At 42.7% G+C, this 144,179-nt stretch overlaps 2 protein-coding genes and 1 pseudogene across 8 annotated transcripts; 1 reads left to right on the top strand and 2 right to left on the bottom strand.

The window, feature by feature from the left end:
- The first annotated feature begins 29,397 nt into the window (after positions 1 to 29,397).
- Positions 29,398 to 53,395, top strand: Map7d3 (MAP7 domain containing 3). 2 transcript variants are annotated; one of them, XM_038316768.1, is made up of 18 exons: positions 29,398 to 29,503; positions 33,282 to 33,374; positions 33,627 to 33,710; positions 34,827 to 34,990; positions 36,536 to 36,644; positions 38,313 to 38,405; positions 40,618 to 41,288; positions 42,493 to 42,623; positions 42,868 to 43,043; positions 45,091 to 45,217; positions 46,453 to 46,597; positions 47,481 to 47,588; positions 48,513 to 48,566; positions 49,060 to 49,095; positions 49,746 to 49,845; positions 50,388 to 50,577; positions 52,112 to 52,491; positions 53,158 to 53,395. In XM_038316768.1, the coding sequence occupies exons 1-18, from the start codon at positions 29,437 to 29,439 to the stop codon at positions 53,163 to 53,165; spliced, it is 2,736 nt and encodes a 911-aa protein (XP_038172696.1). In that variant the 5' UTR covers positions 29,398 to 29,436; the 3' UTR covers positions 53,166 to 53,395. The 2 variants fall into 2 exon arrangements, with proteins under 2 accessions (XP_038172696.1, XP_038172697.1); XM_038316769.1 differs by lacking the exon at positions 49,060 to 49,095.
- Positions 53,396 to 60,165: 6,770 nt separating this feature from the next.
- Fhl1 (four and a half LIM domains 1) lies at positions 60,166 to 121,300 on the bottom strand. Of its 6 annotated transcripts, XM_038316190.1 has the most exons (8): positions 121,182 to 121,292; positions 116,039 to 116,154; positions 100,652 to 100,698; positions 65,402 to 65,583; positions 64,226 to 64,400; positions 63,508 to 63,677; positions 62,891 to 63,077; positions 60,166 to 61,678 (listed from the first exon to the last, which is right to left on the bottom strand). In XM_038316190.1, the coding sequence occupies exons 4-8, from the start codon at positions 65,555 to 65,557 to the stop codon at positions 61,524 to 61,526; spliced, it is 843 nt and encodes a 280-aa protein (XP_038172118.1). In that variant the 5' UTR covers positions 65,558 to 65,583; positions 100,652 to 100,698; positions 116,039 to 116,154; positions 121,182 to 121,292; the 3' UTR covers positions 60,166 to 61,523. The 6 variants fall into 6 exon arrangements, with proteins under 6 accessions (XP_038172118.1, XP_038172116.1, XP_038172117.1 ...); XM_038316188.1 differs by lacking the exon at positions 116,039 to 116,154 and having other exon boundaries at positions 121,182 to 121,300; XM_038316189.1 differs by lacking the exon at positions 116,039 to 116,154 and having other exon boundaries at positions 121,165 to 121,256.
- A 5,528-nt stretch (positions 121,301 to 126,828) lies between these two features.
- Positions 126,829 to 126,983, bottom strand: LOC119805664 (annotated as a pseudogene).
- Positions 126,984 to 144,179: the final 17,196 nt, after the last annotated feature.

Here is a 144,179-nt window from a genome sequence, read left to right as displayed (position 1 = left end):
AGGTACCCTGATTGAAGGTTTCTCATTGGTGAATGGTGAACCAATAGGTGCCCTCCTTCATAATGTTGTCATCTGTCACCATGATAAATACTAAAGGGTCTATACACCTTTAATCCCAGCACTCAGGAGGCAGAGGCAGGCGAATCTCTGTGACTTCGAGGCTATCCTGGTCTACAAAGCAAGTTCCAGGACAACCTCTAAAGATACAAACAGAAACCCTGTCTCGAAAAACAAAAAACAGAGCCTAGTCTGTTTGGATGCTCACCTTCATAGACCTGGATGGAGGGGGGAGGACCTTGAACTTCCCACAGGGCAGGGAACCCTGACTGCTCTTTGGACTGGAGAGGGGGGGGGGAGGGGAGAAGGGAGGGAAATGGGAGGAGGGGAGGAGGTGGAAATTTTTAATTAAAAAAAAAGAAAAGAAAAACAAAAACAACAACAACAACAAAAGACTAATAGGTATGGTCCTATTAGTATTTTCCACAAAAACCACAATACCCATACCATGTACTCTATCACAGGAATAAGAATAGAGAGTTACAGGCATCATCTATCATGTCTGGCATTACTCTTCAGGTGTTAGCACAGTGTGCTCTCAGACTGCCTGAAAGGACCCCTAACAAGAAGCCCTGATGCCTCCCTCCATTGTGAGGCACTGATGGCTTCTTCACCTAGGTTTCCCACGGGACTTGTCCTCTGTTCTCCCCCATCAGGACCACTCTTTGACTAGCTATTGTGTTTACTTCTCAGGACAGAACACAAAATCATAAGATTAAAACCATGAACAGTGATTAGTCCCAGTGGGTAACAGTCCCATGACTTTGGTACCGCACTAGCACACTCAGAGAGTTGCAAGTGTCATCACCTTTATGTCCAATGTTGAAAAATTACTCACATATTACAATCTTCTTTTCAACACAAGGATTTTGAGATACACATATGGAAGACAGGAGCTACTGAAGCCACCTTTGGGAGCAAGAACTTTTAAAATGGTCCCATTAGTGGAAAATTGACCAATAGCTACACTCCTTTGTGATGACATCATCTGTTGTTACAATTAGGTGTCCGGGTTAATAGTACAGCACTTAAGGCTGCAGGCCTTTAATCCCAGCACTCAGGAGGCAGAAGCAGGAGGATCTCTATGAGTTCAAGGCCAGCCTGGTCTACAGAGCAAATTCCAGAACAGCCAGAGCTATTACACAAAGAAACCCTTGTCTTAAAAAAAGGAATTGCCAATACTAGCCAGGCAGTGGTGGCACATACCTTTAATCCCAGCACATGGGAGGCAGAAACAGGCAGATCTCTGTAGATCTCTGTGAGTTTCAGATCAGCCTGATCTACAGAGTGACTTCCAGGATAGCCAAGGCTACCAGGAAAATCTTGTCTCCAGAGAAGAGAAAGAAAGAAAAGAAAAAAGCAGCAAAGCAGGTGGTAGATGAAAAGATGGTAAGAGTCAGAGCACCAGGAAGTCTCCTGTGAGATTTCTCTCCTAGAAATGGCAGAGAAGCTCCACCCATGATACCCTCACAATATAGCTGCCTAAAGAAGGACACCAATAAGACATGCTAACAGACATGGAAGGGGTAAACTTTATGGGTGCCTACCACTGGATAAAATACCTAAAAGCACCTAAGGAGTGTTGAGAATGGGTGGATTGTCTGTCCCAGGAATGAGCTCTCTAATTGGTTACATAACAGCAAGTGGTCAATGCTGAAATCATATACATGCAAGAAACACGTAAAATACCTAATAGGTTATGTTTATGTATTTATGCATTTGTGTGTATGTGTAAAAAAAAATAACACGGATAAGGAAATCATGGATTTGAGAGGGAGCAATGGTGGCGAGGGCATGGGAGGGATGTATGGGAGGGATTGGAGGGAGGAAAAGGAAGGGATGAAATGATGTAATGGTGTAATGATATTTTAAGTTAAATTTAAAATTTGAAAACTATATTTTAAAAAGGAGCTGCCAATACTCTTGAATCCCCTCCAGAACTTGATGGTAAGACCCTATTGCTCAAGACACCATTCTCAAGGGACAGAATAGAGAAAGCAAGCAAATAACTCACCTGCAAGTTTCATCTCTACTGGCTAGCACCATGTTTGCTACCAGAGGAGAAATTCTTATTGGTGGTTGGCAGGCTAATGGCTGATGGAGGACTCTCATTGGTTAATAGAGAAATTGCCTTGGCTTTTGATAAGGCAGGATTTAGATAGGTGGAGTAGACAGAACAGAATGCTGGGAAGAAGGGAAGTGAGTCAGATGCAATGAAGCTCCATCCCAAGATGGACGTAGGCTAGAATCTTCCCGGTAAGCCACCTCTCGTGGTGCTACACACATTACTAAATATGGGTTAATCAAAATGTGAGAGTTAGCCAGTAAGAGGCTGAAGATAATGGGCCAAGCAGTGTTTAAGTGAATACAATTTGTGTGTTGTTATTTCGGGGCATAAGCTAGCCAAGCGGCCGGGAGCCGGGCGGGACGAAAAGCAGGCCTGCCTGCAGCGCCTCACTACAAATGGCTGCCCTCCCTATTCATCACTTATTGTTGCCTTTACTGTACTGGTTTGACCCTATATTATTATAACATTACATCATTTCCTCTCTTCCCTTTCCTCCCTCTAATCGCTCCCATGCCCTCACCACTGTTACTCCCTCCTCAATCCAGAACGCATATGAACCTCAACTCATGTGAGCTATGGATTAACATGGAAAGGTTAGATTTAGAAGGTAGTGATTCACCTCCACCAAACACCCTGCTTTCCAGCAGGGGTAAAGTCCAGGGGTTTGAGGTAGTCATCTCTGACATTTCTTCTCACTCAGCTATACAAGATGCTCTGTAAGTGACTGGAAGCACCCTTACTAAAAAGGCAAAGCATGGGTGGCCTCTCCACTAAGGCTTCTCATTTCAGGAACTTGGTTGATAACTGTCTTCCTACTTAAAGAACAGTCAACACTCAGGAATTGTGTTCACTTATCACCAAGGAATCCCAAGTCATATATTTATCTAGAATGAAGAGTAAGAGGTAATTCTCTCTACACTGACAACTACAACTCAACAAAAGACATACTCTTCCTAAAGAAGGAAAGATTAAGTATTACAGATGCCATAAATTCTAGAGCACACCCAAAGTTAAGAGATTATCTACATATTACAGTTCATTTTTCAGCATAATAATATCTGAGATACTAAGGGAACCAATGGAAGGGAGGGGCCATGATGTCTCCTTTGGCCTCTTCACCTCTTTACCCAAATTTCCCCATTGGTGGAAATTGGGCCAATGACTGGCCTTCTCTATGACTGTATCATCTGTCACCACTTTCAATAGACTACTTTAACACCAGAGAACTCCAAATAATGAGGGTTGGCATTAAGAGACACAGGTAAATGAAAAGAATGTACTTTTCCAAATAGCACCTTTATGTCAATACCCCACACTCTACCCAAGATAAGAAACTAGAGAGATTCAGAAGTCATTCTGACGTTACTCTACATATATCTGTGCAAAGTACTTTAATTGGCCAAAGGGACCCCAAGCCTCTATTTTGGGAAGTCTGTCGCCTTTCTAGTTCCCTGTCCCTTTAGAAGAAAGTGGCCATTTGCTATGCTCCTAATTTTAGGCTCATTTATGGAAGTTTTTTTCATTGGTGGAACATGGTCCAATGGCTGACCTCCTTCATAATGACATCACCTGTCGCCACAGTGATTATGCACCTGAAATAGCATATCAGTCTATCATAGGATCTGCCACTAAGATTGATAGGGTTTGGGCCTGGTATGGTCTTTAATCCCAACATTTGGGAGGTAGAAGCAGATGGACCTCTGTGAGTTCCAGGACAGCCTGATAGGGTTTGTCATATTTTCTAGGAATACTCTATTACTTTTAATGTCAAGAAAGCATTGGCCATTTATTACATCTGTACCTCTACAGAGGTCACTCAGCCATGAGTAATGATTTAAAATGTATAAAATGTTATTACTTCCACAAATAATATTAACATTCAGACTATATGATTCAATGGAGAATATAGCACACATTAAATCTAGAGGTACAGAATCCCAGTGAGCTGGGTATGGTAGTACAAGCCTTTAATCCACCACTTGGGAGAAGAGGCCGGTGGATCTCTGTGAGTTTGAGGCCAGCCTGGTCTACATAGCGAAATCCCGGACAGTCAGAACTACACAGAGAGACCGTCTCAAAAATAAAATTGATTTAAATTTAAAAAGCCAGGGAAGGGAACACCATGCGCTCTTTCCCCAGTGTTCCCTAGTGGTATATGGTGAGCCAATGAGTGCCCTCTTTTCTGATGGCATCACTTGTTCTTATCCTCCTCGTATTGGTTTCATAGTACTTAAGGCCACATCATGTTTTCTGCATTAAGATAGAGAAGGGGTAGTTCTAGAAATTAGTGACTCCCAAACTACAAGTCCATACCAGTACCCTGCACTCCACCTAGGGAAAGGAGAGTATAGGTTTGGAGGAGTCATTTCTATTCTTCATACATCTACACAATGTGTTCTGAAGTTGAAGACACTCTTATGCAACCATCATTGAGAGGTATGGATGGCCTCTCCACTAAGGATTTCCATCAGGGGCAGGTAGCCAATGCCTTGTCTCCGACTTAATCAAAGCCACTGATTCTGAGGCCAACCATTGTGCTCACTTAGAACCACGTAATTCAGAATCATGCATTCTTTCTCAAAAGAAAAAACAAAAAAGTTAATTTTCTTTACATTATTATACCTCCCTACCTTTCCCCCACCCTCTGCTAGGAGAATGTCATTGTAGAGTTTCAGAAGTCAAATCTGACTTTCTTATTCCTGCTCCTACAAAAGGAATTCTCTGAGTCAATGGATTCTTAGCAGGAAGAGGCTGTAATACCTCCATTGGGAGGCATGACTGGTTACCCTCATATTTTACTAAGATTTCAGTATCATCAAGCCATTGTCTTTGATTCCTAATCCCAGTACCTCTTTATCAAAGACTCAGGTAACCCTGTATGCTTTAACCCTTCCCTTACCAGTTTTCCCTTAAGTGTGGTGCTTTCTACAGGAGGAAGGAGTTCACTTGGTTGCAAAAACTACCTCTGAGTAAACTACCAAGGTATCTGGCTAACACTCTGGCTAAGAGACCCATAGATCAGAAAAGTCAAAGTATATACATGGTGTTGAGGGGCCTGTGAATCTACAGATTCCCATTGATGGATTCTGAGCCAATGTGTATCCTTTTCTTAAGAATAGTTTTCTCTCTCCACCAACCATGGGTGGGCTTTGTGTCAGATGTAAAGGTAAAAAGGTCTCTCTCCCATTACCACTCTCCTGAGTATAGAAAAAGCATATAAGGGTTTTTTTTGGAAGAAATCATTTAAAAGCTCATAATCTTGAGATATTAAGTGCAAAATGTCACGGAGAATTTGTGGAATAGGATACTTATTGTGAAAAATCGGAAAGATATTAAAATTTCTTGGTATAATTATACATAAATATGTGCAATACACTACCTATATAATTTGCATACTTTATAAACATGTAATATCAATTAGCAGTGACATTGCCAATCAGAATATTATGGGCCCTTTCCTGACCCCACTGGGATCTTTTGAAAGTGATTTTAATTTGCTTTCAGTATGTATATATGAATTGGACCACGGTTGCTATGGAGATCTTAAAGCTCATCCAAACTTCTGTATGGTTATGTCTGAAATTATGTCTTTGGGGAAATTCAAATTATGAGAACGAGGACTGTGGGTGTCTGCCTCTCAAGGTTCCACTTGTTATCTACCAAACTAGAAAGACTCATAGATTCCCAAGCTTAATAGATGATTATATTTCATAGTAGATCTTTTATCCTGTCAACCATCCTGAATAACATACCAAATTAATTTGGGGGCATAAATGGATGTGCTTTTTAGGAGAATTTGGCTCTATTTTCAGCTGTGAATTATGCATTAGGAAGAATTATTTGGACAGCATTCATCACCATTTCCGAAGTTAATGAAATTCCATTACACTTTGTACATTTTCACTTCACCCGGTGGTAGATTAATTCTCCCTCGTTCTTCCTATCTGTCTCTGTCTCCAATTCTCCTTTTGCATCATTTCCAGCGGTTCCAAAGTGGAAACATGGAGAGGCTTCATAATGCTTCATAAGTTCAATAAGGGCCAGGAAAGACAGATGTTACTGACTCTGTCAATAATGATGTATTCTGTAGCCTGGTACCGAGATGAACATGGCAGGCTGCTTGTTTTCTCAGATGCCACTGCCATGTGTGCTCCTCCAGAATTCAGAGCTGGGCAAGATCAGGGCTGAAGGATTTGTGTAGGGTGCTCCTTAGAAGTCTAAGCCCCCACCTTGGCACGGTTCACACTCGGGAGCTGTCAGCTGCCACTTCGGCAGCAGAAGTAGCAGCACATGTCCCCAGGTGGGTTGTTGAAAGGAAGTGGCAAGAAGGCTCCTGGGTGAATGAAAGAGCCAGCCTAGAGAGAAGCAAGCCTGAAGCTGTCCTTGGTGATGAGTGCCTCTGGTTATTATCAGCCTGGTCCTTCCTGGCCCCATCCTGTGTTCAAACCTAGTATTGATTGTCTGGTTCCTGCTCTCACAGATCCCCTGCCCAATAAGTAAACAAATGTCTTTTGTCTAGCTCCCTAGGAAGAGACCAAAGTGCATCCAGGAAGCTGGTTTGGCCCTGCTATCATAGATGGCTCTGTATGTTTCTAGACTCTTTTGCCAGCTAATAGTTTAGTGGTTGAAAGGGGGTTCTGCCTCTGAAGACAAAAAGTACCAGTGTTTGAGTGCTTTGGAGTATACTTTGGGAGCATTGCCGAGGTCTCTACCAAACTCATCAGTAGTTTCCAAAGCATCAGCGGAGATAATGTCTCTCACACAGACATAGCACGAGGAAGAAATGAGATAAGGCATGAGGAAATCTCAAGCTCTGGGGCTAACACTTGGTAAATGGCTGTTATTATGACCATTACTAACTCATTCTGTTTCCTGACCACCTCCTGATCTCAGCTCCTCTTCTCCTCCGTTTGCTATTGTGCTTGCTTCCTGCTCATCTTCCGTGAGGCTTAAAGAGGTAACTCTTCAAGAGGCCACTAAAGCATGACTCATCCAGCCCCAAACACCATACAGAAAGTTCAAGAAACAGAACTTCTTTCTGTAGTCCTTAACTATCCAACCTTGAGTTTCGGGAGGGGGGGGGGATTGATGGACAGGTGGAGAGAGAGAGAGAGAGAGAGAGAGAGAGAGAGAGAGAGAGAGAGAGACAGAGACAGACAGACAGACAGAGACAGAGAGAGAGACAGACAGAGGAGTGACGCTGGGAGCTGCTGAGAGTCACAGGGTAGTATAAGTAAAGAGAAATGAAGAGCTATAGCCCCACCCAAGAAGAGGCAGAACTGAGGAAAAGAGGAAGATTATCTTCAGTGTTTGACAATTCTGTTTTACACACACACACACACACACACACACACACACACACATAGTAACTGATATAGCATACTCTTTCTGCCTTCAGAAAGATTTGTGTTTTATGTCTAAATGAGGGTGAAAGTTTTAAATTATTTACAGTAGGACGAGTCTCCCAAACTATTCCCTATTAAACCATACAAAAGCCGCTTAATTTCCACAGATGAAAAAGTGTTCAATCAGTTCTGTTAGAACAACCAGAAATGGACATAGTCACAAAGATTTCTGGTTGATGGTATTTAGCCAAACTTCCCAGAATGAAGTCAACCAGATGGCAATGGCATTGATTATACAAACACCGGTCATTTTCCATTCTGGAAAAAAAAATGGCTTCCCACAAAACAATTCAGACAAGCAATAACAACACAGGCTCCTGGTTACATAGAGTAGCTATCACTTTAGACTGCTTTTCAGCTTAGTTTAGTTGCCTTATGCAATGCATGTATGTTTGTTCAGACAGTTCGATGATCATTATTTCAATTAACTCCAGACAGATCCCCTCCAGAAGCAAAAAGTAGAAAGCTTGGATTTATTTTCCTGTATCGAGCAGCCTGGTAGATACTCATGTAAACATAGTCATAGCAACATCTGTGTAGTGAGTTGCCGGGAGCTCTTAAGCCAGGAGCGTGATTGGAGTCAGGTGAAGATAAGAGGGGCCTTGATGGTAATTTATAGTTGTTGGGGAAAGCACAGAGCTAGGGAGGAACCCTATTCTTGATGAATGCAGAGGCCATTAATGAGGCGAAATAATCAATATTGACCGTGAAGGGTACAGTAAATCCTGTGATCCTATGCCTCTCTTTATTGTTTTTGTTCTGCAAGAGCCACTGATCCTGGGATGCTTTATAGAAACCTCCTAGCTAAAAATGGCAGGAGCATTTCATTTAAATACCAATCTTGGGAGATAAACTCTTCTTTCTGGCCAAATTTCAAGTTAAGATCAGGAACTTAAGTCTTCTCTTCACAGACCATATTATTTACACATCCCATGCCATTTCCCTTGAAGATGTCTCATGCCACCAGCAGTATACAAGAGGTTCGTGTACTCTGGATCCTGGTCAGCTTTGGATACTATCCATTTTGTCTTTGTTTTAGCCATCCTATTAGATCCCCAATAGCATCTTGCTGTGGCTTTAATCAGCGTTTCTCTGATGACTAACGGTGTTGAGAACCTTTTCATCTGCCTGTTTGTTAGCACTCTACCTGGTAGCGAAGAAGGGCCTCCTGTACAGGATTTCATGTTCTTTCCCTCTGCTTCTTTCCCAAATGCATCATTTCAGCAGAAGCTACCTGTTTTCAATTTAAAGTAGCAGCCACAAGCTTGAAGAAAATGGCACTCAGGAGCAAGGCAAGAAAGGAAGTATTGGGGGGAAACTGCTCACATACCATACCATAGAAGTGACCATTGACCTCTGGGAGTAAGAACTGACCTAATTCTGAAAAAAATAACTTCAGTATTAGCTCCTTTCTGTTTTACACACAGACACACACACACACACACACACACACACAAATTTTCTTTGTGTTTGTTTTGTTTTACAAAGTTTCTTAATTAAAAGGTTTTAGAGTGAAATGTACATGATAGAATAGATAGATAGATAGATAGATAGATAGATAGATAGATAGATAGATAGATAGATAGATGATAGATGGATGGACGGATGGACGGACGGACGGACGGGACGGACGGACGGATGGACGGACAGACGGGACGGACGGATGGACGGACAGACGGGATGGACGGACGGACGGACGGACAGACAGACAGACGGGACGGACGGACAGACAGACGGGACGGACGGACGGACGGACGGACAGACGGGACGGACAGACAGATGGGACGGACGGACAGACGGGATGGACGGACGGACGGACGGACAGACAGACAGACGGGACGGACGGACAGACAGATGGGACGGACGGACAGACGGGATGGACGGACGGACGGACGGACAGACAGACAGACGGGACGGACGGACAGACAGACGGGACGGACGGACGGACGGACAGACAGACGGGACGGACGGACGGACAGACGGACGGACGGACGGACAGACGTACGGGACGGACAGACAGACGGGACGGACGGACGGACAGATGGGACGGACGGACAGACGGGACGGACAGACAGACGGGACGGACAGACAGACGGGATGGACGGACAGACAGACAGACAGACAGACGGGACGGATGGACCGACAGACAGACAGACAGACAGACAGACAGACAGACAGACTGGGATTTTTAGATTTCTCTATTCAATGTGCATGAGATTTTTTATGTATGTATGGGCAAAGTATACACGCCTGTGCCTAAAGAGGTCAGAAGAGGGCACTGGATTCCCTGGAACTGGAGCTTTGAGCCACCATGTAGTTACTGGGAAGTGAACCTAGGTCCTCTTCAAGAACAAGTGCTCTTATTTACTGAGCCATCCCTCCAGCCCTCGGTAGATAGATTGAAAGGGGGCTCTAAGAAGTCACTGAGGAACAGTCCATGTGTGCTTCATTATTGCAGTTAGAATTCATACAAAGTACAATGAGAACTTTTGCTATCTTTACAATCTTCCCTTGGCATTCAGAAAGGAAGTCTCTGAAGTTTGTTTCTTTTGCAGTTTCAACACACACACATACACACACACACACACATATATATACACACACACATACACAAACACACACACACATATATACACACACACCTACACAAACACATACACACTCATATATATACACACACGTACATAAACACATACACACACATATATACACACACATACACAAACACATACACAAATATATACACACACATACACAAACACATACACACACACATATATATACACACACATACACAAACACACACACACATATATATACACACACACCTACACAAACATACACACACATATATATACACACACAAACACATACACACACACATATATATACACACACATACACACACACACAACTTGATTCTTGAAGCTTAGGATGTGGTTTTAAGGCTCATTTTGCTTCCTAAATATTCCGCAAATGCCTCAAACACACCAAGCGACAGACTAGACAACACGGGAAAATGTCACACTACATGAGGCCCACTCTTAACTCTGGGAAAGGAACTCAAGGTCTTGTATCTCAGACTGAATTTAGAAAACAATTGAGTTCTTGTTTTTCACAGTACTCATCTTAGTGCTCAGAGTCTAGATATGAGACTAGTCCACTTTGAATTTTTTTAATTTTCCATATGAATAAGTGTTTTGTCTTCATGTATGTACATGTGCCCATGTGTGTTTGATACCTACAGAGGTCAGAAGGGACATGAGGGTCCCTGAAATGGGAACTACATACAGTTGTTAGCTACCATGTGGGTCTTGGAAATCAAACCCAGGTCCTGCTGAGCCCTCTCTCCTGCTTCTCCATTCTTTTCTCTTGATGACCCCCACTGACCACAAAGCTGTCTTGAGTCCTAAACTCACTTTCTTTCTTCCCATTTTCTATTCGCATATTATAAATGTCCCTGTTTAGTAGTCTCTACCTTTTAAAAAGATTCAGAGAAACACTATGAAATATTGAATTTGTGTTAACCTATACTCTTGCCCAAGGAACCAAAAAATGTCAAAGAAGAGGTAGAACAAGAGAGAAATTATTTCGGTGAATATTCTGTTTGTAACACATAGATATATGCTAGATAGGTGAATAAACAGATCCGTAACAATACTCTCCAGTTAATCACTAATTCAAGAAGAAAGAAGGGATAATTAACCACAAATACTAGTAGGGGGTACATGCCTTTCCTGATTAATTCTACAAACACTTGTTTATTGCTGATGAGATTTTTGCCTGTGAAAGAGACAGATTTGGATTTCTTCGCTACAATTAATTCTCCAATTATCCATGTTTAATGGGCAGAATTCTGCACTGGCTCTGAAAATCTCAAACAATAATAGAGACTCCAGCACTCTTCCCACCAGTCACGTGCCTTCCTCCGGTCAGTTTTCTCTTTCCACCCACAGCTAGCAAGCAATTGTTTGTGCAGTAGGTAAATTTTTTTTTTCTGAGGTAATCTCTCCCCCTAGAGGCCAATTGATTAATTCCTGGGAAAAGGCTAGAAAGATGGTCACCTGTATGCTAATTTACAAAAGGGATGCTCCACACAAGGACAAATGCCCCCTAGGAGTTAGGTGCATGCTCACGTCCTGTGAATTGGAGGAGGCTGAATGAGAACTGAGATCATCAAGGAAAGCTGGGTGACTTTAACGTAAACAGCTCTCTGAGCCTCAACTTACTTGGCTGTAAAATGGACCCATAAAGCACCAGGCACAGTGAATACCCACGCTGATCTCAGCAAGTACTACTACTGGTATTATTATTATTAAGGTGCTTGGCTGTACTGAAAGCACAGGAGCAAGTGGATTGTCTCATCTAAGGGGTGTGAATTTGTTGTATTTCTGATGAGAATACGAGGTTCTGGATATTAAAAGAAAATACGTCCTAAACTGGGCCTGATGACACAGACCCATAATCCCAGTGACTCTGGAGGCAGGAGAATCCCCAATTCAAAGCCTGCCTGGTCTACAGAGTGAGTTCAAGCCCAGAGTGAGTGAGTTAGTGAGACGATGTCTCAGCCTGAAAGGTGGGGAGAGCACAGGTAGGGGGAAGCTCAGCTACGCTGCTCTGGTCTAATAAACAGGACACCCCGGGGACCCATCCCCGGCTCTGCAGATCAAGCAATCATGCAGAAACTTCTGCTTTTTCGTTTCACCTCCAATATTCTTCCCTAGTGTCCGGGACAAAGGCAAGGTTCTGCCTGGTGTGTTCTGAGCCCAGGACAGGACTTTATCTAATGAAGTTTGCCATCCACTACAGTGGGGACCGTTTCTGCCCCCACCCCTCAAGCTTCCTTCTCTGAAAGTCCCAGGGAGAGTTCCTTTCCCTCAGCCTAGCAGAGAATGTCTCCTGCTGCTTGAAGCTTCCCCAGTTTCTGGTTCTTCAGAATTCCTCCCAACCAGAATATGTCCCTAGCATTGCTACATCTCCTAATTTTGTCCTAGGCATGGCAGCTCTAGTCCCTTTCAATGGCACTTTGGCAAGTAACCTAATACCCAATAGGACCAGCTTCACCTACATCAGTCAACTCTATGTGTGACCTCAGCCAAATTAACTTTCCCTTTCGATTTATACGACATGGCCTAGAAGGTCCCTGAGGACAATCCCCAGCGAGATTCCCAGGGAGATGGGGAGAACACAGTCTAAGTTGATGTGTAGAGTAGGGCTCTGACTACCTCTGAGAGGAACATCTACAAGTCAAACAAACTACTTAACTAATGAGCAAAGTGAGTCTTCTCCCAACCCATTTTGCTCAAAGGAAAAATGCATTGGCTTAAAGAGAATGAAGCAGGGCTGCACAGACCACTCAACAGTTAAGAGCACTCACCGCTCTTGCACAGGGCCTGGGTGTGGTTCCCAGAGCCTACATTAGGTGGGCTTACAACCACCTTTAACTCCTGTTCTAGGAGATGAGATACCCTCCTCTGACCCCTTTCAGCACTGTGCATGTGTGGTGCACACACATGTGTGTGTGCAGGCCAAACACTCACATACATAAAATAAATGAATAAATCTTTTTTAAAAAAATTAAAGAGGCCGGGTCTGGTGGCACATGCCATTAATCCCAGCAGGCTTGGGAGGAAGGAGCAGGCGAATCTCTGTGAGTTCAAGGCCAGCCTGGTCTACAAAGCAAGTTTCAGGACAGCCAGAACTGTTTCACAGAAAAACCCTATCTAGAAAAAAACTTAAAAAAAATAAAATTAAAAAAAAAAAAAAAAAAAAGGCGTTGGTGGCGCATGCCTTTAATCCTAGCTCATGAGTGGCAGTGGCAGGTGGATTTCCATGAATTTGCGGCCATCCTGGCTTGCAAAGCGAGTTCCAGAACAGCCAGGGCTCCACAGAGAAACCCTGTCTCGAGAAACTAAAATTAAAAAGCTATATAAAAAAGCTTTGTCTCAAAAAAGAAAAAAAGAAAGAAGTTTTTCCGTGGGCCTACACAGGCTTGACTTTGCATGAACGCCGTATTACTTTTACGCACTAGGTGGCAGCAAGACCTAGCTTTAGGGAAAGAGGAACGCATTTTCAGTTGCTATTTCCATGACAACCTCTATAACACACCTTCATATTTAAGTTCTCTATTTTTATTTTCTAAATAACTAAACGTGTTTAATTCCAATTAAAAGTAGTCACAAATGAATGTAGAAATTTCAGAAAGGAGCCAGGCAGTGATGGCACAAGCCTTTAATCCCAGCACTCGGGAGGCAGAGGCGGGCGGATCTCTGTGAGTTCGAGGCCAGCCTGGTCTAGAAGAGCTAGTTCCAGGACAGGCTCCAAAGCTACAGAGAAACCCCGTCTTGAAAAAAAAAAACAAAAAGAAAGAAAGAAAGAAAGAAAGAAAGAAAGAAAGAAAGAAAGAATTTCAGAAAGGGACATCAAGTATAAAGCCAAGAAATAATGTCATTTCTTAATTCTTTAATGTCATTAAAGGTGTGAACCTTTCGTGAAGAAAGTGGGAATGACGCCCCTGACGCTGTACAAATAGCTAATGAAAGGTTCAAGTCTCTTTACTCTGAATGGCAATCTCTTCTTTTCTCCTTTGGAATGGGAAAGCACCCTAGAGTTGTGTTAGGTAGCTGAATCCTGGTACAAATCAGTTAATCCCTCTGGGCCTTCGATTCCTCATCAGTGATATAAGGGTACTAACCATATCTGTGTTGGAGGGTTCCATGAGAATTAAGTGAAATGGCGAGGGACATGATGCTGAAGAAGTAGTTACACACCGCAGGCATTTAACATGCAAGAATGGATAGTGCACACAGCTAACATGCCAGGATGTTTGAGAACGTTTGAGACCTTGATTTCTTGTCATAAAGCCTGATACGACACACTCCGTATGTCCCACTCCCCGGTATTGGACATGACATGCATTTTATTTTATTTTTCGGTTTTTTGATTTGTTTTGTTTTGTTGTTTTTCAAGACGGGGTTTCTCTGTAACTTTGGAGCCTGTCCTGGAACTAGCTCTTGTAGACCAGGCTGGCCTCGAACTCACAGAGAGCCACCTGCCTCTGCCTTCTGAGTGTTAGGATTTGAGGTATGCGCCACCACCGCCCAGTCTATGGTATGCATTTTCAACACAGATGACTTAAGAAATAAGAAATGAAGAGGGGAGGGTGTCCAAAGAAAGGTTAGCTAAGGTTCTCCTAGTGTGAACGGTGCCTGATTGAGTAAGCATAAAGATTCCGTGTGTCTAACTCACTTTCTCCCTTAGGAGAGGACCTGAGGTAAGAGACTTCTTCCCCTGATAGCCTCTGGGAGCAACATCTGAGATATCTAATCCCTTTGAAAAGATGAAGAAGACTTCTGTGGGTCAAAATGAGAACATCACTACCCAGAAGCCCCTTCAAGGTCAGTATCACATCCTCTAGCAACCACCAGGGACATACTCCTTAAAACACTTATTCTTAGAACAGAAACCAAAGAGTTCCTCCAGCCACATGACTATTAGACCAATGTGGCTGATATGTGGCTGATATGTGGCTGATAGTAGCCTATAGAATGACTATAGATAAGTCAGGGGCTGGAGAGAGGGCTCAGCAGTTAAGAACACTGGCTGCTCTTTGAAAAGGGCATGGGTTTGGTTCCCAGCATCCACATTGGGTGGCTTACAACTGCCTAAGACTCCAGGTCCAGGCCATTCAACATCTTCTGGCCTCTGCGGGCACTGGATATGCACATGACACACATATATGCAAGCACTCACACATACACGGGAAATATAATTCTCTTTAAAAGTTTGGGCCAGGCGCCATGGCACCTGCCTTTAATCCCAGAAGCTGAGAGGTAGACACAGTTAGATCTCTGTAAGTTTGAAGTTAGTGTGGCCGTATAAGAGTCCAGGCTAGCCAAGGTGGCATGGTAAGACCACTCTGAAAAAAAAAAGACTACCTAATAACTGTAGCTAACGTAAAACTAAGTGGTGGCAGGACCTCACCTTTACAAATGTTTGCATGTATCATGATTAATAAAAACTCAGAGACAGATATTGGGGTTCAATCTGAAGACCAGAAAAGCAAAACAGCCAGCCACTAGCTCTTATTTCTACATCAGTCTGAAATGGTGATCCTGCTTCCAGGAATCTCAGAATGAGGCCAAGAGTGAGAGCTGTCTCCTCCCATTTTATAATCTTCTCTAGTTCTGGGATTAAGGGGATGCGCCACTACCGCCTGGTTTCTATGGCAACTAGTGTGGCTACTGGGATGAAAGGTGTGTGTGATTGCTGCCTGGTCTGTAAGACTGGCCAGTGTGGCCGTTTTACTTTTCTGATTCCCCGGCAAGCTTTATTTATGAAAATACAAAGAAATGCCACTACACTTACACATTTTAATGCAAGGTTTTATACTATGCAAGACCCTTTGGTAGTTTTTTTATCTCATTTGCTAGTTAACACCATGGGGTCAGCACAATGACTCCTCAGTCACCGTCAGTGAGGACAGTAGATGGGGCAGAAGAAGAGCAAGAACAAAATAGACCTGGGGACGATGGCAACATGTCCGCAATCCTATCTCTCAGGAGGCCGACCTAGGACAATCATGCAAGCCCAAGGGTTTGGAGCCAGACTGAGCAACACAGGGATACTGTGTCTCAGAAACAAAACAAGATCAAAAAAGGGCAGAGAGACAAAGGCCCTAGAATCAGACAAGTTTGATTTATATCATAGATCTGGCACAACTAATCTATGTGACTCTGGGCAAATTAATTTCCTTCCTCTATCTTTTAATTTTTATTTTATTTAGTGGTATCACAGGCGTGTGTGTGTGTGTGTGTGTGTGTGTCCACGTGTGCATGCCTGCACGCAGGTGAATAAATGTCACAATGTCAGCATAGAGGTCAGAGAACAAGTTTTAGGAGGTCTATGCTCTCCTTTCCCTGTGGCTTCTGGAGACTGTACTCATTGGCAGACTACTGTGGTAAGAACTTTTACCAATTAAGCTGGTCCAAGTTACATATCTTTCTAAGCCTCAGTTTCTACCTCCATAAAATGGACCAAAAACATTCATCCCGAAAACTATGAGGAGGACCAAGAAGTCATGGACTAGACACTCAAACCTATTATTTGTTACTAAATGAATAATTTGTAAGTGATCGAAGAACTTACCCAAGTCCAAGTGCACATAGATCCAGTCAATCTTTTTTAAAAGGGGGTGGGGCTAGGGGTGGAAGAGTGCAGGGCATGGGCATGAGCACATGTCTGTAATCCCAGCACTGAGGCAGGAGAATTGACATGAGTTTTAGCAAGTGTGGACTACACAGTGAGTGCCAAGCTATCCAGGGTTACATGGAGACTCTTTCTTAAAAGAACCAAACCCGGGGCTGGAGAGATGGCTCAGAGGTTAAGAGCATTGCCTGCTCTTCCAAAGGTCCTGAGTTCAATTCCCAGCAACCGTATGGTGGCTCACAACCATCTATAATGGGGGTCTGGTGCCCTCTTCTGGCCTGCAGGCATACATACAGACAGAATGTTGTATGCATAATAAATAAATAAATATTTAAAAAAGAAGAACCAAACCCAAAAGGCTACTGAAGGATGGGGGTAACTTTAATTACCGCCTGACATTTGGAACCCAAATCACCAGTTTCTATAGGTGAGTACAGAAAAAAGTCTCAAGCATTTGATTCAGCAAAGCACAGTAGATGTTCACACTCATCCGTGTGTGCTTTTTACCGTGTATTGGTGCAGACACATCTGTCCTATTGTGCAAGCTTGTTTCTGCGCCACGATTCTTTCTGCACAGAAAAGAGGAAGTCGCAAAAGGGCCAGAAAACTGTGTGGGAGGGTAGAGGACTGGGGAGCAGGAAGTGTCAGCCAAGAACCCTCAGTTCCTTTCTATACCTAAAGATCACCTTTGCCCCTTCACCCTGTGCCAGTTATCTAATCTCCTCATCCCTGTTGATACGCAGGCAAACTGAGGGAGGGCAATTTAGCTTGAAAGCTCTTTACCTACATTCTCCACCCACCCACCCTCCTGTTCCCGAGACCACATTCCAAAGAACAGATTTTAATAAAACAGAGGGTAGAGGGCTGGGAAATGGCCAGGTCGGTCCGAGGCCTACCATTTTTAATGATGGGGAAACTGGGAGAAAAAGCAATCCTGAAGTTCAACAACAGTAATCTAAAAACAGGTAAGACCAGATGACATGCTCTTTTAGGCACTAAGTGGTTTACGTGTGTGGACTGTATTAAGTGAAAAATATAAGACTGCAACATAATGTAGATTCAAACATTACATCTATGTACAGTCAAAATATATAGACATTAGTACGAAGAGAAAACTGTGTAGCGGTTAGAACATTTTCACACGGATTTTGGTTTAGCTACTGTGCATGCCGCTGGAGCTCCTTTATGACTCTTTGATAATGTCCACACCCCCAAATCCTGCTTGAGCTCTAATTTTTATTGCATAGTGTAACTGCAGCATTTTGAAAATGCCGATTTCAAATGAATGGCTCTGCCTTTTGCTAGCTGTCAGAGCTTGGACAAATCACTACATCTCAATTGCTTCTTTTTTAAAATGAGGGAGAAGTTGGTCGGATGTTAAGTCTCAGTGGCTTTGAGGTATCATGCGAATCATACTTAGTTTTCCTGCCTGGGAATTCAGCTCAGTCTACTGACCACAAAAGTGTCCATTAACAGTCTTTGAAAAGGACAGTGAAGCCACTCTTGGTGGTGCATGCCGTTGATCCCAGTACTCAAGAAGCAGAGGCAGGTGGATCTCTGCGAGTTCAAGGTCAATCCAGCCTAGAGGGTGGGTCCTAGGACAGCCACTTGTACGTAGAGAGACACTGTCTCAAAAAAAGAAAAGAAAAGAAAATTGCAAAGCACCCCTGGAGAAGACTGTAAGTGACCCTCCTACTATGAAGCAGCACACACATGAAGTCTGCTATGGCAACTGTTCATATTTCCATGACTTTGGAGACCATACCCAGAGGTCTCCCTTTCCACCACATGTACCGAATTGGCAGTGACTGGGGTGGAGGGTGAGGAATGTAACTGGAAAGAATTGGGGTCAAGGGAGCTGAAGTGAACCGTTGACACTCTGTACTGTGCTATCTCCAAGGCCGAAGGAAAACTCGCGCCTACGCTGTTTTCAGTTAGCATTCAAGTAACCTAGCCTTCCAGGGACCACAGACAAGCTCTCCTGAGCAGGCTGAAGGAGTGTGTTTGGTTGCATGATTTGCCTTAACCTCTGTCACATGGCTCTGACCTTCAGCCCAGCCTGTAGTCTCCCCCTCTGCCAGCAACTGCCAAGGCTTTGGACCTCTGGCTCACATTCCGAACTGCATGCTCTCTCTAGAGAGAGCCTTTCTCCTCTTCCTGTAAGATCTAGCTTCCAGTAAGGCTGCCTCGGTGTGTAAGGCTGCCTCAGTGTAAGAAGTTAGGGAAAGAAGGTTCAAATGTCTTGGTGGCGGTGGTGCTGGTGGAGAGTCATCTGTTTAGAGTCTGTTTGCTCTGACTTCTGGCTTCTACACAAGAAGACAAGCCTGGGGCAGGGGCTGGCTGTGAGAAGGCCCACAGTGCTTTGCCACCGCCCCTTGTGAACAGACTCTACCTTGTCCTGTTTCTGAAGGAGGCTTTCTCTTCCCCAGTAGCTGAGGGAAGCGCTGGCTCTCTGGGAAGTTCCAGCAGTTTTTTCTTTAAGATTCCAGCAAGTGAATGACTCTTATTTGCATTTCCCTCCCCGCCCCCCCCGCCCCCCCCGCCCCCCCCCCCCCCCCCGCGCGCGCCGGAAAAACAAGCCTGTTTGTTAGAGAGTTACCCACAATTATTATTCTTTGCCTGAAAAACTTGACCTCCTGTCTCCTACTGCAAAAGCTCTCAGCCACTATTTGCATTAGAAATGCTTGCTCTCCGGGCCTCTCGCTTTTCCTAGCAGATCACCAGGTAGGTGTAGCTCCCCCCACTACTCAAGGCCCATAAGAATATTGTTAAGGCCCTGGGGATGTGGGAGCCACTGAAGTCTTGTAGAAACTCCTATCAGGGCAGGGTCGGGAGGTGGAATTACTTATTGCAATCTGAGCTATGTCGTATATTAGCATTAATAACAGTTGTTTTGGGCACGGTGCCCCATGCCTCTCTGAGTGCAAGACCATCCTGGTCTGCCTAGAGAATTCCAGGCTAGTGTCGGGGAGATACGATGAGACCCTGACTCAAATAATAAGTGTAATGGGGGTGTTTCTCCTGACTTCATACTATTATTGTCAAGAACGAGCGAAGCTATGCAAATGAAGTGTGTAATTCGGCGCCTGCCACACAGTGCCTGCTAATAGTTTTATCACTATCAGGCACTTCACATGGATTCTGATCTTTTAAATCAACCAATTAGAATTCCAGTGGAAAAAGTTATAACCAACTGCCATTACTCTCGTATTACAGAAAAAAGAAACCGAGACTGAGGGCCACCTTGTCCTGGGGTGGCTACACCGGGTCCTGGACCCAGAACTGTTGGGTTCTAAAGCCTACACTCTTCATCACCCTGCAGTGGATAAATAGCACGTTTGGGAGCTTTACAAGCCAGCCAGTGTTACTCCCCTTGCTAGTCTGTTACTAAAATTTGAATGCTTATATAATGACAGCATTTCTCCCTGAACCAATTTCCTCCAAATGTCATTTCCTCCTTCTATAAACAGAACACATCCCTGACTCACATTTGAACAAAGCCATTTCACATTTCAGATTTTCTTTCCCCTGCAGTCAGCCCTATGGCAATTCCACAGGTCCGGGGCCAAATTCCAGCTCGCAGTGGAGGATATGTGAATCCTGTAGGCTAAGCAAATAGCCTGAGAGCAACTGAGAGATCCCCCAAGTGCTGCCTTACCCGACCGTTTCCCAGCAGGTCAAGGATGAAGACATAAATGAAACATATGGAGATGGGAAACCGCGTATGTTAGGCACGCTAGGGCCCATGTTCCCATCAAATATACACTCTGGGTCATTTTAAAATCATGAAAACACCACAAAGCAGGCTACCTAAATATGTCCACAGAACCAGGATTGAAGTCAGTGCTTAACAAAGCACACCTCTTCCTTCTTGAAGCACCCCCCCCCCCGCCCCATCAACAGGATGCTAGCACACCCTTCTCCAGAAGAAATCAAAACTGGGTCTGCCTTTCCCCGCACCCACACCAGGCAAAGAAAAGAGAAATAACTGTTAGTTCCAAGGGCCTGAATGGTTTCCATTGACTTAATTACCCTAGCAAATTTCATCATCATCCACAAACCTTTGCTGAACATAAACCACACAGAAAGCGCTGTACTGGCCTCTAAGGAAAACTCAGACAAGAACTTGCCCTCCAGGCCTGTAAAGCTCACAGAAGTCCTATTTCTTTCTTGGAGTCTCTCAGGTGGACTGGTGTTTGGTCATCCCCCCTTCACACCATAGATTATATAGATTTCGTGGTTCATTTAGCCTTTGGTTTAGGCTGCCAGGCACTGGTTTTAATGCCCTTCTTCCTCTGGTTCCTCAATCTGCTGGAAAAATCCAGAGTTTAGGAGTCAAATCATCCTGACTTTGAATACCGGCTGAGAGGTGGGGGAAGGGAAAGGATCAAGATGCAAAAGCTTTCAGAGCAAGGTGAATGCCCGGGAGGAAGCCGGGAGAAAAGAGTCTAGAATAGCAAGTAAGGGCCAAGCCCTAGGAACCTTTACAGAAAGGCTTGATGGACTGGCAGAAGTGGGGCTTTGACACTTTTGCAGCTTTCCCTTGCATTTCCCTCACAACTCTTTCTCAGTTTCATCAGGTGGGGATTCGTCAGATTCCAGCTGGGCTGCCTGATTGCCCCTTGCCAGTATTGGAGCAAGGGGCAACTCATTTTACACTTCTTTCAAAAGACTGTTTCGCCAGCCCTTCACAGATGCGTGGAAGATAGCCTTAGAAAGGGTGTCAGGAGAGCTGGGGTTCAACAACAGGAACTTGAGTCAAGTCCTGTCCCCGAGTCTCAAATGAAAATGTGAGGACGAAACTGGTAGCCTTGCCAGACCATCCTAGCTATGACATTCTGAGATCTGTCTCTCCCAGTAACAGCTGAAACTAAAGCAACACCTTTCCCGAGAGCAGACAAATACGTTTAATTTGCCCACTAGCTCCCGAGAACAGGAAAATATATTTGGTTTACCCACTAACTCAAAGATAACCTTTGCCTGTCCTCTTTTCCTTCCTCCTCTGCCTTTGGTCTTCTACAAACTCTCCTTGCAATCTTGGAAGGCTTGAAAGAGTTGGCTGTGGGACCAGCTTGAGCCTTAGAAGCATTGCTCCATTTTGTGTTTAGTCCCTCACCCCATTTGCACACAGGGACTAAAAGTACCTATCAGTGAAACGCGCTTCTGATATTAGCTGCTCATGTGTGCATGACGACAGACCACCAAGTCCTGGGGCGTGTGGGCGCAAGTTGATTTATAGTCCTTAGCCTCTTTGTTGTCTCCCCAATTACACGGTCTCAAAATAGATCCTCCAACTGACCCTAGAAAAACAACTCGTTTTCCAGGGAAGTCTTTCAGCGGCAGAATTGGATCCAACCTTTGGCAATTCAAGTTTTGCAAATGGAAATTATCATAAGCTGGATTTGTAACACTGAAATTAGTTTCAGCTTGCATCCCAAAGTTTCTTAATGATGACTTTTTAGAACGTTTGGATATATAAATATGGATGGGATTCCTTTCACCCGCATAGCTTCTAAACATCCAAAGCAATGCTTCAAGTAGTAGGCCATTCCCTTTGCTGTGAAGGCATCAGGCATCTTTGGAACAGATAGCTTAGGAGCAGGGGCTGGCAATAAAGGGGAGCTGAGTTCTGTGGGTGATGAGGTGTAATCTACTTTCAATCTGACCCAGGGCCTCCCTGGGAAACCTTCCCCTGGAATCTCAGGAGGGAGTCTCTTCGGCTTTTTGACTTAGTAAGTGTGATATGAATATTTTTCCCTTTCCTATTGTTCATTTAGGTATCTCATCTGAAAATGTAGATAGCATGGGATAGCACATGTGATGGGCAAAAATAAGGAAGCCTGTGTGTTGTGTGTGCTGGACCAGGCTCTTTCACAGTGATCCTGGGCATAGGATGTGCCTCTCATCTGCCTACTTTGTAATGTGCTTCTTTGCTGTGCGGTGCTCATGGTAGTGATGCCATGGTGATACCTTGGATTTGGATGCACCCCAGGGTGGAGCCTCTGCCAGCTATCAGGAAAAACACAAATGAAATATTCAAGATATATAAAGCACTTGATATGTGTTCACTTCACGCTTTTAGTATTTCTCCATGCCAAAGTGTCATGGTCACAAGTACAATGGTGTAACTGGCATAACACTAAGCATTATTCAGTACCCTTCTTTAGGGATGCGTGTTAAATAAATAATAGCATTTGCAACACCAGCAGCTATGAGCATGGAGCCCAGCAATGTGGATCTTAACAAAGCATCTTGATTCGTCATTTTCTTCCATCTGTATTTTACCTAGTTTTAACTCTATTAAAAATTCCAACATGCCTTTAAACGGCATTCCTTGATATTTTATGCTTCTTGGCATCCTATGAACCTTCCTTTATATTTCAGGACTGCTTTTAGAATAACGGTGTTTATTCTACTTTATTTAAAGTCAAGGGAAAAATGGGGGTGGGAAAGGGCCATCTTCTTGCCCCTTAATAATTTTAAGTCTAGACCTTTTCAACACCCCAAGAGGCCATCACAAATATTTTCATTTCTTCCACTTTGGTATCCAAGGCGGTTTTTAGTACTTTCTTTCATTTATTCAGCAAATATTCCTTGAAGGATAAACAGTGTGATAAATGTGCTCATTTTCCTTCATGCACATATTTTGAAATGAGGCTCAATATTAGAGCTAAGCCTTTCTAGAATGGAGCTCCTTAAGAAGAGTCTAATCCATCCTCATTGCCAGATGGATGCTAAACTCTCGCTTTTAATAATTTCTTCTTCAGTAGCTTGAGTTAATTCCATTGCAGGCTTCTGGGACAGCTATGCTGATAACCTGTGTTTGGAGAGGTAGTTGTAGAAGTGGCGACTTTGAATAAGCTCAGGACCCAGAGTTAGGACTGGATCAAGACACAAATGGAAGGCATGGGTTAGGAAGCAAGTGTGCCCTCAGCTTTACCAACTGAGAAATCAGGAGGCTTGGTAAAAGGAATACTCGCCTCAGAAAGAGGTAGATAGAGTTGAATCTTGACCTTGGCACTTCAGTGAAAATTAGGGCAAGGTAGTTATTCTTCTGTGCCCGCTTCCTCGCGTGTCAGACAGGGATGGTGATGGAAGCTAGCTCCTAAGTTCTTGTATGAATTGTGAGAAATACTCCATGTCAGACCTGTAGCACTGTGCCGCCATCGAGTGCTCCATAAAGGGCAGCATTTGCTGTCTCCTAATAAGTATGCAAGCCTTACCTACGGCTCAAGTGGCTCTTCACCACTGCCACACCCTTCTTCTCTGAGCTTTTCATTTCTATTTGCCCTTGATGGTACTGATGATCAATTCTTCCCCTTCTCCTAACTCTACTTTTCCTACCCCGATGAGCTCCGGTGATGAACATCGGCCCCTCATTTCAGCAAAGATCAGGCACTTTCTAAAATGCAATGGCACAAGAGGAGAGCGGCTGAAATTGGAAACAAGGTCCCCCTGATAATCCATGTAAGGAGGACAGGATTTGAAGGGTCGGTTGGAGTTAGGGGTTACAGTTACTGTTGTATATCTGGGGCTGAGAAAACTGCTATCAACCAAGGGGGAAATGTCCACATCCAGAGGTAAGTGTGTAACACAGGCAGTAAGGTGGTGCAGATTTGGACAAAGGCAAAAGTGTGGGGGCAGGTGGGGCAAGAGACAAGGCCATAAGGAGATATCATTTCCTGTGCATCCGATTCAGGGCAAAAACTCAGAGATGACAGAGGAAAGAACACAAAAGCAGAGCCTGGTCCCAACTGTAGATGTGATAGATGAAGCTAACGGGTAGTTAGGATTGCCAGAAAGTGCCACGGTATCTCTGGTAAAGCTTACGGGTCATGGCACAGGATTGAGCTTGTGGCTGCTTCGACGCAAATGTGTCAGAGTCAATAAGTTCTTCTGGATGTTTATTTGATATGAAGTCAATTTTTTAAAGCTTCACTTTTAATTGGGGAAAAACGTAACAATTCTTAGGCGTATCACATGGCTGTGATTTTCTGAATGTATTTCCTGCTAATGCAAGATTAGAGGGGAAGACATTTTTGTAAGAGTCAAAAATTAGCAGGATTCCAGTTTTCTTCTGCTCACAAGGGAATATACACTTTCCAAATCCGGGGAATAAAGGAGAGGCCCTGCCAGGGTTCTTTGCCAGTTCTGAGTCTGTTTTGGCTCCCAAGTAAACTTTGCTCTCCTTAAGCTGGCAGCCTTCAGTTCCAATCTTTTTCTGAGAAATGTACAGCATAGTTGGGGCTCTTTTGGGAACCGTTTCAGCCTCAAGGAATGAATCATTAGCTAGAGTCAGCTTGAGATTCATGGACCCTAGAGGGAAGGGCTTCCTTCCTTGCCTCTAGATCTCCTTTATAGGCAGAGGAGGTGGTCAGTAAAAGTACAATTGAATGATTCACCTCACTGCACCAAAGTTGAATTTCACAACAGTCTATCAAAGACGTTAGAGCAAAAGGTTAGATAAAAATTAGAATGTGCTTAAAAGGCATTATCAGTGCCATGCACGATGGCACACAACTATAATCCTAGTATTGGAGAGGCAGAAGCAGGAGGATCACAAGTTCAAGGCCAGCTTGGGCTGCAAAGTGAGATCCTATGTCAAGAAATAAGAAAGGGGCATATCAACTAATGAAATATAAAGACCTTGTTTGGATTTCTAGTCAAACATTAAATAATGAGATGACTGGAAATTCTGAGCACTAGTTGTAACATTAGATAACTTTATGTGCCCTGTAATGTTTTGAAAAATTGTAAATGTCATCATTTCAAAATAAGGGATTCAGAGCCTGGAGAGCACTGATTTTCCAGAGAACCTGAGTTCAATTCCCAGCATCCAAGTGTCTGTAACTCCAGTCCCAAGGACCCAATATCTTCTTTCTTACCTTTGCAAGCTCTGCACATACATGGTATACAGACATGCATGCAGGGCAAAATCTTCATGCACATAAAAATAGATACTTAAAAATAGATAAGATTTGTTTACATTAAAATCAAGATTCCAAGTAGGGCAATGGTGGCACACGCCTTTAATTCCAGCACCTGGGAGCAGAGGCAAGTGGATCTCTATGAGTTGGAGGCCAGGCTGGTCTACAGTGCTAGTTCCATGGACCGCCAGGGCTGTTACACAGAGAAATCCAGTCTCAGAAAGCAAACAAACAAAAAAAAAGATTCCTAGATTAGTTTGAACCCTGGGAAGTTTGGACCACAGATGAACCCATCTCTCACTCAGCTACCATGGGCTATAATGAAGGCATGTCTACTCTCCATCTCAACCTCAAGACCAAAGTGTCATTTTTTTTTCCTAAAGCCTTCTTTGCTTAACCCAATCACTGCTGACTTCTCTTAGAATATATTTTATTTTATTTTATTTATTATGTATACAATATTCTGTCTGTGTGTATGTCTGTAAGCCAGAAGAGGGCACCAGACCTCTTTACAGATGGTTGTGAGCCACCATGTGGTTGCCGGGAATTGAACTCAGGACCTTTGGAACAGCAGGCAATGCTCTTAACCACTAAGCCATCTCTCCAGCCCCTTAGAATATATTTTAATTATCCAACTAGCTCTTCACACATTGTCTGGTTTTGGTTCTTTGCAAATGTCTTACCTTCCTTTCAGCATCCTGGCTAGCCTAAGGCCTCAAGACGCTATAAACACTATAGAATGATGCATTGTGTTGCCCTACAGGTAATTCCCAAATTCAAAGTGGTGATATGGAAAAAATAAGCTGAAGACAATCTCTAGATTTAAGGGGGGAAAAAGCAAACCTGGACTGGAGAGATAGCTCAGCAGTTAAAAGCACTGGTTGCTCTTGCAGAGGAGCCAGGTGCAATTCTCAGCACCTACATGGTGACTCACAGCCATATGTAACTCCAGTGACCTCTTCTGAGCTCTGGGTGCACCAGACATTCGTGTGTTGCACATAAACATACATGCAGGCAAAACACCTAAACACATGAAATGATGAAATAAGAAAATCTAAAAAAAAATAAAAAAAGAAGAAGAAACAAACCTATATATAGAGGAGTTGAGAGAATAGGAAAATTAACTGCATAGATCTGTATAGATCTTTCAGAAAACATTTTGTAGTATTTGTCATGGTGGATTTTCCCCCACTAAACACTTGACAGTATGCATCTGACATTGAATTGTCACCCCTAAATTCTTTAACATTTCTTTTTTTAAGAAAAGTGGCACTTTTCTATATGGCTACAACATTGTTTTCACAACCAAGAAATTTGAGTTTCTTACAGTGTCATTATTCAGTTTATATTTGAAGTTTCCTGACTGTCTCAATTTTTTTTTTTTTTTTTTTTTTTTTTTTTTTTTTTTTTTTTTTTTTTTTTTTTTGGTTTTTCGAGACAGGGTTTCTCTGTGGCTTTGGAGCCTGTCCTGGAACTAGCTCTTGTAGACCAGGCTGGTCTCGAACTCACAGAGATCCGCCTGCCTCTGCCTCCCGAGTGCTGGGATTAAAGGTGTGCGCCACCACCGCCCGGCCTGACTGTCTCAATTATAAATGCCTTTTCGTGCTCAGTGCTGAAGGCTGAACATTCCTACATCTTAGACAAGAGCTCTACCGCAAAGCTGTGTCTCCAACTCCATAACGAGTACCTTGAACACTAGTCTTAAAATCCAGGTCTGCAGCAATGTTCATATATTGAATTTGGTCTGTTTAGCCTCTTGTGATCCCTAATTTTGCAGTCTTTCATTATATTTTATGTCAGCCTAGATTTGTATAAATGTTCCTTCATTGGTAGATTTGGGTTTGAACTTTTAAACTTAAGAAGTGACAAAGATACTTTCATGTTTTGTCAAATTGATTGTGAAGTTTGTATTTTTGCATGCGTGTGCACAAATGTCCTTTATTAATGTCCTCAGCGTAGGTGTGTCACATTAATAATCATGGCTACCCTCATGCAACTAGTGCCAAACACTGCTGAGAAGCAGATCTTTGATGCTATGATTGATTTCATGCCCCTCAATGATTATTATCCACTCTGTGTGTGTGGTGTGTGTGTGTGTGTGTGTGTGTGTGTGTGTGTGTGTTTGGAGGGATAGCATGTTGTTTTGTGGCAACTGTCATTTGTGTTGATTGCTGAAGAATTTGAATGGTTGTTTTATATGTTTAGTGGTCATTTGTGTTGTATGTCATTTGAAGAGGCCAGTTTTTGTCTTTTGACCACATTTAGAGGCCATAAATCTTTGTGCATTCTAGGTTGTAACATTTTTTTTTCATTTTTTATTTCTTTGCAAAAGATTTATCTTTGTATTCAGATTACATGTATTGGTGGGGAGGTGTGTATGGGTGCAAGTGTTCCTGAAGGCCAGAAGTTGTGAGCCACCTGACGTGGGCGCTGGGAATGGAGCTCAGGTCCTCTGCAGGAGCTGTGTATACTCTCCTCCACCGAGTCATCCCTCCACATCACATTTCTCTTTCCTCTTTGAAAATTGTATTTCTTTTTTCTTATTTCATGTTATTTATTTATTTTGAGACAGGGTTTCACTATGTAACAGCCTTGGCTGTCATGGAACTAGTTCTCTAGACCCAGCTGGCCTCAAACTCAGAGATCCGCCTGCCTCTGCCTCTGCCTCCCAAGTGCTGGGATTAAAGGTGTGCGCCACCATTGATTGCCCTGCTCCCTCTCTCATTCTTCGCTCTCATGAAACTAACTCATCCATGAATAAAAACACATGGCTTCTCTAGGGAAATGTTTAGGGTCCAAATTCCAATACTGTCACTTACTGTGTGACATTAGACAATTCTCTTTAGTTTCTTTGTTGGTATAATGGGGACAGTAGAGGTACATGCTTCAGAGGATAGTAGGGGGACTAGTAGTAAGTTTATATTTTATTTCAAGTGGTAAGTGTCATGTTACAGAGTTAAACATGGGTGACCACTATTAGCTTCTTCTGTTTATAGCTCCCATATCATTTCAAGATTCAGTGAGCTCATCAAAGTGCTTATCCTAGAAAGAGGCTCTTGCACCTTACCCTACCTCAACCCTAACCTGCCTTCCTAGGACCATGTGTCAGCATATACATTAGTTATTTATGACCCCCTCCCATCCTCTCCCCTGAAAACTGGGCTTTTCATGTAGTGTTCAAAGGTGGTGGCGCACGCCTTTAATCCCAGCACTCGGGAGGCAGAGGCAGACGGATCTCTGTGGGTTCGAGGCCAGCCTGGTCTACAAGAGCTAGTTCCAGGACAGGCTCCAAAGCCACAGAGAAACCCTGTCTCAAAAAACCCCAAAAAAAAAACCAAAAAAAAAAAAAAAACCAAACAACAGAGGTGGTAAACTTATAATACAGGAAGATGATTGACAAATAATCGTTAAATGATCCAAATGAACTTAAGGATGGTGAAATATGGAATGTGACAACGTAGAGGTAGATGTGACAAAAGGAAAGAACATTCGTTGGCCAAGTAGGCAGCTGATTGGCTGGTGTCCAGAATGCATCACCATAGAACCTCAAATATAAGACACAAAGTTAGTCGCTGTCCAGCCAGTGTAGTGACTTGGCAAGTGAAAGCTAATGCTACCTAGATTGAGGGTCTTAGGGCTGAGCGGGGAGTCCCCGAGCCCCGCCCCGCCCCGCCCCTCGGGGTCCCAGCCAGGGCCCCGGCAGGGGCAGAGGCGGCGCCTGCGCCCTGCCGCCCAAGAACCACCACTAGTGGTTCACAACTCAGCTCCGAAGATGGCCGACCACGCTTTTGCGGGTACCAGTGGCAACACATCTTTGCGGGGTCTACGAGAACGCTTGGGTGAGTGGGCTGGGAACCCCCCAGGGGGATAGGAGCCCTCAAAGTGCACTGGGGTTACTGTAGCCCCGGGGACCAGCAGAGTAGCGTGGCTGGGCAACTTTTCAGTGGGGAGTCCGCTCGTCCTAGCTGGTCTGTGTCCCCCCTCATCTCTCTGAACACTCCGGGTTGGGACAACAAAGATTGGAGGACCCGGGCGTGGAGGCGAAACGGTTAGTCAGTACTGTCAGTGGCCCAACGGCCACTGCTGGGCGGATGCCATCGAACCCGGGCTTCAGCCCCGCCGCCTGCCATCAGGCACCAGTGACACCCGCGCAACTGCAGGAACACGCAAGGATGAGTGGGCGCTGGCGCGTGCTGGACATAGCTGCAGTTGGGGTGGTCCTGCCAAGATAAGGAAGTTTGGGGTTTCCCTGCATCCTAAGATGTTGGTCCTTTCCAGGTCAAGGTCAAGGGAGAAGGGAACTGGGACTTAGGGCTTAGAAAGTTGGGAAGAGACTTGTTTCTGTGCAAAGTTGCCCTGCACTAGCACGTGATTTTGTCTCTAGGCTAAACGGAATGAGAATCTGCACCTAACAATGTTTTCTCCTCAACAGGTCCTATAATCAAAACTTTCTCCGTCGGAGGGGGGGGGGGGCGTGCCTGGCGGGGTATGTTAATCTTACCAATTTTGCCAGTACCTGCTTAATTCAGGAAATTGTGTGAGGAGGTAGTATCTCTTGTTGGCTGCTTTCGGCTTGCTAACAGTTTAGTTCCCCCAGATATGCCTGTGAATAAGACGCTTTTGATTGCTATTGAAAGCCTAAGGGAATTTTAAATTGTAATTAAAAAGTTAATTCAGATTGGCTGAGAGTCAAAGACCATATATTACTGAAGAACACTTTGAATCAAGTCTCCAAAAAGTGTCGGAAGCAAGTACACTTTTGCCATTCTATAGGGGTCAAATAATATTCCTTGAGCCTCTAGCTTATTTTAAACTCTAGAGAGTTTGCAATCAATTGCTATATTGTTTATTGACTTTTATAACTCTCTGGTATTAGTTTAAAATAATTGAAATTAGCTAGCATGTATTCCAATATCTTGAAGGAACTGGGGTCTGATACCCCCTAACATTATTTATTTATTAAATGTTGGGAAATAGTTAACGTTATGAGGCAGTTGTTTACATTTACAGGACTTCAAACTAAAAAGAAAACTTTAAGCTATGCAAAAAAGGGGGGTGGAAGGATTTAATCCTGATCCGTTGTTTACATCCTAGCTGCCTCTCCTGCATTAGGTTGAAAACACCACATGTTGAATTTGCACAGCTCACCAGTTTAACTGCCCTGCTGGTTCCAGTATTTTCTGTAGGAGTTAATTTCATCTCCTGCTGGAATCCTGACTGCATGAATCAAAAAGGTGTCCTGAATAAATAATCTCTGTGGGTGCACAGTACAATTTACATGCATGTATTTTACAAATGTGTATGTGTGTGTGTATTAACACACTATATATAACACACACTATATATATATGAACTTAATAGGTTTTCTACACATTGTAGTATGCTTTGTTGTGTACTGAAGAACTATATTATTTTAACAACACAATTCCTATTTTCTACACAGTTGTTTTAAATTAAAACTGTTCAGCCAGATGAGCATGAAAAACCTGTAACTAAACTTGTTACTTTTCTCTTCTTGTTTTTTTTTTTTTTTTTTTAAATTCACACATGGTTTCTCAGTTGAGTACGGCTTACTAACAGACTGGGTCCCATAAATGCAGGCAAAGCTACTGAGGCGGCCAGCCAGATTATCAGCATTTTAGAGCTGCAGAAACCTTCAAGTTAGTCTAGCAGCCAGAATCCCAGACTCAGAGACCCCGAGCAGCTCCCACAGCGTGAATGTGTGCTGTGCTGGACGACCCAATATTTGTGTTACTATTTAGAAGGGTAATGTGCTCTTCGCCAGTGTGGCTGCTGGGCCCGAAGATTGCGGCAGTTTCTCACCAGCCTGTGTCTGTGTGCTTTCGGTAACCAGTTGTTCTCCTGGAATCAATTGCTGCAGACCAAAGAAAGCTTTTAAAATGTTTGCTTCTTTAGAGAACAGTTCAAAAGAATTTGTGCTAGTATGCTTTTCGAAATAACGTGGCGACAAAATGCCAGTAGTTTAATTATGAATAAGGCGAGAAGAATCTAATGTTTAAGTTTAACTAGGTCATAGTTTATCCGAACTGCTAGGTCCCCAGGGCGTACAGACAAATCTTTTTTTTTTTTTTTTTTTGAAATGATGATCCCTATGGTAGCAATCACAGGGTCGCTTTCAAGGTTACCCCCTAAAGTGAATCCCAGGTAACTTTTCCCCAATGCAGCCAACATCACAGAACCCATTCATTCTGTGAGTGCTAAGGCAATCCCGTTAGCACCTTAATTAGCTGAGCTGTCTGTTTGGAACTGCGATAAATCTCTTAAGAGTTAATAATCAGGCCTGTGAGGTGCGACCTGGAGCATATTTACTGTGCTTTTGCGCAAAGGTAAAAACACTTAACCAGGCAGTGGTGGTATATGCCTTGAATTCCAGAACGTGAGAGGGAGAGGCAGGCAGAGAGCTACAGAGCAAGTTCCAGGGCAACCAAGGCTACACAGAGAAACTCTTCCTTGGAAAAAACAAAAAAAACAAAAACAAAAACAACAACAAAAAAAAAAAACCCAAAAAGCAAAAACAGTTTTTAATGTTCTCCAAGCCGTTGTCCAGGATTGTGGGGCATTTTAGACGCAGCTATGCATTCAAAGTTCAGGAATTCTCTAGAATCCATCTTTTTTTTAAATATTTATTTATTTATTATGTATACAATATTCTGCATGTATGCCTGCAGGCCAGAAGAGGGCACCAGACCCCATTACAGATGGCTGTGAGCCACCATGTGGTTGCCGGGAATTGAACTCAGGACCTTTGGAAGAGCAGGCAATGCTCTTAACCTCTGAGCCATCTCTCCAGCCCCTGTAGAATCCATCTTAATGTACATTATCTTACACAGTTCCTCTCTTTCCCTCAACTCACTATCACTTTACTTGCCGTTTTTCTGCGTGTTGACAGAAGGCATACATATTTGGTGCAGTTTATGCATTGCCTCACGCGTTTTGAAACTAAACATTGGCTGTCCTTGCATCTTCATAATGCATTAGAATAGAGCCTCAGGGGTGCTGAGGGTATGGGGGTGTGGCTTAGCATATTAGAGCCCCAGAGATCAATCCCAGTAACCACAGAGAAAAGAAAGAAAATGAGCTACTTTTTAAACAGTTCCAGGTGCTTGAGCCTCCTCCATAGGGGAGGTTCAGGCTTGTTTTGAAAGCCACTTAGGCAACTAGTGTATCAACAGCCTAGAAAGTAGCTGATTTGGTCATTTATAATGTTTTATGATATTTGGCTCAATCTCTGGGTATCTACTTGTTAGTACATTGCTTCTAGATTTGTGTCTATAAATATTGTTTAGAAGATTTGGACTTTATTTATGTGAATGTTGTACCTGGCATATGTAAACACCACTGGCATGCAGTGCCTGTGAAGGCCAGAAGAAGGCATCAGGGCCCCTGGAAATGTGAATTTAAGACAGATGTCAGATGCCTGGGTATGTGCTGAAAACTGAGCCTGAGTCCTCTGCAAGAGCACTGAGTGCTCATAACCACCAAGTCACCTCTCCAGCACAAATTCTTCATTTCTTCTTTTGACATATGGTTGAGGGCTGCTGTCCTTGTATTAACTGTTAACATATAAGGCCTTTTCCCTGTCTTCCTGTGTTTTAGTTGCCGTCGCTCAAGAACTAGCTGAAGAACGGCGACGTAAACGTGGCATTAATTCTTCTGCAGTTACTTCTAAGAGATCGTCGTGTACACCTGGTATACGTTCAATGTTTTGATATATACTTTATATGTGTCAGTGCTGTAGTTTTAAAAGCCAAGGGAAGGGGGTGGCCATGCCTTTCATCCCAGCACTCAGGAGGCAGAGGCAGGCAGATCTCTGTGAGTTCAAGGCCAGCCGGGTCTACAGAGTGAGTTCCAGGACAGCCAAGACTACACAGAGAAATACTGACTCAGAAAACATAAATATTTAATAGAATTAATATCATACTAATGGTTATTTTTTGGTAGTTTTAGATGGCTCCGTCCTTAAAAATGACATCAAACAGCAATTAGCCAAAGAACGCAGAGAAGAGCGGAAGCGTCAACAAGAAGGTAAGCATGTTGACATTTCCCCTTATGCATAGCTTATATATTTCTGACTTGGTTTTTTACTCACATTGCTTAATCTGTTTATATGTAAAATATTAAGTTAACTCCATTTACTGACCCACACCAAGAAGACCCATGAGGTACCTGTGACCAAATTAGTTAATTTTTGAAGGAGTAGTTTCAGTTATCTGAAAACTGAGGCCTGGAACTTTCTTCAGCAGTTGTAGAAACAAGCAGATGGGATTTCAGTGAAAATGGGACTTAGAATAAATGAAGACTTTCTACAGCTTGGGAGCATGGTTTCCAGCTATATGTATTTCTTCTTTGGTTTAAATCAACTGACAAAATAAATGCTCAGATTTATGCAACTGGGATGCTATAGGTGATCTTCATTGTAGTGGCAGAGATAGACAGTAATGTTAGAATGTTTTTAAAGCTTTATTTATTATGGATACAGTGTTCTGCCTGCATATCTGCCTGCAGGCCAGAAGAGGGCACCAGGTCCCACTATAGATGGTTGTGAGCCACCATGTGGTTGCTGGGAATTGAACCCATGACCTTTGGAAGGGCAGCTAGTGCTCTCAACCTCTGAGCCATCTCTCCAGCCCCTAGGGAGACTATTTTATAACTGCACAGACACGTATCCTCTGCTTGCCATCAGAGAAGACCTGAATATAGTAAAGCATACTGGTTGAAGACTTTGAAAGAGGTTTCAGAGTAGATTGAAGCAAAATATAGATTCGGCCCATGTGTCCTTTAACTTGTGTTTTAAAACACAACATGTTTGTCTGATGCAGTTTGTTTGTAGCTCAAACTAGCAAACTAACCGCATAGAAGAAAACATTTCTTCCTACTTTGGAAGTTTAGTTTGCATAGGCCAAGAGTCATCTGGCTTAGACATGCCAGCTCTCCACAGTTCAGTGACCACCTTGTAAAAAGTGGTTCTTTAGTGGCCACATGTGTTTACACACATGAATTGTACATGTTCTTTACTGGTCCCGGCTATGTTGTCTTAAGAATGATAATGAGACCGATTAGCATTTTTTTCCCTTCTTTGCGTTTAATGTGGAAAACTTTCCTTGGCTTTAACCCCATGAAAATGTACTTGGAATATTTCAGCCAACAAAGAAAAACAACTGCTTGAAAAACAACTAAAGGCGAAGCTACAGTACGAAAAACAGTTGGAAGAAAGACACCGCAAACTGAAGGAACAAAAGGAAAAGGACGAGCGACGCCGAGTATCTGCAGAAGAAAAACGAAAACAGAAACAGGAGGAAGACAAAGTATGCGACTTCCCAGTCTGTCCATTTAGTGCTAGCTTCGTGTGCGTCTGAAATATTGTTTAGCCCTTTTCTGTATTTACTGGCCCTGTAGAAAAGAAGGGAGCAACCTCATCTTTCCCTATTTGTTTGCCATTTTCCTTACCCTCAGTCCAAGCGCTTAAACACTAATTTCAAGGAGGAAAGAGGAGGCATGGGAAGGTCCAGAAACTTAATTCTGTTGGCCTTTAGAGCGCACTTCACAGCATACCTTGGTTTGGGGTTAGCTCAAAGCTACTCTCTACCTCCTGCATAAGGACCCCTAACCTCTACCACCCCACCTCTCTGACAGGTCTCGTGTGGCAAGCTGATTTTTTTCCAACTTACCCAGTCTTGTGACTTCCTGAGAGAGAATGAATCATTAGAGACAATTTTGAGAATCAACAAACAAAATAGGAAATAATACAGTTGTGTGTGTGTCTGAGTAGGGGGGGGGGGGCCATGGTGGACAGAGACAGTCCAAGACAGTGTCATCTTAGTAAAAGAGGAAGTTAAGAAAGAGAGAAAAAAAAAACAGAACGGAACAGAAGCAAATGTCAGTATAGACAGAAAGGGAACCAGAAACATGGCAGAAAAAAGAGACAGCAAAAGGGCATCAACTCCAAAGAGCTAGTGGGTGTGAGCCCCAGCCCCAGCCTGGCACATGGACATTGTAAAGTGGGCTAACACATTCCTCTTTGGCCTAAGAAGAGCAGGGTGGGCACTGGAGAGATGCTCTTGTTGTGTGACAGTTGCTGCTAGGGAATAAAACAAAACCCTCTGGGCCTGAAGTTGATTTGCTCGCCGGAACGTAGCCGGGATAGTATAGTACAGGAATGAGAAATCCCCGAGCGAAGAACTCATTTCTAAACTTGTACTTATTCTGCCGCATTGTGGCATGTGATTTGTGTGACTGTTATCCTGGCCAGTTCAGGCTGCAGCTGAAGTCAAGATAAATACACTGCTTGCCTTAAAAAAAAATTCTTACTTAGTACCAGGATTTAAGCTCTTATAGATATGAACGTAATAGACAAGAAAAAACTTTGGCATAGATTTGACATAGACAGGTCACCTTTTCCTATTTCTTTCCATAAAATGTAAGGTAATTCCAAAATAGGCTATAGCATGTGGTTAAAATAAATGACCAAGGGATCAAGCAGGAGTGAAAATGGAGGTGGGCAAACATAGTGATGTGTAGATTAGCATGCATCAAAGTACACCACTCACCCTCTGTCCATTTGCTGCAGAAGTTCGGCTCTTAAGTTTCCTAATGATAGAAGTAAAAAGAGAAGCATGGTCAATTTCTCCCCCCACCCCGCACCCCATTTTTGTAGAATCCACAAAATAAAATACGAGTAATTCGGGGCGGCACTGGTATTCAATGATGAAATTAAAATTTATCTCCCAATTCTTTTAAACCTTTACCTACTTGATAAAGAAATGCAGTGATAGGATTAGTTTTAGAACAATAAATAAAATTGTGGTAATATCGTAAGCATATAAAAATGGTTTGGCATTTCTTTGAAACAGGAAAAATTTAAGGCTGTTGTGTCCCGTACAATGGAGAGATGTAATCGTGCTGATCAGCGACAGAAGAGATGGTCATGGGAGGGGAGTGTGATCAACGCTGATAAATCTGGTAAATAACAGTTGTAATCTGGGCAGGGGCGGGGTTTCATACAGGGTCTCTCTGTGAAGTTCTGGCTGTCCTGGGACTTGCTCTGTAGATCCGGCTGGCCTCAAACTCAGAGATCTGCCTGTCTCTGCCTCCCGAGTGCTGAGATTATAGACATGTGCCACCACCGCCTGGCTATAGTTGCTAGATTTAAGTTCATTGATATCCATTTTAACTGTCAGTTATTGTTAGAAGGCTGTAATCTGCAATAGGATCTACTCCCTATGTCCTATCACCTGACAAAGCAGAAGAGATCAGATTTTAACTCAGAATACACTAAACTTTATTTAAATTTACAATCGGCACAAAAATGACAAATACAAAGTTTAGCCAGTGCTCATTTTTTGTTGTTATTGTGTGTGTATGTATGTATATATATATATATATATATATATATATATATATATATATATATATATAAACTAAGTCTAAGCCTGGAGAAATTGGTCAGTCAGTAAAGCCACTTGCCTTGCGAGTTATAAGACCTGAGTTCACTCCCCAGAACCCACTTAATAATCCAGGTGTGGTAGGTATACACGCATATTTTCAGCACTGGAAAGGCGGGGGTTAATTCAAAATAGCTGTTGCCATTACTTTATTATTATTTCTTGAAGGATGTCAATGAGAAAGCTACATGACTTAGTCACATGATTTACAACTCTGGGGCTATGTTCATCACATTGCCAATGCAAGGAATTTTCACATGGCACAATAGTGCTACTTTAACAACAACAATGTATACTTTATTTTACAAGTCTTAAAAGGAATTCTTGTTTAATGACTATTCCTCAGAGTCCTAAGCTAGAATATTTCAGATAAAATGGGAAGTATTTACACAAAGCCCATTGTTTTCTCTTATTGTTTTGTTCCCTTGTGACATCTACAGCAAATATAAATGGATTTTGGTTTAAAAATAGTTATAACTAAATGAGCCACTCATTATTCTTAGACACCATCATGGATTGTGTTTAAAATTAAGGATTAAATATTCACAATTTAAGAAGACTGGCGGTGTCAATATTAGACATTTTCCCTATTAGACATTTTCCCTATTAACTTTTTATTGGTGTTTGTTTGTTTTTTGTTTGTTTGTTTGTTTTTTTGTTTTTTTGGTTTTTCGAGACAGGGTTTCTCTGTAGCCTTGGAGCCTGTCCTGGAGCTAGCTCTTGTAGACCAGGCTGGTCTCGAACTCACAGAGATCCGCCTGCCTCTGCCTTCCGAGTGCTCGGATTAAAGGTGTGCGCCACCACCGCCAGGCTGTTTGTTTGTTTTTTGAGACAGGGTTTCTCTGTGGCTTTCGAGTCTGTCCTGGAACTAGCTCTGTAGACCAGGCTAGCCTCCAACTCACAGAGATCCACCTGCCTCTGCCTCCTAAGTGCTGGGATTAAAGGTGTGCACTACCACACCTGGCTAATGGTTTTCATCATTTTCTAAGTAACTTATTTTCACCTCAAATAAGATAATGAGTAAATTTTTAAGTTTGGGGTTGTAAACTACATAATACTTGAAATTAAATAAATTAAATTCTTGCAAGTAAGAGTTGAAAGAACTTTAGAGTGTTTAATAAGATGAGCGAGCCACCTCTGAAAAAAATAAAAAGGAAAGTAAGATTTCTTTGTACTTGATGTTTAGGAAAAACGGAAAGTAAACGAAGCACTTCTCTGAATAGAAAAGACAATCAGTTACATCCCAGTGTTGATGTGGAACACGTGGACACCACGCCTGGTAAGTAATTAGTGCCAAGGATAGAACTTAAGTACTGGTTTAAAGAAATGTGTTGAGCTTAGTTTTATTTTGCTTAAAAAGCTGCTCAAGAAAACATCCATATGAGTATGATTATACAAACTGAGCAGATTATATTTAGGAATATATGTATATGTGCATGTTCCAACAATTGATGAAAAGAGAGGTTATGAATCTGAAAGACAAGGAGCGGAAGGGGTATGTGGGAGGGTTTGGAGGGAGGAAAGGGAAGGAGGGAATATAATTATCCTATAGTCTCCAAATAAAAGAAAAATTTTAAAAGTCATTAAAAAAAAGTACAAGCCAAACTACCTCTTCTTGATCTAAAAGAATGTACTATGGTAAGAAAAAAAGAATCTTATCTTTGCATAGGTACACAGTTCCTGGCCTACGACAGTGTAGAGTAAGCTGAGGAAATAAATTAATGTTAGTATAGGTTTGTACCGAAGGACTACTTTTTGATTCATTTCAAATGTCATGAAATTTCATTTGGAAATTATAAAGGTTGGCGCCAATTTAAACAAAGCTTTACTCTGTTGCCTTTTTGTTCCTACTACTGATTTTTGCACAAAACTCATAATTACTATTGAAATATTCCTTTAAAGTCAGTTTTATTTTTATATTTCCTTGTTGATTGACTGTATATATGAACATATACATGTGCACACAGGCCACAACGTGTGTGTGAAGGTCAGAGGACAATTTGTGGCAATCGACTTTAACATGCGGGGGTTCCAGAGACTGCACTTGAGTCCTTAGGCTTAGTGGCAAGTGTCTTTCCCCACTAAGCCATCTCACAGTACCCATCCCGGCTACTTCTTATTTTATAGATCTCACACTGCAGTCCTGGCATAGTCCAGGATGGCCTTGACCTTAGAACAACCCTCCTGTCTCAGCCTCTTGAGAACTGACATACTGGCATCAGCTATCAAGCCTAGCTTTAAAGTGATTTCTCTTTCTTTTTTTTTCTTTTTCCTTTTTTTTAAAAAAATTTTTGAGACAGGGTGGGTTTCTCTGTATAGCCCTGGCTGTCCTGGAACTAGCTCTGTAGACCAGGCTGGCCTCTAACTCAGATCCACCTGCCTCTGCCTCCCGAGCGCACCACCACCACCACCTGAGTTTCAAGTGATTTCTCTCAGACAGCTTTTCTCCCTCTACCATCTCCCTTTCCTCTTCCTCTTGCCTTTGCTTCATCCTGCCCTAGTTCGCTTCTTTGTTACCCTGATGAAACACTAGCTGACAGCATCTTAGGAAAGACAGGGTTGTTTTGCAGCCCATCACTGGAGGAATCCGAGGCAGGACCTCAGGCAGGAGCTGGAAGCAGAAGCCACAAAGGAATACTGTTTACTGGCTCATTTCCTGCACGCTTTCTCCCATATGCTTCTTAAGGAAATCAGACCCTGCATCAATCAGCAATCAAGAAAATGCCCCAGAGACATGCCCATAGGCATGTGCTGGCGGCGGTTATTCAACTGACGCCCAGCTTCCCAAGTGTCTCCAGTTCGTGTCAAGTGGACAGTAGAAACTAAGCAGTATACATACATAACGATCCATTCTATGACAGGAGATTACCTTAGTTGATTCAGATGAAATCCTTTGGGAAGAAATGCAATTTGTGTTAGGTAGGGATCTTTATAAAGATTTAAACAACATATTGACACCCCCCCCCCCAAAAAAAACAGTTTGACAAGACCATTTTGTTCAGTCTCAGGACCTGGGTTAGGTTCTCAGCACCCACATGGCAGCTCACCACTGTCTGCACATCCACTTCTAGAGGATCCAATTTCCTCTTCGGGCCTCTGAGGGCACCAGGCATACAAATAAACACTCAGGCACATATGAGAAAAATAAATAAGTCTTTTAAAAATGTGGTTGAGATTTTGAAATACAGTGTGATTCAAATAGAAATCTTTTGCTGCAAGTATCCTCTTTACAGGGACAGCTGATTTTCATTTGTAGTGAGCCATTGTGGTTACAGGAACTCTGTTGCTGATGTTGCTTCTGTAATACTACTTTTCTGATGGTTCTACTCTCAATGATAGATCTCACTGAACAGTTCCTATACTGTGTAAAATGCCTATAACTTCCTATTAAATAGTGCTTCTCTATTGTCATACTGTGGACACGGAGTGTTTTTATCTAGTCAAATTACTACCTTTATGTGGACTTTAACTCTGTCCTCATTCACTTATAGGCATGACCAAACATGTTTTCCGCTATGTTACTGCACCGGGGTTTACTAGTGATGGTCTAAAGTCTTCCGCAATATTCTCTAAGTCATCCTTAAAAATGCCACTTCCAACCAAATTAGAAATCACACCCACAAAGAAAATTGAAACATCTCTCAAGGAAAACATGGAAAGACCAGCAAAGGCGAATGCAGAAGTGCCATCCAAGATGAACATGGAAGAACCCGCGCAGGCAAACACGGAGGGACCATCTAAGGCTGCTGTGGAAAAGGCACTCCGAAACATAGAGGACATCTCTGGTGCTAAGGTGGACATTTCCCCCAGGGTGAATATTGAAGGACCCGCTCATGGGAGCTCAATGAGTCTCCCCGAATCAAATGCTGACGAATTCCACCAAATGAATGTAGATGCTGCTTCGAGTGTTGAACCATCCCCCATTGTAAGCGAGGATTCATCCCTTGTTCTGAGTACCGGCTCATCATCCTTTATGAGTGTGGAAATATCACCTGTCGTGAGCATGGATACATCACCAGAATTAAGTATAGGCTCCGCAAGTGCTACACCATCAGAAACACACATAGGAACATCTCAGACTTCTCTTAAGATCAGTGGGGAATTAAACCTTGAGGCCGGTATGGAAGCCCAGCTTGCGACAAATGTTGAAGGACCACCTCAGGTGAGTGTGTAAACATAACCTAGACAAGGTGAGTGTGCAAGCACGGCCTAGGTAAAGTGAGAATGGGAGCATGGGCTAGGTAAGGTGCTTATAGACATACAGCCTAGACAAGGTGATTGTGAGCACAGCCTAGACAAGTTGAGTGTGAGCACAGCCTAGACAAGGTGAGTGTGAGCACAGCCTAGACAAGGTGAGTGTGAGCACAGCCTACACAAGGTGATTGTGAGCACAGCCTAGACAAGATGAGTGTGAGCACAGCCTAGACAAGGTGAGTGTGAGCACAGCCCACACAAGGTGAGTGTGAGCACAGCCTAGACAAGGTGAGCATGAGCACAGCCTACACAAGGTGATTGTGAGCACAGCCCAGACAAGATGAGTGTGAGCACAGCCCAGACAAGGTAAGCGTGAGCACAGCCCACACAAGGTGATTGTGAGCACAGCCCAGACAAGATGAGTGTGAGCACAGCCCAGACAAGGTGAGCGTGAGCACAGCCCACACAAGGTGAGTGTGAGCACAGCCTACACAAGGTGAGTGTGAGCACAGCCTACACAAGGTGAGTGTGAGCACAGCCTACACAAGGTGAGTGTGAGCACAGCCCACACGAGGTGAGCGTGAGCACAGCCCACACAAGGTGAGCGTGAGCACAGCCCACACAAGGTGAGTGTGAGCACAGCCTAGACAAGGTGAGTGTGAGCACAGCTTACACAAGGTGAGTGTGAGCACAGCCTAGACAAGGTGAGCGTGAGCACAGCCCACACAAGGTGAGTGTGAGCACAGCCTACACAAGGTGAGTGTGAGCACAGCATAGACAAGGTGAGTGTGAGCACTCCTTGAGGTGATGGTGGGAGTTTCTCAAGCAAGTGGAAGAATGCCTCTCATGACGTGCAAACAGCTCCCAAGGCTAAAGGGACAGACTTCAGAGATTTGTTTAGCAGTTAATATGAAATACATTGAGGAAAAAGGCTTCTGAGGAATAGTCTGGACTGTTCAGTGAGGTCTAGAAATGGAATTAGATTTTGAAATAGAAGATTTTAAAATGTATTTCTGTGATATACTTGCATTGTGTAACTTCTTAGCCTAGAAAAAGAAATATCTAATGTTTCATGAATTAGAAAATTGGAGGTTTCGGGAACTGTGACTCTATAGTATAATATAATAATTGTTAGTAAGTTTCTTCTTATCTTATTGACTTGGTATGTTCAGAACTCAGAACAGGACAACACAAGAAATGAAAACCTTACCACCAAGAAACAGCAGCCGTCACACATTCCGTGTTACAGATGGTCGTCATCTCCTGCAGTCGGGTGCCACCCACCTTCTCCCATGAAGGCTGTGTAAGTAACCTATTTGCAGTTATTTCTGATAGGCATTTTATTGGAACAAGTGTCATATCAGTGTTTCCTAAAGGAAAAAATATAACATGCAAGGTAAGCCATTGCAAATGGGAAAAGCAAAGTAGCTTTACTTTCTCTGTTATAAAAATGTCCAGTTTGTAATTACCTTATAGTATCAGTGCATTGCATCACTCATAATTAAATACTGAAAAGTAATCGGGACACATTTGTTACTTTTTCTCAGCAGGCAGAATCAAAAGATCCGACCGCCATCCCCTCTACCAGTCTCATCAAGACTAGCATCGAAGACTTCTCTATCGTATAAAATAACCCCGGTTCAGAATATCCTGTATGTGCCGAATGCATTAGGTACAATAACAAAGACAAAAGAAGCCTCTCAAAAGCGTATGACCAACAGAGGTAAATTCTTTTCCTAAGTATTTTAGTGACACAAAAATCTTGAAGTACTTGAGAATCATCATAATTTTATTCCCTAATTGATGGAACTTTGGGAGTGGTCTTTCTTTTACCAAGCACTGGTTCACTGGAATGCTGCTTCTCTGCTTGCTTACCCACCCCTCTGTTTGGAAACTTCATTTTTGGAGCCATTGCTAGAAGCTTAAGTTGGATGAGAGGGTTGAGCTATGATCCTTATGGGCCCTTCCAGCTCAGATATTGGCTTGTTTGTAGTATGAGGGGGAGCGGGCTGCGTCCCGCCACCCAGCTAGCTTAACCCCCCGAAATAACCACACAGAAATTGTATTAATTAAATTACTGCCTGGCCCATTAGTTCTAGCCTCTTATTGGCTAACTCTCACATCTTGATTCAACCAATTTCTAATAATGTGTATGTCACCATGAGATCATGGCTTACCGAGAAAGATTCAGCATGTCTGACCTGGCAGCTTCATGGTGACTTGGCTCTATCTGCTGCTTTCTTCCTCCTAGAATACAGTTCTGTCTTCTCTGCCCATCTAAGTTCTGCCCTATCAAGCCAAGCAGTTTCTTTATTGATTAACCAATGAAAGGAACACAAATACTGAAAGACCTCCTCTACCAGTTCTTAGAGAGTTTATCCAGCTACATGTGCTTGAATAACTTTTCATCAGATGTAGGCCAGTTTCCATGTACATACATGACCTGTGACATGTCCTGATTTGTGCTGAGCCCATGTTCACACTGTTACTTTGCCGGTAACGTGCATTTTTACACATGCCAGTGTTACTTGGTCTCAGATGTCCTGGGAATTCTGTTTTTAAAAGAAATTCCAGTGAATTATCTGTATCAAATGATCTTTTGATGATGAATTAGTCATTCTTAGTGTCGACAAATTTTCATTTCTATATAGTTTATCTAAACAACAAAATTAGTTATATAAACTTAATATTATAATATTCCTCCATGTTGGTGTACGCCTTTAATCCCAGCACACAGGAGGCAGAAGCAAGTGGATCATGGTGAGTTTGAGGCCAGCCTGGTCTACAGAGTAAGTTTCAGGATAGCAAATAGAAGAGAGAGAGAGAGAGAGAGAGAGACAGAGAGATAGATAGATCCATGTAAAATATACCTTATTTTAGGGCTGGAGAGATGGCTCAGCGGTTAAGAGCATTGCCTGCTCTTCTAAAGGTCCTGAGTTCAAGTCCCAGCAACCACATGGTGGCTCACAACCATCTGTAGTGAGGTCTGGTGCCCTCTTCTGGTCTGCAGGCATACACACAGACAGAATATTGTATACATAATAAATAAATAAATAAATAAATATAATATACCTTATTTTAATGATAGAGTTGGCTTCTTTTGTTACCTACAGCTACCACTGTATGGTGACCACATGTATATGGGGTTGTCAAAGTTTAGGTAAACAGCAATGGAAGTGATTACAAATTCCACACATATACCAAATATTATTTGATTTGTTGAGTATTTAAAAGGTTTTTTTTAAGATTTATTTATTTATTATGTACAGTGTTCTGCCTGTATGTGTACCTGCACCCCAGAAGAGGGCACCAGATCTCATTACAGATGGTGGTGAGCCACCATGTGGTTGCTGGGAATTGAACTCAGGACCTCTGGAAGAACAGTCAGTGCTTTCAACCACTGAGCCATCTCTCCAGCCCTATTTAAAAGGTTTTACTCTTCATTTGGATCAGGCATAAACTTGCCTGCAGCATATTTTAGTCGTTCATCATAGAGTCCTGGATTTACCTGTCTCTGACCAGTTAAGCCAAAGTAGAAGGACATCATTGCATTTTGAATATTTCAATATGCATTTGTTTGAGAGACAACATGCTAATATTTTGTTAGGGATGAGCTGGCATTGTAAACAACTCCCCTAATTAGCTGGCGATTAATTCTGGTCTGTGCTCATATGTTTTTAATGTTTGGGAGGGTCTCATTTATTATAATTTGTGGGCTTGAAAGGCAATGGGTTCCCTGATCAACTGTTTCACATGTTTCTTTAAACTAGAATCTGATAATAAAAGTGTGTCAAGCAGTGAAGTGGCCACGAAAATTTCGATAGAGATACACCATGCCGCTTATGAACAAAAAGGCAAAAAGGAGAAAGAAGAAGACCAGCAAGAGACCAAAAAAAGGTAAGCACAGAATTACCTTTCTCTCCCTAATCCTTGGTGGGAGTCCAAACTTTTTTTGCTCTCAAATTCTAGGTTTCAAAATGACAATTAACTGTTTTCTGTGGTGAGAAGTCAATCATTGCTTTCTAGTTAAAGAAAGAAAGGAAGAAAAGCCAGGCAGTGGTGGTGCATGCCTTTAATCCCAGCACTCAGGAGGCAGAGGCAGATGTATCTCTGCGAGTTCGAGGCTAGCCTGGTCTACAAGAGTTAATTCTAAGACAGTCAGGGCTACATAGAGAAACCCTGTCTCAAACCTCTCCCCTTTTAGAGACAGAGAGAGAGGGAGGGAAGGAGGGAGGGAAGGAGGGAGGGAGGGAGGGAGGGAGGGAGAGAGAGAGAGAGAGAGAGAGAGAGAGAGAGAGAGAGAGAGAGAGAGAGAGAGAGAGAGGAAGAAAATAGAAAACACTTAGAAAGGTGTTCTAACTGGCTCAGTGGAATGGTAACATCTCAGCTCCTAGACATTTCTGTTTGCCTTCACTGGAATGACAGAGGGGCAGGGGTTGGTGGGGAGACAGATATACTGAGATTCATCTCTGTGTCGCCAAGGTCTCATATAGCTAAATGAATTAGTTCTAGAAGGTTGTCCCCGAGAACACACAAAGAACATCTGAACTTGACATGTTCTTGCTCGGTCATCTTGAGACCCATGTTGTGTTGTGTCTTGTAAACTCCTGTCCACTGTGGACAAAGAATACTGTAGGGCTGACTCTATTTCCAAATACCAAGTGTTTCAAGCACAGTTGCTTGGGAAAAGGAGGAAAGAGATACTTTGAACAGGAAACAGTTTGAAACTTGGGCATTATTGTTCCTTGTCTTCTGCAAACAGAGCTGATTTAGCATTTGAAAGCACTGACTCCTGGCACACCATTAGACCCTCCTCAAGATTACCTGTCATCCCTAGGTGAGATTGGGCGTGTTCATATTTAAGACCTTAAAGAATCTGTCTCTAACATGATTAAAGGCTATTTCTCTCTTGCATATGTGCACATATGTAGTCAGGTACTTCTTAGAAATCAATTAGTACACCCAAAGGTCTCATTTGTAAAAGGTGACTCTTGAATAGCAAGAACACTATCTTCCATAAATGCAACTGTATTACTATATCCAAACAATTTCACCATAAATGCTTCCATAGTCCTGCAAACTATATATGCTAGCAGCTAAGAAAAATACTAACATTCTTTAAATACCGTCAGTATTTCTAGAAAATCAGAAGGTATGGTAGAGAGAGTGGATGAAGTCCCAGTAGAAGAATCCTCGCCCTGCAAAAATGAGCAGCAAGTAAAAGATCTGACAAGGAGACCTTTTGAGCCACCAGAAGACCAGAAACAACGACTACAGGTTTGTAGCCTTGGCATTGCCACTTCTGCTCAGAGAATCTGCTTAGAAAGTGCAGTTGCGAGCCGGGTGGTGGTGGCACATGCCTTTAATGCCAGCACTCAGGAGGCAGGCAGATCTCTGTGAGTTCGGCGCCAGCCTGGTATACAAGAGCGAGTTCCAGGACAGACTACAAAGCTACAGAGAAACCCTGTCTCGAAAAACCAAACAGAAAAAAAAAAAAAGGAAAGGGCAGTTGCAATGCAAAGCCGCCATCGGGGCCACTGAGCAGACCTGCACTGGCTGCACGTCTTTGCAGCCTCCAAAACCTACGTGGCCATAGTCAATTTCTGTTCCCAGCTTTAGTAGATCATTCCTCAGAACTGGTTACATCTAAACCTCCTTAAATCATTGTGTATGTTTGTATTGCTTGGCAGGAAACCCTCACAAATTTTCCCATAGCTTTTGAGGAATGTAAGGAAGTTGACTCCTTGCTGTGTTAATACCTCAAAACCACGCACTTTGAAAGCAGTGCTTCTCACAGGGCGTTCATCAGAAAACACAGATATTTACATTGCCATGCGCAACAGTAGCAAAGTTACAGTTAAGTAGCAATGAAAGTAATGTTATGGTTGGGGTCACTGCGACATGAGGAACTGTGTTAAAGGGTGGCAGCAGTAGGAAGGTTGAGACCCCCTGATTTAAGGTAAGGCAGGCACATGTTCAGATGTCTGAAAGATTTCAGACAACATCGGCCTCAATCTGTGTTTTTGAACAGGCTTTGAAAATAGATAATACATGTGATAAATGGCTACCAGCCTTGCAACTGTTTGATTTTTAAGCCCAAAAAAATTTCTTATCATCCAGATATTTTGAAATTAATGATATTTTTGTACCAATTTTCTAGAAAGGGGACAACACCACGATGAAATCTCAGGACGGTGTTGAAAGTAGACAGAAGGAACAAGAAAGAATTATGTTACAAAATTTGCAAGAAAGATTAGAAAGGAAAAAGGTAATTCTCTGTTTCATGTGTTTTGTGTTAATGGTAGGTGCAAGCTAGCAACATATTTCTCTGAAAATCCTCAACCAGGTATGTGGTAGTCCCTAGCTGTCTGCCCACTGTGGTTGTTTATCCTAAGGTGCTGACTTCTATACAGGAAGCTAGCCTCTTACTGGTGGTATTTTGTACCTCATGGTTGGCATTGTAGCGATGCCTCAGTATGTCAAACCTGTAGAATCAACGTTCCTTTTAGCAGGATGACTCCAGACTGACAGAGGTTAGTAGAAGTTAGAGTTTCTTCTAAACTGGGCTGTAGCTGGCACTCCATGTGGTGGGAAGAAGTGGAGGCCTCTTAGAAAGGCCAGTGTTTGGATTGTTTATAAGGTAGGATCTGATTTTATGCAACCCCACGTGGTTTATCTAGGAGTCCCTGCCTGCCCTGACCTACTGCCAGGTCTCTGTCACTCTGAGGCAAGCAACAGGCCACAGCTCTCCTCACCTTATGTCGTGGAGAGAATTCTTATCCCCCACTAGAGTACATCCTTTTTCCTCAGCCTTCTGTTGCCTTAGGAACAAGATCTCTTAGAACCATAGCATGGGTGAAGGTGCATTATTTTCATGAATGTTCGCTGCAGCCATGGTCCAGGAGTGCCAATTAGTTTGCAGCGATATGTGTTGAGTCTCACTGAAAGTAGTCTGTGTCAAAAAGGGAACACGGAATTACCATTTGAGTGTCTCTGTTATGATAGGAAGGACAATTGCTACCATTCACAGTATATTATAGCTGAGACCAGGGACAGAAGAGAAGCCCAGCTGCTGCCCCAAGACTTTCGTTAAGGCTGGGGTTTGGGGACAATCCCAGGCATTGCCTGCTATTCCGTGGGGGTAATCACTATTTTTTGAAATCTGCTTACGTTTTCATTTCCCTTTGACTAGAGGGTTGAGGAAATAATGAAGCGGACGAGGAAGACAGATGTGAATACCTCAAAGGTAGTCTCCACCCACCAGCGTGCATATGACTTCCTCTCAACTTCCTGCTCTTGGCATCCCTTCATTTTGACCAGTCTGGTGATAATGAAGTCTGGTGGCACCATTGCAGTTCCCTGGTCCTTAAAAGCCCAGAACTTGTCTTTCTAGCCCTAGTTTGCTTTCATGTTCTCGTGTGAAATGCTTGCTTGGGTCTTCTTGCCTAAAGCAGCGAGGCTGGTTTGTCTTTCTCCTAATTTTTTTAGCCAGTTCCTGGAATGTTCTAGATCCTGCTTGTGTTGTTGTTGAATTCGTAGCACTCTCCTCTCCCAATCTGTGCCTCATCTTATTGTCATTTGCTGCTGGAGAGAAGCTCCCGGTGCTAATGTTGAATTTATCAGCATCTTCTGCTAGCTTAACGTTTTTTACACACTTCCTGAACACTTGGACATCTACTTTGGTGACATGCCTATCTACCTGTCTCTTGTGTCACCTGCCTTTTCTTACTGATTTACAGGAGTTTTTACCTACTCTAAGCAGGAGTCCTTTGGAGGTATGTGTTCCAATCTTTTAATAGCTTTTTGTGAACCAGTGCTCTTCATTTCAGCAAATGAATTTAGACCACACCCCTTTCCAGTGACGGCTTTCCGCATCTGTGTTCTAGTTGCTTCTCCCAACATGTCTTCTGACTATGGCACATGCAGTCGAGGCTTGCTTTTCTCTACATTCGGAGCCACTGACTGACATTCGGTTACAAACTGCTCTTTTTACTGCTCTTAGTTATCCCCACAATGTCTGATAGAAATGCCACTTCTGAAAACTGTTGAGTCACAGCCACAAAGCTCATTCAACTCATTGGCCCAGGGTCTTTGACGTCAGCCACTGCGCCTGAGTTCATCTTGCTCTTTGCTGACTCTTCCCACTCTGACTGCACTAGTATTCCGAGCAGAGGATGAATGGGAGCTGAGGGCTGTAGGCTCTGCACTCTTGGTCTAGGAAAGAGTTCATTCTTGAGTGTCGCCCTAGCTGAAAGACAGAACTAAGGCCACCAGCCCATCATGAGGCCAGTTAAAGAGACTGAATTTTTTTCTACCCTTTATTCAAAATGCCAAAAATTAGCCATCCGTCTAGTCTTTTCTTCTTTGAAATACTAAAATAGGATGGTTAAATGCATATAATCATGATTTTCCGTGCTAACCATAGGCTTCAGAAATATCTGATAATTGCCCATCCGAAGAGGATGAAGCGGATGATGAAGCTGGAACAGAAAGTGATGAGGACTCCGTGGAGATGCTTCCATCAGGTTTGCTTGTTCCTCATGGTTACACATAGATGCAAACACTGGTACTATCAAAATGAGAACTGGGTTTAAGCAGTCTCATGAGAACCAGGTCAGACACAGTGACTAGAGCCCCCAAGCTGCTTCTGAGTCATGGGGGGTGGGAGGCTGTGGACAGTAAGGATATTTGAAGTAAAAACAGACTCAAAGGCAACCAAGGGCAGGAAGCAAGGCATAATCCTGACCTTTGACCCATCAACCTTTACTAGCAAAGAAAAGAGGATATTCTTTGAAGAATATTCCCTATGGCCATCACTGAATTAAGAGTCAGGCAAATTAATGCGCATGCTGGACAGCCCCTCAGCTGGCCTGCTCAGTCAGGCTTGACTGGGCCTGGTTCCCCAGAGCATTACCTGCTTGGCCCTTCTTGCCTTAGGCAAGGGGACACACACACACACACACACACATACACACACACACACACAATCACACCAGGATTAGAGGGTTTGATTTCTCTTGTCTTTGTTGTTGAAGTTCCAACTTGAATTCTCTTCTCCCCACTCCAGGAATGAATACGGCACTTAGCAAAGTGAAAAAGTTTCACCAAAACACCAAGAAAAAGCCTCAAAAGCTAGTGTTTTTGCAAGCAGGATCTGGTGAGGTAGACTCGGAGAAGAAAGTCCATTTTAATAAAAACAAGAAAGCGATCAAACAAAACGACCCAGACGAATCTACAAGTCAAGCAAAGAGCACTAAGTGAGTCACTTAGCACCTTATTTATTCAGATGAATGTGGGAGACGGATGAATGCCATCCTTAGAATCCCGAGCAATATTAATTACTGCTTTAGCACTTAGTTTGCGTATACCAAACATTATGTCCAGCACCCTGCTTGATCCTAATGGAAACAAAATAGAGCCCACAGCAGTCTTGCTGGATCAGGATCTTTACCTCCATCTTTTGTTGGTTTGGTTTTTCAAGTCAGGGTTTCTCTGTGTGGCCCTGGCTGTCTGGGAACTTGCTCTGTAGACCAGGCTGGTCTCAAACTCAGAGAGCTCCACCTGCTTCTGCCTTCTGAGTGCTGAGGTATACCACCACCACGCAGCACCACCGTCTTCTACAGACAAGCCAAGTGAAGCCAAATTCAAACCCAGATTCATGAAACCAAATTGCTTGTGTTTGCATGGTGAATGAATGCTGTTTCATTTATTGAGGGAATACTCAATATTCAAAACAATGAGAATATATCTCCTCGCTTTCACTGTTATGCAGAGATTGATAATCCTCTTCTCATTTCACATATGAGTAAGCAGGCTCCGAGGTTAAGTTGAGAGAGTAGGAACTGTTTGTTGAAAAGGAACACTGCCCAGATGATAACCTAAAACAGTCTAAAGCTCTGAGGCCCACTGGAGTCGCTGTCTGCTAAGAGACTAAGTTGGTTCTGGTTGAAAGGGGGTACCACATTCAACTCTTGCGCCTGCTCTTTAGTTGCTCCTTACCGTCTGTGTCCTTAACTGACTTTAAGAAGGGCAACAGAGATCTGCAGAGATGGTTCAGTTGGGTAAGGGCACTTGTGCAAGCATTAGGAGCTGAGGTCAAATCCCAGCATCACACCAAAAAAGCCTGGTGTGCCTGGGCAGTGGTGGTGCACACCTTTAATCCCAGCACTCCGGGAGGCAGAAGCAGGTGGATCTCTGAGTTCAAGGCCAGCCTGGTCTACAGAGCGAGTTCTAGGACAGGCTCCAAAGCCACAAAGAAACAAACAAAAAAACAAAACAAATAAAAAAGCCAGTGCATATAGGCTATGCACTCACCTATAACCCCAGGGATGGGACTGGGGGCTAGAGACAGTAGGATCTCTAGGGCTTGCAGGCTGCCAGTTTTGCTCCAGGTTCAGGTAAGATACAATTTGAATGCCAGTGTGCTCTGTGATCTACACGGTCCCAGCCTTCTCATTCTAGGATGTGGAAAGTTTTTTTTTTTTTTTTTTGGTTTTTCGAGACAGGGTTTCCCTGCAGCTTTAGAGCCTGTCCTGGAGCTAGCTCTTGGAGACCAGGCTGGTCTCGAACTCACAGAGATCTGCCTGCCTCTGCCTCCCAAGTGCTGGGATTAAAGGCGTGCGCCACCACCGCCCGGCCTTTGTTTTTTTTTTTTGTTGTTGTTGTTTGTTTGTTTTAGGATGTGGAAAGTTAGTTTATTATATCCAAGGCACTGCTCAGAAGTTAAATGATCAAAAGCTCCACTCATGGTTTTGGAAGAGCCAGGATTCTAACTCCAAGATTTCATTCCAGGACACCTACCAAAAAGCAACCTACCCGAGCAGTGAGGACCAGAAAAACAAGAGAGGCCAACCCCACCATCCGATCTGCAGTGAGCGTCACTACCAATCAAGAGTGGGTCTGTGGCAAAAATATAGACCTTAGTCACACCGCCGAACCACCTGTCCCAAGGACCACCGCTGAGAGCGACAAACAAGATTCAAAGGATTCTGTGCCAGCTCACCAAGGTCCTCAGGTGCCGCTGGACCCTAAGAAAGAAGGCAAGCCTGGACCTGTTCCTTTAAAGAAGGTTTTCTCTAACCTCCACTTGGCTGGAAGTGCAACTGAGCTTGAAAATCCCTTTGCTCCTGGCTGTTCCTGGATGGCATTTGGAGAAGGCGAAGACGACAGTGGTGAGTCTGTAGGAGTGATCTAGAAGAATTTTCCATTAAGATATATTTGAGAGAATATATAACTTGACAATAATTTCCATGCCCTACATCTCCTGCCACATAAAAATAAATATTAGTGCTTTTCAAACCCTGGCTTCATCTGCTCCCCTGCTCCTTGGCTGCTGGACAAGTACAGGGCAGGGCAGAGAGCAGATATTTACAATTTGTCTTTCATTCTGTGTTTCCTAAACCAGAGGGTATTTCTTGTTTTTCTCTTTAAGACATTATCGAGGCTGGGAAGATGGTTGTGGGGCAAGCTTTAGGACTTGACTTTGATTGCCGGCACCCATGTAAAAAGTCAGGTGTAATCTCAGCGCTGGGGAGGCAGAGACAGGGGAATTGCTGAGGTTTGCTGGCCAGCCGGTGTAAGCTGACGCACTTCCAGATTCAGTGAGGCCCTGTATTTAAAAAAAAAAAAAGAAGATACTAAACAGCTAACCGTGGCCTCTACACTCACTGGGACATAAGCAAAAACCAACTCTCCTTGCCAAAAGCAGTATGGGTTCTTCAGGTGTTGTTGGGGGGAGCATTTAGAGAAGAACACCAGAATGTTCAGGGGCTTGGGCATGATACCGTGAGCACCTGCTCTACTAATCTTTCTTTTCTTTTCTTTTCTCCCCTGATTAGATACATAAACCCCCGAGGAGCCTGGGCGGTTGATCTTCTTCTCCACCCCCCCCCCCCATATTAAAACTCATAAGGCCAAGACTCAAAAAGTGGTAACCGAATGTTCAATCAAAAAGAAAGGAAAACAAAATCCCATCCAATACTCACCTCAACACCTACTTAAGAGAATGTTAAATATCACCTTGTTCTCTAGAAATTTTGAGTAAAGAGGTTATTGTTTTCCTGAGAAAACAATCTTTATGGTCTGCTTCTCGAGTTTTCTGTCAGCGGGTATATGTCAAGGGATTCCTCACAGATTTTTTCATTAAATGATCATTTTCAGTCCTCCAAAAAATTCTATTAAAGGAATATCTCTATTCCAGGATCTATTTGAAACCCTAAAATAGTTGATTCTGGTTAATGATGACACTTTGCCAACTAGAAACAATCTGATCTCACAGGGAGCATAACAGGAATTCGGAGTGCTCACTAGAGTTGGGTCAGAGTCTTCCTGATAGACACAGCCCTGCTTCACTGCCTGTACATATGTACGTATGTACATAAAATTCAGCTCCCATCCCTGTCCAGTGCTGATACTTCTAAATGCCTGAACTAGATGTAAGCTTGAAACCACCGATATCTTTCGTGCTCTCATCAGTGCTAGCGGGGTTCATACACCAAATGCGCATGGTTTCGTCGCGACAGTACTTGGCTGTTGTCTCACCGAGTACAATTAATTCCTTTAAATACTGTGTGTTTACAGCTTTTTCCGCCTTGCTTCCCAGGCTTGTCCTTCAGTATACACTGGGGCCTGGGACCTATCAACAACATGTGCTTGCCTCTTCTGGGCACTTGCAACAAGTGAAGACAAGAGCAGGGCTATTCAGTTCTGGTGCCAGGCACATGGACATACACATGTGTGCATTCACACATGTATGCAGAGGCATTTCAATTGTATTTTAATAAATAAAGACTGCCTGAAGATCTGAGAATAATACAGCCACACTAGTCAGCCAGCAATGACATATATCTTTAATCCCAGTAGCCACACTAGTTGCTATAGAAATTGGGGGGGGGGTGCATGCCTTTAATCCCAGAACTAGAGAGGATTATAAGACAGGGGGAGACAGCTCTCAGACAGTCTCCTTCTGAGATTCCAGGAGGCAGGATCACCATTTCAGACTGAGGTCGAGGTAAGACCCAGTGGCTGGCTGTTTTGCTTTTTGGATCTTAAGGTTGAACCCCGGTTTTTATTAATCGTGCTTCCTGTATATGTACACACAAAGGTGGTGTAATTTCACATTCCGTGTCCTAACACCGAGTTTGAGTGTTTAATCACAAATTGTTTAAAACAGGTCAATGTTCTTGAATTGGCCACCAATCTTGAATTCTCAAAAGGAAATAATTATATTATCTGATGCTTGGGCCTTTGCTCCCTTTGTTCTGTATTAGGGCAGGGTGCCTTAGGTTTCAAATCTAGTTTTAGATACTTGTCTTACATGTAGACAGCAAAAGGCAATCATCCTGAAAGATGAGCTTTTGATATTTTTCTATACAAATGTCATGTGCTGCAATACATTTTATAAGTATCTGCCATATGAAATAAATGTCTTGGATAAAACCAGCTTTGTTTTCGTTATAGTAATAAAACCACACTGGTGGTGGTATAGAGGTATCACCAACAGGCCACTGGCAAACCTAACCAACAATCAGATCTTCATCTTTCCTAGTCTTCTGCTTGGTGATTTAGCAGAGTTCCAGGTTTGGAACAGGAAAATGAAACTTCAAACTCTGATCTTTTTGTTTGTTTTGGTGTTTTCAAGACGGGGTTTCTCTGTGTAGACTCAGTCGTCCTGGAACTTGCTCTGTAGCCTAGGCTGGTCTCAAACTCACAGAGATCCACCTGCCTCAGCCTCCTGAGTGCTGGGATTAAAGGCGTGTGCCACCATCGCCCAGCAGAACGCTGATCTTCCTTTTTCTTCCTCTGTGAGCTGTTATAGCTGAGGCCCACTGATAAAGTAGGTTTTTGGCTGTTATTTTTTTAAATATTTATTTATTATGTATACAATATTCTGTCTATGTAGATGCCTGCAGGCCAGAAGAGGGCACCAGACCTCATTACAGATGGTTGTGAGCCACCACCATGTGGTTGCTGGGAATTGAACTCAGGACCTTTAGAAGAGCAGGCAATGCTCTTAACCACTGAGCCATCTCTCCAGCCCCTGGCTGTTATTTTTTTTACTGCAGTAAATAATGTAATAAACATGTATCAATTATATTTTATTTATTTATTTATTTATTTATTTATTTATTTAGAGTCTGGATCTTGCTGTGTTGCCCAGTCTGGTCATGAACTTATGAATTCAAGCTGCCTTCTGGCTCAGCCTCTCATGTAGCTGCAGCTACGAGTCACTTCACCAAGTTAGAGACCAATTAACCCAAGTATGTATTCACAAGGTGGTGCAACCATCCCCCACTGTCTTGTTTCTAAGCATTCTCTAGAAAGAAACCTATTACCTACACCCCTGGCCCTTTTAACCCTTAGATTTAGTATTTTCCTCGGATGGAAACATTTTTACAATGGTTATGGGGAACATATGTATGGTCGTGTGTGTACACATGTGAGTATGGACATGTGAGTGTGTGGGGGGTTGCACATGTATGTGTATCTACATGTGGAAGCCAGTGATCAGTTTCCCCAGGCCATTCCTCAGGAGCCCTTCCCTTTAGGTTTTGAGATAGGGTCTCTCATTGAGACCCAACGGGCTTACTGATTAGGCTGGTGCACCAAGCTCCAGGGATGTGCTATCTCCACCTCCCTGGCACAGAAGTTACAAGGATGAGTCTAGCCACATCCCAAGGTTTTTGGTGGGAGCCAGGGATCAAATTCAGGTCTTTTTTTTTTTTAATTAAAAATTTCCGCCTCCTCCCCACCTCCTATTTCTCTCCCCCTCTCCCCACTCCCCTCCCCCTCCCTCCACTCCCCTCCCCCTCCCTCTCCAGTCCAAAGAGCAGTCAGGGTTCTCTGCCCTGTGGGAAGTCCAAGGTCCTCCCTCCATCCAGGTCTAGGAAGGTGAGCATCTAAACAGACTAAGCTCCCTCAAAGCCAGTACATGCAGTAGGATCAAAACCCAGTGCCATTGTTCTTGGCTTCTCAGTCAGCCCTCATTGTCTGCCATGTTCAGAGAGTCCGGTTTGATCCCATGCTTTTTCAGTCCCAGTCTAGCTGGCCTTGGTGAGCTCCCATTAGACCAGCCCCACCATCTCAGTGGGTGGGTGCACTCCTCTTGGTCCTGACTTCCTTGCTCATGTTCTCCCTCCTTCAGCTCCTCATTTGGGCCTTGGGAGCTCAGTCCAGTGCTCCAGTGTGGGTCTCTGTCTCTATCTCCATCTATCACCAGATGAATCTTCTATGTGATATGCAAGATATTCATCAGTATGGCTATAGGAAAGGGCCATTTCAGGCTCCCTCTCCTCAGCTGCCCAAGGAACTAGCTGTGAACATCTCCATGGATACCTGGGAATCCCTCTAGAGTCAAGTCTCTTGCCAACCCTAAAATGGCTCCCTTAATTAAGATATCTTCTTCCCTGCTCCCCTATCCACCCTTCCTCCATCCCAACCATCCCATTCCCCCAGGGTCTCCCCATCCTCCCCTCCTCACTTTTCTCTCTCCATCTCCCCATCTTCCCTTACCCCCACCCCACCCCCAACCCCAACACTTTACCAAGTGAGATATCTCCCCATCTTGTAACTGCCCCCCCTTATTTTCTTTATAGATCTGAGGCTCTCACGTACACATTTCTTCGTGGCATTATTGTGACTGCCTATGTCCTTATATGCCTGCGTAAGTTTTTGGGCTTCCGCCGTCGTCACTATCACCATCTTGAGTGTGGGAACATGCATGCTTTAGTGTGTTCATCGAGATCACAGAACGACTTTTGGGAGTCAGTTCTCTCACCTTTACATGCGACCCAAGAACCAAACTCAGATTATCAGGTTCTCATACCAAGCGCAATGGGGCATCTTACTGGACCAAGGTTCTACCTTTGTTGTTGTTTGGTTTTTGAGACACGGTTTCTCTATGTAGCCCTCTGGAGACCAGGCTGGCCTCGAATTCACAGTGATCCACTACATCTACCTCCCAAGTGGTGGGATTAAAGGTGTGTGCCACCACCACCTGGCTCCAAGGTCCCAATGCTAAAATCTGGTTTGTGCAGGTGTTGTAGCACAATGCCTGTAATTCTAGCACTCTAGGACGCTCAAGCTGGAAGGTGGAAATTTCCACTGAACAAATCAATCAGTTAATTCAATCTCATCATGCTTTAACCTCACTAAGTTTTGCTTTTAATGCAGCTAGGCCCTTATTTATTCCCTAGTGTTGATAAAGTGACGGCAGCCATTCCTTGCTTATCATTCTAGAGCTTTTTTTTTTTACATTTCTTTCTTTCATGTGGCTGGGGTGGGGTGTCTCACAGCAGGCATGTGGAGGTAGGTCAGAGGACAAATCGCACGATTGAGTGCTTCCACCCTGTGGGGTCTGGGAATCCAAGTCAGGCCATCTGGTTTGGTAGCAAAGGCCTTTAGCCACCTGAGCTATCTTTTGGCAACATTCTAGCATTTTCTATGTATATTTGAATCCGCATAATCTAGACATATCTCATTCCTGTCGGCACCAGGTCATATCAATCCATCTGCTCGAACCACTGTGTTCCGTTCACAGATCCAAGGTGACAGACTTCCAAAGATCACTCTCTGGGTTAGCCTCTTCACAGCCCTTCCTACTATTATGTCTTGTCCCCTAAGGGACACAGATTCTTGGCCACATCCAACATATTCTTCCAGGGCAGCACACTTCCTGTGCCCTGTTACCATGGCCACATCATGCAGAATGATTCTTTTAACACATGGGTACTCTAAAGAATCCTACAAAGGACTCCAAAGACTGAACCCCCAGCTGAGGAGGCTGCCAGTTTGCAATGCGTGGCCCCATGTTGCCTCCCCTCTGAACCTTTTCCTCATCAATCAGGTGAAGGGATTGTTACTGCAATCCATGGGCATTTTCATTCCCAAGCGCCACATACTCTATGGACTCTGGCCAAAGCTAGGGGATTGAGACATAAGCTTAGCTAGTACCAAAGGTCAAGTGCTCTGTGTGTGTCACTTTCAGTGACCTCCCTAATTAGCCAAAGCAGTAGCCAGGTCCCCCTTCCCAGCATTCTTGTTTCCTCATGGGTCCTGGCCACTCCTCGCCTTCCAACTCCCCCAGCTGCATGCAGCCACTGAAGTCTGGGATCCCCATAAGAAGTGCCAGGCTCTAGGGAGGCAGCACCTGCAGTCCTCACAGCATCTCTGAGGCACGTGTGGATGTTTCTATATACAAAGACATGGCAATACGTAGACAATGACATTTAGTTCAGTCACCCACCTACAAAGCAGTGGTGCCAGTGTCCAAATCCAAGTCCGGCTGACTTGGATCCACCCCCCACCATGGTTCATGAGTGGTATAGGGTGACTTGTAGGTAGGGTCAAAGCCACCAAAGCAGTATCACCCGTGGTCAGGACAGAACCCTTGCTAACACTGATCGTGATGTATTAGTACCCATGACCGCACTAAGCTCTGCGATCCTATCACATGCATACACTTTTGAAGTGAGTCATTTTATTTCATTTAAGAAATAAGCTTAATGAGTTGTCGATTGTCCAGGATTTGAACCCAGACAACCTGGCTTCAGGTTATCACCCTGTTAGCAATAGGTTAGTGTGTTCTGATCCAGATGGGGCCTGTCTTCCGACAGTGTAGTAACTAGATATGTAACCCTGTTTCTCCCGAGCCCTGTCATGTAATAAACAGGTGTCTTCTAAAGTAGCAGATATCCTGATCAATTTCCTCATTGATGTGCCACTTCCGTGCTGTGCACTGTCCTGATACACTAGTATTATGCCCAAACCCACTGGACTGGAAGCCACATAACTCATGCTGGGGAAGGACTCTGGAATTCTGGGAAGGGAAGGAATGCTGGGCAGAACAGCAAGACAAGAGCTCGCAGAGGTGGACGGTGCTGGCATGGAGCAGAGGCAGAGCCTTAGAAACCTAGATAATAGGCTTTCTTCAGTGGTTTTAGGGTGTGGCTACAGGCAATCTCTCTAAAAAGGGGCACACCCAAAGAGGACGTTCACATTCTTGATGATCATAAGAGGCCTGGGTTCAATCTACAGCAAAATGGAAAAAAGGCTTGAGGTGAATTCTGACAGGCCTCAACCCTTCTCAGATGGCAAACACTTCAGCTGATGAAGACCACGCTGACCCCAGTATCTCTCAAAATTCTGATACCCACAAAAGAGAACCATTTTTTTTTCTGCCAGAGGACTTGTGAACGCCTGCCACCCCTCCAATCAGCCATTAGCACACATGTAGCTTGAGAGCATCCCATGAGAGGAAGGACTGGGCACAGGAAGTGAGCACAGCCGGCACCCATTGCCACTGCTATTGCTGGTGGCCCCTTGGGCCCTCTTAAAATAACCTCTAGGGTAGGCGAAGGGTGGATGGGTAAGAATATGAGCTTCAAGAGTTCCAACTCCACAGAGAGAGGCACAGTATACCAGGTCAGCCTCTCCCTCTGCTCTCCCTCTCTCAAGAGGAGACAATGGCCCAAAGCACGAAGGGGGGGTGCAGGTAGGAAGGGCAGATGGGAAAGACACAATAGCACATGGATCCCAGGCTCTAGAGGGCCAAAGGGAAAAGAATGAAGGAAGTGAGGGGAAAGCATGATTCCTTCTCAAATGGCCTCACCTGGGAGTCCCTTCCTGCCTGTGCTATCCTGCCCGTGCAAGCATCATTGGCTCTTGGCTTTTGCAGAAATCTGGGAAACACTTTGAGGCTAAAAAAAAACTGAACCGCGGTGGTGCTATAGGTTTGTACACTGCACTGAACTGAGTATATCCTTGAAAGGTCCCCGAGTTTCTGAAGCAGCAGCATATTACACACGCGTGCTTCCCTTGGGCAGAATAATAAAAAGACAGGAGACGTATTCTTTCTATGCTGCTTTTATTTTTGTAAGGATACACTGAAACGTTAGATGGAAAGAGCTAATGACAGTGTGGAAGTGAGCTGGCGGCATCTACAACCACTGCTACAGTAATATATGATATGTATTTTCATTACATGTTTACCTTGATATCGTCTCTTTATATATGTAATATAATGGACAATACAGTTAAGTAGGTATCCTGTGTTTCAGAGAAGCAGGAGGTGGAAAACCAGTCCTGCCTGGGGAGGATGATGACCCCCAACAGCCCCCGAGACCCAGCTAAACTCTTGAGGGAAAGTTCTAAGAATCACAAGAAAAGGGACTTTGTGGTTTTCTTGAACACAGACAAAGAGCAGACAACTATGTCACAAGGGATTCAACTTGTCACGGTTTTAATATGTCATATTCTTGTTGATGACAGCCCTGTCTGTGCCTGCACAGCTGCCCCTCTTGAGTTTTTGTCTCTTTTATATGATGGATCTCAAAACTGCAGGGACGTCTGAGGAGGCTCAAATATTGTCATGCAAGTTTCCAAACCCATAAACTATTTTTACTATTAATTAAAACACAATTTTAAAAAATGAACAAGGACAGGAGGGTTAGTTTTGTTAAGCTTCCAGAAAGTCACAGTGACAATGTTCTGAAACAGGCTCGTTTGCTCAGATCTGCTTACACTCTCCAAATCACCTGTGTGCTCCATGCTTCAAAGCAGGGATGCTCAGAAAACACGCCACGTGGGGGAGTCAAACGTTAGTAGAGGGGGGGGGGAAATCACTTGAGAATTACAGCTAAGTTCAAAATGTTAATTCTCTGGAAATTTGTGTTAGTCATGTGACAGCACAAAAGAACAAAAGGAAGGCCAGAGTTTTGATGAAGTTAAACCATGCACTCTGGCAAGTTCTTCTACTGCTCACAGAAGAAGGTGAGCAGGGAGTTGGAGCAGCCGCTACAACTCTTGCGCATCAGTCGTGTGACAGCATAGTGGGCCCAGATGAGCCCTGGAAGGCATCTCAGTGGGAGCCTTATCACCTATGCTTCTTGTTTACATCATCAAGTGGCTACATGGTTAGCACTGTTCTGCTCTATGAGAAACATGCAGAAGAGTCCATCTAAGTTTTTGTTTTTGCCATTGCAGCAACAGAGAAATTATTTTTGCTGCAAGGTTGCTCTTTGCTAAATCCTAATATGATCACTGTGTGCCCTTGGTTGAGTAATACTGTAAAATGGGAGAAAGGACAGAAGGAGCAACTTTGAAGGTGGAAACCCACTCTTCCTCTACGGATGGTAACAGAGCGAGTGAGCCAAGGACACAAAGCATGGTTCAAATACCATTTTACAGGACAGGAGCCCCTGTCAAGTTACAGCTTTTTGGCACAGTCGGGGCAATACACCTGCTCATTATGAAACACAAAGCGCTTGTTGGCCAGATTCACGGAGCATTTTTTGCAGTGGAAGCAGTAGTCGTGCCAGGATTGTCCTTCATAGGCCACCACACTGGAGCCTTTACCAAACCCTGTGGGAAAACACAAGAAAACAGAGAGAACAGCTGAATGAAGACAGATGAGGAACCCAGGAGTCAGAGATAAAATGACAACTTGCCCGATCATAGAGTCGACAGGCACACAGTCAGTGTCTGCCCGGCTCTCTGCTCCCCTCTACTCGACCGCGCATTGTCTCCCACCGCGCATTGTCCCCCGCGCCGCCACTGTCCCCCGCGCCGCAGCAACCCTTCTATGGCTGTCAAGGACCTGAAAAGATGCCAGAGCTCAGCCAATGGCTTCCCTGATTTAAAGAATCCCTGTTCCCATGCCACCACCACTATAGCTCTGTGACGCGCACCGACCTCCCAGCATAACCAGTGTCTTTTAAAGTCAGGGCCATGGCATCAAAGTGGCCACCAGGAGGCAAACTTGGGCTGTTTGTGGGGTGTGCACTTACCGGGCCTCGAGGAGCTGCTAAGCTTCGATTTTTTCTATAAAGAACCACCACCCACGAGGGACAAGTCCTCTCTCCACCCGGATGCCTGCCCCGGAGGTTGGCGCTGGGAAACAGGGTGAGAGGCAAGCGTTTCCCGTGGCACACTGGGGGCTTCCTAGCTTTAGAGACTGGGTGGCTCACTCTTGACACAGTCCTTTTCCCTGAGGATGGCAAAAGTCTTCTCAAATGTACATTTCAAGGCTCCCCGGGGAAATGGGAAAATTGGAGGCAAGGGAAAGGGCTCAGGGCACGTGGATCGCGGCCGCAAGATGAGGAATGAAGTGATTAGCTTTGCTTCTGATCACAAAAAGATTAAAAATAAATAAAAATGACCCTGCTAGCAGGTCCCTCTGCACTAGCCTTCCACTATGGGGTGGTATAATACCAGCTTTTAGTTTTCCAGCCTCCCTAGCCCTCCCCATCCCCTCTTTTTACCCCCTCCCGGCTCTCCCACCACTAACCCCTTCCACCCCTTGTGCCTGCCCCACCCCCACCCAATTTCACCCCTGTGCAGCGCTTGCAAACTGGCATGGCTAGTTGGTCAATAGTAGTCAGGAAGTGTTCTGCATTGCAAGGGTTAATCTGGCCTTGGAGATAATCCAAACTATTTGGGGGAGGCCTTTGGAGCCACCATTGTAGGGGCATTGTCTGGGGGGCTTTGTGGATGAAACCGACGCCAGGAAATGAGAGATGGTTACCATGCACAAAAAACTAGCCTGGCAGACTTAGCAAGGACTCTTTAGCCTACCAGTGATGGGGTTCTTGCATCCAGCACACTTCTTGGCCACAAAGTTCTTGTAGCAATCCACGCAGTAATACTGGTCCTCCACAGCGGTGAAACGCTGCCCAGCCAGCTTCTTAGAGCAGGTAACACACACAAAGCACTCGGCATGCCAGGGCTGATCCTGGTAAGTGATTCCTCCAGATGTGATGGCCTAGACCAGGGAGTGTAGCACCGGGATTCAGATTCAACACCCAGGCACTATGCTGGGTGCTTTGGTATACAGTATCTCATTTTATCACCATTACAGCCATGGGAGGCAGGTGCTATTATTATCCCCAATTTACAGATGAAGACACCAAGGCCTAGAGAAGGTCAGCCTCTTCAGAAGCCAATGAAGTAGAAGAGGCAAGGCCTCCAGAGCCAGGGCTGCCTGGCTCAGAATGGAGGGGCACACACGCTGATGACCAGAATCAGCTGTGGCACTGCTTTCTAACCCCAGGCTCCTCATCTGCAAAATGGGCACAATAATTCCAACGTCACAGGGCTATCATGAGGATGGAATGAGATAGTGTGTGTGCAAGTGTGTTGCAGATTGTCCAACACCAGGGAACAACGTTCGGCGCACAATTACCACAACATACCTTGTTGCACTTCACGCAGTGCTTGGCAAACTTGGTCTCATGGCAAGTCACACAGTAGAAGTCCTCCCCTTTAGGGAAGAAGCTTCCGGTCCCAATGACTTGCTTGCAGTTGCTGCAGGTGAAGCAGTCTTTATGCCAGATGGTGCCCTTGTATTCCACGTTCTGGTCTCCTGCAGAGGGAAGCAATCAAATAGCCACACTGACAGGCTCTGCAGGGGGCTGCATCCGCTCAGCTCCCCAGCCCGCCCCCAGAGGCGAGGGGATGCAGGCCCTGCAGTCAGTAGCCTCCCTCAACCTATCCCCACGTGTTACTTGCAGTCAGTCATGCCAACGGAGGGTTCTGTTACAGGTGGGGATGAGGCACCTGAACCCCCACTCCCCCACCTCCACCCTTGCAATAACTGAAGAGTTTCACTAGGGGGACTACCTAACCCAAAATGCCTGAGGGAGAAGCATGCACCAGTCACTTAGTACACCCAAAGGAGAAAAAGCTACATACTTTTCACTTCATTCTCTTGCCACAGACTGTTCTTGCCAGTGTTCTTTAGTCTCCGAGTGTGTGCGTGTGTGCGAGCATATATATGTACGCATATATACGCGTATGTATATGTGTACATATATGTGCTAAAATCTCAAAAGCAGCTCACAGCAATGTTAGCCCCACCAGGACAAGCAAGCACACACCATGTCTGCCCTCAGGGTAGGAGGGGGCCAGTACCTGCCACAATGGCCTTGAAGCACCCTTTGCACCTGGGGGAGTCCTCCCGAGTGGCGCACTTGTTGCACAGGATCTTGCCATCCTTGGACACAAAGGTCTCGCTGGCCAAGGGGTGAAGGCACTTGGCACAACGGAAGCAGGTGTCATGCCAGTAGCGATTCTTATAGTGCACCTCCTGGACATCAAGCAGAGCAGGGTGGCCACGGTGAGGGGCACTGGGGGCAGTGGCAGTAGCCTTACCATCAGACACCAGGTTCTCCAGGGCCGGGGAACTACTCACTCAGATGTCAGCCCCTTCCATGTGGGGGTGCCCTGTGCTTTTAGGAGTAACAGAATACTGAAGTGTAGATGAAAGCCTCATACTTCCCAAAGGACATAAGAGGAGAGGTAGGAGAGCCCTCAGCACAAATCTGAAATCCGAAACGCTCCAAAACCTGAAGCTTTTTGAGGGTTAATAGATCCCACAAGAAGAAGAAGAAAAGCACATCTGGTCTCATGTGCTGGGTCACAGTCACAATGTCAAAGCGCAACACACAGTTTATCCTGCATCCCTGGGGAAAACAAGACCTTTCCAGTACGTTTAGCTACAGCACATAAACGTCATTCCACACACAATTACTTTCAAAAAGTAACAACCATAAAAGAAAAGGAGGCCAGAGGCCATGAATTTGAGAGAAAGCTTGCAAGGGCTGGGGAATGGCCAAAGGGGCTGGAAGGAGAAAAGGGAAAGGGGGAAATGAGAGGATTGTATTTAATTAAAAAAATAAAAACATTGTATAAAATCACCTTCAAGCTATGCACACAGAAGATAAATAGAATGTGAATAAATTTTGTGTTTATACTTGGGTATTGTTACCAAGATCTTTCATTAAATATGTCCAAGAATTATAAAATAAGAAAATCCAAACTCAACCACTTCTCTTGCCACGCATTTCAGATAAAAGCCATTCAGCCTGTACAAGTCAAGAGCTGCGAAGGCCTTAGTGGGCCATCTAGTCCAAGGCCCGTATTACTCTATTTTAAGCTGGGGGCATGAAAAGTACCCTAGGCAGCAGAGAACCTGTCTCAAGTACTTAAGGCTGCTGTGACGAAAACGGCGGGCGGCGTTGCTGGCAAGGCTGCAAGAAAGCACATGAAGCCCAGCCCGCCCGGTTCCCCCTCGGGGACAATAGTTACCTTGGCATCCGCGCTTATGGGCTTGCGGCATTCCACGCAGGTGTTGGCGCAGAACTTGTCGAAGCACTTCAGGCAGCAGTGGTGGCCATCCTTCTGCACATACTTCTTCCCCTGCAAGGGGTCCCTACAGTAGTGACAGTCGAACTTCTCAGACATGGTGCCCACCTTATAGCTGGAGGGACCTGGAAAGGCAAGCAGGAAGAACAAATGGGCAAGGGGAAATACAAGGGTGCCCTGTCACAGAAGGCCCCGGAGGTTCCTGCACACTGCTGCCATGGAGCTAGGAAAACCCTCTAGTCCTCCGGGCCTAGCTTCCACTTGAGCTTGGCTAGTTACCAAGTGCCACGACAACTGATACTTCACTATGGCTCCCAGGAAGAAAATACCTCTGATTTGAACACTAAATGCCACATGTCAAGGACCAGCAACTCCCTGGGGACATGTCAGAAATCACTATGCTGACTCACAGAGGACACTAAGGAGGGCAAGAGAACCAGTACTTATTCTAAGGGGGATTCTGGGAGATCCATCTGTTGTTGAAGCAGGAGTGGAAAGGTAAGGTGGGACAGCGAAAGAAGGAAGACTACTAGGCAAGGCAGCCATGAACTATCGGTCCCAGTGAGGTGAAGCTTTGTGATGCAACAAGACCAAACCTTTCTCAGGTCTGCTCACTGACCTACTACCTTCTGGCATGTTTGCTGCTCGAAACAGCAAAAGTTTCAAGTTGAATCTGGAAAACTGACTTCTGCAAAGGTTCAAACTAATTCCAAGGACCTCCTCCCTCCATCCCCTTCCCATGAACGAACTCCCTCAGCTGTGGCCCTAGATAACCATATATAACAGGTCTGCCAAGTTCCAGAGCCCTGCTAATGTCTTCCGTAGCCCCTCTGCCAAGTCATTTACTAGAGAATCCTGCCACCAGGGAGGCACCAAATTTGAGTTTCTATTAGTTTCCAATTTCTATACACATGTGCTAATTTTTCCTATCACACTTAAAAAGGGGAATTTACAGGAGTAAACAGACAGCAATTATTTGTATTAGAAGTACAAGAACCGAAACTATCTGAACCCAAACTATTCATCCACCATATAATTTTGAGAAAGAATGGAGGAAAGAAACGAGCAGTCCCGCTACTCACCGCAGCTCTTCCACCAACTGAATGGCCCAAACTCCTGCTTTGGGTTCCATTCCCAGTTTTTTTTTTTTTTTTTTTTTTAAATACAACCACATGTCCAAGTTGTTTGGATCCTGTTGCCGTAGGCAACCAAATAGCAGAGAGTGAGCTAAGGAAACCACACCCTTTGTCTGGGAACCCGCTTGGGTGGCTTGGGCAGAGGCTGATGAACTCTCACTCAGACTTGTCAATCTCTGCAGCCTGTCACTCAACAAGGGAAAGCCAGCCATGGAACACACACAATGCCTGCTGCTTTCCATTGCCACCTCCCAGGCCCCTCATCTCAGAGAGCTGACTCGGGAAGTAAATGAGTGACATTTCTGTACCACAACAGTTGCCTGGCACAGTTCTGTCATTGTCAAATCAATAGGGAAGAGTACCAGGGAGAGTCCCTTGTGTGCCTAGGTTAGATACAAAGTGCATCCAACAAGGAAGCCGGGCCCATCTCCTGGAGTTACTCAGCTACTTTGCGGCATCTGTTCAACTTCCTATAGCCTACAGGCACCAGTACCCATGGCCATGACAGCCTGTGGGAAAATCACTCTCCATTTGTTCTAGCTGGTCTCTCCATCTCATAGAGACTCTTGTTTTCTTCTCCATGTGGCAATTGTATAACAAAGCTTTCTTGCTAAGGGCTGATTTGAGGAACCAAGTGATTCTTTAGTAAGGGCATATGCCACATCAGCCTGGTGGTACAGACCTGCAACCCCTGTTATAACCTCAGAAGACTGATACAGAAGGACCACAGGCTCAAGGCTTGTTTGCACTATAGAGTGAGTTCAAAGCTAGCCTATGCAACTTAGCAGAACTGTCATCTCATGATTTTTATTTCAAAAAGTTTTAAAAGGCTGAGGATACAGCTTAGGGGCAGGATCCTTGTCTAACACACACAAGTCCCTGCTTTTAATCCTTGGTACCACAAAATAAATAAAATGGAAGAGTAACTACAAGGACCTCAAATGATCAGTGGCTCCTTAGTACCAATGGCAAGGAAATAGAATTTGTACAGCACAACCACCCTGATGCAATTAGCCCTTCAGACCCTATCACCTAGGGCCACATTGGAAAAGCAATCATTCTCTCTTACTGAGTTGCCTTTTTCTTTTTACTACCGCTCTTTTAATGTCTAGAAAAGCACTAGTGAACTCCAAATATTTCTATATCCAAGAACTATACTGACCATGCCTAAAAGGAGCTGCCCTACCTTTTGATATTGCTGAGCTCTAATTTTCTGGTTAAAATATAGGTGCAGGAGAGATGGCTCTGAGGTTAAGAGCACTGACTGCTGGCTGCTCTTCCAGAGGCCCGGGAGTTCAATCCCCAGTAGCCACATGGTGACTAATAACCATCTGACGCCCTCTTCTGGAGAGCAGGCATACAAACACACATAACACTGTACGCATAATAAATTAATCTTTTACAAAAAATAGGTGATGTCACGCGAAAGGAAAAAAATACCAGAAAAGACAGAAAATTCCCTTTCCAGCTATCTAGGAATTTTGTTTTGGCTTTTCTTTGAGACAAAGTCTAATTCTGTAGCCCAGGGCTGGTCTTGAACTTGTGGTGAACCTTCTACTTTGACCTCCTAAATGGTGAAATTTTTATAGGCACGAGCCACTATGGCTAGCTGGTGCCTAGAGGTTTTCAAAAGGAGGCCTACAAACACTGGCTCATAGTGCCAGAGATGTACCCACCGAGCCTGCTTACTTTACAAGCATTTATTCTGAGCCAGTCCCACCCTTTGTCACTGCTCAGTCCCATAGCTACAGAACACGACCTGCTCAGCTTCTAGGCGTGCAAACGACCCCAGAATCCACAGCTCACCAATGAACACAGAAGTATCCAGGGGCGGGATTCCAACCTTTTGACACTGTGATATGATGTTGTCATCTACAAATGTGTTGGGCCCCATTTGTAGCTATCCTGGGATGCTGTGGGTAGTCTGTGGGTAGCAGGCTCGACACGCCTGTACCAGAGTATATTGAAAATGCCTATCAATGAACACACACACGCCCATATCATTCCTTTAACACAAGGTCCTAAAGCATACCACGGAGACACTAGACGAGCCAACTCCAAGTCAATGATACCAACAAGGAAGGTCTTGGGTCTCAGTGCTTTCATGTTTTTGCTTTCGGCAGTACGACTTTTTTGTTCTTGAAAGCTAGGAGGAATCAGGATCACCTCAGATTCCCCAGCACAGAATGCTTAAGGCCAGATTCTGCATACAGCTGGAGAAAACAGGTTTCAAAGGGACTATTTTAGGACTGATTTTTAACAGTTGACTTAAGTCATTTCTATGGGTGGAAACACCCACACCTATTAATCAAGATAAAATAGCATGTCTATGAATGTTGGTTTTATTGCCTAATGCACAAACAATCTGGGATACTTAAAAGTATGTTAGTAATGTCAAATTTGTGAACTTTAATAATTTTTTTTATTTTATGTGCATTGGTGTTTTGCCACCGGTGTCGGGTGCCCTGGAACTGGAGTTACAAACAGTTGTAAGCTGCCATGTGGGTGCTGGGAATTAAACCCTGGTCCTCTGGAAGAGCAATCAGTGCTCTTAACCACTGAGCCATCTCTCCAGCCCTAGAATAGACAGATTTTTTTACATATGAGAGCTCTGTCTACAGTACGTCTGCATGCCAGAAGAGACATCAGATCCCATTATAGAGAGTTGTGAGCTACTATATGGTTGCTGGGGCTTGAACTCAGGTCCTCTGGAAGAGCAGCCAGAGCTCTTAACCACTGAGCCATCTCTCTAGCCCTTAATATTTTTTTGTGATAAATCTAATGGAAACTTTGGGCAACCTGGATTATCCAACCTCATTTGTCTAACTGTGTAATTATAATTGCCGTATAGCATGTGCTTCGCTACAGAGCTGGAGAAACATACTCCTATATTCGCCACAACAAAACTTCATATAAAATATGGGTCGTATGTTCAAGATTGGAACATTCACAGGAGTTAAGGATGTCAAGAATCCATCTGAAAAAAGGCAATGCCTGCACAGAGGTCCTTAAAGGAGATTACATGTCCTTAGTGGTGGGGACCATGAAAGATGGAGCTACACCAGAATTCATGGGAGGAGAAAAGCTTCCAGCCCTGCCTCCAGCCTCCATTAGAAATCAGTAGATGAGAAAGAAAAAAAATGAACCTCTTGGGGGAGGGGGCTCTCTACTCTTGCTGACCTCATACTCTTCAGCGTTTATCTCTTAAGATGTCATTTTACCTCTTTAGCAATTTGCAAGTCTACGCAATGTTCAACCTTTTATATTCTACAAGCTTCCAGACACATACATCTGCCTTGACCTAGGGTGGTTTTAACGCATCATTAAATGAAAATTTTGCTGCATGTGATTACAATGCTGCCTCCCTTACTGCCTCTTCTGTGAAGGACACTGTGTTCCAGGGTAGCTCCTCTGATGAATTTTAATCTCATGTGGTCTTCATTTATACATGGTAGGGAGGTTTCTGTCACAGAAACTTCTACCATTGTAATAGAAGCCCAAGGACCTAGTCTGGACCTTCTGTATAGAAATCTTTCAGTGTGCCCTGCTGGCAGAAAGGTAGAGAAAGGTCACCACTGTTAAGCTTCTAAACTTCACTGTGTGGACAGGAATTCACAATGGACTCTGATCCAATGAGGTCAGCCTCTATTTCTAAGCAATATTGATTTTCCCTCTGAGAATTTTTTTTCTTTTGTGAACCAAATTCTCTTCTGCTTTCACAGATGAAGGAACCTAATACAATGTAAAATACTATGTCCTGATTTCAAACCTCACCTCCCATTATCCTAGGGTCTCCAAATCTAAGTTATACCTCCCAGTCATGTGAATTGTGATCTGATTTTTCTAAGATATCTTTCATATAAATGTATTTAAGGTAAGTAACTCTGGATGCTTAGCTTAATCCTGTGAGAAATGTGGCTAGCTGATCAAATGCTACCTATCTATCCTAGGTTGGCAGGCTGATTTTCTTTCTATGCCTGCTTCAAAAGACACATCATTCTTCACTTAATAAGAAAGCTTCCTATCAGAAAAAAAAATCTTGACTTATTTCCAGAGTGCCAAGAGGTGACTACAGAAACCTCAATATCTCAACAACAAAGGATTGAAGGGGCTGAGAGGAGGGGCTCAATCAGTAAAACGCCATTGTGAGAGCATAAGGAGCTGACTTTGGATACCCAACACCCAAATAAAAAGACAGGTACAGTGGTGTGTGCCTGAGGAAGAAGTGACAGGAAATCCCTAAAGCTATAATGACCAGCCAGTCTAGCTCAACTCATCAGCTCCAGGGTCAGTGACAGATCCTGTCTCCAAAAATAGGGTGGAGAGTGACTGAAACCCCAACACTGACCATGCACGTGCATGAGTGTACACGCGCACGTGCGCGCACACACACATCTAAGCACTCTCACACAGATGTATACACATACAAAAGAAAATGACCTAGCTTCAAATTTAATCATATACCCATCCAACGAACCATAAAACAAAGTAGGAACCTCCATTTGCCCCTCAAACCAAGTAGTTCAAGTTAACATTTCAGGAGAAAGTGGGTGTCATATGGAGGTGACTTTCTTATGTGCTCTAACAGCGCAAACACTGAACACCACCCAGATGGAAAACAAAGCCCAGCTTCTCCCTACTGTTTATGGCTTGGTGCAGCACATCGGTGCCATAGCAATAAATGCTGGCTTCCAAAGAAAAGGACATACTGCACTCCTGAGGACATTCAGCAAATATGGAAGGACGCCTCAGCTGATGAATAGGACACTTGTGTCACAGACATGCTAATACACCCGGAAGTGTCATCAGACATTTGAGAACACACACCTAAATACCCTCAGGGAGACGGAGCTTATGAGTCATAGCTGAAAAGCAGTCTATCAAATATCATAGAAAAATCAGCAAGGGTTATTTATTTTTGGCTTAAAAATAGAACATGAACACAATGATTCAATGTTACTAGCAATTTCTCTAGAATGCCACATTTGGTAAAAAAAAAAAATAGAAGCTCTTTTGGGTAACTGATGTGCAACTAACACCATTTTAGTTTATGTCTGGTGTCGGGAGGGTTGGATATGGTGTCATTAAATGAAAACGTCTCTGCTTCTATTCTTTCACCAGACAAAGTCATCCTACAACCACTCTTATCTTAATGTTGTGCATGCCATATACGCAGCATGTCATGCTGTCTCTCAGAAGGGAAGAAAGTTCGTGACCAGTGGCCATGGAACATGTCTTTTTAATTTTTCCAGCCGGGGAAAAGTGGTAGGCAGTCATTTAGTGGTCATTAAGAATACAAAATGTTCCCCTGGCTTCGCCCAGTGTTTGGCTGTGGGTCTCTGCCTCTGCTCCCATCAGCTGCTAGATGAAGCCTCTCTGACAACTGGGCTAGGCACCAATCTATGAGTATAGCAGAATATCATTAGGAATCATTTCATTGACTTTTTGCCAGTCATACTTGGTGCTACGAAGCCAGGGGAACCCCACAAAAGATGGGGAGAAAGGAGTCTAGGAATTAGAGAGGTTGAGGACATCAGAAGAACATGGCCCACAGAATTAACTAAGAAGAGCTCAGAGGGGCTCACAGAGACTGAAGAGATAATCATGGACCCTGAATGGGTCTGAGCTAGGTCCTCTGCATATATCTTATGGTTGTGTAGTTTGGTGTATTTGTGGGAATCCTAACAGTGGGAGTGGAGGTATTTGACTCTCTTGAATGTTCTTGGGACCCCTTCCCTCCTACTGGGTTGCCTCATGCAGCCTTGATATGAGGGTCTGTGCCTAATCTTATTGTAATTTGTAATGGGATATTCGGCTGATATCCCTTTTTGAAAGGGAAATGGAGGAGGAGTGGATCTGGGAGTGAGGAAGGTGGGGGAAGGGGGCCCGCAAACAGTGGAGGGAGGGGAAACCATGTTTGGAAGGCAATGTACAGAGAATAAAAATTAAAAATTAAAAAACGGGAGAATACAGAAAGTCTGGTTTCACCCTCAGCCTAATCCGCTGACTCCCATTCTTCAGTGATTTAAGAAAGCAGTCCATTCCGACCCCTCACCTCTTCCCCCAACTCCCAATTTCCATTTCTGGCATTTAAAAAGACCTGGAGGGTATGACGGCTACTGGGCAGCTGGCTGGTGAAAAGAACTAGAACTGTAGGGTAAAACAAAATGATCTTAGCTCTCTCGAAACCCTCATCCTGGCCCTTGACTTGAGAGCAAAAGGGTAAAAGGAACTGAACTGATGTTTTAACAGATAAAAATGTTCAGTGCTGAATGTACACATTTTGTCCTTAAAATGCCTTCTGATTGTGTGGATGGACACTAAAAATGAATCCAAATCCAAACAGCTGAACCTTCATTTTGCTCAAATGAAGCCCATTTAAGAGCAACACTGATTTTCCTTCTGTGAGAGCTTCTTTCTTTTCTATGGAACTAGTTATCCTCTGCTTCCATAGACCAATGAACTTAACACAATGCACACTGTAATTTCTTGATTTGAACAATCATATAACAAGTGTAAACAACTGTTCTAACAATTGAGGTATTATTTATTTGTATTATTTATTATTTTATTACATTATTACTATTATTAACTAACAACTTAGGTATCATTTTTAGGTATGCCATAAATACCACCTATTAAGCCGATTGCTCTGACCGTTAATTAGTAATTAAGTCTCCCAGCTGATATGGAGTCAAGGTCCATTAGGACAACTGGTACAGCTGACTGCTTGGCAGATAATCACAATCTCTGGCATGTGTTTGTAAAACTGTCGCTGAGGGCTACAGAGAAATCTTCAAACAGCTTTTAAACACTTAGAAACGAAGCAGGAACATGCACATCAATGAATTAAAGTGCGAACTCCATTGCTGTATACGTGCTTTAAAACACCGAAAGGCCATTTCTTCAAAAAGTGTTTCTGTTGTCAAAATATCAACAGGCAATCCCAGGTTTCAAAAAATAAAACTCCAAAAAATAAAAAAAAATAAATAAATATAAAAAGACTACCATTAGTAGTAACTTTGTCCCTTAACCTCCAAGTTGGGAGACGGGACCAAGTTTTTGGTTTCTACCCATCTATCTTACTTCATCAGCTCCAAGAAAGGGAACTGTTATTTGGGCAGAGGGCAAGAGAGCAACAGCCACATTCTTGGCTTTGGGGAGTGATCCAGACAGCAGGCTAACTTCACAGAACTGGACTTTCATCCTCCAGCGCCTGTTTCGCAGGCATCTTGTGTAGAGCCAAAAGGCTCCCTAATGGCAGACTATAAAACAGGAGGAACACCCTCACTCACTCTTGGTCCTTGTCTAGGGGATAGGAAACTTTTCCAGTTAAGAATAACGAATACCCTATTTTCCATAACAAAGAGACCTATAACTGTTTCTTTAGAAAAATTAAGAACATTGTCCAGAAGAAAGAAAGATGTGTCAGGTCCTTCATGGATACTTTAAGTCATAAATAACCCTTCTTCCCTCTTAGCCTTTGACAAACACCTGAAGTTAGACTTCAAGCATTGTAGAGCTGAAGAGCCCCCTTATAAATGACCCCAAATTCCTAATACTGCCCCCACAAAACAAAGAAAAACTTCCTTCCTCACATCATCTCTTAGTTTCATAAGATATCCTGAAAATGTAAAACAATGTTTACAAAAGTCAAATGTCTAAACTTACTTGAGGAAGAAGACTTTCATCTTTGAAACAGCACAAGAACAAAATAGATATCAGCTGGGATTTACTTACCATTTACACAACGCTAAAATCATTCAATCCAAAATTATCTTTAGACAAATGACAGATTCATTGCCTGAAACAACTGCCCTTAAGCTAAGAGAAAGAACAGGGAGTTTTTACCTGAGTGTCTTTGAGAAGCCATGGCTCAGAGGCCAAGTTCAGGAGCAGCACCTAGACCGGTCTTCTCTCAAGCCCAGATGATAACGCTGTGCCTCATTTGTGAACATACATTTAAGGGGAAGCAGCTCACAAAAATAACCAAGAGCAGATGTCCCACCCCTCCCCTGAGATCACAACCTTAATCCCACTAGAAAATTCTTAACCATTTTAGGTGATCCAAGGGAGAAGAATAGGACCCAGTAAAAATACCACACGCTACATATAAATACCTGTGGGGCTACTCAGCATCCAAATTAGCTTCAGAGCCAGAGAGGCCACATAGAAAGTCATCCCTGTACCGGAATAAAATTTGGACTCAGCTCTGACATAGCTTAATGCTGAGCCAACCTTATTAATTCACTTTATATGCCACAGGAGCTTGCCTTTGATCCTATAAATCATGCCTTTCTGTCCTGCTAATGATGAAAGTAACTATAGGAGATGGACTTAGGCGACCACTGTAATTTAAAGGAGATTAGACACTACAATGAGAGAGATTTAGAGCTTTAAGGACATTTAATGTCTTCCTGGCTATGTACCAGCAAACAGCGGATCACTGAAATGGGGAATGATTGTGGCTACTCTAACCGCAGCATCAAAGAGAACGGTATAGGTCCCACACATGCACAACCCTGCTACATCTACAGTGTAAGATGGTCTGTCTTACACTTTTTGCTTCCAGGGACAATGATAACACATGAATACAGATATCAACTGTCATGCATTATAGTAGCTCCACGGACCATCACTGGCTGGATACTTGGCAATTGTGAACTGGTTCTAAGAAAAGCCTCAAAGTCTGTCTAGGACCTTTCCTTTGCCCTGGCTCCCACTTTACTGGCTTCCTTGCTGTCCCCTGCACCCTCTCAGCACAAAGTCTCTCCCAGTTGTTTCTTTTCCCATCTCAAGTCATCACTCAAGCCACTCAGAGACTGAAGTCACTGACCACCTGCACAGTTCCAACCTGGCTCATCTTGCTCCCATCCTCTCCTGCTACTCTTTCCCAATCTGATGCTCCTTCAGTTCTAAAGCCCTGCTAACAGCAGCCCTCAAAGTAACTTGTCTGCTTTTGTTTTGTTTCTCACTCTTCCCTCTGTTCTATGTTGGTGACGTGATCTAGAATACAACCCAGCTCCTGGGAAGTGTTCAAAAGTTATGCGTTAGAGGATTATATTAAGACAAGCCAAACGTGTCAATCATTCCTCCAAAACACAGTCCCATCTGGAATCTAAAAGGTGGCTTTGGTGCTGGGTGGCGGCGGTGCATGCCTTTAATCCCAGTACTCACTTGGGAGGCAGAAGCAGGCGGATCTCTGAGTTCGAGACCAGCCTGGTCTCCACAGTGAGTTCAGGGCAGCCAGGGCTCCACAGAGAAACCCTGTTTCAAAAAGAGTGGCTTTGGCTTTGCTATGAACTCTAAGGAGAGGTAGCAGAATTTCACTCTGGGACTGACCCTGGGCAAGCTAAACTCAACAACCACTAGTGTGTCTGATCACGCATGCTCCAGGCTGGGGGCTAGGGCAGTGCTTGTTTTGCTTGTTCTCACGCTCCTGCAGCACAGAGCATGCAAATGTGATGTGGACAGATGGGTAAATGAGTTTCCCAGTTTTTTTAACTTTAAGCTTTCAGGGAAAAGTTACTCTCAAAGATAACTAAAATTTCTGCCTACTCTTGGTTATTTAGAGACCGGCATAGGAATAAAATTCAGGATGTTTATTTAAAAAAATAAGCCTAAGAGAATGGGTACATGGCACTGTGCTCTCTTCCACACCCTCCTAGACATTTCCTTGTTCAGGATGATTAAATTGTAACAGACTGACCAGTTACAACAATACCACACCCCTAAAATCAACGTACACTTTTTTACTTAGAGGAAATGCTCTTACTTTATTAGATGACTAACCTTTACAAGTCCTAAACTTTATATTTTAATGAGGCATTCCTTTCAGTAGGGCCAGTGTATTTTTAAAATGACCCTCTTAACATGCTGTGAACAACAAACGTTGTGTATCTACCTAATGCTGCCTTAGAAGACACCAATTCTAGTTTCAAGCTTGACACTGGGACATAGATTTTATAGTGACTTGGCAGCTCATTTAGGTGTTGGTTCATTTTGAAAGGCAAATAGAAATTACGGACATATGGCTTCATGAAGTTGGCAAATATACTTGGGTCTATTTTGCCTCAAATATAAGAAAATACACAAAGACAAGAAAACTACTTTGTGATCACTAGTTAGTCGATAATGACAAGTCTGTGTGATCTGGGTGCTCAACCCACTACTGCACTTATTCCACTTGCAACATACATCAACCATGTAACTCAGCTTTCATAAGGTACTTTGTAAGACATGACTACTATCTGTTTGGGCACTGGCCTCCAGTGTTAATGTCAACTCTCACAAAATTAAGACTTTTTACCAAACTGAAAGCATATGGGCTATTTATTGTCAATGTTCCTGGTTAACTTACAGAACTTGATGGTAAGACCCTATTGTAGAAGATGCCGCATACCTGAGTCAGGACATGGAGAAATCAAACTAGTACTCACCCAGAAGTTTCGTCCCTACTGGCTAGCTTTCATAGTGCTGGGAGGGTACCATAAACACCACCAGAAGAGGAAAGCAGTCATCAAGCTTACCCAGCTATGAATTCTGCAAGCTACAGTGACAACTGGCCTGGCCATTAGCCACACTGGGGCAACGGTGGTATGATGCTATGGGAGAACCCAACCACTTTAGGATTATATTTAAGTCCCACTGCACACGATGAAACCCACATTTGGCACCATTATTGGGGCTAAGAACCTGTGGTTGGACAGGTCATAGACCATAGGAGAGAACATACTCTATTACTCTGCTATATGGTATAGTATTAAACTGACCTCTGATGGCTTATTATTATACCCACGAATGAGCCCACTTTTGTACCCTCATCAGAGAAACTTCTTTTTGCAGTAGATGATGATTATCATAAAAACCCTGCAATTGGTCAAAGTGCGGAGACTAAAACTGAACAATGATCAGCCCTAAATGAGACATCTCACACCGCATCCCCGTTTCCCAAGGTTCATAGATCATTGTGGAAGATGGGGCAGAAAGATTCTAAGAGCCAGGAGCCATGGGTGACCACCAGGAAACAGTGTTTTCTAGGTGCAGTAGGGCATTTTCACACATGAATTCACAGCAGTCAAGACAGTATGCACAAACATTTCACAGGCTCTAGCCAGACAAATCCCAGCATAGAGAGGGAAGGGTGGACACCAAATCCAACCACTAACTTAAGAGCTATTGGCAACATCAGCTGCTGGGAGAGGAAGAGTCAGTTTTCCTTGAGGATGTGGCCCCTGGAAGGTTGATCATGCTTCAGTGAAAGGTCATGCATCTAAGCAGCACAAACCATATTTAATGGGTTTAAAAAACAGACAACCAAGAGTAAAGGGGGTTGGATTTGGGAGGAGTTCAGAGAGAGAGGTGAATATAATCAAGACACATTATATGAAATTCTCAAAGAATTAAAAATGAAGATAAAAAATAAATAAAAACATTTTCCATGAGAAAAAATGAATTTCTCAGTAAGAACAGTTAATAAATTGTCCCATCTTGGCTCAATTGTTCAGACACTTCAGTGGTTACTTAGTAGACACCCAAACAGTAACTAACTTCACTGGTATTTGTGCTGATCTTGTTATATATTAACTGCATAATATTTAACAATCTCTTCAATAATCACTGTACTGTTTACAAAGCTGTACTGTTTGCACTGTTGGGGAAGCTGGCTGGCAGAGAGTGAACAATTCTCTTTAGCACCTATCCGTGCTAGCCAGATCAGAATGACATTTTATTGAGTGCTAGGCATCAAATCCCTTTAGTTCCCCCTAGAGGGTGATCCTCTCAAGACCACTGACATCAGAATTTATCTACTCATCCTTGCTTTCCAACAATCCATGGGTGCATTCTATCTCCCGACTGGGATCTGTCCATCATTCTGCTGCCCTATTTCTCTTACATAACCAACAGCTGGATCGCTGTCCTACTGCTATGTACTACAAAGTGATTTGCTAGACAGAAAAACTGTTACTTGGATCAATATACAAAAATTATTTGTATGCAAGGCAGAGCATGGTGTTACAGGAAAGATATAGTGTTAACACTACTTATCACTGACAGGAATCTTATCAAGATGGGGCCAGAAACCACTTGGTAAACATCATGGCATCTATACCATGACTGATATAGTGAGGACTGTCCTGTTCAGAGAATAGGAAGGGGTTGGTCAAGACAAAGGTAGAATGTTGGTCATGTCGTGAGAGGAATGAGGCATGCTCCAGAAGCAAGATAAACTCTGGCCGGGAGAAGGCTGTTCGGAGCAGGGTGATGAAGAAGCGATGGACGCAATCAAAGCAAGAAGCAGGAAAGTCAGAGAACACAATTGGTGCAAAGGAAGGGTAAGATCTGAGTGATGTGAGCAGTCATAAGGGGAGATCTCAAAGGAAGAATCTAAAGGCTGGGAAGTGGCCTTGAAGGGCACTACATTTGACCAGGTAATATACATGGCAGGGCTAAATGAATATAAATACTAGCAATGGGGACAGAAAGACAAGATTAGGTAGAAGGGATGTTAGAGGGCAGGAGAGAGGAGATACTAGTTGCAGAGGAAGGGATGGAGTCAAAAGCTGACTGCCACTGAAATTCTGGGTGAGCAGGAAAATAAGGGAGACTGTGTGAGGTGGAGCCAGTGTGAAAGAGTGGCACTTCATGCAGCCCTTTACAGTTGAGCTTCTTCTGAGATGGCAAGAGCAAACACACTTTAATGGTACCTAGCATTTCAAGTCAAGAAAGACCAAATGTAAGAATTCTCATGCTGCAATATAATCCTAGACTCTACCTCTGAACTACCACTAGGAGGATCACACTTCAAAGTTCAAATGGGTGAAACCCAAGAGTCACGCAGCAAATTCGGTGACCCACTTGGCCCATACATGTCTCAAGAGCTCCTCTTTCACAGCGTGACTTGTGGTCAGTCTTCTATCTTACTCCATTTTCTTTTTACTCAAGAAATTTTCCAAATTACTGAAAACTCATTCAAACAATTAAAACCACTAGTCATGGCCAAAAGCAAGAACGTGATTACAACCTGGAATGGAGTCTTGGTGGTTTCATCTTGACCTTTCATATATTATTTTATTCTTTCCTACTAGCAATAAATTAATCCATCATAAGTTTCTCCCAGAATAATTTTGTCAGGCTACAAGTCCCTCCACCATTTTTCCTGAGTGAGTCTAAACACAAGATTAAAGCATCTCGTCATGTACTATGATATGATGGGATTCAATGGTGAACCATCCAGAGTATTTTTTGCCCTGTGTACTCTTGCCAGAAATAAGTCCAGTAGCTTCAGCCATCTCGGGTTCCTGGCAATCTTTAAGGCTGAAGGAACCCTTTGCCAAATGACATGTCCAATTTTGCAATGCCACTTCTTAAATGTCACAATTCCCAGCATACCCATGAAAGAGCAAAATGAAGGAACACTCCGGGATCACACCAAGTGCTGCTTCATAACATAAGAGCCAAATGAAAACCCAGAATTTTGCTTGCCAAAGGGCCTCTGAGTCTCGGAGAAAAGCAAGAGTGTTTATGGGAAGGGAAGACCCATGACAAATGCCATAAGATACACAAAAAAAAGACTATAAATACCAAGGCAACTTGAAAACGCCAAGTAAGTCTATTGAAGATAATTTATCTTGCAATTCACCATGGCCTAGGGTTTCTTTATAATACTCACTCAGGGATTACGAATGGAAGTGTACGCCACGCTCTCTATTATCTGACTTTTAGAAATGTCATATCATTATTAGTAATAGTTTGTTAAGTTTCTTGTCCCCAAAATCTGTCCTTTTCCATGTTTTTAAAGACCCTCACCAAGATACAGAAACTATCAGAACCATGTCCGATGGATATTTTTTGTGACTCTCGCCAAAAGTCACCACTAGAATAACACTGAACATATGACTATCAAAGGAAGGAAGACCCTATGATAATGATATCAGACTTTACAACAAACAAAAATTAGCTAAGAATTTAGATGAAAAATAAGGAGAAAAGTGGAACAAATAAATAAGAATCCATAAAAGTTTTAGAAGAAAATATATAATATAAATATAGATCAAGGGAAATAAATGTCTTTATGAATCTGAGAAGCTACTGCTAGGGATAAATCTTTGTCATATTTTAGGTGTTAAAATTCTCTCCTAGTCTATTTCTACCAGCCACTTGTGATATATCTGTTTTATTTCCATGTTGCCATGTGCCATGATTCAAAACACCCTTTCAATCATCCCAAGCCCTGGCAATCACTGAGTCCACCTGCTACAGGCCTTCCACGCTCCTGAGAGATGTGAGAGGGCTGAGCGTCCTGTGGCCTTAGTCTACCGTTCACCCAGCTGACGAATATCCTAAATGGCAAGAAGAACAGGCCAAATAAAGCACCCATGCCTTTAGCCTTTCCCTGGTAGTGGGGCTGGCATCAGGGCCTTGAACATGTTGGGGACGCACTCTGCCACTGAGTTACAACCCTAGCCCTTTATCCTTAGTGCTGACAACTATGATTGACTACTTTGATTACAAAGAGCCCACAGTTCTTCGTGAGTGCGAAGTATTTAGCCTAGTGACATATAATCGATCTTCCTTTTATTAAAAGACTATGGTGACTATTTTACAATATTCTGCATTCCTACTGCAAGCAGAGCATAGCTGTTGAACTGGATGTTGATGTTGAAGAAACTCATGCATGGTTAAGAAGGTTTGCTCAAGAGAATCTGAACGGTGGAGTGTGAGAATGACAGGAAGAAAGTCTAAGAAGTGACAGATGTCACTCGGAAAGACCCTCTTTTGTTAGGTGCTAGAGTTAACTACTTTGATAATGGAGCCACTCTGGGTTTGTGGCAAACTGAAGAATTGCAGAGGGCTAAAGCTCACTTGGCTTCTTCTATCTGTCTTGTTTGCCCTACAAGTATCTCAACCTAGACTCCACCCAAGAGAGTGGCAACCCACAGTGACTCATGTTGAGAGCAAACAAGAATAACTCTCTATGGGAAGAGCTTCAGTGCCAGGCACTGCTTTGTGACAATTGATCTACTGATCTTGGTGCGTGGTCTACCAACAGATTATTGCCCCAATGGGTAGCTTGTCTTCCCTGACAACCAATCTATATATGATGAGAACAGAGATTTTGGAAGGACTGTTCCTTGTACCCAGTCAAGATGATTCCAATTAGAGGTCTTACTCATTATAACACAAAGCCTACAAATTAAGTTTGTAGCAAGTGATGATAATGGTTCCTTATCTTTCCTAACTAGCAACAGAGACTAATTTGGGTCACTAATCCTAAGCTGGGAAGGAAACATGATGGATTCTCTCATGCAACAGCAATAGTCTAGTTGACAAGACCATAAACTCTAGTTAACACCAAATTGGTAGTTGACACTGAGCTACGAGATAGAAAGACTAGGCTGAAGGAGGAACAGGGGTCTACCAGAAATGCAGGCACTTAAGGAAAAGAGTAGTTTCAAATCTCTCAGAGTCAAGCACTGTGTTCTCTATGGCAGTTAGCAATTACATTGAAGAGAAGGATGAGAACACAAGAGTCAGCAAACAGGCCTCAAAGAAAGGAGGGCAGTAGAGCTGTAGATAGAACTCAGTAGAACACAGGCCTACACATAGGCAAGGCCCTGGGTACAGTCCATTAGGACATCCCAAAAAAGATCTTAACTAGGTCTATCGTAGCAGAAGCTAGTAAAGGACATACGCTTGGGAAGACTGCCACATTAACCTCAATTTCAGCCCATCCTGTTTCCTAAACTTTTGTTTTACGTATGCGAATACTTTTTCTGTATGGATGTTATGTCTATCATGTGCTAGTCTGGTACCCGTGGAGGTCAGAACATGCCATCGGAACATAGTTCTGATGTTACAGACAGTTGAGAACCACCATGCGGATGCTTGGAATGAGCCCCAGGTCTTCTGCAAAAAACAGAGAACACTCTCAACTCAGAAATTACCTCTCCAGACCCATTTCATCTTTATTTTCAAGCAGTGTAACAATGAAAAAAAACAAATATGTGAAATGTGTACTTAATGTTCAAAAATCTGAGTTGCTTAACATATGAAAAATGAGACAGTAATTAACAGTAATTAGTCTACCGCATTCATGAACTTCAAATAGTTGTGTGGACTGCGCATAACTTCTCAAATCTCTCCATTCAGAGATTGGTTCAACAATTAACATTATCTTGAAGACAAATAATTGTGGTTGTCTCCAAATCTAGTATATGTATACTAATTTTATGAAGTTCAGGTGAGCATAGCACAGTGGCTCACAGAATGGACTCTGGAGCCACAATGTCTGGAGAAGAGTTCTACATTTATCACTTTCTGGTTGTATGACATGGGAAAATTTTCATCTAATTTCTCTGTAATTCAACTTGCTTGTCTGCAAAATGGAAATAATAATAGTGTCTATGTGATGCCATTCTGATGAAGACCTATGTGATGTTATTATGAAAAATAGAGCATGTTTGTAACTCAGGAGAGTGACTGACACACAGCAATCACTATATTATTTATTTAATGACACTGCAAACATCAGCTTCCTGCAGCAGAATTTATTAAGTTCACCAGTTCACAGGAGGTATGTGGAAAGGAGATAAGAGCTAGGGATCTTGGCCAAGAGCCCAGTTTGAAAGACCATGGGCCTGAGAATAACTGGAGAACTTGGAGCAAAGTTGAAAGTCCTCAGGACTGAGAGGAATGGAAGCTGGAACAGAACAGCCCAAAGGAGAGGGCTGCATGCCCAAACATGAGCAAGAATGGTTTCTGAACAAATGGGAGAACAAAGCTCCTTGAATCTCAAGGGAATGGCTAGGTAGATCAAGGGCACCTGCCTGATCTAGGAGTAAGGGTTTTTCCTGTATCCTTCCTACAAAAAAAAAAAAAAAGAACCCAGTTAACAAAGTGGGTGAGGGAGCCTTCCCGCCTAGAGTTACCAGACTTCCCAAACACAACTTCTGAGTATGAACGAATAAGGCAGGTTAACTTTGGGTCACACGCATCTCAGAACTTATGTTCATTTCTCAGGACAAACAACAAAAAGAGGCTACTCCATAGCCAGGAACCATCTCCAGTCTGCAAAACTACAATTTCATTCTGTAAGCTAATTTTCAATGCATGCCAGGGATATAGATATGAAAGACCTATTTTATTAAACCAAGTATAGGACAGGATCAGAAGATCAGGTGAAAGAGTTGCCTTGGATCACAGCTTGGGCAAGGCCTAAGGTCTCAAGTGTTAGAAATATTTGTCCTATACATGATCAAATATTCATTGAAGTCAGTCCCGCGTATCTATGCCAAGATGAATTTTTGGTTCAAAGGCAAGAAGAATTTTCTAACCAATCTGTGGACAGGACAGATGAAACGGTGGCAATTGGCCTTCTAGACTGCAATCCACAATGAGCCAGTATTTAGAAAAGAAGGTGACTATGGGGGAAAAAAGCTATATTCTCAGGCCTACAGAGATCACCCAAGACTCCTAAAGCTACCCCTTCCCTTCCTTAAACCCGATGGCTCAGCTCATCCCAAGAGAACACAAGGAAAGGGACAGGAACAATGCACAGCTCCTGAGAAGTAGTGCGATGGAGCAGGGGACAGCTGTGGGGTCAGCTTGGAGGAGAGGGCGGACTGCTCTCAGTATCTTCCAAACTCCCATCACCGCTCTAGAGGCAGAGCTAGGGAAGACCCACAGTCATAATGTCTCAACCCTTAATTCCCATTAAGAATGCCTTACCTATTTTCCCTACACTTCCACCAAACAGGGATTCATCGGAGTTAATAATATTCCTCTATAAAATAAAAAGATCATCGGTGAATGGTAGTAAAAGTAGTTAAAAGACATCAAGTCCTCTGGAGTTATCGGTAGTAGTACATAAAAATATTTCAGAACGATAATATTTCTTGGGTGGAAACTCAAGAAGCTGTGCATGATTTTGCAGGTCACAGTAATTGCTCAAGCTTCCAAGTTCCAGACTTCATCAAGTCGGTCTTTATCTACTCAAATACACTATAAAAAGAACACAGCCTAAGAACCCACCCTGTTAGTGTACTCAATTCAACAGGTCTACAGCATATTTACACAGTTATACAGCCATCCACACTATCAACTTTGGAGCATGTTCACTCCCAAAGCGGTCTGGCCTTCTAAGCAGTCCCATCTTCTTTCTCCCCACCACCAGCACCCTCCCCACCCTAGGCCAGCCCCTCACAACAACAAGCCTCCTTCCTGCCTCTATGGAGTTGCCTATTTCAGACATTTTATATAAATGGAATCATATAATACATAGTTTTATGTCAACTTGGCACAATCTAAAGACATCTGAGAGGAGGAAACCTCAATTGAAAAAATGCCCCCATAATTTCTGACTAGGGCATTTTCTTAAATAATGTTTGATGGGGAAGGGCTCAGCCCACTGTGGGTGGTACCATTCCTGGGCTGGTGGTCCTGGGTTCTGTAAGAGAGCAGGCTAAGCAAGCCAGTAAGCAGCAGCCCTCCATGGCCTCTGCATCAGCTTCTGCCTCCAGGATCCAGTCCTGCTTGAGTTCCTGCTCTCACTACCTTTGATGATGAACCGTGAGCTAAATGAACCCTTTCCTCCACAAGTTGCTTTTGGTCATGGTGTTTCATCACAACCATAATGACCCTAACTAGGACAAGTGGTATTCTGTGTCTGGTATCATTCACTGTTTTTCTTCCCTTAGGTATTTTCAAGGATGTTAAACATCAGTTACTACTTTGTTTCCCAGTTGAATGCTACACTCCAGTGTCCAGACGCACAATGAACTGTTCATCCAGGTATTAGAGGGGACATGCGAGTCATCTCTACTTTTTGGCCAGTGTAAGTAACTCTGTCTTGAAACAAAACACAACAAAACCCCCAAAATCTAATTAAACAAAAAGAGGCCATGAAATCGAGAAGGAGTTTGGGGTATCAACATGGGAGGGGCTGCAGCAAAGAGAGGGAGATACTACATATTTTAGTTTTTAAAAGACAAAAGGTAGCTTATTATATATTCTACTCTTTACCTTGCTATTTCTACTTATTCTGTTGGAATTTATATTTAGAGAAATGTCCATGTCAATACGTAATGAGCTTTCCCATTTTTCATATGTATATAGTATGTAGCCATGTGGAGATAGATAGATAGAGATATGGATATAGATATAGATGAGTCCATTATTTAGAGTTATGGATTTCTAGTGTTTTCATTTTATTTATTCATTCATTTATTTATTTATATCAATCCCAGTTGCCTCTCCCTCCTCTCCTCCCACTCCTCCTACCTTCCACCTACCCCATTCCCTGTGTGCTCCTCAGAGAGGGTAAGGCCTCCCCTGGAGAGTCTGTCCTATAACCTCGTTGAGGCAGGACCAAGACCCCCCCCCCCACCATGCCTAGGCTGAGCAAGGTATCTCTCCATAGGGAATGGGCTCCTCTAGGGTTTTCTTATGACAAACAGTGCTGTAAGAAAGATGGAGTGTACCAACTGAAAATGTAGTGAGTCAAGAAGAGCTGGCTGAACTAAATGGATGGGAGTTTTAATCACAAAGAAAGGAAGAGATGAGCCAGGCAGTGGTGACGCACGCTTCTAAACCCAGCACTCAGGAGGCAGAGGCAAGTGGATCTCGTGAGTTTGAGTCCAGCCTGGTCTACAAAGTTCCAAGACAGCTAGGACTTCATAGAAAAACCATTTCAAAAAAAAAACAAGAGAAAAAAGTAATAGAAGAAAAAAAGACAAGCAAATGGAAATTTCAAAGGGATCAAGTAGCTCCCAAAACCTAGTGACTTGGCAGATTATTTTTTGCATACAGAGAAGATGCCGTCTAAAAATCTTATGCCAACTATGCTGCGATCACCTTTAGCTAGTAAGCCATCCAGAGAGTAAGTAGCTTTTGATCCCAAGTCTGCATTCTTTACAGTAAATCAAAGGGCCTTGCCTTTGCTTTTAAATGAATTTAAAATATCCAACTTAGTAAAACACATTACTAAGCATGTACACATCACATATTCATGCAGAGCCACACCAGGAGAGATTAGTGGCAACTAACATCTACTTCTCAATTAAGAGGGTGCCTTGGTGTTCATTAAGTCTTTAGGCTGAAAACCTCTAAAGTACTTGGCTTCCAAATGTTCATGTTGTTTTCTTTATCTATTAAAAAAAAAAAAAAAGGAAAGGAGGCCTCCCAACTGGGGATTAAAATGTGAGCAACCTGAGCTGGGCACAAGCCTTCTGGGATGAGACTGGAGACATGTCACTGATGCATACGACCAAGAAAGTGCACAACTCTGAGTCACAGGTCTGACCTTAACCTGCATGCTGGGAAAACAGAGTAGCAGCCCTGCTCATTATGTAAGTCTGTCATGGAATCTTCAACTACATCTACCTCAGAAACTTTTCAATTCAGCCTGCAATTGTTTCTGCTTCAAAGCCCAAGAGTACCTTGACTCCTAGAGCCTCAACGTTCAACCCTTTCTGAAACAGGCACTGGCTTTTTAAAAGGTCACAGAAGAACTGAAAGAAGGATGGAAGGTCCGTGACTGTCTGTGACTGATGAACCCGTTTCTACAGATCCGCAAGGCAAGGAAATGTCACCAGTCCCTTCACTCCAATTTCACTGCAAACATTACAAAAAATTAACTGTGGGTGCAAGAGAAGGATTGATGTTTATAAATCAGCAGAAGCAAAATTGGGATGTTTTTGATCAAACACCAGCTCCTCAAGGCTCAGAGATCTATAAGTGGAGGTAGAAAGGTTGTGAGAGTCAGAGATAGTGGGAGACTCTGAGGGAACTCTTTTAAAAGCACACACGCTATTTTTTTGCTAGGCGCTGATGTGGAGCGTTGTAGCAAACCAGGACTATGAAAATACAGGAAAACCTAATTACTCTTATTTCCCTCCAAAGTAGCCCCCCATTTAATGCCACAAATACATACTTAAGCTTATATAAATACATACTTACACTTATATAAATTACCATTTTGGGCCAGGAACTGTATAGGGAAGACATGAATTCAGGAATGTAAAATAAGGTATTTAATTTCCAATCTCTTTGAACAAGTTCACAAATCATATAAGCAAAGGCTGAGGGTACACACCTATAAATCGAGCACTTGGGAGCCAGAGGCAGGACTGTTACCACAATTTCAAGGATAGCTTAGTATATAGAGCAAGTAACAGGCAAGCTCAGACAACCTCCCAAGACTGTCTCAAAAACCAAACAAAAAAATCAGTTTAAATTTTAGTACAATTAGATTGAGATAACAAGGTTGAACTTAAATTCATTTTAAGTTTTTATTTAACAACATAAGAGTAATGAGCTTTTTTTCTGGCTTTAGTGTGTTGTACCTAGAGGAGAGACTCCAGTCTTGAAATCAATTTCTCTGCAAATGTGATGGTCAAACTACCAAGTTATTTACCAGAAAACTAATTTTCTTTCATAGATGGAAATGGTGATATTGATGGCTGTACTGCTTTTCCTGTATAATTATTTGAGCAAATGGTATGTGCTCAGTATTGTGTATCTAATATCAATACATAAGTTAATTAGGCTTTGTTCTAAGTAGATATTCTCATTTTGCACATGACTCACGTGTATCACATGGCAGAAACACTTGAGGTAGATCATTATGAAAAAAAAAAAACAAGATCTGAAGGAGTTTATGCTATCTCAGGATGCTGAACACAAGCTTCTCTTTGAGCTCATTGGGGAAATGTTGGAGTATGATCCAGCCAAGAGGATTACCCTCAGGGAAGCCTTAAAGCGCCCTTTCTTTTACTCCCTTAGAAAACACACATAGCATCTAGAGTGCTCTGAAAGAGACCTTACAGACTGCATCAGTCCAGTTTGAAATACTAAGTTATTTTGTATAGCTTTGAACATTTCTTAAGTTTTTTCATTGTTTATATGATCTATTAAATACATGGCCAAGCCAAATAACAAGCATCTTTCAGTAATTATAGAATGACTAATTTGGAACAAACTTTGTGCTTATGAATTTAAAAAAAAAAAGACCAAGAATATCTGTGGTAAGAATCCTCTCCCTCATGCTGGCCCAAAATTTCAAGTCCATTGGATTTAAAAATAGTAATCTAGTTTTTTTCAGTTTCACACAGAGTTGAACTACTTCAATCCTCTTGTACTTAGATAGCATCTGAGACTTTGCAAAGACCCAAGTAGCTGGGAACAAATGTATAGAGGCAAGCTCACACAATTTTGGTTCTTCGCTTTGATGTACAAATCAAAGCGCTCTCCTCTACATACTTGCATAGGGTATTTTTAGCTGCTCTAAGTAATTGACATGCTCCATCCTTCATTCTTTACAAAGAATATAACTTGGAAAGACTTCAACAAGTGAAGAAGTGTAACTAAAGTTAGTTGTAAGACTTTTATTTGGGGGAAGAGGCAATAAGAAAAGGAACACTTCTGTTCTCTGTTTAAAAGGACTAGAGCTTTAGCAACGACTTGAAGAAGTGATTAATCCCTCTGTAACACAGCCAGGACGGGGTTTATTTTCCTACTGTTATGATGGTAACTTAGAACACACAGAACAACAATATCAAATATCAATTCCCTCCAGAGATGTAACTTTCTAAATGTAGTAATTCGTAATTTGTCAAGATTGTCATTAGGCACACAAACAGACACTCACTACCCAGCAATATGAACTTCTGTGCCACCTTCTATGTTAAATCCTCAGATGCTAGCAAATGTAAACCAGGTCCTCTTTTAATGGAACAGCATTACAGGTGTTACAGATGGATGAACCGAGACATTAGATTAAGTACCTTGCCTTAAGAGAAGTGGGTGAGGTCAAACTAAGAATAGAAGCCCAAGTATTGTCACCTGTTGTAAGCATAAATCCAGAACCCTTACCATCTTCCTACAAGCCCAAATCACATAGTGTAATCAAGTTTTAAATACTTTAAACATGTCTTATAGTTCATATCATTATCTTCTCAACTCATTTATAGAAATATGGTACTGTAATAACTACAGAATACAAAGAATTTCTATGCAACCTTTTATTGGTAAAAATAAATCTGATTTGAAAGCTTAATGTACATACCTAAATTCTAATGAAATCTTTCATACATTTGACCTATTACAGAAACTAGATATAGGCTAAAACTCAACTCTTACACTATATATAGTAAATCAGTTTTATTATGGGTGCTTATGAAGCCATCACAGGACAAGTCGGTCACATTCTGAGATCAAAGGGCAAGTCAGTGGTAGATGAATCAAACATGCTGCAACCTAATAGTCTCTCTCAAGACCAAAGTACACATAATCCCACCAAGCCAATGAGTTTTTACATGCAGCAAAGGGTTATGTGTCTGTTTGAGGCAGTTGGTCAAGTTTATATAGATCTTTATGTATAATTCTTTTAAAATCATACTCTCCCGACACAACAGAAGCCTATTTTTCAACCCAAGCAACAGCAGTCGAAACCAAAGAGGAAAGCAGAGGATTAACCCATACAGGAGGTAGGGGAAAACTACTTAGAAATGCTTTTAAGGGTCTTCCTGCCAGTTCCCTCAAGAGCGCTAGTGAAGACTTCCAGAAGGAAGCATGCCCAGTCAGTCCTATGGGCCAATTGGGGGATGGAATGAGGGACCTACACAGCTTTGGAAGAATAAAGGAAGAGCTCTCTGCATAACAGGTACAAAACGCCATGCATCAAAACCTTCCATGTCCTTCCCGCACGCTCTGCTCAAACTGTAGCAAGTGTTGTTTTAATAATTTGCACTTAACACTTTGACTTTAAGACCAGGGCTTGGGATTGAATCCAGCACACACCAATCTAGCTGCTCTCCTACCTTGCAAATGCAACAGGGACGGTGGGAAGGATCAACATCTGATGACAACAGCTCTTTTAAGGATGATCTTACCTCTCTATAAGAAGTTTTCTAGCTTCTAACTGGTGAAAATGAAACTTGTAAGCATATCCTGCTTCAATGAGAAGTCCGCAGAGTCCAGATCACAGAATGAGTTTCAGTTTTAAAATGAGCCAGTGGGGTTTTTATCAACTCTATGCCAGAATTCCAGAAAAACTATTACTTTTAAAAGTAAAGTTGAGGAATTTGTTTTATTTCATGGCATGCTATGCTAGTTTAGGCACCTTAGTGCAGTGTTCAAAAAGCTAGACTTTGCGTGTATAAAATATCTGAAGTTAACTGCTGAAGAAATCCACTAGCTTTACATTAAACTATAGCCCCCAAGTAAAACAGACTGGCCTATAGACATACACAATATAAACAAGCAGAACACACTGTTGTTACTGGCAGACTACAGATGAAAAATATACAAAATGTTCGCAATCAAATGTTGGGAGAGGTTTATGGTTATATGGTTCTCGGGATGCAGTTCGTAGAGTACTTGCCTCCCAGGCACAAGGTCCTGAATCCAATGCCCAGCACAGCCTAAAACTGCATGTATTGGCACACACCTGTAAACCCAGGACTGGGCAGGGCAAGGCAGGAAGACCAGAAGTTCAAGGTCATCCTTAACTCTTAACTGCATAGTAAGGTGAAAGCAAGACTGCGCTATGAGACCTGGCTGTGGGAGAAAGGTGAAAACTTGAACGCAAGTCCGCACAAGCAGACGGTGGCTTCCAAACGGTATTTCAGACCGTGGGCGAGTCATGCCATGTGGAATGGAAGGAAGGGAGTGAGTGCCACTGCCTCTAAAGGAAAGGACTCTGCCAAACTCATCGGAACCTTCTACTGGCACAATTGGGAAATCCCTAAAAATCTCATACTGAACAGCAGTGCTGCAAATATGCAGATTCAAACTTTTAATAAAGTTTCCTAATCCATTCATAGCCCCATCTGAGGGACGATGCTGGAGCCAGCCTCCAACCTCTTAACTGTATATCCCTCTTTATGGCTGTTTCAAATTTAAAGTGTAGACTCATCCTTTCCCAGATGCCTGACGGCACTAGAAAAGACTAAATATAACAGATGGGTAAGTGCTCACTGTAACTGGAAACCCAAATGTAACAGCAGATCTCACAGGCCAATACCTTAACACCAATGGCTTTAGTGTAATGGCCTTTCTGAAGACCTTTTTGTCTTTACTCTCCCAGCAGAAATGCTACACTGACATTGATGGATGACTAATAAGTGCTAGTCAAAAATTTTTTTAGGCTGACATTAATAACCTTTACTTACTTTATTTTCAAGTCGATCAGTAAGTGTTCCTTCAGAATGCTAAAACAGTATAAAACACAGTCGGATGTGTCTGTTGTTTTAAGGTTTTTAAAATAATACAATGTTCAAAATGTAACTCAACTATTGGTCTAATCTCTAAAACACTTCTGTAAATTTCAAAGTCCTATGAACTATAATGTAAACATCATCAAACTAGAATGACTTTCTCTACTCTTAGTACTTATTAAATCCATGGAGTTTAGGTACCATAAACCCAACCACACTGCAGACTTCATACAAAAAGTGATGCCACACTAGAAAAAAAAAAACCAACTTCCTCATTTGACTTCCTGCCTCAATATCTAACTCTAGCTCCTGCCCCCAACCCATACATTATGGTACCTAAGACTAACATTGTGTGCTACTCTCCTCAGTACCAACTGTCTGATTTCAAATGAAATCATTCACATGAAAAGAACCCTAACTGAATTTCCTAGGCCGGCCTTCCAAGACTCATTAGCACAAAAAAAAAAAAAAAAAAAAAACCCGAAATCATGAAACATGGTGGGAAAGAGAACAGTATCTGTGTCTGTATACTTGCTGGAGAAATAAAATCCCTAGAATCTGAAAATTGTGCATATTTCCACTCCAGTTAGTACCTCTTCTTAGTCACCACCAAAATAAACACCAAGATTTGAGCCAAGTCTGAGAGCATCATTAAAATGTCAAAATTGAAGCCATGGAATAAAATCTACGACAGTTTGTTTAAGGTTAAATCATCCAAAAATTTAAGTCAGATGATAAGTCAAATGTAGTAAAAGGTTTAATTATAGGATCCAGGTGATATGAAGCAGCGTTCACTGATGGAATGCTCAAGTTTCCTCTCTGAAGAACCTAATAAAATCAATGGGGCAGTGCTATGTTACAATGAGAAAGAAAAGACTGTTTCATGCAACAGAAAGCTACAATGGCATCAATAATGTGGCTACTGAAGGAAAAGGGAGTGAAACAAAGATCCTGAGACTTTTCTGTGTGATACCAGGTAACGCCATCATTAGTAAGTGATATAAAGCCTTTTGTTGAGTTTGTCACTAGACAATGTCTACCAAACCCCTGGCACTAGATAATAAATGATGTAGAGAAACTAAAGAATTACCAGGGCTGGTGTTCCCTGGGAATTTCCAGTTTCCTGTGGAAAGGTGAATGCAATCTAAGATGGTAAATCTCAATAAAATCCTTTACTCTTTATGATTTAAATAGTTTCAGTGGGAGAAAGGGGAAACAGAGAGGGGGCTAATAGGTCAAGAATCTGTAGAGTTTTATAAAGATTGACGCAGTACAGAAGATAGGGCTGGGAACACACTTTGGGTTTAAAAACACTGGAGCATTTTGTACTGTCTCCCAGTTCAACCTGTCATGTGAGCCACTGCAAGGGGTGGAATACATCATCTCCACTTAGTCTGCAGTTGAAGCATTAAAAGGAGCTAAGGACACCATTGTACAGGTGGCTGGAGAGATGGCTCAGCAGTTAGGAACACTGGCTGGTCTTCCAGAAGTCCTGAGTTAAATTCCCAGCACCCACATGGCAGCTCACAACTATCTATAACTCAGTCCCAGGGAATCTGATGCCCTCTTCTGGCCTTTGCGGGCACAAGATACACAGACATACATGCAGGCAAAATAGCACAACTAAGAATAGCCATCACACCCCAAACAATTTAAAAAAGGCAAAATGGGTTATAAATCTCCTAAGCAATATACACTAGTAATTGTGTATGTAAATGCTCACCATAGTTCACAAAAGCTCTACTGGTTCCAGGAAAGAAACCCATGGAATACTTTCAGCAATTATTTTTCCAAGTCTTGAATAATGTACAGAACTAGTTATATCCCACATACAACACTCATGATTTAAGAGATGCCCACGAAACTCGATGACGACCACAAATAAACACTAAACTACCTATGTACCGTAGCTTTTCTCTTCAGGTAAAGAACAGTTTAAGAAACTATCTAGCCAAGAGCTGGATATCCTCAGTGAGAGATGGTCTATGCCTGGCAAACAGGACAAGAGAATGTGGCTACTCTTCTAAACGTATTCTATAGAGATCATCCACGTCTCCTTAAATTGGCTTCATTCTTAGTGCTGTTTTAAGCAGAGATGAAATACTACCAATGCAAGAAGTAATGAAATACATAAGTTATAGCAATTATCAGCATAGTACACTGGGCTTTCACCATGTGACATAAAGCTGATAGGCTAATGATAATGAAGATGGCAAAGTATTGTTCATTTTTAGTGTTACTGAGGGTTTCTGGCCTCAATCTGTGATTTCCCTAAAAGCTTTACCTCAGATACATTTCTCATATGGCCAGGATGACATTTATAAGGTGCACCTATGAACTTGACCTAATACGGTTACTAAGTTCATACTTGTTTCTAAGGCAAGTGAGTCAAGTTTTCAAAAGCAGAAACTAGGGAGTATCCAACATTCATCTCACAAGTGTGGATCTTTCCAAGCCTGCATCTGCTGCTGCTTCTCAAGGCTTTGGCCTATTAATAGAAGAGGTGGTGACAGACAGGCAAGGTCTTAAAACAACTTCCACGTCTTGGAGGCTTTCTGATATCTCAGATGAAGTTTTTGTTTTTACCAATATGTGTTGGACCTGAGTTAAACTTGATAAATCTGAACTCTATTATTTTATGCTTGCAGAGCAAGGTCAGAAGAACATAGGCTGCTTCCCTTGCTACAGCCCTTGCTGCAAACCTTATAAATCATTTTCTGATTCCTGTGTTTGGGTTTAAAAAAAAATAAACTCAAGTGAGTTTGTTCTTAGAGAAGGTGAAAGGACCTAAAATAGACATTTTTCATGAGTAGAACTGTTAACACATTATGTACTAGACATACAGTAATATACTCTGGCTTTATTTTGGATAAATTATTGCATTTCCCGACACTGGAATGCCTCTGAGGTGCCCCGCAACCATATAAGAGAGACTGGAAAGCACTGTATGATATCTAAAACAACTGAGGTCCAACATGGTTTGACTCTAGCTTCCTCAGACAGACACTACGTCTATTCACATGAGTGAGGTACAGAAGAAACGATGGATTCGAATGTCGGTACCCAAAGATGACTTCTATGGGAATTCTGGTCAAACTAAACCTTTCTTGCGGCGTCTATGGTGTAGTTCAACACATTTAAACTCTGAGATATAGTCTAAGCATTTATGAACATGTAAATTTATAATCCTATAATGAGTAATAAATAATTTTAAAAATAAAGTATGTTCTGTATAATCAATGTTCCCTTTGGCTTAGTATCCTTACAATAAGCTCTCTAATAATACGTTCACAAGAATAGTTCATTCATAATAACTATTTCACCAAAAAGAAAATTACTCTTTGGACACCAGTAGTACTGAATACGTATGTGTGCTGTTGAGTGTGGTGTGTACTCTGACTGAGGACTGTAAAGATCAAAGATTCTGGGGGCTGAAGAGATGGCCAGCAGTTAAAAGCACTGGCTGCTCTTGAGGACCTGCCTTCAATTCCCAGCATTCACACGGCAACTCAGACTGTAACACTACTTCCAGAGGCTCGCATTCCCTTTTCTGGTTTCTGCGGACACCAAGCAAACACATGTACATGTACGCACATGCATGCGTACACACACACCACAGAGGGGAAGCAAGCACTCATCCACATAAGGCATTCTTTAAAAAAAAAAACACAATTTTTAAATTGAAAAAAAATGAAGGACTCTAGAGAGACCACCTTTGAGAGTCCGGTTAAAAGTCCTTCTGTAAGTGAAGCGCATTTCTTTCCTCAAGTGAAAATGAATTCCTTTTCAGTAAAAGGCTGGGAAAAGTTAGGAGATGTTACAGAAGGTCAAAATTAAGTCCATTAAATCTCAGACTCAGATTTAGTCACCATAGAGACAGGGGAGATAAATAAACCAGTAACCTTAACAAACATGCTGCACCTTTGCCAGACGGATCTGACTTACCATTATTTGTATTGAAGTATCTTTTAGTCCAAACATAACCAACTGTGAAGACTCCAAAACCAAACAGAACTGGACCCAAAAGAAATATGAATTGCTCATGCAAGCAAAGGGCAAGCAAGAGAGTCAAGAGTTCCCCTCCCCAGCAATGTGCTCTCCAGTCCCCTTGAAAAACGCCTGCAACATGAAGCTCTAGAGGCAATGACATGTGGGGAAAATATGTGGTGCCAAAGCCAGAGGAAACCATATCAAAAAAGAAAAACAGACATGAAGTAACTGACCTAATTAAAAAGCAAACAAGTTCATGTGAAACAGAGAGCATGGCAGAAGGGAAGGGGCACTGGCAAGGACCATTAGCCATAAAGTGAATTTTGCAGGCTTCTGCAAAGGAATGGAGATGATGAGCTAGATATCCATCACCCTCTGGTTAGAACATAATGAAGATTCTTCTTCAGGGTATACTGGACCTTTAGACATGAAGACTCATCCCCTGCCTGGTACTGGTCTACATCATGAAGCTCTAAAACACAGTATGTGTTCTTGGTCATGGTGGTCACCAAGAACACAGAAGAAGAAAAGAGATACAGGAATTTGAGCTAATGGGATAAAAATACACAAGGAAGACTTGTACCATTGGAATTCTGTGTTTAAGTTCTAGCCAGGGCCAAAAGGACATTTCATGGTCATTTACTTACTGTATGGTAGCAGGAATAACCAACCTATGAGTTTGTTTCAATCAGTTACCTACTGTGTGATAAACAGGAATATTCCATGATTCTTAACCCTGAAGTACAAGCTTATATTAAAATAAACAAGCATCATAAAACAGCAATAAAATGGTACTTACATTCATCCACATGCCCTCCAGTTCTTGTCTGTACATCCATATCACATAGTAGTTATAACCACGATACGTGTGTGTGCATGCACACATACATACATACATACAAACATACATACATACACACACAATTTGCAGCCTGTACCATAGCAAGCTTTTGTTAGCTATATTCTTCCGTGTTAATAAGCAAACATCAAAACCTAAATTTTTAAGAAATTCATAGCATTCCACTACAGATTCATCAAAATTTACTTAACCAGAAGTTTTTGTTGAGCGTTAGGCCTGCAATCCCAGCTACTTGAGAATAAGGCAGGAGGATCGCAAGTTCAAGGCCTGCCTGGGCTACAGAGTGAGTGCCAAGACCAGTGTGGGCAATTTGTTGAGACTGTCTCAAAATAAAGCAAAGAGAAAGGCTGTAGAGTGCTTGCCTAGCATGCCCAGAGCCCCAGGTTCAATGACTAATGTTGAAAAAGATGTACCTGTTGAAGAAATGAGTCACCTTTCTAATGCTGGACAATTAAATTTGTTCTAATTGTTTATTCTTACAGGTAACACTGTGATGGATACCTAAACATGGGTCATTTTTCTCCTTTTCTAGGGATAATCTGCTTAGAATACCCTTCCTCAAACAGGATTACAAGATTCAAAGCTACTAATATTTGACTCCTGCCATTTACAAGTTAGTTTGTGTTACTTCTTTCTCTTGTTTTAAGGGTGAACCTGAGCTTGGTTAGCGTTTCAATTGTTTGTCTTTAAATTTCACTAAGGCTAGTTGGGTTTTCATGTTATCTACTCACTTTGTGATATAATGTGAATGAATGGCTTTTAGCCATCTACCTCCTGATGAGTTCGTTCAGCCGGCAGTTCTGGAACATGTACCTCATGACAGGCCTATGAAGACCTCACTACCTGCACGACTTCTGTACGTAATATAGAAATTATCTTTTCCTATGTGCAGCAATTTTCTGGGCATGATTTCCTCTTTGTTAAAATTATACCATTTCACAGTAGAGACGGAGGTATATGAATCTGCTGGTCTATCTTCTTTTCTGACTTTTCTACCTCGTTACAGCTTACATGGTAATTTCACACCTACAGACTTGATAATTAGCCTATTTCCTGTGGTCTTTGTTCAAAGTATTCCAAAAGTCAAATAAATATGTTCTCGGATAATTAAAGTTCCTATCCATAATTCATAATTCTTCTGCTCTAACATAAGTAACATTTTTACTAGAAGTATATAATTTGAATAAAAACTTACACAAGTTTTCTTTATCCTCTACATGTGATATGTTGTATTGAAACTAGTTGTGTTTTTAAACTACCTTGCTGCAATCAGAAGGGACCTCGGGTGTAGCTGAGAAAGACTGACCCGAGGCCAGCCTTTGTAAGAGGATACTGCTCGCCCTCTCTTGAGCCAAAGGAACAACAATGGATCTGCATGAGGCTTTTCATCTCTGGGTCGCTTTAGAGTAAAACCCTTTTGTGACTGAGAGCAGTGGAGGCCTGGACAAGCAGCAGTGTGACAAGCAGGATCTCCAGTCCTATGTCACAATGTGCACTTTCAAGTTTGAGAAGCCCTGAGAGAGACCACAGGAATCTTCCAGAATAAGATTTTTTTAAAAAAAAAAAAAAAAGTACTCATGTGTTTTGATGCTCCTTTTAATCAGGTACCACCAGATTAGGGTTCACCTGCCACCCGTTTAAAGCACCTCCTTAAAATGAATATGGATGGCTCAGGCCAGAAAAATAAGCCAAATGATCTGCAAGAAAGGACTGTCTGAACTTTGCACCCACAATGTTATCTTGAAGTGAAGTTGAAAAGCCAAATGCCTATGTGAGCAAGATGTTCTAGTGTGCCAACGGGCCCCTACCGTTTGTGTCCCGAAGACTGCAGAGAGAGCTGTGGCAAGTCTCGCAGCCTGTGCTCTCCCGAAAGGAACAGCATCAATTTGGCTGCAGCCTATTGTAGCCAAATGGGAACGTAGGCTTGGTGGTGCCAAAACTTCTGCTATTTCAAGAGATGGCAATGTGGATGTTTAAGAGTGTGAAAGCTCTCGATTTTTCAAGGCTGGCAAGGCACTCGCATTTTCAAAGAACACCTCTGTCTGCCAGATCCAGCCTAACAGTGTGAGACTAGAGCTCTAGATGGAAGAGTTCTCAACACTTTAAGCCTGTGTAATCCATCTGTGCTGATTTGTACGCTGACTATGTGGGCTCCAATAAGAGAAATCACATCAAAATCAATGGCACACATCAAATCACTATGACTACTGTCTTCGAAATTTTTGTTTGGTGAATATTTAAAAAAAAACCCTGCCAGATCAATAATGAAAATAACCATATGGCAGTTATACAAATATTTCTTAAATGTGAAATGTATCCAATTCATTAACAATATTATCATTTCCACAGTACGAATTAAAGTACTTTATTTAGCCCAGCTCATGTGTCTGCTACAAGTACGTTGTGAGGGTTAGAAAAATGGCTGGGTGGCTAAGCTGCTTTTCTAAAGGACCCAAGTTTGATTAGCACTCACAAGGGATTGCAAATCAAGTTATAGGGAATCCAGCAACCCCTTCTGGTCTCCTCAGGGACTGCATAGACATATATGCAGGCAAAACACCCAACGCATAGAATTTTTGTCTTTAGAATTTTTCATAAAAGAATTATGTTGTGTTCAACTGTATTCCAAATAATTCTGTAAACTGAAGGCAGACAAACGGAGTAATGTCAAGCCCTAGAATTGCAAATTTTGGGGAAGATAGATGCTGTAAAAATCTTAAAAAGGGAAACATCATTTTAAAATTTAACCATCCTCCTATGGATGAAAACTCCATTTTCCTGAATGATTTAACTTTCTCCCCACCAAAAAAAAAGAAAAAAATAAAAAAAAGTAGGGTGTGAAATGCAGAGTTTCCATTTAGTTCTAGACACAGCTGTATCTGCAGCCAGTATCACCCACATTTTTGCTCATACCTGCTTACTATGGAAGTAGCAGAAACTGCAGGCATTTTCAGTCTTCTTACGGTAAAGGGAAAATAAACTAGGTATGCCCTACACCTAAGGTATATTGCCTCTAAAATGCTTGGCACACAGTGGAGCTCAGCAGATTAATGAAGAACAAGATTCAGCAGTATAACCCTGCATGTTTCTGTAATGTTAAAAAAAATATGGGAAAAAGGGACTTTAGCAGGTTTACCTATGTAGAGAAGGCACCAGCAGAGTGACCTTTTCATGTAGAAAACTGGAAACCCCAACAAGTACAGGGCTTGAAAATACCACATCTCTCCTATAAATACAGAGACTGGGGGACGAAATGAAGCACTCATTTTTTGCCTTGTACCTGAAGTAGATCTCTCTCAGATGTCCCTCCAATTATTTTCAAAGATGAATGTCCCTTCTCTCAAGGGAAGAAATAAGGAAGCCTGAATTACCACAGAGCATAAATCAGTCACCGGCTAAAGGAAGCAGAGGATATCTAGCCAATGTATGCCAACAGTAAAAAGTCCGGACCGTATGGCTACATGCACCACGTTCATGGTGCATGGCTGTTTTTGAACTTGAGGGCAAACTAGAAAAAGCATGTTGGCTCACGTTATGGTGACCCAGCAGAAACACTCTTCGGTGGTGTTAGCACTGGGTTCTTACAGTGACTTTCCGCCTCCCACCCAGGACAGAAAGCTTCCTGGGCTTGAAGCACTGGGCTGGCACAAACCACCAGGTTTCCAGCCACCACCAGGAGTCCTCTTCCACTCATCCCAGAGTTTGCTCTCAGCAGCTTTCCTGCTCCCTGCTGTTCACACTCCAACATGGGCTGCTCTTTCTTTTCAAGTTCGGTGGTGCCTGCCACACTCACTTTTAAGTTCTCAAATTCAAAGCAAATGAGGTTTGAATTCCCCAGAGAGCTAATATTTAGGGTAAGCAGTGATACTGGTTGGGCCAACTAAAATAAACCTTCTTAAACTTCTCAAACAAACAAAGCTCTTTGTATAATGCCACAAACTGGAAAAGTTAGAGATCAGCATAAGAATCTGTAGCAATTAGTAGCTCTTACCTCACACAGGATGTGTTCTGGAAGGGCTGGGCACAGCTACTGGTTGCCTAAATTGGAAAAAAAAATTAACAAAATTACCTTTTTAGAAGAAAAGTCAGAAAAAAAGAAAAAAATCATCTTCCTTTGAGAAGACTCATGGCAAGACATTCTCCTTTGTATTTCTAACCCGAAGAGTCACCGGAAAACAGCCAAGATAGTCTGCATATTTCTCCAAATGTCTGTTTATCATATAACGTTAGCCCTGGCAGTCGACCCGGCTCCCTCATTATCAAGCTGTATTAGCTCAAACTCTCAGCATTGTTAGGGGGGTGAGCTCATGGCCTATTTCAGTTTTAAATTAACATTTGGCAATCACCCGGGTAATCAAAACAAATGATTCAGTCATTTAGAATAGATTTATTAGTTGAGCCTTTTTTCCTTTCTCTTTTAACATCTTTAGAATATTTTGCCACAGGAGGGCTCTGATCCAGCCAGAGTCTAGAGCACAAGTCACCAGAGGAATATTTAGGTGTTGTCATGGAGATGAAGTACCCTGTGACCACTGAAGTTATCTCCCACCAACAACAGGATTAGGATGCGGGCTAGATCGCAGGCTCTTCCCAATGAGAATGGTGCCATGGTACTAGGAAACAAGTGTCCCCCGGCGGCTGCTGTACCCATATAGAAATGCACAACACAATGTCCTCCTGGCATACAGCAGCTGCCCCAGCATCCCATAAGCATCCCCACCTTGTACCTTCTATCACTTGTAAAGGGAACCTGGTAAATGACAACTCTCCCTGAGCAGGATCCTGTTTGGGTTTTGTTTATCTGAGAAAGGACCTCACTGTGTAATCCTTATTAACCTCAAATTCAGGATCACCCTGTTTCCACCTCCCCCACTGTTGGCATCACAGGTATGTGTCACCACAATCGGCTGCCAACTGTTTTGTTCCCACACCCAGAACAGGCTCTCAGGAAGTTTCAGTGGGACAAACATAAAGCAGGGATTGCAATCAGGCTTGAAATCCCTCCTGTGCTCCCACAACCATTTCCAGGCGGATTATCAAACAAGCAGTAACTACAGATGTCATTTTTTTGTGTGTGCCAGACAAGAGCTGGTGCAGTTAGTTCTATATGCTAATATAGACATTTATAGATCTGTCTGCTTATGAGATCTTGATGACTGTCACAGTTAAGGACAACTTTGAAGTCCAAATGGACACACTGTTAACTTCAAAGAACAGGGTTCTTGTTGGCCAAGTCAAAAGCAAGGTCAAGCTGTCTCAGTGGTAAAGAACTAACATTCGAAGAGAGTTGTTTAGAAGTGAACTCAGGTCAGGTGGTGGTGGCACACGCCTTTAATCCCAGCACTCGGAAGGCAGAGGCAGGCAGATTCTGTGAGTTCGAGACCAACCTGGTCTACAAAGTTGAGTTCCAGGGAAATCACAGCTGTTACACAGAGAAACCCTGTCTCAAAAACAAAACAAAAAATAACTCAGGGGACTACCCTTTACTCCTCTTCCCACCTACACAAGAGAAAATATTGCATTATTTATTTCATGTTACATTTTTGTTTGTGCTAACGGACTTTGATATTTCATAATGGCAGGCACAAAAACCATTCTTTCCTACTTTTACCTAGGTTGTATGGCATGCATATTTAAAAAAAATCTCATCCTTCACCTGCACTCATGAAACTTGCTGTTTCTAGAAGGTACCACACCCTTTCATACAGCTGCAAAAGAATACAGCATGTCACAGCTGTTTACAGACAGGCTGCCAGATTCAGACATGCTGAGGTGAAACACTGGCTCTACCTTCCATTAGCTGCCCAACCTCTCTGAACTTCCTAATAGTAAGCAACCTCCCAAAGGCAAACAATCAGCTCTTCTTCACAGAACATTAGATACACAGCCGTCACTTCTTACATACAGCAGACAAGCAGCTAAAATGCTATCGACTGGGGGAACAATTTATTATGCTCCCACAAATACCTGATACCAAACATATTCTTCTTTTAGATTCAGCCCAACTTTAATTTCAAACTTGAGTTCCTCACACTCTAGTTTCAATATCCTATTTTATCTTACCCTTCCAGAACTGATTATTCCTGGAGACAGATGCAATTTATACGGGGTTCTACTCAAAAGGAATCTGGTTCTCCTCTTAAAAGAGTCAAGTAGCTTCGCTCCTAAGAGCTTGGCCCTACAAATGCCTTCTCGCTACCTATACAATTTCTTGCTGCGTAGGAAGGAGCTACCAGTTACATGATGCTGAAGACCTTTTATTAAACAGACCAGGACACTGGCTATCCGTTTCAGAAGTCCTTGCATCTCATGTTCCCTGACACCCTCCAGAGGGCAGAAGAGAGAAAGACTCAGATTGAGGAAGCAAAAGCTCATAAGTTCCACTGAGCCCGATGGAGCTGTCTTCCATATTTCAGCTTTTCCATCAGTAACAAAGAGAAAGATTACAGTGAGACTTGAGCTACACTTACACCTTCACTCCCTTCTCTGTACTAGTTCCACTTAACATTAGTTGGGATCCTGAGGATACAGATACAGTAGTAGGCATTATCGGTGTGCAGCTTTCAATATGTAGAATATAACCATGGCTTTGAACAGACATAATGCAGACCATGTCAACAATATTGTGCAAAACAAAGACTGAAAATGGAACGACAGTCAAGCCCTAGGAGCATCTGACGACAGCAAAGTAATCTTAAAACTGAAATACTTTAGGGTCAGTTACACTTTCAAATAAATCATGCCAATCTTACCCTATTCTGACAAGTTTGTTAAGTCAGACTAGAAATGCCATTTTGTTATTCTGGAATAAGCCAGACATTTCATCTTTGAGACATTTAAGACACTTCAGGTTTAATGAAAGTACTCTGGTCAGAGACACTGATGACCCTATCATTACTTTCAGCCAAAGCTGAAAGGATCCCCAAGTTGCTAATCAATTGAGTGAATTAAGGGAAAAACTAAAATGCAGAGACAACAGCTGTTTAAATGAACATAAATGACCAGTTGAATCAAGCAAAATGGATGATCTCCATGGATACATTGTTTCCTTTCAGTTGCTCTGCATGTGATTGTCATGGCAACCACCCCTTAATCATGTTCTTCAGGATACTCTCTTCCACCTAAAAAAAAAAAATCAAGGACAGGATAAACGCTAAGTATTCCCTTAATTAGAAACATCTGTGACGGTAACCAATCGGCTTAGACTTCCCATTCGCCTTGTTACTATTCCCTACTTGTATTAAAATGGGAGTCTGAAGCACTAGCATATGCACCGTTTAAAACTTATTTTCAACGTTACCATGAAATGCAACACTAAGTATAGCTGAAATGTCTGCTGGCCCCTTTCCTCTAGAAGAACCGACAACAATTTATTCAGAATAAATGGTTCAGATAATAGATGCCTTATTTTAATAATTTCAGCATAAGGCCTGCAACATAACTATTCAGTAAAATATTAATTAAGTAAGTAATTTAAAGTATATTTTCAGTCATATAAATGTAACAGTCTAAGTTTTGTTATCTAAATAAAGTTAGGTATAAAGCATATCTGATAATATACTCTTGTACTCAGGAAAAATCATATCATTAATTACGTACAGGTTTCTACACTTATTTAGTTCTTTTAGAAATATGGAGCACATCACAAATTTGCATACCATCATCATGGATGGCCACGCTAATCTCTATACCGTCTCAGTTTTACTGCACATGCCATCTAACTGAGCATGTGTTTTAGTTTGGGGGTGTGAGGAGGTGCGCTCACTTGTTAGTGTGCACATGAAGTTACTACTTGGTGCCTTCCTTAGTCTCTCTCTGCTTTAATCTTTGAGACAGGGTCTCACTGAACTCAGAGCTCACCGACTGGCTAGAGCGGCTAGCCTGCAAGACCCAAGGATCCTCCTGGCTCCATTCTCCACAGCACTGGGACTATACGCAGGCTGCCTTACATAGAGTGTGTTTACATGGGCTCTGGAGATCTGAACTTGGGCTATCATACTAGTGTGGCAAGAACTTTATCCACTGAGCCATCTCCTCAATCCTTCTACACTTATTTTTCATAGGCTTCTTCACAATTTGGAGATAAGTGTCCGTTCTTTTCTTTAAAGGCATCTGTTGTATGGGCTACCCATTTAAAGTTGCCATCAGTCCAGATTTTTCTGCAGATTCCATTTCATTCAAAAACTAAAAAGTGCACAGACTTCCCACAGTTGGAGCAATGGGTCATTTGTAAGCTTTGCAGGCTGTAAAGCCAGTTAAGCAGCTGCGCCTTTCCTCTAAAGCAAAGGTGGAAGAATAAGAAGTACGCCTCGCCCTTCCTCACTCCAAGGCACTCCAAGGTGCCATGGCCACGGCTTCACACAAGTTTCAGGGGCCGTTGGCCAAAAGAGAGAAGAAGAAAATGTATTTGTCCACTTTTTACTGAAATGTTAAAATATTAATAATATTTCCAAATTCCAAGAGCCATTTAAAATAGCTGGAAAGCAGATCTATTAGGCACTAGGGAAAAATGCCTACAGAAGCACAAGCAAACAGTGAACCCAGCATGGGAAATGGAGCAACAAATATTTGCTACCAGTCAAAGGGAAGCCCTTGACGTTCTTGTCCTTTGCTCTGTTGTTCAATGATATTTGTGCTGTGCTTTAAAAATAAGGCTGGTGTTCTTTCAATGACCATTACAGTGGATTCCAAATTAAACAAATGCTAAAATAAAAATTCACTTAATTGACCGAAAGCCTTGAATTAGTCATTGCCAAGTTTACAGCTTTCCCATAACTCCAAGCATTCTTTCATATTTAAAAAAACCCAGCATTTTCCCCCTCTAACATGAGGAGTATGGGTAACTTTTCATGCAAGTATAATTTCTATTTTCATAGAACTCTCTGTAGACCACTCCCCAAACTCAAGCTAAATAAAAAACGTGAAGGACAAGAGGACTGGATAGAGCCCAGTGACAATTTGGGCAGCTGCATTGGAACACTGGTCCTCCTCAAATTCAGAGACCAATTCCTACACCAAAGTCACTCTAAGACTGTCTGCCCCATGACCACCACTAAACCTGCCTGTTCTTCATGAACAAGTTTGGACCTTTTCCTCCTTATTTCCACAGTCCTAGTTTTGTCTGTTAACTGCAGCTTAATTACATTATCACACTTTTAAGAATTTTAAAATTTACTTTTTGCCAGGTGGTGGTGACACATGCCTTTGATCCCAGCACTTGGGAGGCAGAGGCAGGCAGGTCTCTGTGAGTTTAAGGTCAGCCTGACCTACAGAACAAGTTCCAGAATAGTCAGGGCTACAAAAAGAAATCCTGCCTTGAAAATCCCCCCCAAAATATTTTATGTATCTGGGTGTTTTGCACAACACAAATATCATTGAACACCAGGGCAAAGGACAAGAACGTCACACCTGTGTACCTAATTCCAGGCCAAAAACTGTCAGAGCCCCTGGCACTGGATTTACAGGTGTTTGTGAACCCCCATGTAGGTTCTGGAAATCCAATAAACACGGCTCTGGCCAGTAACTCTGCCACCAGGCTAGACTCTCAGGAAGCTAAGGAATGGGGTGGATCCAGCGGTCAAAGTCCCAGCTTTATTCCTAGCCATACCACTTAGCAAATTAAAGATTCATGTGGTCAGAAAAAGAGATATACAGTAAAGATAGATTCAGATGAAAAAAACTCTAAACAGTTTAAAAATATATGTAGGCTTGAGAGTGAAAATAAAATAAAATAAGAGAGTAGTTAGGTGTGGTGGCACACACCTTTAATCCCAACACTCAGGAGGCAGAGGCAGGTGGATCTCTGAGTTTGAGGCCAGCCTGGTCTACAAAGTGAGTTCCAGGACATCCTGGACTGTTGCACAGAGACCTATCTCAAGAAAGAAGAGAGAGAGAGAGAGAGAGAGAGAGAGAGAGAGAGAGAGAGAGAGAGAGAGAGAGGAGAGAGGGAGGAGAGAGGAGAGAGAGAGGGAGGGAGGGAGGGAGGGAGGGAGGGAGGGAGGAGAGGGAGGGAGGGAGGGAGGGAGGGAGGGAGGAGAGGGGAAGGAGGGGGAAGAGGGAGGAGGGAGGGAGGGAGGGAGGTAGAGGAGGGGGAGGAGGGGGGAGGGAGGGGAAAGAACGAAAAAAGAGAAGAGAAAAAAAGAAAACCACTGCTTTAAGGGATTAGAGACCAGAGGCTCCTCCCTCCTGGAAGAAATGAAGGCCCTTAGGAAAGTGGTTCCACTGCAGTGTTATGCCCTCTGCCCTTCCCCATATGTAGTGCCTTTTCCACTGAGCACACCTTTCCAGTGTTCCACATGTGCCGGACTATGTTTCCCAGTGGTGATTCCTATTCAGCAGCTGCAGAGCAACATTGCCAAAGTAGGACTGAGGACTTGATGACCGCTTCAGACTGCACACTAGTCAAGGACGCCCTCAAGACCTTCCCTTTCTCTCTCCTCTATCAGCTCTCCTGACCTTCCCTGGTGCAAGAGCGTGAATATTTTCACAGTCTCTAAAATCCATTTTTAAGTGTAAGTAACAAGACAGTATCAAGAGGTAAGGTCCTGAGGTGACTTAATCAAGGAGGATGAAACCCTGGTGAGTCGGATTAGGTTCCTTTACAAAATGGCTGACAGAGGTCATCTCTAGGCCTTTCGCCTTCCTTCAGGTGAAGATACATACATACTCCCTTCGTTCCAGAAAATGCAGCATCAAGGTGCCATGCTGTAAAGAACAAACAGTATTCGCCAGACCAAGATGTGCTGGCGCCTTCGTTATGAACTACTCAGCCTCGAGAACAGTGAGAAATTTGTTCTTTTTAAGTCGCCCCCAGTCTTGGGTGTTCTGTTATAGCAATACAGAATAATACAGTGCCCTACCCTCAACAAGGATTCCCTAGCTGAATCTCACATGGAGTCAAAGTTGACAGTCACTGCCCCAAGTTCATATATCTCATTGCTGTCACACTTTTGGTGGATAGCAGAATTACCTGACAGGGACCCTTGTCCTAACACAGGTGGCAAGGCCCCATCCTCAGCTCTCTGATTCAGTCAGCTCATAAACCTGAATTTCCAGAATCTAGGTGATGCTCTGTACTCTGGGTCCAAGGACCCCACATAATGATCATATGATATACATAGACATACCATAAAACAATAAGTATATCCATAGACTGAACATCCATTCACTTAAATCTGTTTTCTTTTTAGTTTTTTGTTTTGTTATGTTTTTGAGGTAGGGTCTTGTCAATGGAGCTTTGGCTGCCCTGGAACTCACTATATAGACCAGAGGCAGATCTGCCAACCTCTGCCTGAGTGCTGGGATGAAAAGGCATGCATGACCACACCCAGCCCGTTCCTTAAAATCTTAAAACTACTAGTATTTAAGAGTTATGTTTTTTGCCAAGATTTTGGAATATTTGTGTAGATTTCACCACTCAAGAATCCTTAATCTGAAATATGAAATGTCCCAATACCAGGGCATTTAGGGATGTTTAACCTTGTATATCTCATTTAGACAAAAGAAAATGGAGCATCTTTTGAAATATCCACAAATATCTTAAGATGATCCAGCGAAACTGTCTTTTTATAAACTGGAGGAATTATTTTCTCAGAGAATCAAATGGTCCTCTGGGTAACGTTCAAAATTCCTGACTCTTCACACTCCCTGCCCAGCCCTGCCCTGCCCTGCTCAGTTCAATACTGTTTCCGGCACATCTTTGCTGCACTACTAACAGCATCTCCAATTATAATGCGCATTCCTTGCTTGGAGAGACTGAGTTTACTAGTCTCCATAATATGCAGCAGACCTATGTGTGTGTTCTAGCGTGAGCACTGAATAAGCATTTGTTGATTTCGCTTTATGATGTACTCAGCCCCATACTTGTCAGAAATTGGGGTTTGCAAGTTGCATACTGGCATACAGGCAGCTCCACTGCAATCAACGAGTCATAGGGTCAATCACATCCACATGGGTGCTGTCATTATCTCTTATAGGAGCAATGACAGACACATAAAAAAAAATGTATGAGGGTCTGAAACATGGCAGGGATGGTAAAACTAAGTTTACAAGGTGACACAATTTTGCTTTCAAATTCCATGTCAGAAAACGTTTACAAAGTGCCTAGCATTTTAATCTGAAGACACCACGAAGGCAGTAAAGTTCTGAGTGCTAGAAAATTATAACGTGCAATGCTTGGGCAGTTTTGGTACATCTGCCAAGCTTCTTTTCATGCAGGGGTCCTCCCTGTTCTTTAACAGACAATCCCCAAATAACCACAGTAAGGATAAAGAGGAACTAAAAACTAAGAGCTGCCGGAAGAGGGCAAGAAGCAAGTGAGTAAACATCAAGGGAACAAAAAGATGCTGTCAAATACCTGCCCTGTAGCCACTGCCACTGTCCTCCCCAGTCCTTCTGGGTAAAGCTGACCCTCCCTATCCACAGGTTGCACATACAGATTCAACCGAATTTGCATGGAAAATATGGAGAATAAGGCATTACATGCATGTGAAGTATGTAGAGTTTTCTCATGTAATTATTCAAAACAATGTACAATAGGCACGGAGCACTTCTATTACCTTAGGTATTGTGAAGAATATAAAGATGGTTTAAAATATACAGAAGCATATGCACAGGTCATATGCATGTATATACTCCATTTTATATAAAGGATTGGGTATTGTAGATTCTTGCATTCGAGGGGTAGGGTCCTGGAACTGAACTTTCAACATCTACATTTGCCACACTGATGGGACAATATTAATCCATTATTATGAACTAAAATCTATCTTATTGACTATAATTTGCACTAGGGTTCATGCTTTGTGCCATACATTTTATAGGCTTTGACTAATGTTGGGACGGGGGGGGGGGGATGATATCTTTTCAGCACACTCCGAAAAACAATGAATACCTATACTCAAGAGCATTGACCTGATTAAGCATTGTTAAAGGATACATCACAGGAATACTATAAATCCTTTTAGTTTTATGGATTCATTGTTCCAAAACTGTTGTACCGCAGCACAGGATGTACACTGTTTTGGTTTTCCGAATACCAGCATTTCACGACTCTATGACCTCCAGTGTGACTCCAAACTTGAAAGGAGACTCAAAGTTTTACTGGATCCCAAAATGAAAAGTCGGAAACACAGCCCTAAAGATGCTACAATTCCTGTTTAGTGCCCACCCACTCAGTCTGTAGACATTTATGAAAATGCATTTTTTAAGAGATAGCAGAGGCAGTGCAGAAGAAATAGCACAAGGAAACAGGAAAGACATATAAAGAGAAAACCAGGAAGGAAGACAGAGAGGGCAGTTACAGGGCAAAGCAGGCGTGGCAGGGGAGTGGGCACAGACCACGGTCACAGCAATCAAGAGTGGCAGCAAAAACACTTCCTGCCTTCTGAAGTTTTCTGACAGTAAGAAACAGACGATTGCACCTGACTACAGCAGCCCCCAACTTCTTCCGATAATTATTTCATTCAATAATACAGATAAGAGAAAAAGCCTGCACTACACAGAAATGTGTCAACAGGGTATGGAGGCTATGCACAGAAAGCCCCAAATCAGCTCCAAATCTACTGTTATTCCAAATCATAGGTTATTCCTATAAAAATGATTCTATGTGTGTCTATCTGTGTGTGCCTGAAGATACAGGTGTACTGTCATGTGCCATAACATTCCAATGCCATGCTGTATGTATTCCAATCCTGATTATACCTGAGCTGGAAAAAACCCAGGATTCTGATTTTTTTCTGGTGTGTGTGTGTATGTGTGTATGCAGCACATGTGCACGCACGCACACACACACACACACCCATGCACACACATGGAGAGAACAGAGCACCTGCAGCTCACTAATTAGCATAGATTGCATGACCAGCAAGCCCTAGGAACCTGCCTGTCTCACCGCCTCCCCTAGCCCTAGTGTTGGAATTATAAGCACGTACCACCACACACAGCTTTTAATTAAAAAAAAAATAGGTGTTGGTGATCCAGACTCAGATCTTCATGCTTACACAGCAAGCATGTTACCAAGCTATCTCTCCAGCACCCTTTCTATACCTTTTCTATTTAGATAGACAAGTACCTACCACTCTTTCAATTGCCTTCAATATTTAGTTTAAGAAGCTCTACAGTTATCCGCTATTACTAGTTATAAACACAAGGCTATGCCATACACAGTAGATGTTTAGGAAGCTATGCCATCTAGGTTTCTTCAAGTATATTCTGGTTTTGTTTTTTTGGTTTTTCGAAACAGGCTTTCTCTGCAGCTTTGGAGCCTGTCCTGGAACTAGCTCTTGTAGACCAGGCTGGTCTCGAACTCACAGAGATTCCCACCCCACCCCGAGTGCTGGGATTAAAGGCGTGCGCCTCCACTGCCCAGTTTATATTCTGATGTTTGTACAACAGTAAAGTCTTCTGACAAGTTTCTCAGAAAAAAACCTATCATTTAGTAACTGTATATAAATATATTTTATTCTTTTTTCATTTTTTGTTTCATAAATAAATTGGAGGGAAAATTTCAATTGTTTAATTTACTGGGTTTTCTGTCTGTTTTGTTTTTTGGGATTGGCAGTACTGAAAACTGAGTCAGTAGCTTTGTGACTCTAAGGGCTCTCCCACTGAACAGCCCCAGCCACCTTTCCTCCTGTTCCTGAGCATTTGACTTTTCAGGAAAACTATGTAAATATACATGTCTCTTCTACTTAACACAATTACTTCTCTCTTGGCTGTAATTTGCCTTCCATCCAAATATGCAATGAAACTATTACTAAGCAGTTTACTGGAAGGTAATCAGGAAAGTGTATCAGAAAAGCCACACCCAGGATTCCTCTGTATTATTACTTTGCTTTAAATACAGAGAAAAAGATTGCATTTTGGGCATAATCCGGCTTTTGTGTATAAGATCCATTAACTCCTAAAGCTAATTTGGAAAGGGGTTTTCAAACGGAAGCCTATCAGTAGGAGTGAGGGGCACAGGAAAATTTGGGGGTGGGTGGGTGAAAAACACATATCCCAACTATAAGAGTAGTTTCACGGGTATATGCATTTGTCACAACTCATCAAATTAGAGCTCTTAAACGGCTATTATTTGTCATATATAAATGCTGCTCGATAAGCAGGCATTTAAGGAGACCAGTTGCTTTATCTACACATGCAGATATAAACTTGCATCACCTCATTTTAATTTGGGGGCTTGACTTCTTTTCTCGATTTGGTTTTGAGACTGGGGGGCCTTACTGTGTACCCTAAGCTGGTCTCAAACCCATGATCTCCTGCCTCCACTTCTCAAGTGCTAGGATTACAGGTGTGTACCAATACACCCACCATAGTTTCTTTCCTTGGCGTGACGTATTTGCTACATTGGAAAATTTTTCTCAGATCTTCCCAGTCTGAAGTCTCATGTCGCAGAAGGAGCTCGCCTGACATTGGAAACTTGCCTGAGCCCTATGGTCGTTTCCAGAGTATGGTTTGTGCTGTGCTGTTGTTTATAAATTGTTGATGGGCACACATTTTGTTCATTCAGAATCATCAACTTTATAATTTCCCTCTCTCTCCCTATTTTCCTCCCTCTCCAACTTTTCTTCCCCCACCCGCTCAGGAGCCTTAGCTTCTGGCAAGCCTGGAGAGAAAGTCACATAAAAGTGAAGACAGCTGCTTACAGGTACATGCTAGCAATCTGCTTCACGAACAGGGACAGTGCAGAAGACTAGACCTGGCCCAGTTCACTGAAAAGACAACCCTTAAAATCTTCCGAGAAATCATACATTTCAAAGTGAACAGGGGCCAGCAGTCTTAACCGTACACTCTAAAGCTGAAGTGAAGGATGAGCTTTCCCGACTATTCAAGCAGAGTTGGCTGATTCTGCCTTAACTAAGCAATGTTCTCAAAGAAGTCTCCATGAGTCTTCTGTGTACGTTTTATCTGGACCATCTCAGCAGCTTACATTGGAAGGAAAATCCACTCTCAGATGACAAGTCACTGTTCTTTTAAATCCTACTTGCTGGTGACGTACCACATTCACTACCAGGCACAGAGATGAACAAGAGCAAAGGCTATTTGAAAATACACGCCTAGTTAAAGGGACAATTTTCTCCTTTGCTCCACTCATATCCCTCAGCAGCAAATATCCATATGCATCTTTACACATCCTTTGCCATGTGCTATGAAGAAAAATCGTGTTGCATCCACAAGTTGACATGTATAGCGCCCATGCAATCTCACCATATTTGGTTTATTCTGTCGATGTTTTCTGTATCGAGTTTCTTACCTCACCTCTACTCTGTAAAGCATCCACAGTGGAGAAAGAGACCTAGCCCAGCCAAGCTAGTGTAATTACAACAGTGACAAATACAGATAGGAGAAAGGCGGATGGAGTGGCTGGAAAATGTGCTGCAAGGATGATCGGGAGGAAAAGGAAGTGGGTACAGTGGCACGGGCTGACAAAAGTCACTCTGGTTAGAAGACATGCAGTGGGCACACAGAGAGAGGGGAACCCAACTACAGAAGAAAATGTCTTCATCCAGGCAAAATGGGAGGAACCCTAAAAACTTAAAAATAAAAAGATTCCTTGAGAGGGGAGAGGAGGGAGAGGGAGGGAGGGAGGGAGGGATGGGAGGGCGGAGGGTCGGAGGTAGGGGTAAAGTGAGGACGGCTGCTGTCTTTGCAAACATCGATGCCTTGCTCGAGGGTCACGTCCCTTCTCCTGTCCTCCCTCTTCACTTCTCTTCCCTATAGAGAGGGAGAGAGAAGTGTGAGGAGTGTGTGTGTATGTGTGTAGGTGCATATGAGCTTGGCTGTAGGTCCCCACAGATGTCAGAAGGAGCGTGCTGGATCTCCTGGAGCTGGAGTTACAGTTGTCAGCCAGGTGCTGGGAATTGAACCCGGATCTACTGGAAGAACTGCAGTGCTCTTAACTGCTAAATCATCTCTCCAGACCCAAGAACGTATTTTCATTAAGACTTACTTAATTTATGTATGATTGATCAATATGAACGATATCATACATTCACCTGAACCTAAAAGTACTACAGAAGTGCCCGGTGCTTGAGGAGGCCACTAGAGGGCATCCAATCCCCTGGAACTTCAGTCACAGATGGTTATGAGCCACCATGATGTGGGTCCTTGGGACCAAACCCAGGTCCTCTACAAGAATAGCAAATGTTCTTAACCATTGGGAACCCTCTTTCTAAGCCCACCCCCAGGAACTTGTGTGTCAGATTAAAATAAAGGGTATGCACCTGTATCTGCATAATCCATTAATGGCTATACTATCAAAAATCTACTATAATTTAATTTTCTACCTAGATCTAAAACAGACAAAAAGTTTCAAACCTCCCACAATCTGAACAGATATCTCATTTTATAAAGGAAGAATACTTTTATGGAGAAGTCTTAATTATGGTCTTCTGGGCTACCACGTCCAAAGTGTCTTGAAGTTGCCTTTCATTTTTACATTTAAAGCATACTTGGTAAGCCTTGATCTAGCTATGCAGGCTAGGCTGGCTGGCTGGCCCATGAGCCCCTCGGGGTCCCCCTGCGTCCTCCTCCCCAGGGTAGAGACTACAAGCCCCTCCCTGGAGCTGGGATTATAAGCATGTTCCACGGGAGGCTGAATTCAGGTCCTTGAGCTTGCATAGCAAGCCCATTACTAAGTTATTTCACCTGCCCCAAAACTTGATGTGTTGAGGGACAGGCTACCAAAAAGTTTAACTCAAATTAGAGAAAAAAAAATAAAGAATTCAAGTCAGAATTCTTTCATTAACTGAGCCTCGGTTTCCTCATCCTTAAAATGAAGGGAAGGCTGACTTTCTGCTATTGAAATCCTACTCATCAAGTGGAAGAAGAAAAACCTGTGGGGGTCACTCTCCCCTTCTTTATAGAGCAGACTGAAGTGGCCAGAGGACAACCCCAACTCCCCGCCGCCTGCAATATGATCATGACTGGCTAGCTCTGCAGCAGTGACTCGGATAATCTTCAGAGAGCTTAGAAAACCTGAGAGCATTTTTAAGTTAGCAACTCTGCGATGGACTTGAGTCCACCATAAAAAAATAATGACTGCATTTTTAAAAGATGCACAGAACGCTGTCACTAACTTCTAGATGATAATGTGTGTTTTTTGTTTTCTTCTCAAAGCCTTTCTGTGTTTTCTGTATTTTCGACAACAGAGAAGTACTAAAGGATTTACAGAAAAGATTGTGCATTCTTACAAGTTTCCCCAGATCTCCCGTCTAGCTGAACTTAGTGGGATGAGTCTGGGGAATGCAGGCTAGTGGCAGTTCACCAGCCTCGCGTGCACAAGGCCTGTTTCCATACCCCACACAGCAAAGATTAAAATAAAGCACGGTCATTGAGGTGCGGAGCAAAACCGGGCAGTATCACCATGCATGCCTGCACACAGTGGGTGATTAGCACTTGGCTCATTGCTGTGCTCAGAATCAGGACATTATTATCATAATCAGAATCTATGGCTGACAGTCCTACGTGGAAATCAAAACATGCATTTTATCTAAATAACAGTTCTTTTTGTCCAGTGTCCTGGCCCTGGAGAACCATGGTTAAAATTCCTTTCCAACTTAAAGTAAATGAAGTGAAACACCAGGACCCTTTTCAGCCCACACACTTGTGTGTATATATGTACACACACGTGCACACACACACATACATTATCTAGACAAAATATGATTGTTAATGAGCTTTAAATTTTTTCTCCTTTTTTTCTGCTCTAAAACAAGACATCAAAAGTTAAGATAAATACTTAGCTGTCAAAACAAAATTCCCTCAGATGGAAAACACAAGAATAAATCTGATGTTACAAAAACAACTTCCATAGCAAGCATCAATGTTCAAACTGTACAAAAAGAGAAAACCAGGTGCTGTCATTAGTGAGGTCTCTAACGAAGGGAAAGCCAAGTTGCTGGACGGATGCCAATGTAGAGAATGCCCACGTTTGTGGCTATCACAAAAAAAGCACTGTCTTGAAAGTTCAGGTACACCAGAAAATAAGGTTCTCCAAAATAAACATTGCAGTCTATTGGGATAGAGCTCTAAAACAAATTCCATGTTGAATTCAATTCTTATCAGCTGAAGAGAAAGCAGATACTCACCCCTTATTGTCAACCACGGAACACCACGATCCACTGTCAACCATCACTGTCTCTAAAATTACTTTTTACCCAACACTCATATACTCCCCCCCCCCTCCACTCACCACCAGCCTTTACGACAGGGACAAGTAGCTTAGCCATGGAACTTCAACTCAAATCCCCACTCTGCCATTTATCAGTTGTGCAGTCTTGAACTCTAATTTTGTTGTTTTGTTTTTTGAGACAGGGTTTCTCTGTGCAACAACAGTCCTAGCTGTCCTGGAACTTGCTCTTTAGACGAGGCTGACCTTGAACTCACAGAGATCCACCTGCCTCTGCCTCCCAAATGCTGGGAATAAAGGCACGCGCCACCACTGCCTGGCTCCAGTCTCAGATTCTTCGGGAAATGTACACCTTCAAGATTCTGTAGAACGAAGAGGGGCAAACCAGATTATGAATGTCAATAGAACTAGCATAATTCCTGAAATGCATGAAAAAGAATTAATGCTCATTCCCTGTTCCCCTTTTCCTCTTCCCTTGCTACTTACTCCAAGCCTGGCCAAATTTATCATTCCTGGTTTTAATTAATCTCAAGCAAACTCAATGGTACTTAGGACATAGAGTAATTTTCAGTTTTCTCAATAAAGAATTTGCAAATGAGGTCTATGTGTACTGATGAACTTATATAGCATTTAAAATTGTGTTAGCTAAGATTCTTGAATGATGCCCACCATAAGGGGAACCGTGAACTTTAGAAGATTTTCATCTCTACTTCCAAGGGTAACCAGCAGTAAGACCCAAGGCAACTTATTTTACCTCTCTGAACCTGGTTCCTCATTTACCAAGTAAGAGAAACATGTAATGTATGCAAGCACCTGGAACAGAGTGCCATAAACACAAGCTGGTATTCTAATTATTCAGTTTGGTGGGAAGGAACTAGCCACTTTGAAGTCTAATCAAATGAGCTCAGCCGAGTCCTCTACAGGGTCACATGAACACACTGCTATTGTCCTTTCCTCTCCTGAAGTTATGTGTTCCTGTGTTTGCAGAGGAAATTACATCAGCCTCGGCATTACTGAGGCTTCAGGATGGACACATTTGTGCTGGGGTTGCTGCCCTATGAGTTCTAGGATATTTAAGCAACACCCCTGGCCTCTAGTGACTAGATTCCAGGAAGTGCATCTGGAAAAAAAAAATCTTCTGGGCATTGTCCAGTGACCCCCGTGTGGCAAATTCCCTGGGGATGAAAACCACTAGTCCAGCACATTCCACAGCAGAATGATTCTCCAGGATCTCAGATGGGACCCTGCAGAAGATCAAAGGTTTATCAAGGCACTAGGGAATACCATTCACTCTTCTGAGCCCTAGCACCCGTGGCCAACCGTAATTCAAAATCGACCACAGAAAAATAACTTGGTCTCAACTTGCCATTAGAAAATGTTTTAAATCACAGGAAGGGGAGGCTGACCATCCACCTCTCACTCCTCTACACCATATAGAAAGATAAATTTAGAGACACCTTTAATCCCAGCACTCAGAGGCAGAGGAAGGTGAATCTCTATGTACTCAAGACCATGCTGGTCTACACAGTGAGCTCCAGGACAGCCAACTAAGAAAATAAGGTGACTTTAAATATCAGTAAATATAGTATGTTCCCTTTAATTTATATAAAATATCTTTACACATCATATCTATGAATCAGCCTATCACGCTGTACCTCATAAATAAATGCAATTATATTGGCTAATTAAAAAAGGGAAAGATAGGCACGCTAGAACATGCCTGTATTCACAGCAATCGGGGGCAGAGGCAGGAGGATTGGGAGTTGAAGGTCAGCCTGAAGTACAGGAGACTTTGCCTCAAAAATAATAACAACAAAAAATTTCAAAGAGAAAATCTTTAGCCTATTAAGACACAGGCTCTTAGTATCCAAAGGTGGTTCCATAATCTATCTATAGATAGCAAAATCCACAGATGATCAAGTCTTTCATATAAAATTACACTGTATTTGCACATAATCTACATCATTTTCTCATATACTTTAAATCATCTCAAATTACTTAGGATATCCAAGACCATGTGAATGCTATGCAGTTTTCATACAACAACGGAAAGTCTACAAATGTTTGATCAAGATGTCCGTTTGTAAATATTTTCAACAACTGATTTGTAGTACCCAAAATGAAAAATATGTCTCAAACAAAGGCATTGGAAAGAAATGACTTCACTGTTTGCAGGACTAACAAATGTCTAAAAAATTCACAACGACTATACAGATAGCCAAAGGACTCCAGACATGTCTTAATGAATCAGAACAGATTAACTATCTATACTTTTCTAGAATCACACCAGAAAGGCAGGAGATATTTCTTATATACTTGGTATCTGGGCAGCAGGTACAAGAACCTCCATTAGAGGGGGAGATTCTATAAATGGCTGGTGGAGAAAGGAATGCTCATATATTCTGCTTAATTAGGCACTGTGCTGGCAGAGAGGAAGAGGGGGGAGGGGGAGAGGGGGGGGGGGGGGAGGGAGGAAAACTTTTTTACTATGTTCCACAGGAGCTGAAAGAAAAAAATCTTAAGAAAAAATAACTACAGTATACTCCCATTTATCCCAAATCCAAACAACTGTGTAGTTCAGTTAACAACAGCAACAAAAAAAAAAATGTGTAGACAAAAGTTAAGGAGAGCAGCCAAGGAGATAGCGACTAAAGTTCAAGCAAGCAAGAACATTTGTTCAACTCCTACAAGGTTATAAAAGCCAATGTTGCTGGGGGGGTGAAAAGAGGAGAAACAGGAGGAAGAGATTAGGAAAACAGGGCATAACCTCAGGAGATTAGCTGCCATGCCTTCAACAAATTGTTTTTAATGTCTAAACGTGGGCTAGGGATGGTGTTCCGTGATAACCGCGCCTGCTCTGCATGTGTGAGGCCCGGGTTCCATCCCCAGTGCTACAACAACTGAATGAATGACTAAATATCCAAACTGAAGCCCCGATGCTGAATTTCTCACACAAAGGCTTAATTTACATGCCTTTCCCAGGAGATAACTAGCCAAATCGTTAAGATTATTTAGAACAACGATTTCATCAGACTGCTAATTTCTCAAAGTTCTTCATATTTCCCCCCCATCTTACAACAGGTTCTCAAAAAACCAAGTAAAAGATTCCCTTTGCTCCTTTTGTTTAGAGAGAAACCGAAGGCCCATTTTCCCACCAACATACTGCTCCTCTTAAGAATTTTTTCTTTTCACCACTTTCAGCATTCTTCTTCCTCAGAGGGAAAAAACACCAGATTTAAATTAGATTGTGAAAATGCGCTGTTTCTCACCCCCGCCTTGTGGCAGAACACACAGGAACACATCACACAAACATTAGAATGGTACACACAATAGCCCAAGTAAATGTATGTTCGTTAATCACGTAGACCCATGCTCTATTTCCACTTCAACATTTCTAGTTTTAACATTTGCAACCAAGTCAATATCGTATTCAAGTAATCCACTCATTTAATGTATATGAAATTATCTCCAAAGAACTCATACAAGAGGAAGTTCCACTAATTTGCATGTTATACTCTTCATTTCATCCCCAAATCTAGACATGCTTGAAAAAAATATTTCCCTTCTCCAAAAAAATGAAATATTGGAATGGAAGCCTAGGATTTCAAAAGCTATGCGTGCTTACAGAATCTATATGGTACTATTAGAATGCCTACTCACTGTGTGGTGCTTTGTACGAATCATGGCCTAGCTAATGAATCTCCTGTTGCATGCAGACTCTATTTGGCCCTTAAAAATGTTAACTAGATGTTTTTAAAGACTGAAGGTAGGTTAGATGGGAACCTCATGTAACCAAAATGGGAAAGCATTCTAGTCCTAGCACATTGAAGATCCACAGCTTTTTAATGCACATTCTTCCTAAGCAAATATGGGCATGAATTTCCAAAGCTAAACTACCAACCCCAAGCCCTTGATTTTTTTGAAGTGTATGGAATGGGGAGCGGCCTGTTCCTGGGGATGGGTGAGGATGGGAACACTTTGCCCCATTCCACATGACCCAGAATTTAAACTTGTGCTCTTTTGTAAATGTTCTCATCTCCAGTGATCACTGCGTTTATATTAAAACAGCCTTAATCAAGATAACAAAAATATTCCCAGTATTTTATAAACTTGGAATACATTTGATAACATGGAGAATTACAAGCAATTACAAAATGATAGCTCCAATTAGGAAAACTGGATCTGTTCCAAATTCAAATCAAAGGAGGCTCAGATAGTCCCAATGGCATAATTTAAAGGAAGAGTATAGAGGATTTCCAGCAAAGACATTTGTCCCATTCTTGCCCTTCAGGAAATTCAAAAACCAAATCCGAAATCACATCCATACACTCTCCTGCCTCCTGTTCCCAATGTGCCACCCTAGTTGTGGGGGTCGTTGTAATCAGAATGAGCCTGGGAAATTCTAAAGGCCCCAATACAGAAAATAATTGCGCATATGCCGAGTTTGCCTCAGCCTTTCTGATTCAGACGTCTACCTAGCTGTGGAAGGCTAAGGAATGGGAACTTCGGAAGCAGAAACCTCGTTCCCAGTTCCCAGGACAGCATGTAGTGGGAATTTCAAGCTTTTTGAACACAGAAAGGTCACACCCAGCAGTTTTCCTAACCCACCTTGCCAAGGCTCAACCTTAGTGCTAGAACCTTCTTCTTGCTTCCATGCTAGAGCAGAAATCCAGTCCCCTCTCCCCACCCCCATCCCCCACATCACTGCCCTTCCCTGTTGAGGGCAGAACCGCTCCACCAGCCCTCTCCCTCCCTCACCTTCTCCTTGCACTCCCCTCCTTCCACCCCCAGCATCCCCAAAGGGAAAACCACCACGCAGCTCCCTCAACATCTCCGTGGAAAGAACCAAGGCAGGTTCCACCTTCTTCTCCAGCCCAACAGGCGCCATCCTTAATGGATAACCAATGAAGCACCCCCCCATCATCATCGTCATCCTCATCCCCCCCCTGCTACTAGCTAGCCTAAAAAAAAAAAACCCAAAGGTGTTCCCACCTCGCCCCACCCCCACTGCCCGCCATCCTGGGTGAGAAAACCAAAAGCCCCCTCTTTTTACCCCCACCCTCAATCCTTTTAGAGGAAAGACCCAGGGCCACCCCCTCTGAATCCCCCCCCACACTCCAGGGAGCGAAGCCCTGGAGAGGAGGCCAAGGTACGCACCCTAAGGGACCTTAGAGCCCCGGGATCCGCAGCAGCCAGCGTGGGCGAGGCCGCCAAGGCTGGAGGCCGCAGGTACCCAAACCCCGCAGGTCGGCGCAGCCCCGGAGTGGCGGCAGCGGAGCAGAGCTGCGGCTCCCCAGGGAGGCGCGCACACACACACACATACACACACACACACACACACGCACGCACACGCGGAGGGGACGCGGGCTTACTGTCTGGGGATGCTCACCCACGCAGCTGTCTAGGCGGCACCGGTGGCCGCTACCAGCTCCGAGGCCGAAGCGTGGCGGCGACAGCGACGACTGCGGACTGAGCCCCCTCGGCCGGGCGGGGGATGTAGGGCGCGCGGGGAGGGGCGCACGAGAGTGGGAGGGAAAAAGGGAGGGAGGGAGCACGCGCGGGGGCGGGGGCGGGCGCGGCCCACTCGGGGCGGGGCGGGGCAGGGCGGAGCGCGCGTCCGCCTGGGCTCTGCCGGTAGCGCAGGGGCTGCGGTGCGGGGAGACCGCAGGCGCGCGCGCGCGGGAGCCGGTCGGGCAAGCGCGGGAAGGGGGCGCGGTTGCGTGGGCCCCGCCTCGGGAGAGGCCCGGCTGCCTGCAAGGCGTGCGCGGGTGCGCGCGGGAGGTGGCCGCGAGCCCGCGGTGGCGTTGCTTCCCGGAGCACCCGCTAGCTTTGGAAGGGCACGCGGAGGGCGGGCTGGGGGCGCTCGCCCCCCCCCCCCTTGCGGGCCGGCCTTCGCGGGCTGTCGGGGAGTCACGAGTCACTGCAGGCAGCCGCGGCTAGAGCCCAGGAGGTGGGAGCAACAAAGAGAGGCAGCCAAGGTGGCCTCTCGCCTCTCCAGGGGCCTGGCTGACCTGCACATCCCATTACAGCCCGCGATTGCGGATTTCTTGGTTCTCATCATGCTAAGAGACCCACCGACGACCTCTCCCCGTACTAACATGCAGGAGAGAACGAAAAGAGCCTTTATCCAGGGGGCTTTTCCATCACTCCGAAAGCACTTCGACTCGATCTTTCACTCCTTCAGTTCAGGGAGCCCTCGCCATGTGCCAAGTACTGGGCCAGATGCTGTAGATAGAGTGCAGTTGTACACGCACGCTGCCTTACTGGTGGAGCAAAAGAGAATATAAGCGAGAAAATAATCACATTTGGATAAACTGCAGGATAAGACGGGGTTGCAAATAGTGTAAAAAGGTGCCCTTTAATCTAAGCCTTGGATGGTATAAAAGCAGTACCATAAAAAGGAAAACTTTCCAGACAGAAGGAGTAGAGGCAAAATATCCAGGAGAATCTGACCATGCCAGTGAACGGACTTGATAGGATTGAGAGGACTGCAGGTGAACTAGAGAAAGCTGCTTTGAAATCTTCCCTTGTAAGGGGGAACAGAAAGGGAAAGAACCAAGGGGGGGGGGGATGAGTAGGGTCCAGGAAAATTTCCATTTTCTGTTGTGAATTTGGAAGGTGGGGGTAGCTAGAGTAGGGACTAACCCTGGTGAAGCAGGAGGAAAGTCCATTAAAGGAGTTCAGAGTCTTGATACAAAATGAAGGCCAGATCGAAGGAGAGAATTGGTGCTTTATGCAGAAGCGGACGTGGCTGAGAGGTGGAGCAGCTGTGGGTTTAAGCCAAGCGAACAGTCTAAACATTGCTGTTTTCTCCAAGCTTCACAAACCAGGTGGTGGCCTCTTTTACCAAAGAGCCAGTAGCTATTTTCAAAACACCCTTCCCTCCCTTGCTCCCCAGATCCTACCTTCTTTTTTTTTCCCTCATTCTGAGCCCTTAGAATCACTTAGGTTTGGTATTTCTGGATTAGCAAACTAAGTCTTGCTGCCCATTACTTAGCACAGAAACTGATCTGCCCCAGGCCATCATGGGAAAGCACTGAACAATTAGCTCCACTTCAAGCAGCTCTCCTGCATACCAGCCCCTAGGCTCAACCAAAAAGAAATGGCCAAGAGCGCTCACAATGGAAAGCTCTGGATGGCTCTGGCCAGAGAGCCTGTTACTGGAGATTTTAGGATCAAAGCCTGGACTCTGGCAGTTCTAACAAGATCGGCTCTACCACCACTCTCTGCTTATTAAAGACGCAAGTAAGAGTGAAAAGCAGAGAAAGGAAGGAGATTTACTCTCTCTCTAGCCACATTGAGAAGAGGAACAAATAAAGAGGTCTAGTGACCCTCAAGCTCATCTCACATGAGGATTAGGACTGAATAGAGCACAAGAAGTATGTGAAGCTAAGCAATGCTGGTTAAGTTGTTTTGTGATCTGGCCTATCTGTGACACATCACTAGGCTCCAATATGTCTCGCAAGGCGGTCTGGCCACAAGTTGTCAAAACAGTGCAGTCTCTTCTTGGAAAGCAGGTTCTCCTTCAACCTTTCCCTTCCCCCAGCACTATTCCTGGGAAGACAGCGATTGTCTCATGATTCTACTAGCCAAAAGGAGGGGCGCAAGTGTCTGTCTTTAGAATTTATCTTTGAACAGGAAGTCTCCCTCCCTCTCCCTCTCCCTCTCCCTCTCTCTCTCTCTCTCTCTCTCTCTCTCTGTCTCTCTCTCTCCCTCCCTCCCTCCCTCCCTCCCTCTTTCCCTCCCTCCCTCCCTTCCTTCCTTTATTTTTTGAGACAGGGTTTCTCTATATAGCAGCCCTGGCTGTCCTGGAACCAGCTCTGTAGAGACCATGCTGGCCTTAAATTAGCAGAGATGCTACTTTCTTAGGAAACCTTCCAGTGCTCAGTTGGTATTAATTATCCCTTTCTTTCCCTTTCATTCCTTTATCCTTCCTTCTTTCCTGCCCTCCTTCAACCCTCACCACTTCTCTGCTCCACACCTTCCTTCCTGCTTCTTCCTTCCCTACTTTCTTCCCTTTTGTAGATGTTCCATCAAGCTCCCTGTAGGTCTAAGACATCTGGCCCCACATCACCCCAGCTAAATCTACACCCAAAGCCAACCCTGCCTTCTTAACACTTCATCTTCTTGCATTGGAATTCCGCTTCTGGAGATCACAGAATCACATTGTTTCACTGAAAGCATGTAAAGAACTGTGGTCATGTTGCTGAATAAGTAAGCTAGAAGGAAAGGGGGTGTTCACATGGAGTGTTTGTGTTAGAACATTTTTGTAATGTTCCATTGTGAAGATAAAAAAATAATAGGCTAGATTCAGATAGCATAATCTCAGACCTGAGTATGCTTGGCTTTTCTTTTCTTTGTTTTTTATTTCTTTCTGAGTAATGTAATAGACATAAGGAAAGGGGTATTCAATTTCAGTAGCACTTAAAGTCCTTTGGAAGGAACTATGGAGCATTTAAGACCCAAAGCAATCAAGTCCTTTGCCTTGTCTTCAAAAAGTACTGATAGAGAGAGGCCTAAGAAAATAGCTCAGTGGTAGAGTACCTGCCTGGCCTGAGGCCTGCACTGGGAGGGAGGGGGGAGGGCGAGAGGGAGGGACAGAGGGAGAGAGAAGGAAGAAAGGGAGAGAGAGAGGATTATAGGGACTGATAATTTTAGGTTCTCAGAAGTATCATGAGTCTATATTCACCATCTGGTTACTCTCATATTAGATACTATGATTCCTACCTTACAGAGGAGAAGCGAGTGACTCAGGATTTCAAAAGAAAACATGGAGGCTCTAGAGCCCACATCCAAACCAATAAACTGTAATTCCAAAACAACAACAAAAAAAGAATGTTCATCACTTTTTACTAATCCTGATTGGTTATTCATTTCAGGTAAAATGTTTTCTGAAAATGTCATTCCTGAGCATCAAGTTCCCCTTCCACAAGAGAGTTTAAGATTTAAATCACTTGATCTGTTTCAGGTTTATCAAGCCCCACAGCAATGATGGAGACCAACATGACCTCATCTACCTCTGCAGCCAACCATACTCCCACTCAGAGCCTACGCTGCATCAACCTGGAGACTCAAGGGACCGTAAAATCTAGTCTGTGTATTTCCTTCACCATATCTTTTTTCCCCACCATATCTTTTATCACTGAAGTTTATTCTGCCTAGAACTGCTTCGGTGAATTCCTTACCATCTCTGCATTTCTGGAGTAGCTCGGCCTCTGAAGGTCTAGAGTTCAACTCTGTGCCAATCCCCATTCCAACCTATGTTTCCTCTCTCCATTGTGGACATATCATCCCCAGCATTCAAAATCAAAATTCCCGTTACTTTTGATTCCATATTCAATAAATTACAAAGTCTGGTAAATTCACCTTCTGAGATACTAAAACCTCACTCCCTCTTCCAAACTGCCTTTAAAAATGTCAGACAGAACCCACTGATCCATGGCACTTGGATCACGCCATTTGCACAGGAGACAATAGTGACATACCAGGTAATTTCATGTGTCTATTCCCACAGCAAAATGATGGACAATATAACATATCTTACTGATTATATCTCCCTCCAGTTTCTTGGAACCTGGAAATTCTTTTAAAGATATTTCTTGTAGGCAAAATAGAAAAAATAGTATAATAAACTCCCATGCATCAAACAGTTATCTACATATGATTCATTTTATTTTATTTAGACTCCCTCCACCCATTCCCCCCAAACCACACACTCTGGACTACTTAGAATGAAATGCTAAGTATCACTTCATTAAAAAATTACTCCTTTAATCCCAGCACTCGGGAGGCAGAGGCAGGCGGATCTCTGTGAGTTCGAGGCCAGCCTGGTCTACAAGAGCTAGTTCCAGGACAGGCTCTAAAAAAGCTGCAGAGAAACCCTGTCTCGAAAAACCAAAAAAAAAAAAAAAAAAAAAATTACTCCAGTGTACATTGCTAAAAGGCAAAAACTTCCTTCCTTTTTAACAAAAGCACAATATCATCATACCTAAGAGGAATTAACTTTAAAAAATCCTTACCATCAACAAATAGCTAGATTTCAGAATTCCCTGGTGTCTCACATGTTTTCATGCAGTTATTTCTTCCAAACATGGCATGTTTAAAGACCCATTTAATTACGCATATTACTCTGCTTTTAGCTAATGTTTCATTGATGAATGAGTGGATAGGTGTGTGAACAAATAAATTCTTATTACTATCTCCCTTTTCTCCAACGGTCCAGATTTACCCATTTTACAAAGAACTCGCAGAAACTCTTCAGTGATGACCCAGTGCAAAACAATGTCACCCTTTTCCCACAGATGTTGTCATCAAGACCTCTTGCCCTCATTACACAAAGTTTACATTAAGATTATAAAGAAGTTTACGTCCCCTATAAAGTTCCATCTCCTAAATGGTAAGTAACATATTTTACTCCTCTGTGTATACATCTTGGCACCAAGAACAAGGCCTTGCTAGTACTGGACAACCAAATAATTTATTTTTAAACTGAATAGAATTAATAATCATAATTAACATCCATAGATTTAGGTGTCCTTCAAGTATAGTAGAAAAACTATTGCAGACAGGGGCTCAAGTGTGAGTATGACCTCCTGTTGGTTGTGTGGTCCAGGGAAATTTATAAACTCATGTATCTTCAAACAGTTTTGCTGCCATGCTTTATATAATGAATTCAACAACTGTATATATCCTTCCCTATATATTATAAATTGATATATAGAAACCTTTCACTCCGTTTTCAAACAGCAACAAACAAGAATTTATTTTTTGATCTACTGTAAGTATTTACATTCTATGGTAAAATTGCTACATCACTTTATTGGATCCATCCAGTTGAATCTAAATACTACAGCCCATACCCAGCAGTAGGCGTTTAAATATAGGCCATTAACAGCTGAACATTTTACATTATTCTCTTTATTTCTTCCTTAAAATCTTAGCTCCATTCCCTTCTGCAACAGAGGTTAGTCCTAATGTAACATATTTTAAGCATGTGAGTCTAGTTTGGATCATCTGACATAGACCTTTTTTTAGTAAGGGAGAGTATGAACACAGTCTCCCACTATCATAAATGATTTAGTCAAGTTTCCCATATTCAAAAAAAAATCACAGCAACCAGCACACCCACAGTGCAATGGGGAGCTTTGCCCTAGGAAACCACCTTCTTGTTCATGGTTTTGCTAGGTAATATGGACTTTTTTTTGAGACAGGGTCTTATGTAGCTCAGGTGGGTTTCTAACTCACTAAGTTACTGAGGATAACCTTAAACTTCTGATCATTCTGTTTTCACTTCCCACATGCTGAGAAAATAAGCATATGGCATCATACCTGGTTTATTGATATATTTCTCTGTAAAAATATACATAAATTAAAATTAACCTTTTTCTTTTAGAATAAGGATATATTTTTTGTGTATTACTGGAGATTTTAGGGTCAAAGCCTGGGATTTGTCATTCCCAATAAGCTAGGCTCAAACTTACCTTTCCATATACAAGTTCAAGAGACAAGTAATAGTAAAAGTAGAAAAGTAAGATTGATTCAATGTAGATACAAATAAAGAGGTGCAGTGACCCCACATTTGTCTTTGGGGTACTACAATGAGATCATGGTTTAAACGGAAGACAAGAAATATACATAGCTGAGCAGCCCTTGCCAACATGAAGTCCTAGCCACTATTGACTCCCCATTTCCTAGGCTCCAGTCTGTCCTTCAAGATGGTCTCATGCATTGTTAGAACCTCATGAAATTTCTTCCTCTGTCAGGCACAAGGCTCCAGCATTTCCCTTCTCTCAACATGAGAATCCTGGGACAAGTTGAATCTTTAGGGTCCTTTGTTCCAGTAGTCAGATAGTTTAGTGTATCCCTTTAAACTATCTTCTTCATTACCAATATGATTACAGATGGAGTATCTTTAGTTAAACAAAGAACTTTGTTTTTAAAAATAGTTCAAATATGCTATTACAAAATTTTTGGCGATATACTCCTAGAGAATGAAGAGGTATTTTTTTATCTAGTTCACATATTTGTGGATCCATTTCTTTATTATTAGGTAAGGCAAGTCTCACATTTTTTTCTTTCCTAACTTTAGCAAATGTAGATGCTAAGCGCTGTCCCAATAACTGAATAGGATGGAGATCGTTCTCACACAGTCTCTTCTTTCTTTTTTTTTTTTTTGTTATTGTTTTTAGATTTTCTTGTCTATTTATTTTATACTTATTTTATTGGTGTTTTGCCTTCATGTATGTCAGGGTGAGGGTGTTGGATCCCTTGGAACTTGAGCTACAGACAGTTATGAGCCGCCATGTGGGTTCTGGAAACTGAACCCAGGTCCTCTTTAAGAGCAGCCGGTGTTCTTAACCGCTGAGCCATCTCTCCAGCCCACTCAGTTTCTTTTAGTTATATATCATGACAATCTACCATCAAAAGTCATTATAATGGCATACTGACTCACCATTCCATAAAATCCTCCAGCAACTTTGTTGAAGGCAAGGAATCTGTAACCACCAGTGATATAAAAGGTCCTGTTAGGCAGCTGAGGATTCAGGCTGGAACATCAACACCAGGAAGTTCCTCTCCCCTGGGAGATGTACCAGAGTCCCAGTGGCTGGGGAAGAGGACTTTCTTCCTTTGTAAAGTGGGAGAAGGTTTGTGGAGGAAGCAGAAAAGGAAAGCCGCTTGCCTAAGCCAATGTTTTCAGGCCGCTCAGTTGTGGGAAGTACAGTGACTGTCTCATTGTTCCTCGCTAGTGAATGCACCTGTCGCGTCCTGACACTCCTTTGTGGACACCAGTGTGGTTTTCATTTATCCCAATTTCCACATGTGCAACAGAGGTACTTATGTCACAAGATTATTTGTCGATGGCGTTACGGATCATGCATAAAGCCTTCTATAACAACATTAGACAAATAGGTGCGTGGAAAATGTGAGTGTCCCTCCCCAACTTGCCGTTTTTCCACTCGTGCTTTTACACAAGTGTAGTTATCTTTTGTCTTATTTGACTGGTATAGTGCAAACAGCATGCTTTTTTCAAAAAAGGTATGCAATTTGGCTAAGATAACACATTAAAATCAATTAAAGTTAGTTGAAAATACAATCAGAACATTTCCACACACATTTTAAAACCTTCATTCCTCTAATACAAATAAAAACCATATTAACATATACATATATGTTCAAATAATTATATGTCAGACATCGATACTTCTCAAATTTATCAATAAGTCAACACAATTCCTATCAAAATCCCAGCAGTTTTTTTTCTCCAGAAACTAATATATGATTCTTCAGTTGACCCAGAACAGTCAAAGCCACCTTGAAAATAAAGAACGAAGCTGGAGGACTTATTCTTCTTAATTGCAAAAGTAAATGTAATGCTGTAGTAATCAAAACTGTGTGCTGCTGGCATATGAATAAATATAAATCCATGCTGGGAATTAAAATGGACTTTTCAGAGCAACCCTTACACTGGGAAATCGCTTTTTAACAAGAGTGCTAAGACAGGGTAGGGTGGAAGGGGAGCTGAAGAGATGGCTCAGAGGTTAAGAGCCCTGGCTGCTCGACAGAGGACCCAGGTTCAGTTCCTGGGACCCATTCAACAGCTCACAAGTCTAACATATCTAACTCCAAAGGTTCAAAGCCCCCCTCTGGCTTCTGCAGGCACAAGACGCACATGTAGTATAACATATGCAGACAAACACACACACACAAAATAAATATGTTTAGGATAGCTTTATATTATTTTTTTAATTTATTTTAAATTTTATTGTGAAAATGTTGCAAATAAAAACTTAATACACAAAAATTAAGCAGGCCCAACTCAACGAACTTCTATACAGTTAGAGTAGCCATCAAAATGGAAGCTGTGAAGCTTCACATTGGATTTTATACTTTCACTATTGAATACACTTTTATGTACATATGTACAACCAGAAGCAATGTCTATGACAGAATTAAAGCTAGAAAAACAATTAACTTTATATCCTCTTCCTTCCTCGTCCCTTAATATAAATCTTTAAGAGAGAGAATGATAAGGCAGATCAATAGTTGTGGTAGGATATAATTGGATATGTATATACATAAAAATGAAACTGGACCCCTTCTTCTTAGCAAGCACATAAATTCATTCAAAAAGGATCAAGGGGCTGGAGAGATGGCTCAGTGGTTAAGAGTACCAATTGCTCTTGCAAAGGACCTAGGGTCAGTTCACAGCACTCACATGGCAGCTCACAACTGTCTGCAACTCCATTCCCAGGGACTGCAAGCCCCTCTTCTGGCCTCTATGAACACAACCAGGCTCACATGCGGTGCACAGACATACGTAACGGTAAATCCCCCACGTGCCAAAAATTGAAAACAAAGTAACCACAATAACAACAACAACAACAACAACAACAACAAAACACAAAAGGGACCAAGGATGTATCAAATCTAAGATGTGAAACAATGAAATTCATAGACAACCATAAAAGCTAGGCTTGCACAGCAGCGCGTGTTTGTTGCTTCAGTACACAGGAAGACTGAAACATGAGGATCTTGACTTTGAGGCTAACCTCGGATGGGCTATGTAGTAAGGCTCTGCCTCAAAGCGTTAAAAACAAACAAAAAGATATGAAATGTTGCTGACTTGATTTATATGAAATATCAAGAATAGGCAAACCCATGGAGACAAGAACCAGGGAGAAGATGGAATATGGAGAACGAGAGGAAGCCTGAGTAGCCACGGCATTCCTCTTAGGGCAACGAAAATGTCCTGGAATTGGATGGCGGTGTTGTCTGTACCACTTCGTCACCACACTAAACTTCTATTAACTATGCATTTTTACAGTGGGTGAAGTGTATCTCAGCTACAAACAAAGTGGCAATTAACAAAAATGTGGGTGGAGAGAGACAAACTCCTTGTCTGACTCAGGTATTACTATGGTGCCTACACAACAATTCCTACAATTTCTCCCACATTCAGATTCAGTCACTGGGATTCTCCCCTAAGACAGTATTATAGATAGTATTTTCCATCTTTCAAACACAAGATTTATGTTTTTATTCAAACCATACTTTAAAACTGAGGGAAAGTCAAGTACTCTTTAGATCTTTCTGTTTGGTTCATTTACACAGATGCTGGGTTGTAGATTTCTCTTCATGGTAGCCACCATGCGTAGAAACTCTGTCATTTTGTTGAGAACCAGTTTTCTATGTCAATTTTCCTGTATATGACCATGCTCAGGAAAGTAGGTTTTCAATGGCCTCAGTTCTGGCCTGTCAGTCTACCAATCACTTAGATCATTGCTTCCCCCCAAAAGATTTGACAGTTCTCGTGCCCATACATATGGGACACAAAATTGGTGGACATGTCACAACAGCTAGAGCCTGAACCTGAAATTCTAGCCAAATCCTGGTGCGCAGGGAGAAGAGTGGGAAGTAGTTAGCGCTGGGTCCTGGCTTCTTACTGCAAGGGGAATTCTCATGGATTTGCAGCCCTACCAGAAGCCGCTCCTCGCTTACTGCTTCCTCCGTCTGGATCCGTGAAAACGTTCCTCTATCATTAGACAATCAGAGACTTTAAGATAATTCTGAAAGATCCTTTGGATCATTGCTGCACTATTGGGAGAGTCACGCATCTGTTCACCTTACTGTGGTTTGACCGTGAAACCATTTGTTTATTTCTTCAGCATTCTTTTTCTTTCCTGTGTACCGGAGGTGAAATCCAGAGCTGATTGCTAGGCAAGGGTTCTACCACTGAGCTATGTTCCCCACAGTCAAAGAATACTTACTGCAAGCACACTTTGTACCAATCCAGGTTCTTGAGCTGCTAAAATTTCAAAATCCATTATCACACCTGATCAAAGCTCAAGATTTTTTTTTATTCTCTGTTTAAGAATGAGAAATTTGTTTTCATAATATAGTAGAAGCCTTTCAAATATACTAGGAGGGCTAGATTCAACGAGATCTGCATCTAGCCCTCCTCCTCCTCCCTTCTACCTGGATGTACCTGGTGGTACTCTCTTAAAATAAAAGACTCAAGGAATAAAAGGCTCACCCGGGAAAGAAATCTTTTCATTTCTCTCATCTTCCCCTTCCATTGTACTGATGAAGTCATTAAATGCTGAAATCACTTCTAGGAAAAATCCCTGCCACCTATTCAATATTCAGTATTATTCCCTAGGGCCCGAAGCCTTGTTTTTTGTTTGTTTGTTTGTTTGTTTGTTTTGGGGGGGTTGGGGTTTTTTGTTTTTTGGGTTTTTTGTAACTGTAAAGAATCCACTCATGATGATGAATTCCAGCTCCTGGGCAGACCTCTCTTCTGTTGCCACCCTCTCAGCCTTTCTTCCCTGACGAATGTCTACTTAGGCTGCGTGTGACATTTCTCCTGATTATTGTGTTTTGCATCTTTTGTCCTGCTCTGGAAATGCTAAAATTAGATGCATTTTCAGTCTCTTGTTCAGTAAGGAGACAAAAGGCGTCCCCTGCTCTTTGCTATTTAACAGGCTGATGTGCTAATTCCGCAGCAGCTTTCGCCATTAGTTCTTTTGCTAAATATAGCTTTTGACATGGAGTCTGATAAAAGCTTGTTAATTAAACAGTATTTTTCATCCATTAATATTTCCATTGTTGACTGTTTAATCACAAACATATTACTGCAGTAAAAGCAACTCAAAACAAGGGCTACACATATTAGTGTTATTTTCAGTCATTTTTTTGTTAGAAATGAAAGCAGTTGAGAAATATCAGCAATGTTTTTTTTTTTTTCAAAATAAGGTCGCAGACAGTACAGGCTGATATTACCTTTATGGAATTATGGGAATGGAGAGAAGCCACGAGAGATCTACTGAGGGAGAGCCAACTAGGGATTTAGAGATTTTTGCCTTGTGAGGTTAAAACCTATGTCATGTCCAGTCTGCTGCATGAAGACCTCTGCCCTACAAGCTTATGATAAAATATGCCTAGCTCTTCTCAGCCTGGGGTGAAATTACACTTAGAGGCGGCTGGATGCGAACAGCCTTTGAATTGTCATGCTTTAGAGAATTTATGGTTCAGTCCATATAAACACAAATGGATGAAAATTAACTCTTGACTTGTTTTCTAGGGTAGAAAGATTTAAGAGCGTGAATCATTTTTTGGTCAAGATTCGGCCTATATTTGGGAACTGCTCAAGAGGTACTTCCCCGTTCAGTCATGATGTGAAATGGTCATCAGTTGAAGGAGTCTAGTTTTTTTCCTTTTCTCGCTTCTCCATAAAACTCAACTCGTATGCTGTACTGTTAATTGCTGTAAATGCAATGAAAATCTAAACTAGCTTATCTCTGTGGTTTTTGAAAAACAAACCAGGAATGAAGATATAAACAACAGGTATTCTGTGTTGATGCCTCTGATAGTATTTACAATGCTAGAGGTAGTCTCATTTACTCCTTACAGTGACTTCATGAAGGACATAGTCTATTTGAAGAAACTGAAAGGTGCAGTGGGGTAAAGCTTTGGACGAGATCACAGCGGCTTGGTTACTGGTATTGAGGCCCAATCTTATTCCACTACACTTGAATGAGCAGACCTTACATATGTGTTCCTGCCCATATCACTGAAGCTTTTGTAGAGGTGTTGAATTGTGCTTTCCTATTGGCTTACATGATCATTTGAGGGGTGGGACTTTTTAGTCACAAACAGACATGGTTCCCTTTTCCCTGCCACTTTAGAGAAGTCAGTAATTGGAGATGTGACTCTCATTGCCTGCTCTCACCTCCGTTGTGAAGTTTCTGCATTAACTGATGTGCTATTTCAAAGCTTTGGGCAGGCTCTGAAAACTAACACATACTCCTGTGTCCATGTCTCCACTCACCCCCTGCAACCACCGTCACCCACAGTCCTTTCTGAGTCAGGCACCAATCTTGCCCAGAGTCAAAAATTGGTATCCCATCTGATCCCACTCCTCTTCCTTCTATCTTGTCTGCTCTAGGGAAGAGAGACTAATGATAATGGTGCCATCGATTTTTACCTTTATTTTCTGTAGAGTGTCACATGTCCCCACAGATACATAGTGACTGAAGAAGTTCCTCTACTGTATAGAAACCGCCGCTTGCAAATGGGGCTTTCCTAAACCCTGCCAACCTAGGGCCTTCCAGTAACAGCCTGTTTCCAGAGGACTGTCCAGGACCTCGGAACGTGAAGAGTACAGATTTGGACTCACTAGTGCATGCCTGGGAGCACTGTGGAAGACTCGAGAAAGATAAGATATGGGCTATATAATAGAATCCTGGGACGGCAGTGGTTTCTAAAGCAGGATAAAACCATGGGCTATGGCCCACAGGCCTTGTATGCTTCCCTGCGTGACCCTCTTTCCTCTTTCAACTCCTACTCACTCCACTCTCTCCCCTGCCCCACTACACTGGTCCACCTCCAAGCTTTTGCATTCAGTTTCCTAGCTACCTAGATCAATCTTTGGCCCACACCCTTATGGGTCCTCTATCATCATTGTCCTAACAAAATAACTCTCCCAAACCTAGGTCATACTCACAGTAACTCGTGTTTGCATCTTAACTCTGACTTCGACTTTCAGAACCAATCTGTTTGTCTTCTCCTCTCTCTCCCCAGCATGCTGCCCTGTAAGGGATTTTTGTCTCTTTGGAGTGCTGTGCTATCCCAAGTACCTAGAACAGCCCCTGCTCTCTAATAAGTGCTCAGACGTGTACTTCTTTTGATGGCGTGGTTGCAGTGCTGGGTATGGGACCCAGGGTCTCCTCCCTGCTAGATACATGTTGTACCACCTAACTGCAGCCATAGCCCCATGCCACAAATATTGACGAGACCAAGGATTACTTACAGGCTTGTTTGTAACCTGGATATACAAGGAAAGCATTGGTGTTTGAAAGAGGAGAGATTTAAAGAAAGGGAGATTTGGAGAAGCCAGATTTTAAAGCTGGGAATCCAGGTTAAAATAATGACTCATTGCGTATAGTCTTGATTACCTGTGGCTTCTTTAGAACTTCTGTCAATGAATTACATAAAAAACCAAAATACATCTATAAGAATTCCATCCAAGCAAGAAAATCCTTTGAAAATGTAGAACAATTAGCCAGCCCTTCCTTAAAATGATCTGTTAAATAAATAGCATTCTTGGCATCAGAGTTCAAACAAATATTGCAAAACTGATAAGTAATTAGCTATTGACTAACTCTGAGCTGTAATGATGTCTCTGAACTTCAGAAGGGGACTGATAAATCAGCTCAGAAATCAGAGTCTCAGTAGCCTTCTGCAGCCACCATTTCAAACTCTGAAATGTAATGGGGCAGAGGGGACCTCGGCAAAATGCAGCCTGGGACCTCAGAATGCCACATGTTGAAATGAATGAGGGCTAGAGATCATAAGGAAAAAAAATCACAAATTCCAATTTTTATGCGAAACAACCTGATTTAAAAAAATGTTGGCAACTAATCTGACTATTTTTTAAAAATACCAGAATGGCCAAATAAAACATGTCTACAGACTGAACTTGGCTCACAGACCCCTGCCCTGGCTTCTAAGATCCCTTACAACTTCTCAAATGCCTCCAGCCTGTCAAATTTCTTTTTATAAGTTGGCACAAAATGTGCACAAACATTTTAAACTCCTGATTAGCACAGAAACTTTTTAAGAACAAAAAACTATTGCTTCAGGTAAAAGAAAATGTATTTACCACATACTTGAATTTTGATCAGTATACTAGATGTTTCAATAAAATTGTTTATCCTTTGATTAAAAGTAAAATAAGAGAGCTGGAAATTTGAAGAAGAGAATGCTATCCGGGATGTTTTAAGGCCAGGATGAAGAAAAATGAAGGAGTAAACTTCTCGAATTCAGAGATTGGTATGAATTCATTTCTACTCCTGAAACCCAAATTCACCCAGAACAGTAACAGCTGAATCCTGATCTCGGCCCTTACAAACATTTTCATCTCATTGGATTCAATTTTTCAGTCCATTAAAAAGAGGGAGAGGTTAATACTAGTACGCAGGAATTTTCCATGTCCTTTAAAAAAGGATTGGAATTCCAGCAAAACCCACTCACCCAAGGAGCATATTAAGTATTTAAAGTACAAGCAGACGAGTTCTAGAGACAACCAAAGTTTTACATCCACCTTCCTCTAATAGGATGGGACTGGTTTGGAATCTTTATGATAATGTTAAGTTCATTAGTGAAGTCGATTGTTTACACATTGCCAAACATACTAAATGGAATAATTTTATTTTTTAAGTTTCATTACTGTGTGGGCCATTGGAAAAGAACGAAATCTCTGAAAACAACAACCTGAAAAGAGTTACAACTTCTGATTGTAAACTCAGGGGTTGATCACAGTGGTTTCTTATTAAAAATTACTCATTCCAAAGGTTACAGTAACAATACAAAAATCACATAAAGATAATGAAATCATGATCCCTTTGCCGTATTCTAAGGAACGGATTTCCCAGGAAAGATGCAAAGCCTGTGCTCTAAAAGTTCATTATGTTCTAAGGAGATTAAAGACCTAAACCGATGCAAAGGCATCTGAGTTCAAAGCGCAAAAGATTTACTAGTGTTAAGATGGGAGCAACTTCGGAACTGATCTACAATTCAATGCAACCTCCAGCAAAATTTCAATACCCTTCTTCTGCAGGCGTGCAAAGCTGGTCCTCAGATACAGACAGAATTGCAGCTGCTGTGTGCGGTACCAAGAGCAGCTGTATTCATAAGGAGCAGAGAATGATGGTTGGCAGGGGTGGAGGAGGGAGATTTACTTACTGAGTACAGTGTCGGTCTGGCGTGATGAAAGGAGTCCTGGGGATGAGCTCTGATTGCGGCACAGTGATGTGAACGCCCACTGGACTGCACCCTTGGGACGCTTGGAATGATAACCTCTAGTTTCTGTATATTTTACTCTGGAAATAGTGTTGATTCGCAAAGGAACTGGATAGATAATTCTCCAAAGATGATAAGCAAAAGGCCAGTAAGCACACGAGAAGATGTTGAATATCACCAGTCACGGAGGAAGCATATTAAAAACAGGAGTCTCTTTCACACCTACTAAGATAGCACAAGACACAGGCAATGGCACTTGGGGACAATGTAGAAACTGGGACACGTGCTGTATTGATGAAATTGCAACATGGTACAGCTGCTGTGGAAAACTCTTTGGTGGGCCCTCACAATGTTGATCATGGGCTAGAAGTGGGGACTTATCCCTGTAACTTCAACTATATATCGAAAACCTGTCTCAAAACAAAATGTTGCCCATGGAGTTACTGTATGAAGAATCAGTATGTCTAACTACATAAATACAAGAAAAGTGAAAAATATGTCTGATGAAGTAATGATCAGAACAACATTGTTCATAATTGTTCCAAAGTGAAAACACCAACAATCCCTTTCAACAGATTAATACGTAAAGTATGGAATGCTCATATGATCAGAGCAGTGTTTATTAGCACTGCCCATGGTAGTGCATGCTTATAATCCCAACACTAGGCAGTTGTAAGCAGAAGGATAAAGAGTGTACAGTTATCCTCAACCACAAGGCCAGCCTAGGCTATGTGAATGACAAGTCGGCTGGAGAAGGTCTCTGGCCACAGATGCCTTTTTTACACTTTCTTAGCTGTGGATGTGTATGCATGTTGGTATACCCATGCAACAGGGCACATGTGGAGGTCAAAGGGCAAGTTGTTACAGGAATCACTTCTCCCCTTCCACCATGTAGGTCCCAGGGATTGATGGAAGATGCCAGGCTTGGTGGCAGGTGCCTTTACCGCCCCCCCTTAACTCATCAGCCCTACTTACCATTTTATTCAGGACAAATAATATGAGAGTTAGCACATTAGTGGGGAGTGGGGAAGAAGATGAATACAGAAACAAATACGATAAGTCATTTTTGGCCATCACCGGTGGGTTCTACATGCCACTGAAATGAATGGCAAAAACACATTTTGGGGTATGGATGAAAACATGTTGCTTCCTGAATGGCATCACTGGCTTCACTGTGGGACTGGAGACCTTTTAGTAACACAACCACCTACTTTTCATAAATTCATTTGGGCAAACCATAATTTCACTGTGAGTGGCACATCGCACCTTATTGCACCACTAGAAAGAACATTTAAGGATGGGTCCCACCTTCAACACTTTAAGAGTAAAGACAGTGATTGACCAGTTTCAACCTGTAAACTCCAGGACTTTGCATGGAATTACAGTTTAACTGCTGACCATGTACTTGATTAAAATTATTTGACCAAGCAAAACATATTAAAAAGGAATGACAGACTAATATATATTGCCTCATGGATGGAATTTCTTTCCCATTATGCTAAGTGAAAGAAATCATGGAAAAGGTCACATACTAGGTAGTCTACTGAAATAAGATATCTAGGAGAAGCAAATCTATAGAAATGGAGTGCATATTAGTGTTTTCCAGGGAAAAAAGAAAGGGAGAAGTGGGAAGTGTCTACTAATGACTTCAGGGCTTCTTTTAGGAGAGTGGATTTCAAAAATGTTTTCCAATTGAGCATAGCAATGAATGCACAACTTGAATATACTAAAACAAGTGAATGATACGTTTCAAATGAGATCATTGTCTGGTGTATAAATATCTCTAGGAAGCAGTTCAAATGTGATGGGATTTTGAGGATTTCTCTACTTCACAGACATTGAAAAAGCACATACATGTTGTGTACTGTGCATGGTGGTAGAAGCAAAACCTGAATTTTGCAAGTCTACCATGTCAAGTTTTTAGTAAGGTCAGTTATGTGTTTCTCAGTGGTTACTGTACATGGAGGAAGGTAAGAACAAGTCAATGAACTATCAGAAGAGGAAGGAGAAAACCAACTTCCACACGTTGTCCTCTGACTTCCATTCATAAACCATGACATGTGCATTCACATGCACATACATACACAGCATGCACAATAACTATCTAAATGTGACAGAGGGCTGGAAAATGGATCAGCAAGTAAAAGCACTCAGCACACAAGCCTGATGACACAAATTCAATTTCCAGATAACTCTTTTTTAAAAATATATTTATTTATTATATATACAACATTCTGTCTGTGTGTATGCCTTCAGGCCAGAAGAGAGCACCAGACCCCATTACAGATGGTTGTGAGCCACCATGTGGTTGCTGGGAATTGAACTCAGGACCTTTGGAAGAGCAGGTAATGCTCTTAACCTCTGAGCCATCTCTCCAGTCCCCTCCCAGATAACTCTTAAAGGTAGAAGACGAGAACCGACTATATGAAACTGTCCTTTGCTCTCCACACATGCACAATGACATGTGTGAACGCACATACATATCATATACTCATATGATGAATATAAATAAATAAATATTTTTTAAAAATGGGGGAAATAGTAGTAAATCTAGAACTCTGTTTCCAGTTACAATACTAACTAAATATGAGGCTTGATAGCATTTTAGAAATACAAGGGACTCGGTGACTTTTGAAATCTTTATTATTAACCAACCTACTTATATGGAGTACAGAAACAAAGAGGAAAATAATTTTCCCAACAAAATGAGTCTGACATTTGGTAAGCTAAGATGCTCGTGGCCGTGCTACAGTAGAAATCTGTGTAGCATCACGCAAGCAATTCCTGATAGCCCCATTATTCTTCTCAGAGTTGTACCCGATGTCCTTACAAATTTTCACTGAAATCTACTGGAATATGGGTTAGTTTGGGGTGTGTTGCTTGGCTCGGAATTTCTTAATTCTTAAAGTCTTGCGAGAAGTCATGGTGAGGAATGTAAGGCATGCAAGCAATAACCATGAGGAAAGGGAAGGGGACTCAGGTCCCCTTCTTAGAGGCTGCTGGAGGATATGTGCTGCGAAACAAGGGCTAATACGAGAACAGGGAAGACATGTGACTCAAGGAAACAGATCCAATATACTTACTGGAGCATGGTCTACTCCCAGTGGCTAGCCCCATAAAGAAAACAAAATCCTTCCCCAGCCCCATCTGGGAGGACTGAGCGGTGAGCATGATCTGGGTGCATTATGCGAAATTCCTAGATAATCAATAAATAGTACGTTTGAAAAAAAACAGAAAGAAACGATCCCATTTGAGTGTCATGGGGAAGGTTCAGAGTGGCAATTGCACAGCTGGCTTGGAGAACAAGCAGGCAAGATTTGCATGAAAAGCTGGCTGGTCCTAGAAAGGTGATGCTTGAGCAAAAGAGGGGGCCTTGTGAGCATATCTAATAGTATAGAGAAGTCATGACATGACTTCACTCCATGATGCATAATATTCACACAGTTCTAACTGGGCAAGTGTTTGTATTCTTTCAAAAACACAGTAAAAATGGCAGCACAACTAACGAGAATAAGATTCTTCAATTTCTATCTAGCTAATGCTTCTCTAGCTTAATAGGAAACTGATAGATGATATCTGAAATGGATGACTGTAGCAATAGCAGGAAAACCCCACTGTAAAGGAATGTGGCCTTAACTAGAAGAGAGAGCTAAAGTATTTCAGTGGCTGCTTCTATGGGGCTTCTAGGGTGTAGTAAGGATGGGCAGGAGGACTGAGGATTTTCATTATATAAATGTTAATTCTGAATCGCTTTTGTGCTGTTACAGCCTACTGATAGATGGTTTTCGTTTTTAAAAATTGACTCTAGCCATACTGAAGACTGTGAACTTGTAAACTAAAGAGGGTCAAGATTTAATTGAAGGATGGTGTCATGAGCCTGACCAGAAATATGAGGGGCTGCCTCGGTTTAACAAGAAATTTAATAAAATTTATTCAACTCATTTTTGGTTTAAAAAAATTCCTACTCATGAAAACCTTTTTCCATTAGGAGTATCCTTAGAATGTAATGACAGAATAGGGACTTGGTTTTGTTCACTGCTCTATCACGAGCATTTATCTGGGCATCTGTTGAGTGAATAAAGCAATATATCTTAACCCATGTCCACAAAGCCAAACTGCATTCTTTCTGGTTCCTAAGAATATATATATATATATATATATATATATATATATATATATATATAACCACTGCTTCCTTAGATGGCAAAAGACTAAGAGTCACATCACTGTTATCTCTCCTTCTGTCTTCATGAAGATAAGACAGAATGGGAGACCTCGTTATTCCCATGGAAAGCAGGCTGTATATGCCTCTAAGGCACAGATAAGATCTAGAGCACTGATGTGCAGACCGGCAGGTCAGAGGGACAGTGGCTAGAGCTCAGTTTGCTTTGACCTACGAGTTCAATTTCTACTATTCTATTTTATCTTCAGCAAAGAGACCAAATCAAATTCATAACTGCAAAAGCTGGATCTGAATACTTTCCATACAAGATGTTTTACTGGAATTTGGTGCAGAATCACAATTCTTAGTGGGAATTTGAGAAAGTAATACTTCAAGAGGCAAAGTGCCCACAAAGTAAACTATTACATTATACAACCATCTATAAGAGGTGCCAGAGGAATTCTGTATCAATATAATAGGAAATAAGAACAAAAACTTGATTTCTTTCTAGCTGAAAACCAGTGACCATATAATTTAGTCTGCATACACCCTGCCTGATTTTCTTGGAAATCTGCAAGCCAAATTTTCTACACATGTAGGAGCCAGGCTAAGTTTAGGTTTTTGTTTTGTTCTTGCAATGCTGAGAATGGACCCCAAGGCCTTGCACAGCTAGACAAATGTTCTACCATTGAGCTACATCCCATTCCATGGCTAAGCTTTTAAATAAACCCAACCATTGAAATTGCTAGCAGAGTTCTTGCCTACAATGCACGAAGCTCTGGGTTTGATTTCCAGCATGGCACAGAAAAGGTGAAGTGATACATGTCTGCTATCATAGTACCCAGAATGTGGAAGCAGGAGGATCAGGAGTTCAAGATCATGTTCAGCTATAAAAGGATTTCAAGGCAAGCTTGAGTTGTATGAGATCTTCTTTCCCCCACACCCTCAATTAAGCAGTGTCCACTCAGGAACAGTTGTAGGTGGCAAGCATTTAGTCCTAAATGTAAATGCTAAGCCAGTGTTAAGACCTTTGCTGAGTATTGGGAATATGGAAATGATAGACAGACCTACTCCTTGCACATATAGAGCTTGCAGTCTGGTAGGGAGAGCCAGACCATAGCCAAGTACACAAAGACCATTTGGAACGGTGATTAGAGCTATGGGGATACAAACAGTGGCATATAAGAGTCACTTGTGGTCTCCCGTTAGATCTGTCCCACCGTCTCAATGGGTGAACACACCCCTCACGGTCCTGACTTCCTTGCTCATGATCTCCCTCCTTTTGCTCCTCATCAGGACCTTGGGAGCTCAGTCCGGTGCTCCTATGTGGGGCTCTGTCATTTTCTCCATCCAATGCCAGGTGAAGGTTCTATGGTGATATGCAAGATATTCATGAGTATGGCAATAGGATCTGGACATTTCTGGCACCCTTTCCTCAGCTGCCCAAGGAACTAGCTGGGGGCGTTTTCCTGGACACCTGGGAACCCCTCTAGAGTCAAGTCTCTGCCAACCCTAGAATGGCTCCCTTAAGTAAGATATATAATTCCTTGTTCCCATATCCACCCTTCCTATATCCCAACCATCCTATTCCCCCAAGCTCTCCCCATCCTCCACTTCACACTTTTCTCTCCCCATCCCCCCATCCCCCCATCCCATCCCACCCCCAAGTTCCCATTTTTTGTCCGGCAATCTTGTCTACTTCCAATATCCAGGAGGATAACTATATGTTTTTCTTTGGATTCACCTTCTTATTTAGCTTCTCTAGGATTTTTTACGAATTATAGGCTCGATGTCCTTTATTTATGGCTAGAAACCAATTATGAGTGAGTACATCCCATGTTCATCTTTTTGGGCCAGTTGGAATGGGACTGATGGAATAGGGGACCAAACTGGACTCTCTGAATGTGGCTGATGGTGGAGGAGGACTGAGAAACCAAAGACAACGGCAATGAGCTTGAACTCTACAGCATGGACGGGCTCACTGTGAGCCTTGTCAGTTTGGTTGCTCACCTTCCTGGACTTAGGGGGAGTTGGGAGGACCTTGGACTTAACATAGTGAAGGGAACCCTGATGGCTCTTTGGCTTGGAGAGGGAGGGAGTGGGGGTATGGGTGGAAGGGAGGGGAAGGAAGGGGGAGGAGGAGGGGAGGAAATGGAAATCTTTAATAAAAAAAGAGAAAAAAAGAGTCACTTGTGGGGGGATTGCTATATAGTAACTGTATATTTTTTATTGAAACAGCAACCTAGGCCTAAGACATTTGCCATCTACTGAATGACACAATAAACACAAACAGACAAATAGAAATCTTCTATTGTAGGATAATATTTTTTAAAAAAAGAAAGAAAGAAAAGAAACAATGGGATGAGAGAGATGTAGCAGATGTTTCAGTAGGCACACTGGTTGCTATTGTCTATGACCTGGGCTCAATTCCCAGTACACACATGGAAGCTCATAACCGCCTATAACTCTAATCCCAAGAGAAGTGATGTCTTCTGACCTCCATGGATGCTGCATACATTTGGTACAGATACATACATTCAGGAAAAACATTCATACACACAAAACACATTTAAAAAAGAAACAAATGAAGGTACCTAGTATGACCAGAAAAGGTCTTTTCTTTTGGGGTTGTGGACTATAGGCTGGTTTTTCCTAGTTTTATGTCTAAAAGCCACTTATGAGTGAGTACTTATGATATATGTCTTTCTGGGTCTGGGTTACCTCACTCAATATGATGTTTTCTAAATTCATCCATTTGCCCACAAATTTCAAGATGTCATTATTTTCCATTGTATAGTACTCCATTGTGTAAATGTACCCCATTTTCCTTATCAGTTCCTCAGTCTAGGGGCATTTAGGTTGTTTCAGGTTCTGGCTATGACAAACAATGCTGCTTTGAACATAGTTGAGCACATGTCTTTGTGGTATGATTGAGCATCCTTTGGGTATATACCCAAAAGTGGTATTACTGGGTCTTGAGGAAGGTTGTTTCCTAATTTTCAGAGAAATCACCACACTGACATCCAAAGGGGTTGTACCAGCTTGCATTCCCACCAGCAATGCACAAGTGTTCCCTTTACCCCACAACCTCTCCAGCATAAGCTGTCATCAGTGTTTTTGATCTTGGCCATTCTTACAGGTGTAAGATGGAATCTCAGGGTTGTTTTGATTTGCATTTTTCTGATGACTAAGGATGTTGAGCACTTCCTTAAGTGTCTTTCAGCTGTTTTAGATTCCTCTGTTGACAGTTCTCTGTTGAGGTCTGTACTCCATTTTTTTATTGGATTATGTGTTCTTTTGGTGTCCAACTTCTTGAGTTCTTTGTATATTTTGGAGATCAAACCTCTGATGTGAGGTTAGTGAAGATCTTTTCCCCATTCTGTAGGCTGCCGTTTTGTCTTGTCGACCACATCCTTTGCTTTACAG

Source organism: Arvicola amphibius, chromosome X (genome assembly GCF_903992535.2).
Source record: "Arvicola amphibius chromosome X, mArvAmp1.2, whole genome shotgun sequence".
Lineage (NCBI taxonomy): Eukaryota > Metazoa > Chordata > Mammalia > Rodentia > Cricetidae > Arvicola > Arvicola amphibius.
This window is presented reverse-complemented; position numbering and strand designations above follow the sequence as displayed.

What these genes read in the sequence shown, in the direction of transcription:
- Map7d3 (XM_038316768.1), top strand. Translation starts at nt 29,437, where the DNA reads ATGGCCGACCACGCTTTTGCGGGTACCAGTGGCAACACATCTTTGCGG. An exon ending in ACCAGAAACAACGACTACAG is followed by an intron (nt 46,598 to 47,480) that starts GTTTGTAGCCTT and finishes CCAATTTTCTAG; the next exon opens with AAAGGGGACAACACCACGAT. An exon ending in AAAGATTAGAAAGGAAAAAG is followed by an intron (nt 47,589 to 48,512) that starts GTAATTCTCTGT and finishes CCCTTTGACTAG; the next exon opens with AGGGTTGAGGAAATAATGAA.
- Fhl1 (XM_038316193.1), bottom strand. Translation starts at nt 65,557, where the DNA reads ATGTCTGAGAAGTTCGACTGTCACTACTGTAGGGACCCCTTGCAGGGG. An exon ending in ACTGCGTGAAGTGCAACAAG is followed by an intron (nt 63,078 to 63,507) that starts GTATGTTGTGGT and finishes TCCCTGGTCTAG; the next exon opens with GCCATCACATCTGGAGGAAT. An exon ending in ATGCAAGAACCCCATCACTG is followed by an intron (nt 62,304 to 62,890) that starts GTAGGCTAAAGA and finishes TGCCATCCTCAG; the next exon opens with GGAAAAGGACTGTGTCAAGA.